We start from the raw sequence: 144,179 nt of genomic DNA on the forward strand, positions 1-144,179 counted from the left end.
GGGTATATTTCAGCATCAAGAAATCTTGCACAAAATATTCTTATGGGAAGCTAAGATCTTAAGAGTGAGATCCTACAATTTAGAACATTTTGGTGAATTTTAATAACACATATATGGGGCAGGAATGTACATTATTTTAAAAGACTTTTGGTCCCTGGATTAATGCAACGAATCTGGCAATGGGGTATATTTAGAAACAGACACTTTCAGGCAAGCTTACAAACTTGAGAGACACAATCTGAACATTTGAGTTGCACATTTCAGCACTTATAACACAATAAAATAATAAAAAACAATGTTGTAAACTTGTTAAATGAAAGCAAGTTTATTGTGCCAAGTGTATGTGACCTAAGCAAATACACACATAAATATAAACACAAAGTTGGAGATGTTATGCCTTAGAACCATCAGGAGGTCCTACATAATCTTATTGTAGATTTTCATTGTAACAAAATGATGACAAATACTTCTTACTATTGTTGACTTGGGTTGGCGGGGAAAAACAATTCCATTAAAAAATGGAAAATTTGATGACTACAACAGCATGCAGAAGTAAGAAGACTCAACTGTAGGAGCCCAGTCTCCTTAATTTATCATTTTGTGACACCTTGGAACTCACTGCTTCTATGTACAGTGATACATGCTCTATTATGTAATTTCATATGACTGGAGGAAGGTAGTATCCAGTGTTCAGAAATTGCTCTCATAATCATCTCCACAAATTGCAGCAGCCTCCCTCAACCTGATGTCCTCTAGATGTACTATACCAGTGGTTCTCAACCTTTTCTTCACCATGGACCCCTTTAAATACCTTTTGCGGCCACAGACCATGGCCACGGATTACCAAGACTTAAGATTTAAATCATAAAATTTCTTCAAGCCTTTGCGAAACCCCTGTGATGACATCGCTGCCCCCCCAGGAGTCGGTGGACCACAGGTTGAGAGCCACTGTAGTATACTATTACAGCGTATTATTATTGTTAGCATATGACATTGTTACAGTAGCCAGGAAACCACAATGCTATTGCAGAGTAGTAGTTTGGCTGGCCAAGGTACCAGCCCTATTATAGGACACGCTTGTGTGCTTCCCAAGGTGCATCACAAGAGGGCGAGCTGGCTTCGCACCAGAGAGAAAGATGAGGGGCTCTTCCTGCAGCATCACCCAAGGCCCCTCTCTCTTCCCATTGCTACCATGCAAATGGGTGCTACAAGCAGAAAGGTTCAGAACCATCAGGAATCTGACTCCTGCACAGAGCACAAGCTCATCTCCCCTCCAAAGTGGTACCTACCTATCTACTTGCATAGAATATGCTTTCAAATTCTTAAGTGGACAAAAGCTGAGGCAAGTGACAGGAGCTCACCCTGCCGCGCAATGCTTGGGCTTGAACTCCCAGAGCTGAGACCATCTCCAAGCATCATTAAGCCACTGGGTCACCATGCTTCCTACTATTAAAGGTGTTGTAGTGCAATATTTCTGGAGCAATTTTTCTCCATCTTAGTAATTTTAAAAACTATGGATGAACTCTCAGAACTCCCCAGCAACATAGTTTAAAGATGCCAAGGCTGGAAGAAACCACTATGAAGGCACCTGGCTTGGTTACATTCTTGAGTTCTGTTCAAATTCTGTGATAAACTAAAACATGGGTAAAGTTAACTTCTTGTTTCAAATACCCATGCTTGCTTTTTTTAAACCTGGCATTTTCTGGATTTCAGGAGTTCATAATTCCCCATTATTCTAGCCCACATAGGCAAAAGCATTCATGGGGAGACCTTGAGAAGACTGTCCCAACAGATTTGGAGAGGAAATCAAAGTTAGCTTTGCAAAGCCCACTATAACACAGCATTAGTTTTATTTCAGCAGGATATATCTCAATCAATATCTTCTTTCCAAATTATAATGGCTAAATTCAGCTTATAAAGTAATTTCTACACTTTCAGTCTCATATAAGTGAATATACAAAAGGGAACAGATATTTACAAATCTGCAATTCTCTCAATAGTATTTATAAACTACGAAAAATTACTTTAGTAATTTTTTTTACGATAAAAGGGAATCACATTCCCAATATTAATGCTAAAATATTTCCATTAATGTTATACATAGGCAACAAGAAAAAGATAATCCCTAGCCCCAAACACATTTACTATCACCATCACAAAAAAATGTAAATTGATTGCATTAATAATAACATTACTTTGGGAAGAAGTTTTCTTGAACAGAAGTGTCGCAGTGCGTGTAGTGAGAAAGAGGATGGGATAAACATGTAGATTAATTCGTGTGTTCATATGGACAGTAATTGCATACCTTTGCCACTAGGTGGCAGTCAACTACACGGATGGTATCAGAATAATTACTAATTTTCTTTAAAACAAATCTCTTTTGTCTAATCCTTGGAGTAACAAGTCTTGTGTAAAAACAGGAATGCGATATGTATCTGATAGTATCACAAAAATTGTTTGCTTCAACCTGGTGTAAAGTATAGCACAATCAAATTGAAGGATGTTGTTAACTCAAACACAGATCTTTGCAAAATCAGGCCTTGTTGGATCGTTATTTCCTAAGCTGACACATTATCTAAACGTGAGATTGGTGCCATAAAACTTTCAATATTTTTTGTGTTAAATTCAAAAGATGACTGTGTTAGCTTCAACTTGTTCCAGCTCTGTCTTAGATCATATCTCCTTTACCTTATGCCGAACAATTTTGTCCATCGGGAGTTGACTCCATGGCCCCAAAGCAGCAGAAAATTATTTTGGGATAAGAATTTTGTATAAGGCACAGGCTAAGGGTGCTTTCAAGTCTGGATATAACATATATTTGAGTATTAATTACTCCCTATCAAGTACCTCCAGACGAAAATTAACTGCACCCTATTACTATGGCTTCTTTCAATAGCTGACGCCACTGAATAGCATGCTTTTTATTTTTTCTGTCTTGCTGCACCACCTGCAAAGGAAAGGAAAAGTCCATTTTTAGTGCCACTTTGAGATTACATCGTTCAAACAGCCATTTTGCATTGTCTATAGATTCCATTCAAACTGCAATTTGCTTAGCTTTAATACTATGCCTGCTTTGTGTCTCTCTAGACCAGTGATGGCTAACCTTTTTGCCATCGCGTGCCAAAAGCTGGGGGAGTGCGGGGTGGTTGCGTGTTTGTGTGCCCACATCCATAATTCTATGCGCCCTGCGCCCCCACGCATGTGGGCGTGACCCCCCCATGCTCCCCCCACTTTTGGCATGTGATGGCCCGGTGGGCCCGGTAGGCCCATTTTTTGCCCTCCCCAGGCTCCAGAGGCTTTCTAGTAGCAAAAACAGCCTTCCCCACCTCCCCAGAGGCCCTCCGGAGGCCAGAAACAGCACATTTGCCAACTTTCGTTGGGCCCAGAAGGCCCAAAAATCAGCTGGCCAGCGTGCACATGCGTGCTAGAGCTGAGCTAGGGGAACGCTCGTGTGCCCACCAATATGGCTCCACGTGCCACCTGTGGCACGCGTGCCATAGGTTCGCCATCACGGCTCTAGACCATTCTCTGGGCTCATCAGCTAAGAATTATAATGGTCCCAAAATGTCCAAACTGAAAATAACAATGAAAAGTGAAGAGATTAAATTTTGAGCTTTGATTCCAAATGAATGTGCTATTGGCAGAGGTAGGAATGAAGAGTTTAAGAGTTTTCCATCTAGCCATTCTGAGCATCTCCTATGGCCTTGGAACAAAGTCCTGCATGTTCAGCAACATATCAGCCTTGCTATTTAGCATTTTATAAGCACTTCCAGACAAATTTTCTTTAGGTTTCTTGATCCTTGTTCACCTAGATAAAATTTGATCGATTAAAGGAGTTGACTGAGGTTGGTTGATCAAGTAAAGGCCTGACTGTGGTTCACCTATTGATGCTCAGACACCAGAGTCACAACACTGAGGAAGGAAATGGACACACTAGAAGTTGCATACTCTATAATCAACCCTTTGACTTGGCTAACTGGGTGCATGCAGAAAACTGATCATAGAAAATTCAGTTGCTAGATCATCCAGGATCTCCACATGTATTTGGCGCTTCCAGTTGGAGATCCTCTATAACAGGGGTGTCAAACTCAATTTCATTGAGGGCTGCATCAGGGTTGTTTGACCTTGGGGGGCTGGGGTGGGCGTGGCCAGGGTGGGCGTGGCCAGCTCGACATCACTTGTGTCAGGGGTGCCTGTAGTGGCCCGAGTTTTCTGCCAATGAAAATGGGCTTCCAAGCTCCATTTTCGACTGTGACAGCTTCCTGCAACCTTAGTCAGCGGAAACGGAGCTAGGAAGGGCATCACGCTGGCAGAGACACCATGGGCTGTGGGCCATCCTTCATTGTTTCCAGTTGGCCCCGCGGGCCAGATCCGGCCTGCAGGCCTTGAGTTTGACACCCCTGCTCTATAAAGTTAAAGAGGTGAAGATGTCCCCTGCAACATTGAATACTGTATAGTTGTAAATGCTTTTATTAGAAGGTATTTTTGTGGAGAGAGAAGTATTGAAAAGGAAAACATCTGAATAGATTGTAGTTGAATGGGGAAAAAGAGGGGCTTTGGTAGAAAATAATGGACAGTTGATGGAATCCTCACTGAAAAATGTTCCACATAATTTTCATTTCTGATAACACACTGTACGAACAAAAATAGATGAATTGGTAAAACAAGCATGTTGATTACATTGTAAAGCATTTGAAAGTCACATGTCATTTGATTGGTTTATGTTATGGCTGCTTGCAATCAGAAGACAAAGAAGAAAGTAATGCAGTTGCAGGAATGGCCAACTTCTTGTCTGAAAACAAATGGAAACTGATTCTGAGGAATAATTAAGAATTTTTTAGGGTACTAAGAACATGATCCAGATCCAATTGCTAGGATGTAACTTGCAAGGCTGACCTTTGCCTTCCATCCAAGGGGAGGGAGATCTGCAAAACCCTGCAGCCATTTCCTAAGGACCACTGGATTTTACAATAGTGCAGAATCATCAATGAATATTCTACAATATCAAAGCCATCTTCAACAGTGTTCAACAAAGACAATGGAACTGAAGGATTGTGTTACGAGTGGAATCTTTTTTCCAAAACCCTTGACCAGCCTTATTCTGATTCTGTAGTGAAGATGACCATACCTGAAATCGCATTTTTATAGAATTTCAGAGAATGGAAAATGAGGATCAGACAAAAGGAAGAACATTTGCTGTTGCCCAACATGTCTAACAACATTGAACAACTTAAACAAGAGACAATGCTTTCCTACAAGTAAATAATGTTTGGCTGACACAAAAGACCCAAAGCCTGGAGTCTTGCTGGATTCCAGAAGTACAGAAATTGAGCTCAGATAGCAAATCACCCAAAATAAAAAGCATTGTATTAAAAAAAGAAATAACATAGTGCATATAATTAGCTACAAGAAGCATAGCTTTATGTAGTGATGATCAACAACTTCATTAGGTGTGTAAGATCCCAACGCAACGGTTAGTCACATACAGCAGCATCCCTGACGGTTTACATACCTCACTGTATCTCACAAACTCTTTTTGTTTTTTTATCTCCAGTATCAACCATCGCTTTTAAATCAGTGTCAACCACTGCTTTCAAATAAAAGAGAAGACAACTAAATGTAGCCACAAGATATTAGCAAATACCACCGTAATAACACAGTCATGGGATAACAATCAGTGTGCAAGGACACAAGGGTCTCTCTCAGGATCAGGGGTCCCCAACCCAGGTCCGTGAACGGGCACCAGTCCGCGGCATGCCAGAAACCGGGCCGTGCAAACAAGCGAAGCCCCATCCACGGAGAAACCTCTCTCCATGGAACTGGTCCCTGGTGCCCAAAAGGTTGGGGGTCGCTGCTCTAGATTAATGGCACTTTAGTCAATTAAGTGTTTGAATCAGCCACATGTGCATGTGAATAAAACAATAGCTTTGAAACAAAAAGCAAATTCATTATTTATCAAATGTATGTATGTGCACCAGGCACTATAGCAGAGAAGGCATTCCTCTTGGGGTCAAAGGAGTAGGGAACATTTTTATCAAAAGATCCATGTCATCTACACTTTTGTAAATATTTGCACTCCACCCCAAACATTCAGTTGACCGTTTAATAAATTAATCAGTCTATTTGTGAAATTGACCTTTCCAAATCTGGATCCTTCCAGATAATTTGGATTATGTCTGCCATCAGTCCTACCTATTGGGCATTGCTAGCTCAAGTTGTAGGTGAAAATATCTGGGAGGATACAGGTTAAGGAGGTCATCTTGATTTGGCCCTAATGTTCAAAGACCGCAATGAAAATGCCTTACTTGAATGGCCTTTGCTGTGCCTCTTTTTCTTCTTGCGTTTTGATGAACTTCTTTGGCCATCTTTTCCAGCTTGGGCTTGTTCTGAAGGTACTGTTGCTGAATATGAAGAATCGGTTACCGGTTCTTCTGAGAAGGATTTATCCTGGGACGTGTCGAACAAGGAGTCTGAGGAACGGTCTTCATTGACTTTAGATGCTTCTGGCAGGGCCAAAGTTTCAAGGGCCATTTCTTGAGAGGGTGTGAGCTGTTTTGTGTTTTCAGATATTTTTTCTCCTGTGTCATCATTTCTATCAATACTGTTTACCTGGTCATTTGAATTTAAATGGTTCCATGAGCCATCAGGTTCAGTTCTCCTAGCTGGGTCCCCTGAGTCAACCTCATCGGCTTTAATATTCAAGCTGGTTGAATGTCCTGAGTTACCACTTGTAAACTCTACAAAAGAAATGGAATGAGACAACACTAAATCATGGTCATTGGCATCGTGAAAGGAACAGGAGTCAGTTTCCTCTTGCAAATTTGTTCCATTCGGGGCTTCTCTATTTTCCTCCAAAACAAAAGAATGTAATGAGGCCTTTTCGGGATCTGTCTGGGCTGGAGAAGAGATGCCATTCCCAACAGCATCAGGCGGCTTCTGTAAATTCAATGAGTCAGTAGCCATCTCAGATTTCTCATTTGTCGTAGCCCCTTCTGAAGGCTTTGCATTTTCTACTTGGTCCTGGAAATTATTTTGCGTCCTTGAATCATCTTCTTGCTTTGGGTCTTTCACATCCTGAACGCTTTGGTCTGAAAATTAAGGATACCAATAAGAATGAAATCCAATACAAATAGTTGTAGTTTAGACTGAGAAAAGGTTGCCACTGAATCATCCCAACTTCCTCATCAAAAACAAAACAAAAGAGCAGGGAGAAAATAGTGATAATGTGGGAATTACTATAATCTCAGTGTGAGGGATTATTTTTATTCTTCTCTTCTGAGCTGTAAGTTTTCCTGTTGTCCCTTTTCTTAGCAGTAAGAAAAATAATGTTGAAATAATGGAAGCTTCCTCCCACCCCATTGCAGTGTGCAGCAGTGAATAGAATTTATAGGAATTGTAGTTGGAGAGGGGAAGGTAACATTTCCCTTTTTAGTCGTCATGGTAACTTCTCTGCCTCTGCAGTAGATGATATTAAAAAGAGCCCCCCACCCCATAAAAAAGGCATGTCAGTCACATATAAGACCTACACATGTAAGCAATTGTGTGTACTTAGAGCCCTAATACAAAAGGTATTAGGGCCCTAATACAAAAGGTGGTGTTTGGGGCCTGCAGTCTAGAAACTAGGAGACAGTGAGTTCTAGTCTGCCCTTAAGCATGAAAGCTGACTTTGGGCTAAGCGCCTGGAGACTGTGAGTTCTAGTTTTGCCTCAGGCATGAAAGCTAGCTGGGTGACTTTGGGCCTGTCACTCTTTCTCAGCCCAACTCACCACATAGGATTGTTGTGGGGAAAAATAGGAGGAGGAAAAAGGAACATTAAGCACCACCTTGACTTAGTTGTAAAAATAATTAAGATGGGATATAAATAAATAAATAGATAGATAGATAGATAGATAGATAGATAGATAGATAGATAGATGGATGTATAAATAAATACATAAATTTAGATGGAGGCTGAGAATGTAGAATATTCTTTCATAAACAGACACCAGCATATTAGTACATATAAAACAATCATTTCAGGAGAAGTATTCAGTTATGTGTTGTTGTTTTTTTAAAAAATGCATTTTTGCCAACACTTTGTGCATATAGATTGCTGTCATTTGAGCTCCCCTGTGTGATCTTGAACCTTAGTACAGTTTAAATTAAAAAAAAAACTTTACTTTTGAAAAGGGCTCAACAGCTGGACTGTAAGCTACCAAACACAAAGTTTAAATCATCACAGGATATAAATATACTGTGTTCGTTTTCTATCTCTGTTTCACAATCCCATTGTGTGTCTCTGGGTGTCTGTGCATGCGTGGTTTTTTTTATCAGCTGTGTGTGGTGGTGGTGGGAGAGGAAAATTTAACAACTTCATGTTGTCATTCCATTAGGAAGGAAGATTTTGAGGAGGCCTATGATATGGCTCTATCCCAGTAGAGAAGTACCTGCCTGACCTCATCTGCGCTTCCAAAGGAGACAACTAGAGAATTCCTTGTCTGATTAGATTGGGAAGCAAAAAACAAAGAATCCTAAAAGATTAAACCACTTCCATCTTGTTACCAAGAAAACGGTGTATATGTGCCTCTCAACTTGTCAGGAATCAAGCTTGATTTGGAGACATTTCTGCTCTTAATAATATGGACCATACTAGACATGACCACATGAGGGCGTTTTCCAACCAAATGTGGTTTTCATTTCTATTTGAAAAGAATCAGGTGCAACCAGTAACAATAATATCTCCAAACAATGTTCTAACATTAAAAAAAATGAAAATGGAAGAACTATGCTAGCTAGAGTTTTACAGTTCTCTGTTCACACTATTCTCTTTTCCCATAAACATTTGAAGGAAAAAATAATTTCTGGCTGCTGAGGTGATATTGCTTCATGCTGTTTCTCTCTGAGAATATTTTTGAAAAGAGCATTGAGACAAATAACAGAAAGAAGACAATGAATTCTATTCATTCTCATTCCAGATTGATTTACTATTTAATAAATTTATATAGCCACCCTTTTCATTGAAAATGTCTCTGGACAGTGCAGAAACCATCAGATCAATACCAAAAAAAAATGTAAAATATAAAAATCCATATTAATAAATATTATAAATATAAAAAATACCATAGAATAGTAAAATGTCATCCTCAACAATGGAGCCATTTGAGCAAGTCTACAATTGCCAGGAAGCACCAGACTTGATGACCCAGGAATGTGTTCGGAATATGGAAATGAGTGGAGCTGCTTTAATTTCGGGGAGAAGAACGTTCCATATAAGGTTGGTGTGACAGTAGAGAACGCATATTTTCTGGGATCCATCAAATGAAGGTTCCTATCCTGCAACATGCCTTCTCTGCCAGATCTAATGGAGCAGGACAATGTAACTGGGAGAGAGGTGGTTCCTCAAATAGCCCACACAATAAAGTCTTAAAGGTTAAAACCATCCCTGTTGTGGTCCGCCAGCAGCCTGCGGAACTGGCAGCGGAGTTGGACAGTGAGGAGGCTGGGAGGAACATGGGCCAGTCCTGGAGTCTGGGGAAGGCCCGGACGAGGGCTCTGCGTCAGAGGCAGAGATGGGACCAGGGCCATCTGGGAGTAATGCGCGGACTCCGGAGCCCCCAGAGTCAGACAGCAGAGAGGCAAAGGAACAGGAGGAGCCTGTTCCTAGTGCATGCATGCGCAGAGCTACCAGAAGGCAAGAGCAGCTAAAGCAAAAGGGACAACTCGGGAGTAAGGCCAGGAGATGATTGGCTCCTCCCATAAGGCTTAAAAGAGAAACAAATGCATTTGGGCCTTTTTGTAAGAAAGCAAAGTTGCTAACTCTGTTTCCAGTCGGCATCTCTTGTTTGTTTCTGAACTTCGTGGGGCTTTGCCAAGTAAGGCCTTTGGCAGGGTGTCAAAGAAGATAAAGGTTGGTGATTACCCCGAAGGACTTGTTTTGCAACTAATTGGGACTCAGCTGGGAATGAACATAATTCTCAGCTGTTACAATAAAATAGGTTTGTTTGGGATTAATTGTTTCTTGTAATGACTCAGTAAGCCTAGGTCACAACAATCCCCTTGAACTGGACCTGGAAGCAAACTGGCCATCAATGGAAACAGTTGGAAACAAGATGGACTATTGTAGGTTAAGCAAGGGGGAAAAACTCATGAGATTTTCTGATTTTCTGTTCTTACCAATCACTTTTCCTCTCTGAGGTGTGGTTTTCATGGGAGTGTCTGTGCCATTTTTGTTCCTGGTTGTTTTTCGTAGCTGGAATCCCTTCCTTATGTCAGCCAGCAAAGCATCAATAACACACACCTCCTCTTGTTTGACAGCTCCTTTCTTAACTAGAGTTGGAATTTGGAGAAAAAAGTGAGTTGGTCAATCAGATTGAGGCTGTGGCTGGACTGGAGGCCCTACATTTCACTGCATTTTATTTTGGGTTGCACATGCAAAACAACTTAACAAACAAATTGTGTTTTGGAACCTGGGAAAAAACCAATCCAAATGTTCATCCTTTGATGAGCACTTATCCTTGCAATTTCTAGCACTGAACCACCAACTAATCACATTTATGCAAATAAATCTCATCCATCCAGGGTGCACTTTGTTTTTGACTAGTGCTTTATTTTCTGGCTGTGTGGAAGAATTACAAAAACAACCCAGATGTTAGCACTATCTCTGTCCATAAAGTGGAAGTCCTGATAACTGGGAGAGAGGGAGCAGAATTACACGTTTAAGTAGCTTTTAATAGCTCTCACTGAAACTTGAGTACAACAGAACAAGCAACTATAGTTCTGATTATTTTGAGAGTAATTACCTGGAAAGCTTAACTTTATTTCCTTACTAATTGTATTATGCTTCAGTGTAGCAAATTATCATATGAAGAGATTATTGTTCCCTTGCATCAAGGCTGTACTCTATTGTATTGATGCCATATAGTATATTCACAGGCGCTAGATAGTATAGACAAGAATAGCATTAAAACAATAAACTGTTTTCAGTTCCTTTGTGTGTATGTCTGTCTCTCTGTGTGTATCTCTTTTCTGTATATGTTTCTGTCTGTGTCCATCCATCCATCCATCCATCTTATACAGACACCTAGTAAAAAGGTAAAGGTTCCCCTCGCACATATGTGCTAGTTGTTCCGGACTCTAGGGGGCGGTGTCCATCTCCGTTTCAAAGCCGAAGAGCCAGCACTGTCTGAAGACGTCTCTGTGGTCATGTGGCCGGCATGACTAAATGCCGAAGGTGCACGGACTGCTTTTACCTTCCCACCAAAGGTGGTCCCTATTTTTCTACTTGCATTTTTTATGTGCTTTCGAACTGCTAGGTTGACAGAAGCTGGACAAGTAACAGGAGCTCACCCCATTACGTGGCATTAGGAATTCGAACCGCTGAACTTTCAATCGACAAGCTCAGCATCTTAGCCACTGAGCCACCGTGTCCCACAGACACATACCTATACATATATATTCTGGTTGTTTTGCTGCCATTATAACTTGCCTGGTATTCAAGCTGATATGCATAGCATTTTTTTCTTCTTTTTTTCCTGCCTCCAAAATAGCTATTATGAAATTGAGAGATTGAACCTCACTTAAAGCTTCAAGATGGCTTTGAATTTAGATCTTCCTAAAACACTCCAGTATTGTAACTACGACAACATACTGGCTGATATGTACCTTTCACTAAACTCACTGGGGCTTACTCTAGGCTAACTGGTATCTGGCCTAAACCATATTGACAGCAGTACTTGAGATGAAATACTTCCTCCCACAGGTACTGCAATTCCATGCAGGTTCATTAGGAAGTAAATTCAGTTGAATTCAATGGGCTTGTTGCCAGATACAGGCTTGTGGAACCTAAGTAAAGAAAAACTTTTACATGACTCACTGGTTTTCCCATCTTCCCCTTTCGGCCTCTTAGCTTCTTCTTCTTCCAACTGTTTCTTCCTTTTCTCAGCTTTGGCTGCTTGTTCCTTTCGGTCCTTGTTTTCCTGTGTATGAGGAACATGGGATGTAAAAGGTACATCTAACTTTTGCCTGATTTTCACCTGTCATGTTACAATGCTCCACATTGGGCCTACTTAATTTTCACTGCAAAGAAATTGCTTATGAAAGTAGTTCTCGACTTATGATTTGGTGAGTAAGCGATGTGGTTATACAGCAAGATGTGATATGACTGTTTTATTTAGTGATGACAATCCCAGCAGTCCCAGCTGCCATCATCAACCGACAATCCTGGATTGTTAAGTGAGTATACACCCATGAGCCTCAGTAAGGTAAAGCACTGTCTCCAATTTCTCCCACGTGTCCATCTCCCCCCATCTCTTGGCCACCCTGCCCCCTGCCTTGTGGGGAAGGAAACAGGCACAAACTGTGCAGCTTTCATGGTCCAGGAAGCCACAGCCATCTCATCCACTCCCAGCCACAGCTGCCCTCCCCATCTTGCACTCCAAGCCTCCTGCCACCCTGTGCTGAGCCACCCCAGCTTTTGACTTTGACTTTTATTAGATTTCTATACCGCCCTTCTCCCGAAGGACTCAGGGCAGTGTACAGTCATATTAAAACACATATAATTTACACAATTTAAAAAACCATTAAAATTGGATAAACAAAAATTTGGCCCGCAAGTTAAAACTAACATACACCCATTTAAAATTCATATTCATGTTAGGCCAGCCCGGCTTGTTGAAATAAAAGGGTCTTCAGAGCGCGGCGAAAGGTGCACAGGTCGGGGATCATACGTACATCTAGGGGCAGCTCATTCCAAAGGGCTGGTGCCCCCACAGAGAAGGCTCTCCCCCTGGGTGTCACCAGTCAACATTGTTTGGCCGACGGCACCCTGAGGAGCCCCTCTCTGTGGGAGCGAGTTGGCCGGTGGGAGGCTGTCAATGGCAGAAGGTGGTCTCGTAAATACCCCAGTCCTAAGCCATGATCTAAGCTGATCTTTGTTATCTTCTTGCTCCTGCTGCTGCTGAGGTGTCCCTAGCCTGGCTACTGGGCCAGTCAGGGCTTGCCTTTGGCTGCAGGAAAAAAAAGAAGTCAAGAGCAGCCCCTGAGCTGAGGTGTGCCAGAAAGACTTTCTGCACTGTACTCCAGAAACTTTTGCAAAAGGGCTTTTTGGTTTTGAGTCAGGGGTTGCTTTTGTTTCCTTTCCCCGCACAGCTGAAACCAAGCCCAACATGGCCCTGATATAGGCCAGGTATATCATGTCAGCAATGGGAGGAAGAAGATGGTGAAGGTCACCTGGTGTAGCAGAGCACAGGGTGGCAGGGGGCCAAATGAATGTAGATGGAAGGAAGATAGGCTGGTGGGGGAGTTGAAGTCCTTGATCATCGGTGTGGGCAAACTGCCAAGCACTGGGCATTTGACCACCTGTCCAAAGAAGTGCTGCAATAACTTTGGGCACAAGTTGTAAGCCCTTCATTCAGCACCATTATAACTGCAAATGGTTGATGAATGAATGGTATAAGAAGAACTACCTCTAGTCCAAAGACGTTATGTCTTCTTTTAGCTTTGCTGCAAGAAATTCCCTTTACTGAGTCACTGGCTTAGGTCAGACTGCTATTTATATGTCCAGGATTGAATTATGTATTAAGGTCTCCCTTCTTGGATGCCCAGGTATAAAGAGTTTCTAATTCATTAAACCACAGTTGCTTCTCATTTCCATAGAAGGAAACTGTGGCTATACTGTGGCTAAGTCTGCCATGCAACAAATCACAATTAGATAACATTAAGACAAATTATATTCTATCTGTCTTTTGGAATCCTGAGATTCAGGGTGTCTAATTAAGGAATCAGAACTAAGAAAAATCAGTGCATAAAACGAAATATAAGTAAGGAGAAAGAAATAGTGCAACATAAAATAATTTATATATTTTTAATAGAGGTGAGACAGTAAAACTCATCAAGAGGGCACAAAAAGGGAACAATGAGATGAGAACCAAATTGTAGCTGAACTACCAAGAAAGACACACCACAGTGCTTAAACCATAGGTCTTCAAACTTGGCAGCTTTAAGACTTGTGGACTTCAACTCCCAAAATTTTCCAGCCAGAGAAATCTTTAAAATCTTGCAGGAAAATGCTTGGAAAAATATAGACTCAGTAAGAAGGAATGTGTATATTTTCATTAGGCAATTAGTTCCCCAAGAATCATTCTGAAACTAAAGTCCTGGTATTATTTTAATGTCAACTTTCCGATGATGCACAGAGATGGAAGTTCAGCTCAGTAAAAATAGAACAGCTTTAGACTCCAGGAATTCCTTCCATTTGTGTTATTTTTATGTCCACCTCTGCACTGTGTGCATGTAGGAAGAAAAGCGGAACATGGGAAGAAAGGGAATGGGGGGGGGGAAAGGGGAGGTGGACCTAAATCTTCTCTTATACTGTGCACAGTAGCGCCAACTCCATTTAATCTTCTGTGGATTTTATGACTTCTTTTCCCTCAAACAAGGAAAATCATGAACGAGTGTTACAAGTGTTACATCTGCAACTTCCTGTGCTATAAAGAACTGTTTTGGAATCAAATCCAAAATGCTGTGCATTTGCAGCCCTCTAGTTTGTTTCTGTGTATGTGTGGTCTAATAGTCTAAAACGATACTATCCATCTAAGGATTTCGCAATACTTTTGCTGTGCATCACAATGAGGTTTCACAACAGTTCTCATCTTATTTTTTAATGTCTCAAATGCAAACCTTTAGTGCTTTGATGTAGAGATCACGGAAGGTTTTCATGGTGTTAAATATCTCCTCCAAAGACAATTTGTTCGGATCTTCACAGAGATAGTTGGCAAGTTCTGTTCTCTTAGTTTCAACGAGTTCAAACTCATCCTCCAGCTTTCTGTTAGCAGTTAAGCTTTCCTGGAAGAGATTAAAATTGAAATTCTAAAAGGATCAGCTAACTTCATAGAGGCCATGGTGGCTCATATGGCTAGGACATTGAAGACCATTGAGAGGTTGATAGCTTGGCACCTCAAAACCCTAGAGTGTGAGCCACGTGACAGAATGAGCTTCTGTCAATTTGTCCCAGTTCCTACCGACCTAGGAGTTCAAAAACATGCACATGCAAGTAGATAAACAGGTATCACTTTGGTGAGAAAAATAGCAAGGACATGAAAGGAGCACCATTGTGCATCCCTTGGGCAATGGTGATGTCTCTGGATAATCCTTTCAACTTGGAAGTGCCTTGCTTCCGACACAAATGTAGTAGTAGCTAACTACATGGAATCAGTGGAAGTATCATCTAAGGAGAGAATGAAGAGTTGTGTTATACCAACCTGAATGGCTGTTCCATATTGGGCCTTCACTTCTTCTGTTGACGATGATAGCTTCCGTTCAAGTTCCAGCAATTTCTTTATATTGGAGCTGGATTCAGAATGAATCACGTCTAGATTGATTCTGAAAAGAAACAAGCCATACATCAGGGGTGAAATCCAGCAGGTTCTGACAGGTTCTGGAGAACCGGTAGCAGAAATTTTGAGCAGTTTGGAGAACCAGCAAATACCACCTCTGGCTGGCCCCAGAGTGGGGTGGGAATGGAAATTTTGCAATATCCTTCCCCCAGGAATGGGGAGGGAGTGGAGATTTTGCAATATCCTTCCCCCAGGAGTGGTGAAGGAATGGAGATTTTGCAGTATCCTTCCCCTGCCACGCCCACCAAGCCACACCAGGCCCACAGAACCAGTAGTAAAAAAATTGGATTTCACCACTGACATACATCTATTGATTCATAGGAACCAAGTGGGAATTCTGTGGATGTGATTGGATTATACAATCCTAAAGAAAACAACTTCAAAGGTTTTAGGCTATTATTATGGAGGCTCAAACAATTACCTTGCTGTGAACAAGTTTTTGATGAGCAATATTATCATGCTTTAAAGTATGATTAATCAAATTATTTACCTATTAAGCATGGCCTGATTTATTTGCTAGGTTACTTTTTTCAACAATAATGTAAGAAAGACATATGTCTACAAAAATAGTTTTTGCCCAATAATAAAATATATAGTGATCCCTACCCAGCTGCCTTTGAAACACATTCAAGATCTTTGGGAAGTTGAAGCAAATCGGTGTGATTTTTTTCCACTTCCTAAACCAAAAAAATAAAAAAGGGGAGAAAATATAAAAATTCCAATTATACACATGTACGATGTATGATAGCTGCAGTTTCTCTGTATGTCAACTCATTATTCAGAGATTATTAGTTAGTACGATAATACTGGCTGCCTATCAGTCTTAGTTAAACAGAGATCTACCAAAGAGATGATCTCTTTGCCTAAGAATCCCCCAACATCCATGGATGACCTGGAGACATATAATTTTCTGCAGTTGGGCGAAACTAAATGGAACTACTCCATTTAATAGAGTCTGCCTTGAATCCTTTGCATTCAGCTTAACTATTAACCATGGATGGATCTGGATCAATGAGTGGGAATTAAAAACAAGTTTCTAAAGGGTTGTTGCAAAAACTTCCAAGCATCTTGTGTGAACAGTAAAATGGGGATCACACTAAAATATACTGCAAGACAACCAATTGGGACTCCCTTCATCCAGATCAAAAGCATTGGGCCAGTTGTATATCAAGGGCAGATTGTTCCAAGAAGAAGAGGCTGACACTACATTTGATGAACTGGACCAAAATACATTTGTTAAACTTTGTGAAAATTCAAGAATCAGTTTAAAAAGCAACCATAAAGATCTACCAGGAAGATAAAAGGGAAAAAGAATCATGTCTAGGCTGGATGGATTCTAAAACAAAGAACTGCCATAATTTAAGCCCTTCTTCTGTATCTAATATTTTGCAAGGACGTCTTACATTCCCTTGGAATAATTTGAGCAGTATAATTAATGCCAGAAAATAAGATTAAAAAGTATAAATAACAATTGGACAAAAAATTGGCATTAATAAGACAGCAAAGCAAATCAATAAAGCTATATGAGCAAGAAACACACTAAAAAAAGTCAAGAAGGAATATTTTATGTAAGCAAAATATTGTGCGTATGTTTTGGCCAACACCTATTAATTAAATACCATCTCCCTCAAATATTTTTGCAATAAAATTATTAGAGAAACAAACAAACAAAACAAAATAAAGGAAGACACCATCTTAAATAGATGGTTTCTGGCTAGTATACATTTCAGCTGCATCAGTTTCTTTCTATTAGTATTTTACTATTATTGTGATATTTATCAATGAAAAACAACAGAAACTACCTCTAATATATGGTGGAGCAGTGTAATGCGAGTCTGGTTTGCTTTAGTTTCTGTTAACTTGAGCAAAGTACCAATTTTAAAGCCATCGGCATCTCCTGTGTGACTTCCCTTTCAGAGAAAAAGAACAACAAAAAGAATGAACAATATTATATTTGCTATTTTCATAATGCTGGTTTGAACAATATTTGCAAAACAGGCAAGAAGAACAACACTGTTTTACTTATTGCTTTTTAAAAAATGTGCATTTTCTCAAGATCACTTACATAGTTCAGGAAATTTCCAACGTTGAGGATCAATTGACAGAAAACGGGCAACCGCTGGCTTGAGAGGAGATCTAAGAGGAAAGAAAACCTGTTAAATAAGTGAACACAGATGGCCTGGTGAAAATATCAATATCAATTTAATAAGTGTTTTCAATTTTTAATTAACAAATAATAAATGTTGGAAGAACATTGAAGAATAATAATGCTGCAGGTCTAGATGGTGCACATGAAGAAATGTTTAAATATAAAAGCTTTTTTCTTATGGAGTGGATGTGTGATTTGTTTACTGTGTGTATATATAAAGACTACATCCATGCCTGATGAGAAAAAGATTGTGGCAACTGTTCTTCTCTGCAAATGTAAATGGAGCAAGAGTAAATGCAAAAACTACATACCTGCCACAATTTAAACCTCTAAATACAAATTATCATTGGCTCCATTTATTGAGAAAGCTATAGTTTATTAGAGATCATGCGTATTACAGTATTGCAAAGCCAGAAACAGTGTGTGGCAAAATGAGTACTAGTTTTGAAGGGGTATGTTTTACATTAATATGGAACTGAAGTGTGTTTGTTGAGGGTCATAACAGAGGTAGTAAGTGACTGAAATAAACATTGTGTGAGAACAAATGTTATAGTAGATTGTGCACCAAGCCAAGGCTTGGACTAGCTGTCATCTGAGACCCCTTCCAACTTGATGATCCTATAGCTGCACCTAAGTGGGGAAAAAAAGAGCAGACAGCAGAATATTTACTAAAGGTGGGAAATGAATGGAGAAATGTTATAATGTGCAAATGCTGAGAGAAAGCTAGTTCATACACTGTGGTCTATTTTCAGGAACGAATGCTTATCAAAATAATGTTTAAAAGGTTGCATATAAAAATACCTCTCTGTTGTAATGTATACTGTAAAAGTTCAATGTCAAAAATTATCTAAATGCAATGAGAATGGATTGTTTAAGAAATGTGTGTGGGGAAACAAGAAGAGATACAGTCAAGAATAAATGAGATGCTGAATAAACATTGACTCATGCAGTATAGAAGTGATTGATCAGTATGAAAGAATAATTGAGGTGGTTTGGTCATAATGATAGAAGGACCGAAGATCAAATCACAACAAGAGCAACAATTTATTAAGTATCTATGCTGCTTGACACTCATTGACTTTGAATAAGTCAACACAACAATAAAGAAATTACAGTAACATCAATCAAAGATGAGAAGTTTGACAGACTAGATGGAATGAAGTGAGGGGATCTTACTATCCCTAGATAAAGGCCTGGGTGAAAAGCCAAGTCTTCACTGCTTTTCTGAACAACAGCAGACTAAGATCCATCTGGATCTTGCAGGAAGGATATGCAAAGCAAGAGTGAACACAATGAGAAGGTGTGGCAACTGGGCCATAATTCAATGAAATTGACAAAAATGTGTGTATGGTGGTGATAGAGTAAAGGATAAAAGGCTATGTAGAGATATAGTGATTGCTGTTGTGGAAATAAGGTTTAGCTGTTTCCTTTTCTGTCTCTTGTTTCATGTCTTATTCCTTCTCTTTCCTTTGCCTGCAGTTATTTACACCAAAGGGGAACGGTATGATGGATGTGAGAATGGAATGTGATAAAAGCACAGACATACCGAGGTTTTGCTCTCCACTTTGCATGCTTTAATTACTTCAAAGGTGAACGCTTGAGCAGGATTTCTGCTGCTAGGCAGATGGGATTAGTACATTGCATACCAAACTGATAATGGCTTCGTTCCATTCTCAAAGACTGACTAACTAATCTGGAGAGTTTGAGAATAGAAATATTCTATACCTGTTGCAGGGGTGGACACGGATCTTCTGAGCAAACACAGATCTATGCATTTACGTAAGCACTGACCAAACTATTTAAATCTTGGTTCTTTGCAAAGGTACTAGACTTTGATTTCTCAGCAAATTGTGATTTTTAGAGTGGAAAGAAACTGGCCATTTTTCAGACAACTCCGAACACCCAAACTGTACTTAGGCCTTAGACAATCACTAACCTTCACAGGCCCTCCTTATTGTTTCTGCTTTGGGCTGCAACATCTCCAGCAGAACAGCAGTCTCTTCGCACATCAGCATACATTCAATCCTCAATTGGTAGCTTGAGTGGGGAAATCATACAAATACCACATTGCACACTGTGCACCCAAACAGAGCTAGAATGAACATTTTCCAAGCCAATCACTATGATGGAGGAAATCTGTTAAATGTATCTTACAAATATAAATGCTTGACTTCCCAATAGACAATACAGGAAAAGTGGGAATATTAAGCCCATTATTAATATATTGATATTGCTTAAACATTAATAGCACAGTGAAGATTGAGTAACAGATCTCAGTTCCCCCCATTTCACCCCCGCCCTCCCCACGTGTCCTTAGATTTTAATCTTTGGTTTTAATTTATTCATGTTTTAATGTAGATATATTTTTATGACTGTTACCTTATGGTAAGATGGGAGGCAAATAAATTTTATAAAGAAATAGTTAATGGTTAGGATTAGGTTGTAAGTACATGCCAGTTGCCAAGCACCCAAATTTTGATCACATAACTGTGGGGATGCTGTGATGGTCATAAGACACAAGTATCGTCGTAACTTTGAACAGTGTTAAACGAATGACTGTAAGTTAAGGATTACCTGTAGGAAGATGTAGCTGGCATAATTTATTTATGTAAAAATATTTTGTATTAATCTTATTCTAAACTGGCAACTGAATACATTCAACCATTATTTTTATTTTATCAAATTACCTTTTAATCCATTCATTTAGATATTAAAGTATACCTCTTTATACTAGTACTTCTGAAAGTGCAGATAACTGCGGTCTGAAAAAAATTCCCCTTCCTCCCATCTATAACTCTTCTGTGACTACTATAACTCTGGAATCATTTAAAAGAAATGATATTTCCTGCTTCAGAAATGTTTGAAATGTGTGTATTTAAATTAAGTAATTAAATGTATGTTTCTTTAACCAACTATTCTCATTAACATTCCTCTTACCTAGGAACTCCAAGGAGTAGAAGATAGAACTGATCTGCATTTGCTAATTTTTCCTTTTCTTCTTTGAAAGCTTTCAAATTTTCTATCTAGCAAGAAAAGAGAAATGTCATATTCCAGTAACATCGCTGTTTCCACATATGCAAAGGCTTGTGGTACTGAGCATTATGATGGGTCAAGATGCTAATAAATCATTAATTTATTGACTACATTTTTATTTGGATGTAATATTAAATTCTGATTAATTTAAATCTGAGGAGACAGCTTCTGAACTTCTTTTCACAGCCACACTGATGAAGAGGCTACAAAATATCCCCCTCTCTTTCTCTCAACACCCACCCACCCACCAATATATATTGATTATTGAATCATGATGTATAGCAAATGCAACACAAAGACAAATTGAAATAATAGCCTTTTTCTGTTGTTGTTTATCTTACTTCATGTTTTTCCGGTAGGAGTTTAAGAAGCTGCTTTAGCACTTCAACATCAAACTTTGTTCTGTCACCTTCCTGAATCATTTTAACCACCTCCTCATTTGTGCTGTGGATAAAAGAGGTTGTGGATTAGATGCAATCACTGTTATGTAATTATGGGGACAGCAAAGGCAGGGTTTTCTTCTCTTCTTCTCATAAGGAGCCCTGGTTAGAATGCAGTATTGCAAACTACAATACTGTAATCCCACAGTAACTGTAATCCCACAGTCTGGAGTTTGATTCTGATGGGATCAAGGTTGACTCAGCCTTCCACCTTTCTGAGGTTGGTAAAATGAGCACCCAGATGTTTGGTGGCAGTATGCTGATATTGTAAATTGCCCAGAGAGTGCTGCAAAGCACTATGGGACATGTATAAGTCTAAGTGCTATTGCTATTGCTATCAAGTTAGAATGTTGTGTCCACCCAATGAAATTGATTAACAAGCATGTTCAAGTCAGATGGAAAAAAGATCTCTTCATTCTATGCCTACAGTTGACATTTGGAATTTATTACAACAAAATTCAGTATTGGTTGCTACCTAAATTAGGCTTAAAAAGGAATGGGTATACTTAAGAAAGATAAATCAATTAGCAATTATTAGTCATGGCAGGTATATTCTGAGTTTGGCTATCAATGAATGCGGATGCTAGGTAGGGTAAATGATGAATGAGGACACAGATCTTTAGATACCCAGATCTAATTTTAGGTTGCATCTATTATGTTATGACAGGTAGCATCTATCCAAAGTGGAACCAATCCCAAGTATGTATGGCAAAAATATTTTAGACTTGAGACAAAGAAACCTCCTGACAGCAGGTCCCAGAGTATAGAAAGAATTTTCTTCTTTGTCTCAATACAAAAAGAAGCTTCATTAAAGCAAGATGGTTACTTGGAGAAGCTTCATGTGTACATGAAGTTAGATTCTAAATGTATGACAAGCTCTGTTGTAATTCTGGTATGTTTCAGTGCAGTTTAAGAGAATAGATATGTAGACCTATAATAATTACATAAAACAAGCACAGGATGGCAGTGTTAATTATTACAAATATTATTTCTAATGATGTTAGCATTATTTTATCAATATAAAAATACCACTTACCACTTAAATTGCTTCAAAAATATGTTCAAATTAAGACTCTTTTTGGAATCTAGAAATGTAATCTGTTTTGGAAAATTGAAACATTTTTGGTCAGTTTTATAAATTCGTTACAAAATATAAATTAAAACCACTTGCCAGTTATTCTCAGCCTTATTTTTATAGAAATTTGTAAAATAAGAATACTTATGGCACTGTAAGTGGACTTTGCCAAATCTATACAATGCTATTATCAATTGCTTAACGCATTGTAAGCCGCCCTGAGTCTCCGGAGAAGGGCGGCATATAAATTAAAGCCAAAAAAAATTGGCTAGTGTGAATAATGCCAATGTTTTCTTTTCATTCCTTTACTGTGGCATTAGTTTAACATTAAGATTAAAGTTCACTGGAGTTGGGTAGCCAATAAATGTAAATATGTAAATAATTAGGACTTCATAGGTGGATAAAAATGTCAAATCCAGCCTAAACATCTGGTTGACTGTGTGGCCAACCATAATAATAATTTTCTGAACTTCAGAGAATCATAGGGCTGGAAAGGATCACTGAGATCTTCTAGTCTGCAAGTATTAATACCACTTTATGATGCCTTGGTAAGGCCACACTTGGAATACTGCATTCAGTTTTGGTCGCCACAATGTAAAAAAGATGTTGAGACTCTAGAAAGAGTGCAGAGAAGAGCAACAAAGATGATTAGGGGACTGGAGGCTAAAACATATGAAGAACGGTTGCAGGAACTGGGTATGTCTACTTTAATGAAGAGAAGGATTAGGGGAGACATGATAGCAGTGTTCCAGTATCTCAGGGGTTGCCATAAAGAAGAGGGAGTCAAACTATTCTCAAAGCACCTGAGGGTAGAACAAGAAGCAATGGGTGGAAACTAATCAAGGAGAGAAGCAACTTAGAACTAAGGAGAAATTTGCTGACAGTTAGAACAATTAATCAGTGGAACAACTTGCCTGCAGAAGTTGTGAATGCTCCAACACTGGAAATTTTTAAGAAGATGTTGGATAACCATTTGTCTGAAGTAGTGTAGGGTTTTCTGCCTGGGCAGGGGGTTGGACTAGAAGACCTCCAAGATCCCTTCCAACTCTGTTATTCTATTCTATTCTAGTCTAACCTCCTGCCTAAGGCAGGAGTCCTTATACCATCCTGGACAAATGGTTGTCCAATCTTTTCTTGAAAACCTCTGGTATCTACAACTACAGGAGGCAAACTGTTCCACTGATTAATCATTCTCATTGCCAGGAAATTCCTCCTTATTTCCAGGTTGAATCTCCTTGGATGAGCTTCCACCGATTGTTCTTGTCCTGCACACAGGTGCTATGGAAAATAAATTGACACTCTCTCCCCTCTGATACTCTCTCCTTCAAATACTGCTGTCATGCCTTCTCTTCATTAGGCTAAACATAATTCCCATAGCTGTTCATCATCTCCAGATCCCTTATAATCTTTGTCTTCTTTGCACGCTCTCTAAGACCTCAGCATTGGTTTTGTAATGTGGTGGTCAGAACCAGACACAATGTTCCCAGTGTGACCTCATTAGTAGTATAGAGTGGTACTATCACTTCCCATGATCTTGATGCTGTCTCACTGTTGATGCAACCTAGAACTTTTTGGCAATTGCAAGACACTGCTGACTCATACTTAAGTGATCATCCATCAGGATACCTAGATCCCTCTCTCAGTTACTAGTGTTAAGCCAGATACCTCCTATTCTGTACTATGCATTTGGATTTCCTGCCTAAATTCAGCCTTCCATCCTTCCAAGGTTGATAAAATGAGGACCCAGATTGTTGGGGGCAATATGCTGATTCTGTAAACCGCTTAGAGGGGGCTGTAAAGCACTGTGAAGCGGTATATAAGTCGAAGTGCTATTGCTATTCCTAAATGCAGGACTGTACTTTTCTCACCACTGAACTGCATGTTGTTGGATAGGGCTCAATGCCAAAGTCTGTCAAGAGCTTTCTGAATTTTGAATCTATCTTTCAAAGTGTTGGCAATTCCCCCTAGATTGGTGTCAGCTGCAAATTTGAAAAATCCCCCCTTCTATCCTCATCTAGTCCATTTCTGAAGATGTTGAAGAGCACTGGGCCCAAAACTTGATATCTTGAGGTATCCCACTGCGTGTTTCCCTCCATGTAGATGTAGCTCCATAGAGGACTTCATGCTGAGTGCAGTTGGTCAGCCAGTTGCAAATTCATCTGGTGGTGGTACTGTCCATTCCACATTGTTTTGTCTTAGACTGAAGTAGACTGTAGTCCAAGTATAGTGTATCCAAAGCATTTCCCTGATCCACTAATTGAGTCACTTTATCAAAGAAGGCAGTAAAGTTTGTTTGGCATGATCTGTTTTTTAACTAACCCATGCCGGCTTCCAGTAATTGCCTTGTTCATTTTTAGATGCTCACAAATCTACTACTTGATTATCTTTTTCCAGGATTTTCCCAAGCTGATTGGTCTATAGTTTCCTGGATCAACCTTTTTACCCCTTTTGAAGATTGGAACCATATTAAATCTTTTCCAGTTCTCTGGCATTTCCCCCATGCTCCAGGAGCACTGAAAATTTTCATTCAGTGGTTCTGAGATCACATCTGCCAGCTCCTTTAGTACCCAGAGATGTAAACCATTTGGTCCTGGAGAGCTGAACTCATCCAAAGCAGATAGGTGTTCCCTTATCAATTCCTTGTCTATTTTGATCCGCAATCCTGTTCTGTCTCCCACAGTGCTGCTTTTGATAGGTTGGGCTATTTTTCCCCTTTTGCGTAAAAACAGATGCAAAGAAGGAATTAAGCAGTTCCACTTTCTCCCTGCTGCCCATCACCTTCACTCTGAATTCTGTTAAGAATCCTGTTTTTGGAATATTAGTAATGATTTATCTGCATTTGCCCTAAATAATGAACTAATTAAAATTGCTGTATCGGAGCAATTTAGAGTGGCCACATCATTTTACAGGCTTGCATGTTCACAAATAAAAATAATAAAATAATAAAAAGAAAAAATGTACACAGTATAAGCTTTAATCAAAAGGAGTGAATTGTTGTCCCATACTTGGATAACATTTGAAATATTCCTGGCAAATCGTTTTTAAAGCATGTGCAACCCTCAAACTAACATGGAAAAAAAACCATGTTCCTTCTAACCTCAAAAACCTCCTTGCTGAGTCAGGCAACAGGATGTTTTTCTGTAGCAAGCTCAACACCTGATATATGGGAACTCTTGGATGGTTCAAACCATCATCCAAATGAGTAGGGTTAGTTCAAGTAGATTATCAACATACCTCTTTTGGTTCTGTCCTCACTGGTGCAACTTCCTTTGATTTGGGCTTGGTTTGTGGAAAGCAAAACAACTGTTCTATTTTAGAGTAATCCGGCTCAATATATTCTTCACTCGTTCTTGTTGCTGATGCCCACATGGAGTGACTCTCTGAAAGACACAAGGCAGGATGGTGAGTTGCATCTCATAGCTTCACAGTCCACATCTATGCCTTTGAAAGGAGAGGACCAATTCAGTACTTGTAATGTGGGACAAATAAATAGTCTGGAATTTCTGAAGGAACAGCAGGATATACATATACGGGAAATACTTGACTTATGACCATAACTGAGCCCAAATCTTCTGTTGCTAAGCAAGGCACTTGTTAAGTAAATTTTGCCCCATTTTACAACCTTTCTTGTCACAGTTGTTAACTTAGTAACACGGTTATTGAGTGAAACTGGTTTCCCCATTGACTTTGCTTGTCAGAAGGTCACAAAAAGTGATCTTCCGACCCTAGGATGCTGCAACTGTCAGAAATATGAGTCAGTCGCCAAGTGTCTTGAATTTTGATCATGAGACCAAGAGGAGGCTGCAACATTTCTAAGTGTGAAACATGGTTATGTTACTTTTTTCCAGTACTGCTGTAACTTCAAACAGTCACTAAACAAACTGTTGTAAGTTGAGGACTACCTACACACACACACACACACACACACACACACAGGAGGAAAATGCATAGCAAAACATGTACAGAAACATATCCTATAATTAAAGTTGTTAATTATTTAGTTGACATAGATTTTCAATAGAAAAGTGGAAGAACAGTTGCTTAAGAAGAACAAGGACGAACGCCTCACTCTTGACCTTTCCCCATCTGCTGCCTTTAACTCCAATATCCTTAGTTTATAGGATGATTACTAGGGTTACAATAATAAAAATTCAATGCAATGATTGCATAGTTCTGGCGGAGCCCTATGTAGATTTCCGTCCCCCCACCACCACTTTGGGAGTGCCAGGAACTGAAATGTAACTTCCCTGAATGTTTGAGCAACACTGAGATTATGTGATCAGTGAGAAAGTCCATTCATTGCTAAAACACTGTGTACTCTTGATAATGTACTGAATGATAATGCCTTTCCAAAACCGGAAACATTCTTCCCTTAAATTTTTTTGTATTTATGTATTTTATTGTTGGCTGTTCACCGCCCTGAGTCCTTCGGGAGTAGGGCGGTATACAAATCAAATAAACCATAAACCAAACTAACCAACCCTGCTTTTTTACTTGCAGATGACACCTATAGGGGCAATTTTTTTTAAAAATGGCAGTGCTTCCACTTAAAGAGAACCATTAATCAAACATTGATAAGTTTATATCACGGACTGTACTGATACATTTTCTCTCTTTTGAAATTAATGTTAAATATGTCAGGTACAATATACATTAAAATATTAAAATTCTGCTTTCTCTCATCTCATTCAAAAAAAAGTGTGCACGAGAGGGAACATGAATGTAAAAGCTTGGCTTGCATTATTGGTACCAATAAGAAAAAGCTCCTTTTCCTGCTTCCATCACTTCAGATGCAGCACCTAGCAGAGGGACAGACTCAACTGTGAAGGAAAAGAATCTGCTGGAACAAACCAAGAACCTTTCTTCAAAAGCTTCACTGGAAGAGTCTGACTACGGATGTAGCAATAGCAATAGCACTTAGATTTACATACTGCTTCACTGTGCTTTACAGCCCTCTCTAAGAGGTTTACAGAGTCAGCATATTGCCCCCAACAATCTGGGTCCCGATTTTACCCACCTCGGAAGGAAGGAAGGCTGAGTCAACCTTGAACCTGGTGAGATTCGATCTGCCAAACTGCTGGCAGTCGGTGATCAGCAGAAGTAGCTTGCACTACTGCACTCTAACTACTGTGCTACCGCAGCTCTTATGTAGCACTTAAAGACTTCAGAAATTCTTACCTCTCACCACATTGGAGGGGAGTTTCTGCCAATTCAGCTTCTTCATCCTTAGTGTTGGCATCTTCCTTCTTTTAGGGGGTGGTGCGGCATAGCTAAGAGTGTTGGCCCATGCAGGGACAATTTCCTCAACATTGAATCCCAGAGGTGGAGGAGGTGGGATGCCTGGCAGTGGGGGAGGGGGTGGTAGCCCTTCCATCCCAGGCAGTGGGGGAGGAGGAGGTGGCATGCCTGGGAGTGGTGGGGGTGGAGGTGGCATTCCTGCAGCACCAGGAAGAGGGGGAGGGGGAGGAATTCCTACCATGCCAGGCAGTGGGGGAGGGGGAGGGATCCCTACCATGCCAGGCAGCGGGGGAGGGGGAGGGATTCCTACCATGCCAGGCAGCGGAGGAGGGGGAGGGATTTCTACCACACCTGGCAGTGGGGGAGGTGGTGGTGGCATGGCTGAATTTTGAAGTAGGGAATGGGCCCCTATCATAATGGGAAGAGGTGGAGGTGGAGGGATCCCTGTCAAACTGGGCAGTGGGGGAGGGAGAAGAATGCCGGTTATCCCAGGCAGAGGAGGAGGGGGTGGAATTGTTGCTACATCATTCAACGTGGGAACTGATGCTGGCATTTGTATCCCAGGTAGAGGAGATGGCTGTTGTGGCAACATGTCTGATGTTCCTGGGAGGGAAGGGGGAGGAGGAGAAGGTGGCACTGGAGCAGCTGAAGACAGATTCCATTCTGGTGAAGCTGAACTGACTGAAAAGCAGGAGGATGCCATCTTAGACACATCGTGTGGCTCTACATTAAGTGGAGTATTGGAAGAGCAAGTTCTTGGAGGAGAGCTCTGGGTGATGTTTGGGCATTGCCCCAAATCTTCATTGGTCTGAGTGCTTTCGTTCACCTTCTTAGCTGCTCTTCTGGAACCTAAATCTCTTTTCTTGCGGTGTTTCTTGACAGACAACAATCTGTCCATTACTTCTTCCACACTATTATCTTGTACTGCAAAACATTAAACAGAATAGAGCAAAACAAACTAAATCCTATTCTATTTTTTCATAGAAATGTCATTATGAACATTTTAAAGATGATATCTTTTGCAAATGAACCATGTTTTCAAACGAATTTAAGCAGATGAAAATGAGGAAAAAATGATTTAAACTATACAAATAAACATATTAGTTTGGTTCAAACGTCATTGTGTGCTAGATATAAGACGGTGGGCGAGACTCTTATAGTCTTCTTTCTCAAACTAAGCAACCGTGGAACCAAGCAGATCTCCTTTAAGAGAGAATGTCAGTTGGAGAGCTATGCATAAAAAAACCACACACTCCATCTCCACCATTTTCCTCAAGTGCTCATGCTTGAACTGTATTGGTGTCTGAATCTTTTATCTTCTGTTTGACGTTTATATCGCTTTCTGCTTTTTCTCGACTTCATACTAGAATATAACATTGATTGGTAACCCTGTAACTATAATTGCCGTGACTGAAGACAAGTATATTACATATTACATATTTCATATTATTATATTTTGATTAAGAGTAAAATTTCTATATTTAAATTTGAATGTTTATTTTGATTTCTTGAAAAAGCTTTTTATTAGGAGAGCTGACAGCAAGAAAAGCTTTCATAGACTTTTCCTTTACGTTATTTGTAAAACCCTGGAAGACGCAGTGTTTTCTCTGCTGCTCATGATGATCCAACACTTGGAAAGCTACTCTGAAGAAGCCAAACCTAAGTAAAAAGGAGCCAAGAAGGCCTAGTTGGAAATGCCGAAGAGTTAAAAGCAGAGATGGACTGGAGCCAATGAAAATAAACTTTAGCTTCTCTGCATTTTTCCAGCCAGACTTCAAAATCCTGGAGCCAACTGGTCATCACAATCTTCAATCTGCATCTATGTATGTTCTTATTCTTTGTATATTCTTATTTCTCATGCTTACTATGCAATTTTACAAGGTCATTTACAAAATTACTTGTACAATAGTGGCCAAAGTTGTGGAAACCTTTTGGGAAAAGTGTATTTTTGAGATTTGATGGCTAATAACATCACTTTATTTTAGGAGTTTCAAGATAATCATATTCCACTGCTGGAATGGCCTGGGAATAGCTCAGACCTTAACCCAATTAAAAATCTATGGAGCCGATAGGAGCTGACTAAAGAAACTTCAGAAGCGACCCAGCAATAAAACCCAGTTAATAGAAGCAATCATTCAATCTTGGTTTCACATTATAACAGTTACAGAACTAAAAGATTTGGTTCACTCCATGGGAAGACGTTGTAAAGCCGTAATTCATGCTAAAGGTTACCCAACTAAGTATTAACTGACGTGATAATTTTTGCATATCTCATTTTTTATGGTAATAATTTTTGTATATCTCATTTTTTCTACATGTTTAACTTTTCTTCTTTATACTGTAACTGCTATTCCAATAGCAAATCTTTCATAAAAGTTATTGCATTACATTCTTGATTAAATTATCTTTCCATTGATATATAATTTTATGGTGCTACTCCAAAAAAATAAATAAAATAAATGGTGTTATTAGCTAGTTTTAGAAAATACAGTTTCCCCCAAAAGGTTTCCACAATTTTGGCCACTACTGTAAATATATGTAAACATGTTCCTTGCTTGTGTTTTGCCATTTGACCACATCAATGTATTTATAAAGAAGAGGCATTTACCTGAAGAGAGGCTTATATTAATGATTGAGTAGAGGGAAAGGTGATTTTGAGTCCATGCAGGGATTTATGAACCAGAGAAATCAAACACAAGCTCTGAATCTTACACTTTATGGTGACAATTAAGATTAATAAGTGAAATAGGCTCGATTGAGGTTTACTCTGTATTCAAGCATTTATTGTAATTATTACGTAGTTGTATACTCTGGGTGCAGTAATAACCCAAAAGCATAGGAGATCTAAAGATCGATCTTTCTTAGCAGCAAATTACCTTTTGCATAAGGATTATTGACAGTGGGGCCATGGTGTGAGTTAAAGGAAGCCTATTAATAAAGGCCTTATGCCTTGCATGAGTGCATTCGCCATGAACTGGAAATCTTTCAAATCTAACTAAAGCAAGATCGTTGTGGTAAGATCATCTTCTCTAAGATAATGACCAGATGATATATCAGCCAAACTTGGGCTGTACCACCTGTGAACACAACTGTGGTCTGACTTGGAAATATCATAAGCTGCAAAGCAAATCCACTTTCCCGAACAACTAATGGAATCTCTATCTTGCATGGATTGAACCTCAATTTATTGGCTTTATGTAAGCCAATCCAGCATCATTCCTAGTGATAACTCCCTTAATAAAGAGTGCTTTGTTCTGGGTGAAGAATCCTCTGGCAGCAGACTCCCTTTAGAAGGAAACAGGAAACAGGAAATTGGGTGGGAAATGTTTACTTATATTCTTTCTGAGCAACACAATCTCTCGTCACAATTTTCTATTGCCACCTGTCCTGGAGTGCCGAAGTACTGTTTCCTTTATTCTGTTGATCTAGGAAGATGATGTAAATGGAGCAGAAATCTGTTACAAACCTGGTGGGTCACAATCCCAGAGCCAGATTTCTTAAAAACCAAACATGAAATCTGTATTTTGGCTTGCTTTGCTTTTTTGGGGAACACGTATTGCATCACGGTTCATAGTGTGTTAAAACTTACTGTCATTAGCAAGCAAGATGGCTCTGCTTACTAAAATTTCTAAGGATTCCCAGAGCAATAGGCTGGAGCGATGAGAAGGTTCGAGATGCAAGAGGCTTTGGAGAATGGACAGCAATTGAACGGAGACTGGTGAGCTACTCACCTGAAACAGAAAATGAAACTTTGAAGCTATTATCTCTTTATATATTACAATACTGATATCATTGTAATGATGCTACTCTAGTATTACAATCTGTGCTACCAAAAATCCAGAGCTGCAAGAGTGCTCTGTGACTTCATGCTGGTCACCGGACCAGCATTTCTTTGGACAGCGCTGGCTCAATGGCCTTGAAATGGAGATGAGCACCAACCCTTAAAGCTGACAACAACTACTGGAGTAAAATCTGTAGAGGTTCCTCTACCTTTCACTATCTATCTCTATCTCCATCTCCATCTCTACCTCCACCTCCAACTATCTCACCTATATCTGTATCTGTCTGTCTATCTATAATACTTTTTAATGACATACTTTATATTATAATTTATTATAAAGAGCCACAGTGGCGCAGTGGTTAGAATTCAGTACTGCAGGCTACTTCTGCTGCCTGTTGGGTGCCTGCAATTTGGCAGTTTGAATCTCACCAGGCTCAAAGTTGACTCAGCCTTCCATCCTTCCAAGGTGGGTAAAATGAGGACCCAGATTGTTGGGGGCAATATGCTGATTCTGTAAACCGCTTAGAGAAGGCTGTAAAGCACTGTGTATATAAGTGCTATTGCTATTGCTATTTATAAACTGTTTTTCTGTTGTGATATATACACACAGTGTATATATACAGAAGTGAGTACATCCCCTCACATTTTGTAAATATTTAAGTATGGCCAGTATGAGAGAGTGAGAATGATGACACCAAATTTAACACACCTGCTCCCCCTTCACACCTGACCTTGTAACACTAACACATCACATGGCACCAGGGAGGGAAAACGGCTACTTGGGCCCCATTTGGACATTATCACTTAGGGGTGTACTCACTTTTGTTGCCAGCAGTTTAGACATTAATGACTGTGTGTTGTGTTATTTTGAGGGGTTATACAAACTGTATACTCACTACTTTACAGTGTAGCCAAGTGTCATTTCTTCAGTGTTGTCACATGAAAAGATATACTTAAATATTTACAAAATGTGAGGGGTGCACTCACTTCTGTGATATACTGTTTGTGTGTGTGTGTGATGTTCCTTTGTTTGTCTATTATTATTTTAAAATAATAATAAATGGATGCAATAGCTAATCAAGTTTCCCAATTGTAGGAAGAATCTCAGGATGTAAATTCAATGAATATGTATTTAAATGCAACGCACATGCTTGTACTAGAACAGATAACAATTATAAATAATATATAAAACCCATTTGGGGGGAAAATGACACTTTGATTCTACAAACTAGTGAAATGATGTGCTGCAGCTGTGCAGCGCATTTAAGCATCACATTTATGCATCACGTTTAAGCAGCAAGTTTGCATGGAGAATCCAATAGATTATATTAAAGCAAGGCCAATCTTAATAGACTTGCCTTACAATTTAGATGATTATTTCCCAAAAGAAAAACACCAAAGTTAGGTGATGAAGGGGTGGGATAAGAGCTGTTTAAAAAATTCAGGATGACTCTAGGATCATTCTCTTTCCTCCTGAGCTCAAGACGCTCCCCATCATGCTAATTGGCCCTGGGTCATTCAGTCGATTTCTATAGCTGAAAGTAGATTTGGAACTGGGTGTCCCCAGAGCAAGTTTTAGAAGATAATTGTATGCCATACTGTGCCTTTAACTGGTTGTGTGGCTGATTTAAGTTTTATTCCCTAACTTTTGATATGTAATATTTATATACGTAGTTTTAAATCAGTATTTAGGAATGCTGAATTCTATGGAATAACAAGGAGATACAGAAACAAAGAGGAATTTATATGTTGCATTAAAAAGCAAATATTGCTCACTTTGTTGAACAGAGACGAGAATACATCTTGATGACTGTTCATGTCAATGCCATCACATATTCTCAGTAACTCTTCATCATCTTCAGTCTTAGCCTCCTCAAATGTCTCACACTGGATAAGCAAGTCCTCATCTTCTATGTCTCTATATAAAGCCCACAACAATAAATATTAGCAATTCGTTAATCAAAATAACTTTTTTAAAATTTTAAAATCACATCAGTTAATAACCCTACAGCAGAAGCTAATGTATTTTTCACATTTCTCCCTCTAAGAAGAACTTTTTTGCAGGTAACACACAGTTTTACAAGTAACACACATAGACACACCAAACAGATGTGGCAATCATCACAATGTAATCTAGATCAGCTAACCCGGACTGTCTAAACTTCAGTGGGAATAGAGATGACCACTGCAAAATAGCTTCAGGTAGTTTCTGGAGAGACTGCTAAGACATGTCAAATTTTGAGCATAATGAATGCTTAGTTTTACAGATCCCAAGTTGATAGAAACAATTTGAAAAAGTATATCTAGATTTTTTTAAGCTAATGAAATATAAAGGAAAGTGATGAAGATAAACGAAAGAGCAATTATTACTCGATCTGAGGGATAGAAATCTTGCTGAACAAAAACAGATGATCAATGAAACCTTATTTTCTAAAAGAAATACTATTGTGGTCAACTATATTTAAGCTCATGTCTGTTTCCTTCTACAGGAAGGAACTAGATACTAGGGATACAACAGTAGATTCAAAGAAGTGTTCTGATAAGGAAATGGCTCTCCCTTAATCATGTGATGTATATAGTACAAAATTGTGAAACAATTATCATATTTCAAATATAATATAGTTACATATTCCAAAGCATAATGAATCACTCACCGCAGTTTGCTTAGAATATCCAAGAACTGAAGACCTGGAAATAGAGAAGAGGAAAAACTCCTCATCAATATATGGTCTAATAAAAACAAACTACTTTAGCATCAGTAACACTAACAAATATGTCATACAGAAAATGACTACAGGTAGTCCTTGATTTATGACCTCAATTGAGCCAAAATTTTCTGTTGTTAAGTGAGACATTTGTTAAATGAATTTTGTTCCATTTTGACTTCTCTCGCCAGAGTAGTTTAGTGAATCACTACAGTTGTTAAATTAGTACCACAGCTGTTGAGGGAATCGGGTTTCCCCATTGACTTTGCTTATTAGAAGGTTTCAAAGGAGGATCATGTGACCCCAAGATATTGCAACCATCATAAATATGAGTCAGCTGTCCAGCATCCAAATTTTGATCATGTGACCATGAGGATGCTGTAATGGTCATAAGTGTGAAAAACGGTCATAAGTCACTTTTTTTCAGTGCTGTTGTAACTTCAAATGGTCACTAAATGAACTTTGTACGTCAAGGACTACCTGTAAATGGACTACCAATTTAGGTAAGGAAATCTTTTTGTGAAACAGATGTAAATTTGAAAATTGCTAAACGATGCACAACATGGAATTGCTAATTTTTAAAAAAAAATAGTTTAGCAAGAAGGATCTGTCTTCTTGGAAACCAACTTTTTGTTTTGTTTTATTTTCTTGAGTTTAGATAAATTCAGGGTAGGTAAATCTGTCAGTCATAGTTCTTAGATGGTTCCACTAGAGTAGGGGTATCAAACTGGTGGGCCGCGGGCCGGATGCATCACGTGCAGCTCCACGAATGGGAAAAAACATCGTGAAACGTCACGTGGAGCAGTGGTGGAATTCAATTTTTTTTACTACCGGTTCTGTGGGTATGACTTGGTGGGCGTGGCAGGGAAAGGATACTGCAAAATCTCCATTCCCACCCTACTCCAGGGGAAGGATACTGCAAAATTCCCAATCCCTCTCCACTCCTGGGGGAAGGATATTGCAAAATCTCCATTCCCACCCCACTAGCCAGAGGTGGTATTTGCCGGTTCTCTGAACTACTCAAAATTTCCGCTACTGGTTCTCCAAAACCTGTCAGAACCTGCTGAATAGCACCCGTGTGTGACAGCAACGTGACGCAGTGAGTTTGACACCTGTACACTAGTGGCTTTCTGATAGGCCAAGAGATTTTTCTGACAAAGCTAATTTCATATGGAACATCTGAACTGAAAACCATTCTTACCAATGAATTCATTCCGGAGCTGCATCCTCCCTCTCAGTTCCTCTGTTCCCAATATAACTGCATTGATGGCACTCAAGAGCGTTATCATGTAGGGCACATTATCTGTGACCGAGAGCTCATTCATAATGACGCTGAACCGATACTGCTGGTTTTTCACAGTCTGTGGCAAAGGAGGCAAATAAAAGATGTGCTGGATTGAATGCTAGATTTCAAAACCAAGTTTGTTCGGCCTACTATTGTCACCTCGGTTTAGCCATGACCTTCAGAGTTTTAAGTAGAAAATTCAGAAATCTGGTTATGCCAGAAATCCAACTGATAAAAAGTTTCACAAGTTGAACTATGGTCCTTCTCTGAAATAAGAAGTTCCTCAATTCAGGGGAAATGGCAAGATGAAAAAAAATGCTAAGGAACTATAGTTTCTTCATCCCTGTGATGACAATGATTTTAGTTATGTGAAAGTGGGCCGCTGAAATGGACTGACATTTCATAGTAGATTAAAACAGAAGATTTTTGACAGAATTCATTATCCACCAATGGAATTCCTTACTATATAATGCAGAGGTATTCATACTTGGCAGCTTTAAGACTTGTGGACTTCAACTCCCAGTATTCTCCAGCCAGCTGGCTGGAGAATACTGGGAGTTGAAGTCCACAAATCTTAAAGTTGTCAAGTTTGAAGACCTCCGCTATGTGTTAATAGGAGCCACTGACTTTGGTATAGTCAACAGAGGTAGCAGAAAGGATAGACATGGGAAAATATACTTGAGTTCCTTATCAGAGGGCAAGGGTTTGTGGGTATATATGTTCTAAACAGAACCTAAACCTGAGGTCAGCAATCTTTTTGAACCACTCGGCATATTTAGCATTTTAAGGAACCTCCCTCCTATCTCATTGTGTGTGTGTGTATGTGTGTTTTTTTTCTTTTAACGTAGATGGGTACAAAACTCTAGTCAATAGATAGGCACAATTTTTCTTTTCTAAGAATGTCTATGAGGTCCAGAGGCAGTTTGCTTTCATTTTAGGGGCAGGAAAGAATGATGTTGGAGAATGACATTTTGCTTTGCAGCATGACAGTTTTTAATTAATTAAATTTTAATAACCTCAAAGGAAATAAAAAGGTAGTCTGGTGGGCGTCAAGGAAGATTCCTGTTGCCTTAAATACCAGATTACCTCATTCTGCTCTGCAAGTTCAGAAGAGACTTAATGCTTATGACTTTCTGGATGAGGACCAATGAGATGGACCGACTGGTTTGACTCTGAAGAGCTACATTGATTGATGCAGATGATGGTATTGGTTATACATCTGATTTTCTACTTGCCTTGTAATGGTCTAAAGCATCCAAAGCCAGTACATGGCCATCAAATGAATAAATGCAGAGAGCAGCCAGGAGTTCAAACACTTGCTTTTTGACCATGATATTTGAAGTGTCCAGTGCTACAAAGACAAAAAAGGACAATTATATTTCAGAGTTATTCTAGGTATTTTATAGATGATATAGCTCGAAAAAGATCTTTTCTATTCAACTCTAAATTCAGGAGACCCAATCTAGATTGAGGCTCTAATTTGTGGAGGAAAGGACCTTAATTCTTTGTTCCCTGTCCCAATACAAATACAACTCATTCTAATGGGCTGCCTTCTCCCTACGTAGGATTGCAGCTCTCCAGTTTACAAGCTAATTCAACACCCTATACTATACCAAAATCTTGTACTCCAATTTCCTACATATCTTTTTTCTTTGCTATCTAAGATAATGTACAAGGTATTTTCTGTGAGACATCTCTTTATATACAACCCTTTGTAATGTACCTAACAATCGAGTTCTATTGTTCTGAAGAAGGCCAGGGGGGAGTTCATTTCTTGTTATGAGTTATTTCCTGCATTTCTGAAATAGGTACTCATGCTATTTTCCCTTGGCGTGTTATTTGAAGAGTAGGAGGAGAGAAAGGCTGCAGACCACTGGAGAGATGATTGCACAATACAAGACAGGACAGGACATTCTTATACACCCTTCAGCCATTTCACATGTTCCCCACTGCTGAGCTGAAGAGCTATTATCCATCATAACTTGAGTCAGCAGAAAACTACACTGACATGACGTCTCCTGCCCTGCTCCCACTTCTGCTGTCTTTGTTTCAAGTCACTGCACTCATCTGACTTCCCTGCAAGGGATGACAAAGCCTACAGATTTTTCAATGTCATGATTGCTAGTTTATTCATTTACCCACACTAACTTCTGTGTTTCCTAGGGATTCCTGAAGAGCTCTAAAATCCAGTAATAATGAGTCCCCAACTATGAAATCATAAAAAATCAAATCATAAATAATCCAAAGGAGGGAGGGAGAGGGAGGGAAGGAGAGAGAGAGACAGAGACAGAGACAGAGAGAGACAGAGAAAGAGAGAGAGAGAGAGACAGAGAGACAGAGAGACAGAGTGAGAGAGACAGACACACACACACACACACACACACAGAGAGAACATGCACTCACCTTGAGAGAGTTTCCTGACGTAACCTTCATTGCTCACGATATATTCAATGCCCTTCTGAGAGTTCATTACTGCCCGTACACAGTTGATGCATGTCAGCTGCAGGAGGGCATCCGAGATCCTAGAAACTCCTCTCCCCGACAGCCTGTCTAGGGCTTCTAACAGAAGATCCAGTCCACAGAGTTCCAAAAACTGGACCATCCAGCTGTCATCACTACTTTCCAGCCGTTTCTTGAGCCCTGAGTAATTCACCACCGAAGGGATCTGCAAGAGACGAATGCAGAGCTCTGGCTCTGCGTTTTCCAGATTGGCTTCTGTTTGATCCGAATCCTGGGACCCCAGCCTTTCTTTCAAGACGCTCCATTTCTTGTGCGCATTCTCTTTCTTGCTAGACATTTTGGCAGGTTGCTCCTAAAAGAGGAAGAGGAAAAACAGACATCAAGATTTCATTGATGTTATTATATTTGTCTGTAAATGACTTCCCCACAAATTACTGTCCAAGTCGTCAGACAGATAACCCTTTTACTGCCTTACTTCAATCTTCCAGAGGGTCTAATTAAGCATATATCATCTCAGATCTTTTCTCCTCTTTTCCACAAATTGTGCTATCAACACAGCATCATAAGAACATAAGCAATCCCCTGATGCATCATCAAACCCTTGATGCATCAGACCCTAGTCCAACAGTATCTTCTCACAGTGGCACAAGGAAACTCACTAATGTCCCAGGAGATGGCCTTTAGAGACTGTTACATTGACATCAGGAGCCATTGAATCTGATGACTTTATCTAAAGAATTTATCTAATCCTTTTTTTTTGAAGCTGCCAAGCAGTAACTAGCACCACATCTCATAGTAATGTGTCCCTGAGTTTAAGTACACATTAGGTAAAAAAGCCCCTATTTTTATCTTTTATCTCTCTTGATTCTTCCAGAATTCAATCAAACCACAATCTTTTCTTATGTACAACTGCCTCCCTTTATCTTCAGCTTCATCCTCATAAGAATCCCATTTGTGCATTCTGAAGCCTCATTAGAAGTTTGTTGACCATTCTCAAACTATACTAATGATTGGACTATAATAGGTATACCCTAAAATTCTCAATGTACCAATTAGCAACTGCTTGCTTCTTTATCTCATAAACATCCAATTCTACAAACTTTCAAGAGCCTTTACACTGAAGTTCTGAACAAGCAGGAATTGGCTTAGAAGAGGCTTAAAGTCTCTTCCAACCCTTACATCACATGATGATATGTTTCTATGATGCTGTAGAACAAGGGTGTCAAACTCAAGGTCCACGGGCCAGATTCGGCCCGTGGGGCCAGCCTGGAAATATTAAAGGACCGGCTAGTGCTGCCTCTGCTGGCAAAAACGGTCCATGGGTGGGCCTCGCATGCCCCCTGCAGCCTGTTTTTGGCTGGCAGAGTGCTACAGTAGGCCGTGGAGGCCAAAAACGGGCTGTGGAGGAGCCATGCATGACCCTCCTGTGCCACATGTTGGCCGATGGGTGCTGCAGGAGGCTTCCATCCCTGGGTGACCCGTGTAAAACTACAATACTGATCTCCCTCAAAGAAATCCAGTTTGACAGCCCTGCTGTAGAGGCAGGATGATGCTTTGATTAAAGCCTAGGGCCAGAGGTGGCATGCAGAGTCCTCTATGTGGGCACACACGCCGTTGGCAGATGTGCTTCTAGTTTCCGGTACGCGCATGTGCGCTGGCCAGCTGATCTTTGCATGCACCCGAGCACCAGAAACCCAAAGACCAGCTGGCCAAGCGGTCTTCGGATTTCCGGCGCTCCAGTGTGTGTGCATTCTGGTTTGGGCACTCGGTGCCGAAAAGGTTCGCCATCACTGGCCTAGGGCCAATTCTCTTAAAATGGGTAGAAGAATACTTTCTTGGATCAAGGTCACCTCCTGAAAGCTACATAGTTTATGGTTCATATAATTTTCTTGGCAACAATATAGTCCTTCTCGGTCAAACCGCATCACTGAGATTTCTTGGTGGCCAATCATCATAATATTAATCAGCTCATTAATTAACTGGGCAGGCATATCTATTCTGAGAAAACTCAAGAGATTAATTAAAAGCCTGCACATGTACAATTGCTGGCCACATACAGAACATGAATATCCTTTGCTACCTATCAAGGTATCATCTCATCTCTTTTAAAAAGTAAACATTTACAGTTCTATATACACATATCTAATGCAAATATTATAAATACATATATATTTATTGTACTCTTATAAAACTATTGTACTTTAATCTACTGTGTTTGTATAAATGAATCTCATGTTTCATTATACTTGTCTATACGAAGTCTACGTCTATAGGCAATCCACTCCTAGGTGGCAAGTGCAGTCAGTTCTTCAATCCACTGAATGAAAAGAGCCCCCCATTTAACTTTTCAATGCCGAAGAATCAGTCTTTTGGCCATAATAAGGGCACGGAAAAATCTAGTTGCCAAATTCCATGTACTTGGTATATAGTTCAAGAGAATATTATCCTGTGAAAATTTTAGCTTTTGGCACACAATCATATTTATATAAACCACTACTTCCGCCCAAAATATAGTAAGTATAGGACATTGTAAAAACATGTCTTTTAAAGAAACATTATCCTTATTATATCTTCATGAATTGTAACTTTACTGTTAAAATAATTCATCATACTATGTTTCTTTCTCCTTGTTGTACTTCTTTCCCTTAATTAAAAAGCAATTAAAATTAACTACAAATTATATCTCATCCCTAATTTCGTTCTAGTAATAAATCACAAAGATTTCAATAACAAAATTATTTCTGATTTGCTGCATAACTCGCTATGAGGCGACAATAAAAACTAGGATGCGTCTCTTCCTCGAAAGTTATATCAAGGTATGTTGTATAATATACTGAGACGATGTACAGATGGCCCTTGACTTATGAATGGTCATTTTAGTTTATTTTATTTATTTTATTTTATTTTTCAATTTATATACCGCCCTTCTCCCTGAGGACTCAGGGCGGTGCACAGCCAGAATTAAAAACATGAAATACAAATATTAAAAACAATTAAAATCTATATAAATTTGGCCCAAAATTTAAAAAACCACAAACCAATTAAACATTTAAAAATTTTAAAAAAATTTCTTCCTAAGCCAGCCCGGCTTGCTGGAAAAAGTGGGTTTTAAGGGCACGGTGGAAGGCACTGAGGTCTTGGATTCTCCTTATCTCTGGGGGCAGCTGATTCCATAGGGTAGGTGCCCCCACAGAGAAGGCTCTCCTTCTCTGTAATGTTAACATTACAATGGATCTCCCCAGAGCTACTTATGACCAGGTTTTGAAATTCTAACTGTGCTCCCCCTCGCAGTCACATGACCACATTTTGGACTTCACAATTGGCTGTTTGCAGCGTCCCACAGTCACATAACCATGCTTTATGGGTGATTTATGGGTGGGGTTTTTTTTGCCAGAAACGTCTGGTAAACTTCTAATTTCTGGCAAAAAAAATGTCCATTGGGTACAATGAATTTGCTTAATGACCATCACATTCGCTTAGCAACCATTGCAAAAAAGCTAGTAATATCAGGAACAGTCACATGATGACCCACTTAACAACTGCCAAGTTCAATCATAGTCTTAAATTGAGGACTAACTGTAATGTAATTCTGGGGCATCCATGGTGTTTACACCCATGTAAACACTTTAATGTGTAGGAGAAAAGGGAAAAAACTGCCTATTATCTTGAAACAGAAAACCAAATTCACTTTTGACTTTAGAGAACCCTGTTAGTATTTTCCCTAAGCTTGTTAACTTTTCTCCAGCCCTTCCTACAGCTTTTCAGCTGAGTCGGATTTCTTTCCTGCCAGGGGAATAATTCACTTCTTCTTTAAAAGTTCTCAGAAAAAAATAGCTGAGTTTTCCATCCTATGCATACTTTCTACACCATAACTTTTGCTCATGCTTTCCCCAACAACATTTGCAGGATCTGGCCTAATTTTTCAAAAGTAACAACACTTCAGCTGAAACTTAGAACAAAGCTCTGTTTATGCTGTGAAGGCCTTTCCTACCAGAAAAATATATCACCAGAAAGGAATGTATGGTAGGTCGAATGAACTGTAGAAGAAAAAACTCCTGACCTATTGAAAGAGCTCACAGACATCTTAAATTAAAAAGTATCTGGGGGTGGAGAAATAAATATTCCAAATGTGGTCTCCTAATCCAGGGAGTGTTTTTCTTTACTTTAAATAGCTGCGGGGATATTTATTCCCAAGACAATTAAAAGAGGCTCCTCTCCAAAATGACATGGTACATTATACATAACAAAAAGAAGTGAAGACTTCTGAAGACAGCCTTGCCTTCTGGATAAGGATGTGGTTGGCTATTACTTTCTTCCCTGTTATTTTTTAAACTTTCCAATTTGGTCCGGAAATTAAATTTTCCTGATTGCCTCCCCATTGAATTGCTAACTAGGTTTGAGTTTGCTTAGCCCTTTGAGATCAACCAATGCTGGCTAGGTACTGTCATCTGCTGGAGCACATAGAAGAATAGCAGTTTGATCATGGAACATACTTCTCATGGAGATGCAAGTGGCGACGCCATTAAATTAAGCAGTAAATTCAAAATAATTTCTTTTTCTCAGTATTTTAAACTACTATATTATGCTGACTGACATGACATTTGTGGAACTGCTATCTCCCCTTGTCTTTGCATGCCCCTCCAGCTCTAACATGTTTAGGGTCCTTTCCATTAAACAATACTACCTTGTTGTTGTTGTATCCAAGAGTCGTGTCTGTGGCAATGCAACAGCATCCCTGCAGAGATCTGGATGGCCCTGACCCAGTTAGTTTTTCCATAACGTATTAAAGACCTTGTTGTTCCCCGAGGTGTTTGGACTGGGAGGTGAAGCAGGTTCTACAGGTTAATATTGTTTTCTTATGTGCTGGGATTGTTGTTGTGCTCGCAGACATTAAGGCTTGGATTGTTTCCTTTGTTGAAAATGTTTTTAACTCTAGATACCTCCCAGAGTCATTGCTATATGATAGGTGGCCATATAACATGTGTAAACAGATAAATAACTTTGAGTTACTCTTTCATTGCTCTTTCAGAGGTTGTTGTGGGGGAAAATGGGAGGAGGAAATATTATTGACACCATCTTCAGCTCCTGAAGAAAAAGCAAGATATAAATCTAGCCATCAAATAAATAAAATGTCCTTTTTTTGCTATTTGCTATTGTTCTAGTTCTTATTATTATATATTTGCACTACCAAATGTTTCCATCATTATTAATTATATACAGGATAGGAAGAGTACAGATACTTTTGAACTTTGGTGTTGGAGAAAACTCCTAAGAATACTGTGGACAGTCCTCCCCACCCCCAAAAACCAAACCAAACCAAGATGGATCATCAAACAAATTAACCCAAAGTTCTCACTCAAGCACAAATGACCAGACTCAAATTATCCTACACTTTGCATACTGGTTACAGTATGCAAAGCTCTCTGGGAAAGTTGGAATAAAAGAAAAGTGATAAACCAGCAACAAAATGGATGGATTCAGTTACAGTGACAGTGGTACACCACTGGAAGACATGAAAGGCCAGGTTAGGGACATTGTCATGGAGAAACTCTAACCATATGGTCACTAACAGAATACTGACTGTCACATAATCAATCAATCAATCAATCAAATCAATCATATTATATTAAACGAAGAACAGACTAGCTACCACAAATGATTTTCAAAATCCAGACAGCAGTAAAGAGATGTCACAACTCTTTGTGGTACAAATCTAGTAGTCTAGATTTTTATAACAGGGTAGGTAATCTCAAATTATGGGAGAGGATCAGCCAGGAGGACATAACCATTTTAGAGGTAGTCACTATATGTTTTTTTTAAAAAAATCTGATTCAAGTTTGCAAGGTTTTATAGGGGTTCCATCAAAATTCACTCTAGACTTTCCTCCCTGCTTTGTTTGGGCAAGAAGACTATGGGTGTTCCTAGGCAGAGCAGGAGTGAATTTTGACAGAGTTTCCACTTTGCCTGGGCAAGTCTGGGTAGGCGGCTGCAGAACTGTGAAAAAATACACATGCACACGGATCAACATTTAATAATTAAGTAGTACGTTTATTTATTGCCTAATCCTGACCCCAATGAAATAATGTTTTATACATTACACACAAACTCATATATTATTTATGGAGTCACAGTACTGCAAAGCTGGACAAATCCTCCCCTGAAGGATTGTGTAAAACTATTAATAAATAATAATACAGACAGACAAGAATCAGTGGGTAGAATTAATATCCTTAATCCTTCTCTGCCCATTGGTTTAGTATTACCAATTGAATTGAATCTGCTGAGTAAGGGATGAAAACGCCCCTTACAGCTGATTTTCCTGTGGCCTGATTGGTGCAAACACATATACCTTGATATCAACCCCTAGTCTGAGAGCACAAATTGCTTGAAGTAAAGCTAAAGGGCAAGCAAGTAATATGCAAGCAAAATTCATTTAAATTGCAACATATGCCCCAAAGTTACTCATTTGTAAAGCAGAATACGATCCTGAAGTCTTCTGTTGTAGAAATATTACATCTTTCCAGCCATCAATATTGCAAAAGAGTATTTTTGCTTTGGTCAGAATTGGTCCAGTTCTCTGGTAATTCAATCTAAAATATTGATTTGTCTTCTTAGTACAGCAGTGACTGTCACATCCCTTGTAAGAAGCAATTTTGTGTAAGTAACCCAGTTAAGGAAGAGTACAGTTGGTGGGTTGGGAAGAGAGTAATGTGAAGATTACCAATGTTTTTCCAACGTGGCTCTGAGCTCCTAGCTTGCAACCAAATTGTTTCTAAGGCATGTTTAGAGATTTCTGATCATAAGATTACCATCTGGGAACCAATTCCCTTAAAGTAAGCCTCACTGAGATCCACAAGATTTACTTCTGAGTAGACAAGCCACATATTCTGTAGTGAATCAAATGTCGGCTTACAGCAACTGAAATTTCTCAGGACGTTTCGTACTTCCCTAACCAATATTTCACACATCATGCTAAACCACTGAATTGTTTCTTTTGGGGTTTCACAGGATGTGAATCCAACTACTGTGGCATGTAAACTATGATTTATAGGAGATCATAATTGGCCTTTAATGGTGCATTATGGATTGTAATCCCAAAAGGAGGCAGGACAGGTGGGACAGAACTAATTCTAGTTTTATGTAATTGTGCTTTTATTCAGTGACTTGTTAAACAAGCTGTGCCTTAGGACAGTTTTTAATTCGGAATGTGTTTGCATTTGTAAAAATATAATTATTACTTATACGTCCTGAGCCTAGAGTATAGTAGATATGCTAATTGAGGATTAGTTCTGAAAAGAGGTCAGCAAAGTTACTTCTCCTTTCTAGCCTTCAATCTCAACTTTCCACTTCTGGAAAGGTTCAATGAACTATTTAAAAACATAACAGCTTTCTAAAAATACATTATAGGGAGTTGGAATTAACATAATTTTATTTTCCTTTATCTTTTTAAAATAAATACTCTTTCTCAGTACCAATCTATTACTTGGGAACTGGCTGTTGTGCTGAGTCTTTGATGACTTATGGATGCCCTAATTCATACTTAGTATTTACAGTGACATAATGCAATTTGCTCAGGCAGATGTCAAAATAAAATGAAGGGAAGATTTGACATCTGAAGGATGTACATCTCAGTAGTTTTCTTATGTACACAACAGCAAGACTTACACAGTACATACATAATGGAAAGATTTGGCATTGCTCGCAATAGAAGAGTGGATGATGCAGAAGATGGAGCTTGTGAAAATGGCAAAACTGACTGATTTGATTAGAGAAAACACGCTGATTAATTGTAATGCTGGTTGGAAACCCTTTCTGGACTTTTTGTGTGAAACAGAAAAAAAAAACTTATGATATATGGCCTTGATTAGAAAAAATAGTAGATGATGGGGGAAAATGGAAGTTACATTGTAACCATAAAATAAGATGACAGTTTAAATTTATAGTTATAATTATTTTAAAGGAAAATGGTATTTATTTTATTTTACTTTCTGCATTTTTGGCCTTATTCCCTTTTGCTTTCTTTATTCTTTTTCTTTCTCTCATCTTAATTATCAGTTCTTGTTAGTTTTCATCTTTCTTGTTTAAAAGGATTAATAAAGTTATCTTTAAACAATATAAAGCAGAGCATACTCGGAGTAGTATGAACTGCACACATGTTAATTAATTAATTAATTTTATTTGTTAACCACTCCAATGGTGTAACTTTTGATGATGTACACAGAAGTAAGAACAAAATAACACCACTACTGCTATACAATAAGCTATACAAGATATGAAACCAATAGCAAAACATGGAGTTGAATATCTGATTAATATGAGAACTGGAAGTGCCGTTTAGGTATCCAGAGGAAGCATGTTCCTCCAGGGGCTCTCCCCAGGGGGAGAGCCTTCTCTGTGGGGGCATCTACCATCTGGAACGAGCTCCCCCCAGAGAAACTGAGGATCTTCTGCCACGCTCTAAAGACCTTTTTATTTCACCAAGCGGGCCTGGCCTAACTTTCTCCCTCTTTTTAAACATTTTTAAAAATTTTAATATTTTTTAGTATTTTTAATATTCAAAGTTTAAATTTGTTTTAAATTGATTGGGTTTTAAATTTGTCTGGGCCAAACTATTTAATTTGATTTTATCTCTGCTTTTTAAATTTTGTATGTATGTATTTTATTGTTGGCTGTTCACCGCCCTGAGTCCTTCGGGAGTAGGGCGGTATATAAATTAAATAAAAGTAAAGTAAAAGTAAAGGGGCTGACATAAAGAAAGCTTCTGACCCAATATCCAGAAACCTCAAAGAGGAACAATTCTTAACCATCCTTCTTGAGATGATTGGATGAGTGAAGTTGACTTTGACTCATCAAGGAACAACACTAAAATTACTAGGATGGAAGGAAGTCTCATGAGCATCCCTGTTTTCCACCCTGCTATTACTGCTCATCCTAATTTCTTTTTTGAACTTTACTCTCAACAAATGTAAGTTTTTATTATGTATTTTCTCATATAAATAAGGATGCCATATACCAGGGGTGTCAAACTTGTGGCATCATGGCGGCCTCACGTGACACATTGGGACTTTTTCCCCCTTTGCTAAACTGGGCAGGGGCGGAGCCAGCACATGACGCATCTGGCCCCCGGGCTGTGAGTTTGACACCCCTGCTATAAACACTTCTGTTTTTATATACAAAGAGTGCTGAGGAGTGGAGGGCAGAAATCCTGGTATTCTGGAGGAAATCTGGGAATTCTGAATCATTCTGGAAATCTTTAAACTAAAATTTTATGCACATTTACCTAGTAAAGTTTCAAGACCAAATTCCTATTGAGCTATGAAATTCACTTGGTGTAGGTAAATTTTGATTGCTGCACTCTCTGATACAAACCAACCTTCACCAACTTGGGCATCCTTTACAAATTCACTCTCCAACTTTCGAGATTCCAAGCCAGCATGGGAATTATTGCAAATTCTGGGCCACGGATCTGGGTGGCAGTTAAACTGGAGAAAGCTAGCCTAGCCTACTCACATGATTTTGTAAGAGAAAACGGTGCAAAAAAAATAAAATAAAATACGTTGTATTGAATTCTTTGCTGAAAAGGCTGAATAAAACTGAAAAATACCCAGCAACCCTTTTTTTCGGGTTTTGTTTTGTTATGGAACAATTTTGGTAACAGCCCAGTTGTTAAGCTATTCTAGAGACTGAAAGAAGGGGAAAAAAATAGACCGCAGGGTTCCAAAATTGGAACAGTGAATAAGCTTTTTGTGAGCATAGTGTCCAAGAAAAAGAAACACTAAACTGTTCAGGGCCAACAGACTTTGAGATGAATGACTATTTCAGGCAGAATGGCTCTATCTTTCAAACTTCTGAGGGGGGTCAAAAAATTCCCAAGAAATTTTGAGGATTGCCCTTTTTCCTTATTTCACTAGATCCTTTGTAGTTCCTCAATAAATTTTCCTTGGCAGAAAGAAGGAATTTCGGGTGGGGAGCGGAGGGGGAGACACCTTATTTCCTCTGAAGGCTGCAAAATACTTTATTGAGCAAACACATTTACACATTGTTTCCCTTTTGACACACCCAGAACTACCACAGTGCAATAAAATTATATTTTCAAGCATTCCAATTTCCTGACTGATATAGGGTTTGAAAATAACTTTACAGGTCCAATTTCCTTAGAAAAACACACCTGACCATAAACAGCTTATTCTACATATGTGCATGCATGCATACTTATATTCTTTGACACTTTTGATTTCAGCTGTCTTTAAACAGTAAAATTGACTACAGGTTAAATAGCCCCTGGATCTCAGTCTGCTTCTTTATGAGACCACTCTAGACTGAAGAGTGAGACTTCTTGATTCCTGCAGAAAATCAGAAGGTAGTGCCAGACAGCAGCCTTTGCTATTAAAGATTGCTTACATTCCTGTTTGGAGATATCTACAATTATAACAGATAGTAAATAAGTCAGGGTTTGTTGCTGTTCTAAGATTAAGAATCAATAGCGAAGGGGAAAAAAGTTCTGATACATCATGTGACACCGACGTGACGACGTGAGTTTGACACCCCTGATCTAGGAGGAAGAATTGTTGGGATTATTCCTCTGGGTGATGAGAAGGTTCTTTTAGTTTTGAATATTTTGATTCCTGGTTATGCACGGTTCTTTATAAGTTATAATACATGATACACTTGAGACATAACTTGAGACATAAAAGAAAACTTTAGAAATAATGGAAAATTTAAGGTGCAAGATTTGGTTCCATTTTGTCTGTACCATCATTTCCTCACACTTCTTCCACTTCTTCTAAAAATGTTTGATCCTTATCCACGAAAAAATTTCCATCCCTAGGATACCGAAATTAAGTACAGTAACCTTTAAAAATTTTTAAAATCTTTTTGATTGATAAGATTCTTTGATATTTATATCACCAGCTGGACAGCATGCTAATCCTATGTAGGGAAACTCGATTCATTCAGCTACCTAACTTTGCAGCAATCCACTTTGAAAGCTTGTAAGATATCTTAATAAAAAGAGAAAAACAATATGAAGCTAACAGGAAAAGCTTAGGATCTATTCTTGATTTTAATGTGAGAATATTGTTCCTGGTCAAAGTGTGAACATGCTACAACATTGCCCAGAATCCTCTTTCAACAGAGATTCCTCAGAAGACTATTCATGTCAAAAATATTCTCTGAAGACAGAAAAAGATAAGGAAACTTAAGGTATTAGCAAACTTGCTTGTTCAACAGGTGTGACTGCTCATACGTAAACTAGTCAGAGGAACATTCTTTGGGGTGGGGGATGTATGAACCTAGGAGACATCAAAGCAGGGTAACACAGCTGAAAGAACGCCAAGATTTTTTTTTTTTAAATAACATGGCAGGATTATGTTTAACTATTTGGGTTGTGTGCCACTTAATATGTGTAATATGGGGAGGGTGAAATGGCTTGTGATTCAGAAGAAACAAGACTATCTGTTGAGAACACGCAGAAGCGATTGTTAGCAACTGTTAAAGGACAATTAAACTGGGGACTCCATTTTCTTCTGACTCATCAAAAATAAAATGTTTCCAAGATGAAATCTGGTTAATTACGAAGAAGTGTGCTTACAAAAGTAGTATCTGGGTAATCAAATTCAGTCTGTCATTGATCCGAATGTAAGCAATCAACAATTGATGAGTATTGAATGCTAAACAGTTTCAGATCATGTATTGCTAAAAAACAACAACCCCCAAACCAAACAAATAACAAGTATAGGTGCTTCCCTATAACTGTTTTACAAATACCTTTGTGCAAGTATTGTACATTTTTCTTAAAATAGCTTCAACTCCCTCAAATCTCTTTACAGTACAGTGCTCCCTTTTTATATGGTACATTTTTTTCCTTTGAGTCAAAAAAAGTTTCTTTTAAACAAGTCTGAAAATAAATGGCATTTTCTTGCTCATTTAATATGTACACATGGGATTAATATATAAAAGGAAGTCAGTTTCCTCTCTGACTTGAAATAAAGTTATTACGCTAAGAACTTCCTTCCCATCTATATCTAATGATCTCAATAGAAAATATTCTTTGGGAAAAAATTCCAGTGAAGGTCAAGTCTGCTCCATGGTGGCACAGTGGTTAGAATGCAGTATTTGCAGGCTAACTTTGCCCATTGCCACAAGTTCGATCCTGACTGGCTCAAGGTTGAAATGAGGACCCAGATTGTTGGGAACAATATGCTACCACTGTAAACAACTGCTCAAAGACTGCTGTAAAATACTGTGGAGTGGTATATAAATTTAAGCGATATTGCTATTGCTACACATTGCAAAGGCATAATAACATCCGTTTATTTCACCTTGCTCATTTTTATTGATTTATTAAATTTTTATATTACCCATCTCCCCTATAAAGTGACTCTCTGAGTCATATAAGATTCTTAAAAATTCTACTAGTACAGACCATGGCAGACCATGGCAGTACATAACCAATCATGGCTAATTATAGAGGGCTAATTATAGAGGGTTAGTATTTGGATAGGGATGCGGTGGCTCAGTGGCTAAGATGCTGAGCTTGTCGATCGAAAGGTTGGCAGTTCAGTAGTTCGAATCCCTAGTGCCGTGTAATGGGGTGAGGTCCCGTTACTTATCCCAGCTTCTGCCAACCTAGCAGTTCGAAAGCACATAAAAAATGCAAGTAGAAAAATAGGGACCACCTTTGGTGGGAAGGTAACAGCGTTCCATGCGCCTTTGGTGTTTACCCATGCTGGCTACATGACCACGGAGATGTCTTCAGACAGTGCTGGTTCTTCGGCTTTGAAACAGAGATGAGCACCGCCCCCTAGAGTCAGGAACGACTAGTACATATGTGCGAGGGGAACCTTTACCTTTACTGTTAGTATTTGGATGGGGAACTGACTAGGAATTTCAGACCTTTGTGTTTCTCAATCTCCACAACTTTAAGATGTGTTGACTTCATACATGCTGGCTGGGAAATTCTGGGACTTGAAGTTCACACATCTTAACGTTGCAGAGATGGACAAATGCTGGGCTACACTAAGAAGTAAATCAGCAACATGGAAGATGGAAAGAGCAAATCACTTCCACTATGCTACCAATTAAACAGCAAGGAACCAGTCACCAGGAATTCCTAATTTCTACACTGTATCACCACTGCCACCACCAATGCCTGCGTACTACTTTTTCTAGTGCTACAACATGGTTATACAAGACCTGAAAGATACACCATTAGTATCTAATACACTAACAGCCTATTTATTTTCCAGTGTTTTCCTTATGCTGTCAAAATAACATATACAGTGTTTGTTTTTTTTGTTTGTTTGTTTTGTTTTTATTGAATTTGTATACCACCCTACTCCCGAAGGACTCAGGGCGGTGAACAGCCATAAAATAAAACAATATAAATACAAAATTTAAAATAGAATAAAACGAATTAAATAATTTGGCTGAACAAATTTAAAACCCCAATACTTTAAAACCAAATTTAAAATTTCCATTTAAAAAGGGGAAGACTTAGGTCAGGCCAGCCTGATGAAACAAGAAAGTCTTGAGCGCGCGACGGAAGGTACGCAGATCCGGGATCCTCCATATCTCCGGGGGGAGCTCGTTCCAGATAGCAGGTGCCCCCACAGAGAAGGCTCTCTCCCTGGGGGCCGCCAGTCGACATTGTTTGGCCGACGGCACCCGGAGGAGTCCCTCTCTATGGGAGTGTACTGGTCGGTGGGAGGCTATTGGTGGTAGCAGGCGATCCCGTAAATAGCCAGGTCCTAAGCCATGGAGCGCTCTAAAAGTGATAACCAAAACCTTGAAGCGCACTCGGAAGACCACCGGGAGCCAGTGCAGCTCGCGCAGGAGAGGTGTTACATGGGAGTGCCACGTCGCTCCCATCACCACCCGCGTGGCCGCACTCTGCGCCAGTTGGAACCTCTGAGTGCTCCTCAAGGGGAGCCCCATGTAGAGAGCGTTACAATAGTCCAGACAGGAGGTGACGAGGGCGTTTGTGGCAGAGGGAAGATTTCAGTCAGATTTTTTGAGTCCATCTTTCAGTTACAACTAACAAACTGCCAAGAAGGAATCAAATCATTAAAATACGAAATCAAATCTTGATTATAGAGCAGAATAAATTATTAAAATAATAAATGGAAATGTGAGGCACAATTGTGTAAGGCACAGTACTGTTAAAATTAATTCTCCCTCCTCACAGTAGGTCTATGGTTATTTAAATCCATCTCGCCTCAACTTTTAAAAGGAGGTTTGTACAAATTTGCATGGTAACTGGCCACAAAAACAAGATTAACAGGGAAATGGCTAAATAAATGGGTTGTGCATAATAGGCCATTAGTAGATAATAAGCACCTTGTACACAATTGAAAGAAAAATAGCAGTATATTGATTAACAGTTCTTTGGCTTGCAGAAATGTCAGTACAATGTTGAATTGCTGGATATTCTTGGAAGAAAAATAAAATAAGTTGGATGCCTTTTTTCTTGTTTATGTTTCAACAGCTAGACTAAAGAGAATAAAAAGATACAATGCTTAGTGATATCGTATAACATAATAGCAAAGTGAAATAAAATGAATGTGGATAAATTTAGTGATATCGCCAAGTTTCATTAGTGGTGTCACTAAACTTCTGAAAGTTTTCTCACTGTCTGAAACTTCTCACACTGTCAAATGTAAACAATTTGACACTAGATAAATCTGTTGCCAAAATAAAGAACAACTAGAAACTCTGTCTCCTTTCCAAAAGAGTTTCACTTTATCCCTTTTATACAGAACAGGTGGAAGACGCACCAAACTTATTGTTATAAATAGAGCTTGCATTTGATACATAGCAGTCTCTGGAATTCTTTCATAGTGATTTCATAGTTTTACTATAAAAAAATTACTTATCTGACAAATGAATGAAGGCAAATATACATGTCCCAGGATAATGTTGCAGGATCCAATCTGAGTCAGTCACTGGGACCAGAGGTTTATTCTTCCAAACTTTTGGACTCATGCTGGAGCCAGGAGTAGGTTCTAAAAATTTTTACTACCGGTTCTGTGGGCATGGCTTATTTTGTGTGTGTGGGGAGGGGTAATGTGACTGGGTGGGCGTGGGCATTTTTTTTTTAACTTTTAAAAGCATTTTTTCTACAACCTTAAGAGGTTGCAGGAAAAAATGCCTTTAAAAGCCTCTGACAATCAGGCAACTCAGCTGGGATCGTCAGAGGCTTTTAAAGGCATTTTTTTCTGCAACCTCTTAAGGTTGTAGAAAAAATGCTTTTAAAAGCCTCTGATGATCCCAGCTGAGCCCCGCTCAGAGACTTTTTTTTTTAACTTTTTAATCATCAGAGGCTTTTTTTTTAACTTTTAAAAACATTTTTTCGACCGAAGAGGTTGTAGAAAAATGCTTTTAAAAATTAAAAAAAAAAAGCTTCTGATGAGGTGGGCAGGGTAAGCGAGCGACGACCAGGCCGGGGACCAGTTCGGGGGCATGGCCAGCCAATGTTATTACCAGTTCTCCGAACTACTACAAATTTTTACTACTCCCAGTGCGAACCGGGAGCAACCCACCACTGGCTGGAGCCCATCCTTGGGGAATTTCTCTCACTTATCTGAGCCTTACTTATCTTATACTTATCTGAGCCTTTGCGTCCTAGAAAATATAGTCTTTAGTGCTAGTCATGAGAGGTCCGATGTTATCTTTTACAGGAGCCCGTTTAAGAATATTGATATTTTTGAAATCGAACTATTTGGTGGCATTTTTGCCATTTATTTTAATCTTGCGATTTTGTCACTAGAATTCAATTATTGTTCTAGTGCAGCAGTCCCCAACCTTTCTGGCTTCGCGGACTGGCGGTGGGAGGGGGGAGGGAATGGTTTTGCACACACTACTTGTGCAAATGCATCTCCATGTGCACATGCTCAACCACCACTTATATGGCCCAGTTCCTAATTGGCTGCAGCCTTCCCTCCCCCGCCCCCAAGGATTGGAGATTTCTATTCTAATGTTACCCAATCATACACCATTACCAGCTTTCAGTCTCTCACTTCTCCAAAAATTGTTCCGAAATGTTGGAGCAGTTCTAATATCAAAGAAGAAAGAAAAAAAAAAAAACTATAATGTTTTAGGATTAAGAAATTCTAGATGAATGTATTGCAACAGGTGGTCCTCGACTTACATCAGTTCAGTTAGTGTCCATTTGAAGTTAGCACAGCACTGGAAAAAGTAACTTATGACCATTTTTCACACTTATGACCGTTGCAGCATCCCCATAGTCACATGATCAAAATTCAGATGCTTGGCAACTGACTCATGTCAGTTGTAATATCTTGAGGTCATGTGATCACCTTTTGCAACCTTCTGACAAGCAAAGTCAACGGGGAAGCCAAATTCACTTAATAACCATGTTACTAACTTAAATGCAGCGATTCACTTAACAACTGTGCCAACAAAGGATGTAAAATAGGGGAAAACTCACTTAACAAATGTCTTGTTTAGCAACATAAATTTTGGCCTCAATTGTGGCCGTGAGTTGAAGAGCTGCACTGCTTTCAGGAAAATCCTGACTGTAAAACACTCTCAATTAGGTTTGTAAAGGAACCTGATTCTATGAGCATAAAGATGAAACTTTTTAGCTCCAGTAGCAAAGCATTAAGCTAAAAAGGAATTAGGTACTTGCAGCTACACTGTATGAATTTGCCACAGGAAGAGAAGATCAATCAGCTGCTAAAAAAATAGCTTGATTTTCAGTTGAAAAAATAACCAATTATTAACTTATTATTAATTTATATTTTGTTCTGCTTTGTGCCTCAGATAGGAGTAGAACTCCCAGTCTCCTGGTTTTAAGTATGAAGCCTTAACCTTTACCTTAACTGGCTCCCTACATTACCTTAATATTTTGTTAAAAACACTTAAAGAAGCAATAAAAAGAAAAGCAATACTACAAGGGAAAAAAAGCTTCATTAATGGAACACTAACTGATTAGATACAATATCAAGAAACAGAAAAGAAGATTAAATGACCAAAGCCTGAAATGGGAAATGACACTGTAGGAAGTTAGCCCCCACCTCTCTCCTAGAAGAATGAAATATTTTAGGAAATATTAAAAAGGCAGAATATTATACCTCCCTGGATGAGAAATCGAGAAACATGTTTTTAGGTAGGAAGCAGACTCACTCTTAATAGCCCACAGCAGATGTCAGCACTTAAGAGATAAAGAGATAGCTAGATCTATTCATAAGGAAATGCCCTCACCCAAGATCCAACAAAGATAGGATTGCCCTCTATCCATCTAGCAACAGAACTCACCACATGGCACCTGGGGAGATTGCATCACCCAGCAAGGCTCAACCAAGCCTGGGACTCAAAAGACTACAAAGTTACCCCTGCATGGCCCCATGGGAGTCTGACAACCAATACAAGCTCAAATTCAAAGCCCAACAGAGGGTATAAATCTCTCTCTTTCACACCCATGTGCTTTTTTGCCCAGGACCTCAAAACCATGTGGGCCAGTCCACCATTAAACCATTTTTCCAAGCAATCTCCATGTTTCCAGTGTCTTTCTCCCCACTTGGAACTGAAGTTGACCCGGATGGACAATTGGACAATTCTTCCAACAATAATATCTCCCAACAGGGGATCAGCTCCTTTAAATTTGTCAATGAGCAACTTTGATCAAATCTAAACACAGTGAATAATTTAGAATGGTTAAAACAAAAAGGGCCAGCAATGAACTGACATAGCACCTCTCATAGCTGGGGAAAGGCGTATGAAATGGGCATTTTAATGCAAGCGTTTATGTTCATGGTTTTTGGCTTAGCGATGCCTCATTAAGATGAAGTAGACAATTTCAATGTAAGTAAGGCTCCTGCATGATTTGATGGGTTAAGTGTCATCAGGTCATTGTCAACTCATAGGGATACTTTTTTCCATAACAACCTGTCTCTAACCACACTTTTCAGATCTTCACCAATGACGCCTACATGATTGGGAAACTCTGTGCACGATTGTCACTGAACTCAGGAGCAGGAAACATAAGGGTGTTAATATTTGTTGAGTAGCGACTGTAACAGTAATTAAATGCTCACTATATCTTCACTGTGCTAGAGAGGGTATGGGCATCACACTAAGTCTGATATAACACTACACGTAACTCTTATTTAAAGACAAAGGGATTCACTCAGGGAAATCGGGGTATTCTCTATTTTAAGGCACCCTACACTCTTAGCTTGCATAAGAACCACAAATGAATCACACAGGCTTTTAATATTAATATATGGAATGGCATAGCACTGATTGGCATGTAGTTTAACTCTATGTCCACCACCTAAGCTTTTCTTCTGATTTCCTGGGACTCTCCTATACTGTATGATTCAACATGTTCTCCTCTCTATGAGTTATGACTCACAGATGGCATGTTTATTCTTCATAGGAGTGGCAGATGGGTGGATGCTATGGTAATGGGCTTTTTTCATTCCCAAAATGAAAATGTGATAAAGCTGCCTTTCCATTCGTTTGCTCCATATCTAAGAGCCACATTAGAAAATATTGTCCTCCAAAAGGAGAAAGGAAGCCTCCTACTGAAAGGCTCATTACAACAGATGGCAAGGAACAGTCTGATTAATTAATACTTTATAACTATTTGTCCAAGACATCATTTTGTGAATGGACTAATGTCTCCCCAGCAGCTATTTTGTGAATGCACCCATTTCCCTCAAATTTTCATCTTTTTAAATGTTTCCATTAGGCCCTGTGAAAATGGCAAAGCTGACCAATTAAGTCATGGGAAAAAATAAAGATAAAAAAAAAGATGTAAGCGTTTATATGGACTTCATGCTGAAATAAGAAAAGACTGAACTGATGATTTATGGGTTTGGGATTAAAAATGGTAAACGAGGGATGAGAAAGAGTCAGACTGGAAGTGCTGATAAAAAAGAGTGAAAGTAAAAATTCTACATTTTCTTTTCTTTGTTTCACTTGTTTTTCCCTTTTTTGTATCTTTTTCTTTCTTTTCCTTTTTATTCATTTATTAAATTGTAAGATTCTAATAAAAATAGCAACAGTGGTAGTTGCAAGTTGAAATAGGAAGATATAGTTGAGGGCCAAAGGAAGCGGAGGCAGAGCTAATTTATTTATTTTTATTTATTTATTAAATTTATATCCCGCCCTTCTCCCCGAAGGGACTCAGGGCGGTGAACAGCCGAGAATTAAAATAACATGCAATATAAAAGTTAAAATAATTAAGAATAAATTAAATTAAACGGCCACCCCAATTAAAAACCCCTAGCAATACAATTAAAAACCCTTAAAACCTATTCAGGCCAGGCCGGCTTGCTGAAATAAAAATGTCTTTAGGGCCTTACGGAAAGTGCGGAGATCCAGAATCAGCCGTATTCTGGGAAGTAGCTCATCCCAGAGGGCAGGTGCTCCCACAGAGAAGGCCCTCCCCCTGGGGGCCGCCAGCCGACATTCTTGACCGATGGCACCCTGAGGAGGCCCTCTCTGTGAGAGCGTATTGGCCGGTGGGAGGTTAAGGGGAGCCCCATGTAGAGAGCGTTAGCATAGTCCAGGCGAGAAGTGACGAGAGCATGAGTGACTGTGCATAAGGAATCCCGACTCAGAAAGGGGCGCAACTGGCGTATCAGGCGAACCTGATAAAAAGCCCCCCTGGCCACGGCCGTCATATGCTCTTCTAAAGACAGCCGTGAGTCCAGGAGGACACCCAAGTTGCGAGCCCCCTCTGTGGGGGTCAATGACTCGCCCCCAATAGCCAGTGATGGCGCCAGCTGGCTATATCGGGAATAAACTCCATAATAGAATTATTTGTAATTGGGAAATCAACTCTACTAGAAATTCAGGATACTATATCGCCAGCTGGCTATATCGGGAATAAACTCCATAATAGAATTATTTGTAATTGGGAAATCAACTCTACTAGAAATTCAGGATACTTGCATTGTCTATGGGAAAGAGGATATGTAGTATAGCTGAATAACGTTTCTTTTTCTTTTTTTAAAATTAATTTAACCCAAATTTTGGGAGAAAAAAAAAGGCTTACATTCATTCTCCAGCTGAAATCTGTTCAATAGTTCCCACCATCCTTATTTTGTTTCTTAGCTAGAAGGATATGTACAGTCTGTACTCAGCACTCCTGTCCTTTTTAATATCAGTGTTCATCCGGATCCAGGAAACATTGCTGAGGCCTTCTGTTTTACTGCAAGACTTAAAGGACACATAAACAGCTCTGCTGAATCCAATCAACTGTCCACTGAATCAAACATTCTATTACTGCAATTGCCAGCAAAATGTTTCTTCAAAGACCACAAATGTTCTACCTCCCGCTATCACTCTACAAAAGTGGATGCATATTTAATTTAGAGATTTATAACCTACTTTTTAGTAGAATCATTCCAAAGTTGGCTTATAAAGCTAATAAACACTAATATTCCCTTGCGCACAAGCATACACGCAGAGCATTAATTTTCTAGTTATTAATAGGCATAAAAATATCCCTTTTAAAAATTGTGCAATCACAGAGCAATTATCAGTTGGAAGGTATTCCATCTGGAACTTGTTAAACCACTTTTGCCCCATTTTTTTTTGAAAATCACCAAGTCATAGGTGATGGGGAGTATTCACATGATGTATATATTGATCTACAAACAGCCAACCAATCTTAGCCTTGCATGTTGTGCAAACCTTCTGGATCAGAAACCCAGAAAACTGGATTAATGATTATGGTAAAACTATACACAGATAAGAGTTTTCTACAAATAAAGCAAATGGGAGGGCTCCCAGTCAGAAACCACTACAGAGTGATGAATTTGAAGACTCTTCCTCTCTAAAGCAGGGGTCTCCAACTTGGCAACTTTAAGCCTGGTGGACTTTAACTCCCAGAATTCCCAAGCCAGCTGGCTGGGGAATTCTGGGAGTTGAAGTCCACCAGGCTTAAAGTTGCCAAGGTTGGAGACCCCTGCTCTAAAGGATATCTGTGAAAGAGAGCAGGCAACAGGGTATCTCAGAGACCAAAGGTCAGATTAGGTGAAGAGTCACAAATCCCTTCATTATCTCTCTTGAAAAGAAGACAATTCTTCATGTCGTCACCAAACCTCAGAAGTATAGAAGAAATACCCTTCTGTTGAATGTCAAAGTTACTTGCAATTCCTTTGTAGAAAGTCAGCGCCTACCCCTCTTAGAAGAATGAAATATTTTGAGGAATATTAAAAAAGGAAGAATATTATATTTCCCAAAGGGAGAAATGGAGAAACATGTTTTTTAGAGGCAAAAAGCAACCCCCACTTTCCTTAATAGCCCACAGCAGATGTCTGCACTTAAGAGATAAAGAGCTTATTGAAAGAAGACAAGTATCTAGATAGCTCTATTCATAAGCAAATACCCTCACCGAAGAGCCAAAACAGGATGAAAGCCATTAAGCCACAATAGGAATTACCCAACACTCTTTCAGAATACAATGCCCTTCATTGCATCACCCTCAGGGCAGTCCAAACTTCAACCAAACTTAGCTAGGACAAAGCTAGGATTTGTACTTTGCCTATAGAGCCAGCTATGACCCCTATATAACCGCTACATGGCCTGATGGGAATCTGACAACAGCCAACAGAATACATGTTCTGCACAAGAACAGGAAGCTCAAATGCAAAGCCCAAGAGAAGGTATAAACACCCCTCACTCTCAACTCCATGTAGTCAGCTGCACTGAATCATATATGCTTGGTGGTTCTGCTTCATCAGTAAATGGACCCTCTTTCCAATCAGCCTCCAGCCTCCATTTTGTCTCCAATGCCTTTCTCCCGTCTTGGAACTGAACCAGATGGATATTTCTTCCCACACCTTCAACAAGCTTCTCTTTCTTTCCATACATTACTCATCACTAGTTCTTGAGTTCAGACTCTAATCTCGTGTAATTTTATCTGGCTATCATAATAAACCACAATTCCTTGATACTTTGATAAGACCACACATTCAATTATGGCAGTGGTAGACAACTTTTTGGAGTCATACTCAATATTCTGAGGTTCAGCAAAAGCTACACTGGGTGCAATAATGCAAGTGGGATGGGGATTTTCTGTTTCCTTTGTTGGTTCAAAAAATCATGTTGTCTATTTCAGATCTTCCATAACTATTTCTGACTCTCCCACAACAAAATGGTGCAATATATTATCACTGAGATCAGAGGCTCAAGAATTTAAAAACAAAACAGGATTTAGAGACTCCAGGTAACTATCTCTGGGTTGGGGGAGGAGCTAAAATGTTAATGAACTTTAAATAAAATATCTTTACTGTAAGTAGTACAAGCCATAATGCAATTCTATATATTTATCCAAAAATGTGCCTCATTAACACATTCTGTGATTTGAAAATTTACTTTCTTCAGCTTTTTAAATCTTGTGTGTTTTTTTAAATGCTTGGGAAAAAATCATTGGGATTTAAAATAGTAGCATGACTTTCATTTCATCCTTTTCATTACTCTGAGAGGAGCCATTTACTTGCCAAATGGAGGAAGAATTTGCTAATTTATTATCCTGTCGGCCAACTGTGCTGTAGCACAGAGTTCAACAGGATGTTGGTGTTAACTTTATATGTTCAGATCAGTCAGGCTGTTTCTGCTGAAAATAAGCAAGTGCTTGTTATACGGAAAAGCATTCACTAGGAGATTTCTGGTGTGCCTCTTGTACTTAAATACAATGACACTTCAGTAATAGTATCTTCTGAATTTCATTCTCCATTTCAAAATGACGTGGCAAAAAAAAATACTGGAGTTGTGTTCAGCTTGATCAAGGGTGTCAAACTCATGTCGTCACAGTGTCGCCTCGTGACATAGTGGGACTTCCCCCCGCCCTTCGCTAAACCAGGCAGGGGCGGAGCCAGCACGTGACTCATCCACCCGGCGGGCCGCGAGTTTGACACCCAAGTTTGATTATAATTTTCCTTACAGATTGTTGAATATTGTTTCTGCTTCTTCATAGATTCAGATTTAATTCCTCCTTTTAACTGAGAATAAACAGTCTCAATGCACTTGGGATTTCTCCTGAAATATGCTTACTGTGGACCAAATGATCTACTCTGCTTTTCAGAGCTGGTCCTAGATATTTTGCTGATGGGGCAGAACAGTAAATGGCATCTCAAAGTGTGTAGTTACAAGATATTTTGGCACCTTAGGCAGAAGAACCTATTGGTTCATTTGTTCCTCCCTGGCATTAAAAATATGATAATGATGATGGTGATAATAACAATTACAGACAGCTGTCCCATTTTGTTTAACACCCTGAAATATTTGTAAAACCAATAAAGGCGCGATATAAATAATAAATAATATTATATATAAATAATACATGAAGGGGTTAAAATGTCATGCTAAAAATCCTTTCTCCAAAGTACGTCTGTAGAAAGTAGGTAAAACCAAACATCAAGATGGCATCCATCTTGTGTGATTGAAGCCCCACTCCTATTTAGGTAGGCTAAGATTCATATAAAAAAGGGGTATGGTTGTACCCACCATTTTGATTATTTTGAACTGCCCAGTAGACACTCCTGCCTGCCTCCACAGTGCTGAATGGCTACATATGCAGTGGAGAATTCTGGGGCAAACAAAATTCAGCTTTATGAGAAAGACTTCTGTATGCATACATCTCACTGACTACCAAATGCCAGTGAGATGTATTATTATATACATTTGTGGGGATCTAAATACTCATCTAAAGTATATTTATGCCGAGTCTGAGAAGTACAAGGTACAGAAAAGTCACAAAACATCTTATTTGCAACAGCTTCTCCAACCCGGGGCCCTTCGGATATGCAGGACTACAGTTGCCATCATCTTCAATTTTTACTTTTGGTTGCATGATTTCAGATGATGCAAACATAGTCTAGCACATGGGTCTCCAACCTTGGCATCTTTAAGCCTTGGCGGACTTCAACTCCCAGAATTCCCTAGCCAACAAAGTGAAATTCAATTTTTTTTACTAGCGGTTCTGTGGGTGTGGCTTGGTGGGCATGGCTTGGTGGACGTGGCAGGGGAAGGATTGGTGGACATGGCAGGGGAAGGATACTGCAAAATCTCCATTCCCACCCCACCCCAGGGGAAGGATATTACAAAATCCCCATTCCCTCCCCACTCCTGGGGGAAGGATATTGCAAAATCTCCATTCCCATCCCACTCTGGGGCCAGACAGAGGTGGTATTTGCCGATTCTCCGAACTACTCAAAATTTCCGCTACCGGTTCTCCAGAACCTGTAAGAACCTGTTGAATAGCACCCCTGAGTTGAAGTCAACCAGGCTTAAAGTTGCCAAGGTTGGAGACCCCTGGTCTAGCAGACATTCTAGAAAGCACCATTCTAGAAAGCTAAATTGTAAGATGTTCAAATGTTATGCTGATTTTTACCAGCAAATTACTTGAGCAAAGGGTTTGAATAAATTAATTGGTCTCTGTGCCCAAACTTTTAATGGGCAACTAAAGCTTCATCCTGGCTGACTGCTGTGTTTGTTGATCTGGGAAATGAGTTGGCAAAAAACCTATTTCTCTTTATCCCTCTGGGGAGGAAAGGAAGACCAGAGAGCTATTTTTGTAGCCCAGCTTACACAATATTCTATTATATGGATTTCACATCAGTAACAGCAATTTATGTTCAGATGATTTGGAAGGTATAAATCCTAAATCCTCCAATAAAATGAGCCTCTGAGCTTAGTCTCAGAATGAAAAAAAAAAACAACATTGCATAATATGTTGTCTATGAACAATAACAAGGGATATACTGGAAAGAATGCTGATACTGCAAATTCCAAAGCACAACAAGCCATTGGAACCCAATGATTTCCCCAATAATTTGTGGAATTTTTCCTAATAATTTGTGAAATTGGTCAAGCAGATATTATTGTTGATACAAATCAGTTCGGACTCTTGCATTCAATGGGATTAGGGTTTACATTCCATACATGTAGACAGAAATAATAGTAATTCATTGCTAATTATTAGGTGCACAGAAGCTGCTTTCTATCAAATCAGCTTATGAGTTGAGCTCTGATTCAGTATTATCTATATTAACTTTCCACAATCTATTAGTCTCCATGTGTCACTCCAGAGTTTCTCTATGAGGGAGATGGGAGGTCTCTAAATGTGTTATAAATAAATAAATACGTAAGCACTGAATTACAGTACATGGCTATTAGCTGGAAATTCTGGGATTTGTAGTCCATCATACTTGGCAGGCACCAGGTTGGCATCATCTTTCCAGGGTTTAGGATAGGAGTCTTTGGCAGTTTGCAAATGCAAGGATTCATACCAAGGCCTTCTGAATGTTATGTCTTTTGCTGGATGATAGCCTTCCTGGTCCTGCTGTATCTATACACAATGCAGGAGATGTCTATGAAGATTTTCAGTCATCCAGGTCATGGTTGTCCCAAAGGTGCTTTTTCAAGAGGCAATTGGACTTTCTGGTTTTTCTTTGAAGACATTTCACTTCTCATTCAAGAAGTTTCTTCAACGCTGACTGGATGGTGGGGAATGGAAGGATTTATACTCCTTGCAGGCAGCTAGTCATTTGCATTCTTTTAACAAGTTGTTAAGGTCACTTGGAGGTTTATCAGTGCCACCAGGGTTACCTGAGTGGCGCAAATGGGTGTGGAGCCTTCTTGGAACTGTTGAAAGGACTGTGTTGTAGACTGGAGATAGATAATGTAGACTTGAGATAGATGGATGAGAAGCAAAACATCTTCAAAGAAAAACCAGAAAGTCCAGTTGCCTCTTGAAAAAGCACCTTTGGGACAATGGAAGAGAGTTTTTCGGCTTTCTTCCTCTCAGTGATACAGCAAATCTCTTGTAAGGAGAAAGTCCTGGGATCAATACTTGGCATCACTGATTGTTAAATGTTTTAAAGGATCAGGTAACAGGCTATTAGTAGAACCTTTCTTTGCCTGAGACCTTGGACACCTTCACTGCCAGTCAGAGGAACTGATGTGGGTGGAATCAATGGATGATGTTCTCCCCTGGGATAAGGGACTGTAAATAGTCTTCAAGGAGACAGTTTGAAATCTGAAGCCTAACAAGGTTCTTTAGGGGAATGGAAGGTATCCAAAGGTAAGGGAAACATAAACAATATTATGCCCTGGGGGTGAACATTTGTTTGGTTCCCCTTTGAATGAGACTTCATCTAATTTCACATGTTTAAGTCAGTACATAAATTGAAGCTTAACTATCCTTCAAAATGTGCTTTTTGTCATGCAATTTTTTTAAAAAGCACATATTAAAAAAAGAGGATAGAGAAGATTATTGAAAAATAATGAACAAATATACCAGGGGTGGGTTCTACTTATCTTTACTACCGGTTCGCAATGGGGCCGGGCCCGTTTCTATGCATGCACAGAAACCCCTGATGTCGTCGAGGTCAGTGGGTGGAGCCTCCCGCCAGTTTTTCTACTGGTTCTTGTGAACCAGTCCGAACTGGGAGCAACCCACCACTGAAATATACCATATAAATCGAACCAATAAAATAAATAAATAAATAAATAAATAAATAAATAAATAAATAAATATACAAAGGGAAATTATAAAAAAACTTAAATGGCAAATAAACAAGGGGAACAAATAAACAAATATCACGAGGAAAATTGACCTTTGAATATTATCGTTTACATTTTTTTTTTTCAAGCTAGTATGGGAATGGGACCCACCAAGGTTATAAGTGAAAAAGTAGGTGACAGATTCACTTTCTTCTCTCTTGTTTTATTTTTGTCAGAATAAACTGCAGAACAAAGCACTTAGGAAGTACTCTGTCTTGATACTTGGAAATGCCACAAATTTCCAGCAGGTTTCTAATCCAAAGACAGATTCTTAGCATTCCCCAGTAAAAAAAAAAAGTTTAAAAGTACAGAAAGGAAACAAAGAAGGACCATGAATGAGGCACAGAACCAACCCCTGTTGTGAGCAACAAATGAACTGCACTTTGGAGTGATTGATGATGGAAGAAACATTAGCATTAGGAGGCGTTGTTGTGGGAGGTCAGGGTAAAGCCAGTTGAAAGCACATTGAGCCAAAACATTAGTAACTTGCACAATCTAGGCCAGTGTTTTTCACACTTGGCAACTAAGATATATGAACTTCAACTCCCAGAATTCCTCTAACCACCATGCTGGGAATTCTGGAAGCTCTGGATGAAGTCCTGGATGGAAACTTTGAGATGAAGTCCACGTGTCTTAAAGTTGCCAAGTTTGAAAAAGACTGATCTAGACTGATCTCAGAAGCTCTAAACAGGGTGGGCTTTAATTAAGGCTTAGATTGGGGCCACTTGGGAATTGAAGGGCGGTTTGAGACCTGAAAACTGATTAATTAGATTGGAAGTTAGACTGGTTAGACTGGAAAATGAGTACTTGGAGACTATTTGAGGATTGCAGGGCTGTTAGGCTGGAAAACTGTAAACAATCCAGAAAGAAGGCATTGCTAAATCACTTCTGTAATGTTAACAATCAAAGTGCACAGCCTGTCACAAAGAGTCAAACTTGACTTGAAGAAGCCCTTGTGTTCAGCTCTTGGGATAAGATTGGGAACTTGGCTCTCTTCTCCTGATATTAATATATTTAGCCTATCATGCAGAATGCAAATGAACCCTTCCATTGGGTTGTCGTAATACAAAGGTGTCAAAAATCTGGCCCGTGATAGGCCCAGAGTTGTCCCGTGGGGCCATCCCAAGATGGTGAAGAACTGGCCCATGCCGCCCTGGCTCATTCCGGCCCCAACTACCCAGCTGACCGTGATGACCAGGCCACGCCCCCCCTGGCCTCCCCAAGGATAAGCAAATCCTGATACCGCCCGCGATGGGATCGAGTTTGACACCGCTGTCATAGTAGATGAAGCAAGAAAGGGAAGGCAGAGAGGAAAGAAGACAAACATATTCTTTCCTGGGCTGCATCCCAGTGAGATAAACATGTAATAAGAGCTAAGAATAGGACTCCCAACCAACATTCAGCACAGGAAAAAGAGATGCAACATTTATTAAAACGTCAAACTGAAAACAAGTAGGGTATTTCCCACTATCAAGACAAACCAGAAACAGCTGGGCTAACTTAAAAATGGTTGTTATCTCAGCAGGCGCAGAAGGAAGAGGATGCATGTTAAAATAAAAGGTGGTTGTTTTCAGAAGCACATCTTTAATTTTTACTGTAAAAGGGCTTCATCACTTAATAAATTACTAGGTGGTGAGTTTTCCCCATCCTGTTTACATTTTACGTTAAAAGACAAATTCCTTGTGTGTCCAATCACACTTGGCCAATAAAGAATTCTGTTTTGTTCTGTTCTGTTCTGTTCTGTTCTGTTCTGTTCTGTTCTATTCTAATGATGAGATGAAATACCAAGTAGCTACTTGTATGCTAACATGAAAAAACAACTTTTTTCTTCAGCCAGTAAGCAATAGAATTGTGCAATGCTTTGGCTTCAAAGGGAAAAATCTAGTTTGGAGTACAATATGTACACAGCATTTGTCAGAAACATCTTAAAGGAATTCTGTATTTTTCTGTGCTTGTGTGATTTTTTTTTCTGCAGCTGCTGTGCAGTCCCAGGAAAAAGATGTGTCCAGGTGAACATGAAATTCACTGCTTATATGCCGAGACAGAATGTCCTCCATATGCAATAAATTAGAAAATTCCTAGTAGAAGCCAATACCTGACCAACAGGATAGGTGTAGGGATTATACAGGTTCTGGTAAAATGAGCACTTGGAAGATATAATTTTGAGATAATTGATTGAAAACATTTCCCCTCCAAAAACAAACGGATGCTAATTAATTGCTGAAAATTAAATAAAAATCCAGTTCACTGGTTTCATAAAGCATATGGCAAAAAACATTATGGAACATTTTCCATACCTGGCTAGAAGTTAACCTGGTCAGTCTGCCTTTCCGGCACGTTTAGGGTTCACCCACTCTCCCCCTTCCTGTCTTTGCTTTGAGATGGGCTACTCACCATTTGGGGGACAGGCTCTCTGGCAATGGAGCCTTCATCTTGGATGCAGCTTGCCATTCATGGAGCAACGGTAAGAGCCCTTGATCATATTTTGCATTCTAAACCCAAGAACAGAGGGCTTTCTAAGGTACCTGCATTTTTAAAGTTGGATAAATTCATATTTATACTATCTATGGTAATGATTTTTTTTGTCTTTAATTTAATACAGGTAGCCCTTGAGTTAGAACTGTAATGGAGCCTGCCCATTATTTTTGTAAGTTCATAAACCCGATTTTCCATTTTTTGTGTACGGACCCATTGTTCTCTATGGTATAATTTTGCTGAGAACTCTAAGTAAGGGTTGGTTTTTGGCAAAACTGTTGTGAAATGTAATTACGTAAATGCAGGATGCTGCAAACAGCCGCAAATACAAGTGCCCAAAGTGAGGTCATGTGACCGCACGGGGTGGTGGGGTGCAACCGTTGGATTTACAGTTCTAGATCTTTTTCAGGTAGTTTGTCACTTCGAATGACCGTTAAGCGCTTGGTCTTAAGTCGAGGACTACCTTAACGTATTTAGGGCAGAATGCATGCATTTCTGGATTTCTACCGTTTTTTTGAACTTTTTGAACTTAGCGCTTCAGATGTTTGAGATTTTGGTATTTAAGATTTTTTTTATTGCATTGCAGAAATGAATTGCTATTATTGTTCTCTGAATCAACCCATAAACTTGCTTACGTTTTATTTACCCGGGGAAGAAAAAGGACAAAGCTGACAAATTGTGCTCTTTAACCGTATCTGTGCTTCCAGTCAGCAGCAATCACTCCAACAGTTGCAATGACTAAATAGTGGGTGAACAAAGGCACACACATACCCTGTTTTATTCCAATTTCTATAGCAGGCTCTGTAAATCAGACACCCATCCACCCTCACTGGCATTTGGAAACAATTACTGAAAAACTCTGTTATACAAGAATAGTTTTTTTTTTCTTTCCTAGGGAGAGTTTACAATTTTTGGGTCAATAAATCTCCCCAATCTCTTGTGGTCATCTGCAAAAGTGCTCTTTGTTAACATTCCAATAGTGTAACATCCAGGCCAAACTAGAGCAACAAGAAATGGATAACTCCAAATTCACAGTGGTTCTGCTAGGGAACAGGTGAACTTAATTAATTAAAAGAAACTGAGAATGTATAGGTAAAGGTAAAGGTTCCCCTCACACATATGTCTAGTTGTTCCTGACTCTAGGGGGCAGTGCTCATCTCCGTTTCAAAGCCGAAGAGCCAGCACTGTCCGAAGAAGTCTCCATGGTCATGGCCGGCATGACAAAACGCCAAAGGTGCACGGACCGCTGTTACCTTCCCACCAAAGGTGGTCCCTATTTTTCTACTTGCATTTTTTTTTTTTTTATTGAAAAGGTTTTCAAATACAAATTTTTCCCCCTTTTTCCCCCCCCTCCCCCCCCTCCCTAACCCCCCCTCCCCACCCTTCCCCCCCTGTGACTTCTTCGTAACAAAAAAAAAACCCTAATTCATAACAGATTACTTACTCCCTCCTCAAAATACTGACCTTTACTTACTAAGAGTATTATAAATCCCCCTTTATCCATACATTTCAGAAAAGAAGAAGAGAAAAAAAAAACAAAAAAAAACAAACACATTATACTATAACTATTATAAAATAACTCTAATTTAGCATAATAGTGTTTTATATCTATGCATTATTGCAACAATTCAAAACCACCTTCCACTTTAAAACTATACAATAAGTCCTACTTTAATAACATTTCAAAGCGAGCTCCCCATAAAATCTAATTTAACATTTATTCCACTCTATCCATTTCCTCCACTCCCCTAAATGTATCACTTAAAAATCCCTTTTCTTAAACTAATCAATCTGTAGCTAGCTTATTCACCCACTGTCTTACAAATTTACCATACACAACAATTCTTGATATCTTTAATTCACTGCCCACACTACTTAAAAATATATATATATATATATTCCATTATATCTAAATAAAAAAAGAAAAGACAATAACTTTAAATTTATAGTCCATATAATATCTTCTTGAAGTCTTTCCACTGGATTGTTAAAACCAACATCCATAATAGGGTGACATAGCTTGCGGATGCAACAGTTTATTCAAGATCTCCAATCATATCTGCCCCCATCAGTAGTAAACATCTTCTTATATATATAAAAGTAAAAACAACCACCCGAGTGACATTATAATTGTATTCCATATAATAATAATTGTGGGTTTCATCAGGATTATTAATTTCCATCATCGTATTGGGTAACAACCCGATCTTCTGCATGTCCCAATGTGATTCTCTTGCCTTATAATTCAAGATAATTATAATATATTTATCAACACAAAAAGAAGTTTCAAAGTAGATAATTCAAAACCATCAATTTGAGGCTCTTTCCATGTCCCAAAATTACGGCAATGCAGAGATCTGCCACTATCCTCAGGATGATATTGACCAATATGTCGCCTCCTCTATGTTTTCACATAATCATTCATATTTTAAAATCACTGGCTTCACTGTTGCTTGGGTTAGAAATTTCTATTTTTGTACAACCTATTTCTTTTTTTGTTTTCTTTTTGTGGGTTTGACCTCCATCCTAATTTTTTGTGTCTCGCATTTCTTTTTTATCCCTTGTATATCCTCTAATTGGTTTCCATGCTTGTCCTTGCCTTGATAAGTCATCACATTAAAATCAGATGGCACTTCTCTCAAATTTGTAGATAATCCAGCTGGGGTATCCGATAAATCCAAAGGCAATTTATCTAGTACGGTCTCTGTCTTTAGTTCCAGCTCCTTCTGCTTATCCTGTATTATATCTGAAGACGTTAAATTCATTTTCAACCTATTTTGATAAAATTCTTCCGCCCTTTCAACAGTATTTAACTGGTATCTTTCTCCTTGATATCTCAATATAATACCAACTGGGACGTCCCACCGGAATTGAATATTTCTCCTTTTTAACTCAGACACCAGAAAGCCAAATTTCTTCCTTTCCATTAGTATCTTAGGTGGGAGTTCCTTGTAAATCCAAATCTTTCTTCCATACAATTGCAAATTAGAATTGAAGGAATTTTGCACAATTTTATTCCTAATTTCTTTATCTGAAAAATAGATTACCACATCTCTAGGCAATTGCCTTTGCTTGGCAGTCCAGGAGTTTATTCGATAAGCTCTATCAATCCTACAAAACACTTCCTCAGGTTGAATCTTTAAAATCCCAGCTAGAAATTCAGAAGATATTTTCCTTAAGTCATCTCTGTTATTTTCCTGCAAACCTCTAAGTCTTATTGCATATTCTGTGAAATTATATTGTATCTTTAGAACCTCTTTTTGATTCCTCTGTTCCAGATATTCTACATTACCAGACTTTTGGTCAGCATCCATTTTAAATTTTTCTTCTGAACTATAATCCTGAATATTTAACAAATCATTTTCAATTTTTTGAATTCTATTGTCCAATTTATCTTGAATTTCATCCATTTTTGACTCTAGTAAATTAGTATTTGTATCCAACCGAATCATGAATTCTGACAATTTTAAAATTTTTTGCTGCAAAAAGTCAAACTTGGATTTCACCAATTCCTTAGTTTCCTGCTTAAATTTTTCAAGTTGCTGATTCACAATCTCATCCCTTCTTTCAATCTCCTCTAAGAGAAATTCTATTATATTAAAATCAGGTTTCTGGGACTGAAGAGTTAAAACTTGTTGCTTTAAATTCTTAGTGGGGGAATCCCCCCCACCTATTTGTTTGTCTGACTTCACAAGCCTCAGTGCCATGTTTCCGCCTAAGCAGGCTTTGTTAGAAGAAGAAAAAAAAAAAAAAACAAGACAAAAGACTTCCAGCCAGCAACACTCAAGCCTCCAGGGAAAAAAGAGAAAAACAAAAACAGGAGCGGAGTTTTGTCTACAAATGTAGCCAGTGGTATTTATTCCGCTACATTGTAATAATAAAAAACGGAAGAACTTTCCCTCTCAAACTCTTCTCCAGCCGCGGCAGACGCCATTTTAAAAAGAAACTTTTTTCCTCTTTCTCTTCCTCTATTCTCTTAAGTAATTTTTAAAAGATAAGTAAAATACTTGCGCTTCAGTATTACAGGTCCAGCTCACATTTTCTTTGAGTAATCTGTCAAATTCGCAGGCTTGCTTTTGACGCCTGGCTCTGCATTAGCAGAGGTCTCCCAAAGCCCGGAGCAGCGGCTGGGGATATGGGGCATCTCATCCGCTCCATCCCAAAAGTAAAAGAAAAACTTTTGGGACTCTGCAGAGAGTTCTACCCACCCCTGCCGGCTCTATCTCCGTTTCCTCATGGGAACGGAGTTTTTTCGAGCCGCCGTTCCGTTGTGAAGGCGGCTCTGACAGGCAGTGGAAGCTGACGATCCCAAAGGAACGTCTGGCGGCGGCCAGCAGCAAACAGGAAGTCTCTACTTGCATTTTTTATGTGCTTTCGAACTGCTAGGTTGGCAGAAGCTGGGACAAGTAACGGGAGCTCATCCCGTTACACGGTACTAGGGATTCGAACCGCTGAACTTCCGACCTTTCGATCGACAAGCTCAGCATCTTAGCCACTGAACCACTTAAAGAATGTATACGAGAGCTGTTTGTCAAGGTATGGGACTGCCATGGAAGACAGAGGGGCCTCTTTTATTGTAGAGATTCATCATCAAATACAATTGCAAGAGTCCTGAACAAAGCAGAAGATCAGTCTATGTAAGTTTTCAAGTTTAAACATCTTATCCTTATTGCCTAAATAGGCAATAATTGATTAGATTTACAGGCTGCCTAGCTTCATTGTCCCTCTGGTTGGTGTATAATATAAAAACAATGTATAAATTTCAGACTAAAAGAATATAAAACAAATGTCCAGAGAAAAACAGCACGGGTTCTGGTAAATCAGTCATCGTACATGGGGGTCTATCACAAGACCTGGGACAACTGCCAAGTTTTAAGGGTTCATTTAACAAATGCCAAAGTTAAGGCCATTTGAATCTCTGGAAGATACTATTCCAGGGGGCAGCCATGAAGGCAAAGAAGGCTCATCTGGTGACTGCTTCATCAATGGGACTTGAAGCATGCCAACTCTGTCCCACTGGAATATGTAGCTCCAGTATGTTGTGGAGCAGGGGTCTCCAACTTTGGCAACTTTAAGACTTGTGGATTTTAACTTTCAGAGTTCCTCAGCCAGTTTTGCTGGCTGAAGAACTCTAGGAGTTGAAGTCCACAAGTCTTAAAGTTGCCAAGGTTGGAGACATCTGTTGTGGAGTGTAGCTTCTCTTTGTTTTCATTTAATGAAACCATTCAGAAACCATTCAGCAGTGAACCTCAACCATGGAATTTCATGGGTTGGAATCAGTAGTGTGAAAAGGCACACCCTCCCTTTGAGCTTGTCTCAAGAGACTCATTCCAGAAATTCCAATATTGCACAGAAAACCTCTTCAAATTAACAGATATCAAGGAAACTCTTGATCTTCTGGGACTGGAATTTAGTTCCTCTAGCATGTTGCCTCTTTAGACCTCAGAACCAAAATCTTTCTAGGTTCTGGGAATGTCCTCTTGAGTTGGGTTTCACAGTCTGAAAGAGTAATTGGATTCACTGATCAGCTGGGACCAGGCCAGACACAGGAGGAATATGGCAACGCCTACCCTCTGAAGTAGGCCCATATGGGCCCAGCCCAGAGATGAGACAGTGAGATTCAATCAAGTCCAATCCTTTTTATTTGCTTATACCTAACAAGACAGAATCTTGCCAAATTAAAGCTATAATTTTCTAAGATACTAGATATAACCTGAGATATTGTAAAATGTGGTTACCCTGAATTTCTTCTCCCCCTCCAGCCTCCAGTTCTGGACTACACAGTCTGTTGTTTTTGTTAGTTGCAAAGGCATGTCTGACCCATTGCGACTCCATGGACAATGTTCCTCCAGGCCTTCCTGTCCTCTACCATCCTCTGGAGTCCATTTAAGCCCAGTGACTCCATCCAGCCACCTCATTCTCTGCCGTCCCTTTCTTCTTTTGCCCTCAATCTTTCCCAGCATTAAGTTCTCCTCCTTCTGTCTCATCAGGTGGCCAAAGTATTTGAGTTTCATCTTCAGGATCTGGCCTTCTAAAGAGCAGTCAGGGTTGATCTCCTCTAGGACTGACCGGTTTGATCATCTTGCAGTCCAAGGGACTCACAGGAGCCTTCTCCAGCACCATAGTTCAAAGGCCTCAATTCTTTGATGCTCAGCCTTTCTTATGGTCCAACTTTCACAGCCATACATTGCACCTGGGAAAACCATAGCCTTGACTATATGCACTTTTGTTGGCAGGGTGATGCTTTTTAGTATGTTGTCTAGATTTGCCATAGCTTTCCTTCCCAGGAGCAAGCGTCTTTTAATTTCTTGGCTGCAGTCCCCATCTGTGGTGATATTGAGCCCAGAATACAGTCTTTACAGTCTCTTAATCTGGGTTTCTTTCTGGGAAAGCTCTGATTTGGCCAAATCCTCCCTCTCTGCTGCTTCAGGTACACATTCCATCACTCCATCTCCTAGGGGATTATGGCTTCAGGAATCCTAACTCTAGGTCAGCCAAAAAACTCTAGCTAGTAGCTTTGGATAAGGATCCCCTACTTTTCTTGCCCTCCTATTAGGAACTTCTGGAGGCAGCATGCAGTGTCAATCCTTGAGAACCAGGAGTGTAAAATGGACAGATATGGCATTTTTTATCCTTCTCACTCTCCTCCTGCCAAATTAATGTATTGCCTTTCTTTACACATAGGTTGACTACTCAGACCTCTTTCTCTTCCCTGTCCTTTTTCTCTCATTCCTTTCCTGCTCTGTCTGTTACATACAGGTGTTTTTTCAGTTTTCTTTGCATTCTTCTCTTGTTTGAACTCCTGTGTCCCAAAGGTAAGGCATGCATACCAGGACTTCTCTGTGCTTATCAAAAGTGCATGCTCTCTCTCCCGCTCTTAGGTACAGAAAAAAATTTGTACAGAACATATATAGGATTCACTCTCTTCCTTAAAAACTGTACATGTTACATGCTGTTGCTAGACCTCAGGGACGACTGTTCACTGCTATACTTTTCCTCCTATTTAATTGCTGTTTCCCCAGCAATTGCTGCATTCTCCTTCATTGTCATTTCCTTAGTAAAACCTGAGTTTTCAAAGGCATGTATGATTGCTACTTTTATATTTTACATTTCTAAACTGCCCATATCCTTAAGAGGGGGATTCTTTGTGGTCCATATTTGCACAGTTTTAACAACTGTTTTTTTTTTTTTAAAGTCTTATGAAGTCTTATGAAAAGTCTTGTGAATTGGTCACTGCTGAACAGTCCCTGAGGAACAATTTGGGGCTGATTCGGGGTGAAATCCAGCAGGTTCTGACAGGTTCTGGAGAACCAGTAGCGGAAAGTTTGAGCAGTTCGGAGAACCGGTAGCGGAATTTTTGAGTAGTTCAGAGAACCAGCAAATACCACTTCTGGCTGGCCTCAAAGTGGGGAGGGAATAAGGATTTTGCAGTATCCTTCCCCTGCCATGCCCACGAAGCCACGCCCACGAAGCCACACCACGCCCATGAAGCCACGCCCACAGAACCGGTAGTAAAAAAATTTGGACTTCACCACTGGGCTGATTTCAATCTGAATATGAATCAGCAATGTGACAGAATTGAAAAAAGGCAAACGTAATTTTAGGCTGCATCAACAGAAGTATAGTTTTCAAACCATATGAACAAACAATGCTAATGTATGCTTTAATAGCCAGAGCCCATTTAAGTAATGTGTTCAGTTCAGAGCACCTCAATTTAAGAAAAAGTCAGTCAGACTGGAATGGGTTCATAAAAGAGCAATGAGAACATCAAGAGATTAGAAACTAAGGTCATTTTCCATGTTTGTGATTTATAACATCTTCTGGAGTCATCCAGCCATAATTTTGCCAGCATAATAATGTGAGCCGGCTTTATACTGCTTCAATGATGCCTGGGTGATGCTATATGTCACTACTGTGGAAATGATCCAAGGACAGGTTGAGGAAAACTGGGTACATTTAAGTCTTAAAAAAAGATCAGGTGAAAAGAAATATCTTCATACAGAAGAAAGATGTGGAACAATGGAGTCAAGATATAAGAAGAGAGATTCCAGCTGAATGTTAAAAAGACTTTCTAACAGTAAGAGAAATTAAACTTGAGAAATGTGTGGGCTCTCCTTCTTGTCATGTCTTAATTTAGTTTAGTTTAGTTTAGTTTATTGTCACTGCACATGGTACAACGAAATTAAATGCCGTCTTCAGTGTACATTATAATTATAAAAATAAAAACACAAATATACATCCTTTACATTCTAAGCGGAGTAGATAGTTTCCTCTACACTCCTGCACTGAGCAAAAGTTGTATTTTGTGGCCAAGGTGACCCCTTTCAATTCCAATCTCCTCTGGATGCTGCACTCACCAAGAAAGGCAACAACAAACAAAAATAACCACACAATTATCCAATTTCTTAGACTTCTACCAACTACAATATGCAAGACTTTTCTTTCACAACTGGGTCAGGTTAATAGAGCATCCTGAACATTTGTTTCCAACATCACCATGACTGAAATCACAGCCAGCTGCATTTTGATTCTTTCAATTTGTGTTGCTCTGTCTGGATTTATATTTTTAAGAGAAAAAAATAGCGGTAATAAACAGTACACTAATCATGTTTGGAAAAAGTAAAGGTCATCACAAAAATTATTTGGATTGTATTTCGTGTTTAAATAAAGTGCAACTTGGTACATGCATTAAAAGATCAAATTAGAAGAAAAGTAAACTGAAAGAGGATCTGGGCTTTTATTTAGGACATAAACGTGCAGAATGAAGAAAAGATGACTGTGATCAGCCAAAATGGGGAAAAAAGAGCTCACCTTCTCAGATTACATATGCATTCACTGCAAAGAAATTGCTCAACTGAGAAAGATGGCTCACTATCTAAGGGAGATGGTTCTGTTAATTATAATAAAGTATTATTGTCCATATTGCAGTAATTTTTAAAGTGGACAATATCAGGGGTGGGTTCTACTTTCCTTCCCTTCCCTTATTTGCGCGCAACGGGAGTGTGCAAATCATCATTTATGACATCCAGGCGGGTGGGTGGTGCCTCCCACCGCTTTTATGAGCCGAGGTGGCACAGTGGTTAGAGTGCAGTACTGCAGCTACTTCAACTGACTGCTAGTTCAGCAGATCAGCGGATCAAATCTCACTGGATCAAATCTCACCGGCTCAAGGTTGACTCAGCCTTCCATCCTTCCGAGGTGGGTAAAATGAGGACCCAGATTGTTGGGGCAATATGCTATTTAGTATACTGTCTTTGCTGTAAGCCGCCCAGAGTCCTCAGAGAGTGGGCGGCATAGAAATATGAATAATAATAATAATAATAATAATAATAATAATAATAATAATAATAATAATAATTTTACTACCGGTTCTAAAGAACTGTACAGAACTGGGAGCAATCCACCACTGGAAAATATGCCTGAACAATAGTGTCTGTCTCTGTTTTTTTGGAAACAAAGTCATAAAATTGGGTCTGGTTATGTGGATGCCTTGACCTACAATCATGATGATGATGATTTAGCATTATTTTAATTATTACTATTTTTATTTATTATAAGTTTACTCTCCTGATTGGTACAAAAAGCAGCAGTTTGGGTGGTTGTGGGCATGTCTTGTTATGCTCATGCAAGCTTCCATATGTGTTTCAAGGTGCTGGGTATTACCTCTGAAGGTACAACTTCATGACATAGAACTGGGTTACTTGAGGGACCACTTTCCCTCACGAACATGCTCTACAAGCTCCCGAAGGGTTTACTCCAGGTTCCTTTTTAAAAATCTTGGCATCTTATGAAACCTAGGAAGTGTGTTTTTTCTTTGGTTTCCCCTGTTCTGAGGGGTCTTTGGTGCTTTCTGAGCTTGGTTGTTTCCTTGCAGATGTTTCGTAACCCAAACTAGGTAACATCATCAGTGCTCCGCTGATGTTACCTAATGTGGGTAATGAAATGTCTGCAAGAAAACTTCCAAGCTCAAAGAGCACCAAGGACCGCTCATTTCAACCCCGAGCTACAATTTTTCTCCTTTATTGGTTTCCTTGTTCTCTAGAACATCTGGATTCTTGATGAATGTATCTTTTATTTTATGTACACTGAGAGCATATGCACCAAGACAAATTCCTTGTGTGTCCAATCACACTTGGCCCAAAAAAAATCTATCCAATTCTATAAGAGAAGGGGGAATATTACGGTAGACACTTTCATATAATAAAATAAAGTAACAATAAGAGAAAACATGGAAACATGGAATAGAATGCATTCTCCCTGTTATACAACAGGATCCAATTCACTTAAGGAAACCCTTAAGACTTAGCTATTAGGGACAGTTGGTTGGGAGTTCCCGCCTAAAGATTGTTTTCTTGTGCGTTTGGCCATCATTTAATATTTTGAATTTACATTTTGCATTTTTTTTCTTTTTTCTTTAGTTTATTTTTATGCTGTATACTTCCCAGAGTCAAGTTATTTTTGTTGGGTGATTTTATAAATCTCATAAACAAACAAACCAAAGTTTTCTGGGAAAGTAGAAGTCTGCTTAAAAACATTAAAATCTGAAAAGCAACAAATAAATTAAGTGAAATATTAATTATTAATTAATGCCTAGTCCCTAATGAGCTGTAAACACAATACAATTGACATTTATTTATTTATTTATTTATTGGTTCAATTTATATGCCACCCTTTCCTGGAGACTCAGGGTGGCTTACAATGCATTAAGCAATGGCCTTCATACTTTTGTATATACCTGCTTAGTAGGGCTTTCACACACCCCTCCCCAAAAGCGGTGTTCTTTTTTATACAAAGTCAGTTTATTGCCCCCACAAACTGGGTCCTCATTTTACCTACCTCAAAAGGATGGAAGGCTGAGTCAACCTTGAGCCTGGTGAGATTTGAACTTGCAGTAATTGCAGGCAGCTGGTGTTACTTAACAGTGCTTTAGTCTGCTGCGCCACCAAGGCTCTTTCATGGAAGATAACAGCCCTGAACGGATCTTGATTAATCTCAAAAGAGCTAATTAATGTCTGACTTAATTAGTATTTTATTGGCAGCAAGAGCACCCATTTGGGGTGGGGACATATAAACAAAGTCAAGATGGCAGTACTGATCACCAGTGGTGAGTTTCAAATTTTTTTACTATTGGTTTTGTGGGTGTGGCTTGGTGGGCGTGGCATGACTTGGTGGGTGTGGCAGGAGAAGGATACTGTAAAATCTCCATTCCCACCCCACTCCAGGGAAGGTAACTGCAAAATCCCCATTTCCTCCCAATCAACTGGGACTTGGGAGGCAGAGAATATATTGGGGCGGGGCCAGCCAGAATTTTTACTATCGGTTCTCCGAACTACTCAAAATTTCCGCTACCGGTTCTCCAGAACTGGTCAAAACCTTCTGAAACCCATCTCTGCTGATCACCTGATTTAAACCCCTCCACTTTAAAGGTGTATTGCCATTTTGACTTTTTACAGTAGCCATCTTGACTTTTTGACTTGCCCCGCAAATGCCATTGATAGCTGTACAGAAAGTTGATAGATTAGATAGGAAAGATACAGAACCATCCAAGGAGTCAATGACAAACTCCTTGTTGTCACATATATGAAATTGCCAAGAGTTGAACTTGATACAAGGAGACATTATTTTTTGATATTATACAAAAGGAAGCAAGCTGGTTGGGTTTGCCAGAAAGAAGATGACATGTAGTCTATGTACAGAAAGTTAAAATGCAGTCCTGGACATCTCAAACACTAGGTTTGAAAAACACTTGTAGCTGGTAACCAAAAAGGCTATGTCAGAGTATGACATACTGAGCCAAGGAGGGACAACCATGACCACGGACTGCAAGTAGACCCTGATTATTTTGGCATGTGTTACTAAAGTAACAAAATCAATGATGAGGCTTGTGAGGCTTACACCAATTTCACAATCAGTATACTGTTCAGGCTCTGACAAATGGAAAAAAGGGAAATTTTTGTAATGCCCTTGGGAATCAGCTCCCAGCGACCGGTAAGATCCCACAGAGCTGGTATCCTCTGGGTCCCGTCAGCTAAACAATGCCGGCTGGCGGGCCTACAGGGGAGGGCCTTCTCTGTGGCTGCCCCAGCTCTCTGGAACCAGTTACCTCCTGAGATCTGGACCATCCCCACCCTATTGGCCTTCCGAAAAGCGGTGAAGACCTGGCTTTTCCTGCAGGCCTGGGGCCGTTTATCTCGCTGTTGCGATCTGGCGAGATCCGGCCATGAATGGGTTTTAATTGTTTTTAATGTTTTAATGTTTAATGTTTTTATATATGGTTTTTAAATGCATTGTAAGCTGCCTTGAGTCTTCGGAGAAAGGCGGCATACAAGTTGAACAAATAAATAAAATAAATAAATAAAATCATCACTACATCACCAGATATTATATGCCCTGGAGCTTGAAATAATAAGAAAAAAATAATGTACCATTAAGAAGTTTCCCATCCCTTGATTAAACTGCCATTCAAGGCAATTAAACTGATATAGGGGTTAAGATGATGATTTAGGAGCAGAATTCATCCTCAGTCATGGAAACTCACCCATTCACCCAATTACTTTGGACCAGTGATGAAATTCAAATTTTTTACTACCGGTTCTGTGGGCATGGCTTGGTGGGCATGGTGTGGCTTGGTGGGCGTGGCAGGAGAAGGATACTGCAAAATCTCCATTCCCATCCTACTCCTGGGGGAAGGATATTGCAAAATCTCCTTTCCCATCCGACCCAGCCAGAGGTGGTATTTGCTGGTTCTCCGAACTACTCAAAATTTCTGCTACTGGTTCTCCTGTCAGAACCTGCTGGATTTCACCCCTGCTTTGGACCAGGCACTCTCCGCCCAACCTGGGGGATTGGTCTGGGGATAAAAGGAAGTGAAATCCCCAAATCAGCAGCTTTGAGCTCTTAGAAAAAGGGTAGAATATACATTTAATGAGCAGTAATAAACATATGAATATAGGTTGCAGACAGGATCTAACAACAGGTGTTTATCATGTTTACTAAATGAAACTTCCCCATAAAAAGGCAGTGAACTCTGAAATGGTAGCAAGAAATGGAGGAAGACATTATTGCTCCTACTGTCTAATCCATCTGCCTCTGCCTATTACGATAGTCCTCATTTAATGTCCACAGTTAGGGCTGGAATCTCAGTCTTTGAGTGAAATTAAGTGACATGTCACATGACTGCCCACGAGACTGCTTTAGTAATGACTGCAATCCCGGCATTCCCACCTATTAAACGATCATACAGATGGAGTCTCAGGAAAAGAGCCCAAGGCTCCTCTTGTGGGGCAGGGGAGACTTTGGAGCTGAAAATCTTACCTGGTGAAGTAGGATTTTCATCCCCAGGGAGAGACACTTGCATTATGGCCTGTGTTGGGCATCCTAGGGCCTCCCACACCCACCTGAGCCATCCTGCACTCTTTACCTTACTATGCTGCCTCTCTGCTTGGATTTCAGCTTCCTCTTGTCTTTAGGAGCTGTTTGAAAGAGTTGTCTGCCAATGGAGTTCAGCATTTCTCCAAGCATGGAAGGGAATATCTTTGGCAGGGTGCAGAACATGAGCTTCATTTCTTCACCCCATGAGGGGATGTCAGCTCTCCTCTGTGCATGGAAAATAATGTCTTTGGGGGTGCAGATCTTCAGGATCTGAATTCCATTCCTTCACCCTGCTGAAGGAGTTCAGCTCTGTCCATCAGGCAGCTATTTCAGCCAGCCCCCAGAGATTACAGGGAGCTATCCTGCAGGCAGCAGCAGCTTGCAACTTTTCCGGTTGGCTTCCCCACTGATATTTTGGGAAAGTCGACAGAGAAGATTGCAAATGGTGATCATGACACACTTGGCAACTGGTCATAATTGCAAAGAGGTTGCCAAGCACCCACATTGAGATCTCATCACCATAGGAGGGCACTAACATGACTTTTTATGATAGCTGGAAGTGCTTTATGGGCCACAAAGCACCCTTTCCAAGTGTGTTATAACTTTGAATGGCTGTTAAACAATTGGTCATAAATTGAGGACTATCTGTATGATTGTAATATTTTAATTCTGCTTTTCTATTTAAAAAGTACACAAAGAGCACCGTTTGTGAATCTTGCTGGGTAAGAAATTCTTCAGTCAGTCTTCCCTATCTTCTAGCTGGGAATTATGGGAACCTATACATCTGGAAGACTTCAGGCCTTCACTCAGATTTATTTGTTCCCCATAACCAATACAGGGAAAGCAAGGCATTTATGAAAATCTGTGAGATGGCAGACTGATCAAATACAGAGAGTCTTTCCTTGAAGAAGGAATTGTGAATAGGGTGATTGGAAGAAAATGAAACTGCAAAATGAACAATACAAAAAAAAAATAGCCTTCACAGACAGTTGTGGTTGATAACACAAACATGCTTACACTGTGTAAGCCACAGAAGACAATGAAGGAGCAAACCACTCGCTCGGGAGCAAACTCCATTGTGCTCACTGGGAATAAACTTCCACTGGAATGTGAGATTCCAAAAAACAATACATCATTAACCCTCCCTATTGCAGCTCAAGGCAGAAGAGCTGGAGGAAACATGACAGCATTGAACTTTTCATGGCTAGCAACTTCCTTCTCTTCATTATTATAAAATGTTTTTAAAGTAAGCAATGGTCTCGGGAATTAGTTTCAGTTAAAATATGGGATGAAAATATATCATTTCCAGGGGCTGAACATTTTCAAGAATTGCCATTAAAACAAATAGAAAAAATTCTTTGTCATCAGATGGTTTGGGCTTTAATCCATGAAATTTTGTGCTGTAATAAATTGTTTTTAAGACGTACAACATTCTCGGTACTTTAAATTCCATTAATAACTCTCAGTGACATCTGCAATCTGTGCTAATGTGATGATATGCAGATCGAATGGTTATGTAGCACTTAAGAGTACTTCCCTAATTGGATGGCCATGGCTAGTAGTCTGGAAGTAAACTTTTCGTTCTTGTCAAGTAGGGAAAAGGTACTGATATCACCAGAGACAGAAGAAAAACTCCTCAAAACTTGACAGCTGGCAAACAACACACCCAACCTGCAAATACAAAGGCGGCTTCAAAGCCTAACTTTCCTTCTTTATGTTTGCATAATCTACCCTGGAGGGAAAGAAAGGCAGGATGGTTGCAGTTTTAAGGAGGAGCAAAAATTGGGGAATGAAATTGAACTGGAATTGAAATGAAAGTGTAAACTGGAAGCACATGCATATAAAGCAGGATTTAGTGTGTGGGGAGGAAAGCGCATTATACTTATTCATTGACTCAGTGTACACAAAATTACACCTTTGTGCCCATTTTAATGAACTTGAAGCAACTACCACCAACTGATTTTGCAGACATTGTCACTTAGCAACCATGGAACACCAGCCAGTTCCATTCAGCAGCACATAAAAAGAGCAGAATATGGTACACTGTTGTTGTTTTTTTTTTTAGTTCCCTTGCTCTGCCTGAAAGCCTGTCAAAAACCTTTCCCAACCTTGGTGCCCGTCAGGGAAATTGGACTACGCTCCCATAACCCGTAAGCCGGTGTGGTCAAATAGCTGGGGATTTCAGAAGTGCATCTGGAGTACAAGCACATCTGGAGTACAAACACCAGACTGGGACCCTTGTTATGGCTACCCAGCCATAACAGAAGGCACAGTAGGAAGGCTGCAGCCGGCTGAGGGGAGGCAGGAGGAGGGAATCAAACTTTCCACTATTGCCCAAAGCCCTTGAAGAAGAATGGAGAGAAAGAATAAAGACAGTGAGGCATCTCAAAAATAAATAAATAAATAAAAAATGCTCCCAATCTTAAACTGCTTTGTGACACTTCGTGAGGCTACAAAAGTTTTGATTTGGGGGAAGCAAACTAGAAACATCGCCCAGATGTTTGGGCAGAAGCAGCAGCAGCAGCAGCATAACATTCTTGCTCCCACAGTAGCCCCAAATTTCTCTCTCTCTCTCCTTCCCTCCCTCCCTCCCCCTCCCTCCCCTCCCCCAATTTGATTCCCTCGGCAGCCCCTGAGAACCTTGCGGGTCCCCTCCTTACCCGGCGCTTCTCTTCTTTTTTTTCCCAACCTTCGCTCCTTCTTTTTTTTTTCTCCACGGCCCGCCGCTTCCAGTCCCGGCTCACCAGACAGGCATCCCTTCGTGGCCAAACCTCTCCCTTTGGCTCCGAGGACAGAGGCGGAAAAGAAACCCGATCGGTTTAGCAGAGACGGGCGCGGGCTGCTCAGGACAGAGACGCTCCCGACCGCGCCTGCCTGCCTGCTCTTCCCAACCCCGAAGGAGAAGGCGCACTGGCGCTAGAAAGTGGAAGGAAGCCCAGAAGACAGCCCTGCCTGCGCTCCCACGTGGAAGGCGTGGGGAGGGGGGGGGAACGGGAAGGGCGCCGGGTTGAATCTCACGCGGGGCGGAGCCGGCATTGCCGTCCCGTTTGGCTGTTACGCCGCGTGATCCAGCGTTTTCTGGGGTGGGGGGAGTCGCGATCCTACGCCCTGCTGCCCCGGGAAGGATCTCTTTGCGTTGCGAGAGTCTTCGCACGAAGGGATCTAGCTAAACGTGGACTAGCTGTGCCGGCTAGTAGCATTGGGAAAGTGGGTGGGGGGCAGTGGGGCAATCCAATTTTTTTTACTACCGGTTCTGTGGGTGTGGCTTGGTGGGCGTGGCTGGAGAAGGATACTACAAAATCTCCATTTCCACCCCACTCCAGGGGAAGGATATTGCAAAATCTCCATTCCCACCCCACACTGGGACCAGCCAGAGGCGGTATTTGCCGGTTCTCCGAACTACTCAAAATTTCCACTACCGGTTCTTCAGAACCTGCTGGATTTCACCCCTGGTGGGAGATCCCAGGCTGTAGAGCAGAGGTCTTCAAACTTGGCAGCTTTAAGACTTGTGGACTTCAACTCAGAGAAGTTGGGAGTTCTGGGAGTTGAGGTCCACAAGTCTTAAAGCTGCCAAGTTTGGGGATCCTTGCTGTAGAGGAATAGCTGGAGAGGGGCTCTCGTTGGGGGGTGGGTGGGGGAGACAGCGGAGCATCAGTTCCTCTTCCATAACAGACCCCTTCCTAACCCTGAGGAGCTGCTGCCGATCCGAATACGTGACATTGTTTTGGGGATGGGGAGGGAAATTACACTACATCAAACTTCTTTAAAGTAACTTTCTGGGCTGTGTTGCATGTTGCATGTGCCTTGGAGATCTGCTCAGAGATTCCTGTATATCTCTTGTCCTGATGGAAAAGTAAAACATTTAGATACTTTTTGTTAGATTGTTATGGACCCATCTTGTCCAGAACTCTTCACACCATAAAACAGAGGTCTCCAACCTTGGCAACTTTAAGCCTGGTGGACTTCAACTCCCAGAATTCTGGGAGTTGAAGTCCGCCAGGCTTAAAGTTGCCAAGGTTGGAGACCTCTGCCATAAAGGATTTCCCCCATCACTTGCCACCTGAACATGTTGATCAGAAGGCCAACATATTAATTTGGCAGATTTAAAAATGTACTCGGTCATCCAGGGGAGGGTAAAGGAAAGACTGCAGTTCATTAGTAGAGCTGAGCATTTCATGCAAAAATCTTAGGTCCAACTTCTGGCATCTCAAATTTGGCTTTTAAAAAATGTTATTAAATTATATATTTATTTATTGGTTCGATTTATATGCCGCCCTTTTCCGGAGACTCAGGATGGCTTACAATGCATTAAGCAATAGCCTTCATACTGCTAAGTAGGGCTTAGTACCTGCTTAGTAGGGCTTTCGCCCCCCCCCCCCATGGTGTTCTTTTTTATACAGAGTCAGCTTATTGCCCCCACAAACTGGGGCCTCATTTTACCTACCTCGAAAGGATGGAAGGCTGAGTCAACCTTGACCCTGGTGAGATTTGAACTTGCAGTAATTGCAGGCAGCTGGTGTTACTTAACAGCACTTAACAGTGCTTTAGTCTGCTGCGCCACCAAGGCTCTAACCAGCTTTACCTGTCTTTTTTGGGGGGTGGGAGAGGATCACTTTCTGTTTGAGCCTTTAGGGGCCTTAGATTATAAAGTGACAACACTGGGCTGCCTGTGGCTGAAATTTATTGAACACTCTTCCCTTTTAATATTTCCTCCACTGGTAGACCAGCCAACCAGGGTTTTAAGCAGTGCTGTGGATATTGTAAATATCTATAATTCTTATCGCATTTTGCTACTTAAATTTCTTCCAACCTTTAAAAATCAAAAGGTCTGGAAATGTCAATTTTGCCTAAAGAGGTCGGGGCTACAAATTGGGTACTGAGGTTGGGAATATATCTGTAGATTGCCTTCCTCTAATTTAAGCAATAGCAACGGTAGATTTATAAATAGTCTCTATGGAGACAGAGCCAGTTCAAGAGCCAGTATATGTAGTCATACATCAGGCTGGAGTTCTAGTTCTGCCTTAGGCTGGGTGAGCTTGGGCCAATCACACTTACTCAGCACTGAGAAGAAGGGAATTGCAAGTCACTGTTGACATGTTGCCAAGAAAATTTGGAGACCTGTCCAGGTGGTGTATTCCTTCCTTCCTTCCTTCCTTCCTTCCTTCCTTCCTTCCTTCCTTCCTTCCTTCCTTCCTCCCTCCCTCCCTCCCTCCCTCCCTCCCTCCTTTCTTTCTTTCTTTCTTTCTCTCCCCTCCCTCTTTCTTTCTTTCTTTCTTTCTTTCTTTCTTTCTTTCTTTCTTTCTTTCTTTTTTCTTTCCCTCTCTCTCTCTCTCCCCTCCCCCTTCCTTCCTTCCTTCCTTCCTTCCTTCCTTCCTTCCTTCCTCCCTCCCTCCCTCCCTCCCTCCCTCCCTCCCTCAAATTTAGATGGCTACCCAACTCACACGCAGGTGACTCTGGGCAGCTTACAACATTAAAAAATCCACAATTTAAAAACCATACAAGTCCAACCCCACCCCCCACCCCACAGCAGCAGCAACACAATCAAATCAACCACTTGGTCAGTTCCATCTCCATCTCCATTTGGGGTCCCCAGGCCCGCTGACAAAACTACAGATTCAGGGCTTTTCAGAAGAGCAACAAGTCAAATGATGTGGCAAATGATGTGACTCAAAGGCACACACACGAAAAGGATACAGGAGTTTCCTATTTTTCTGTGCCTCTGTGCCTCTTGCTCACAAAGCAAGGGCCCAATGAGTCAATCGATATATAGGTCACAGGGTTAAACTGACCATTTTATCATTCTAGCCTTGTTTGCTTTTACAACATCTTTATTTTTAGGGCTGCTGCTGGGAGTGACTCACAATAGATTCCCACTTAAATCTATTCAAAGTAAAGTATTTCTGTAGTGTTTTTTTGGGGGACAATGCAAGGAATCAAAATTCACTGTGAATATTTTGGAACAATGTAGAATTCCCTTCTCTTTGTATTCAAGTCATTTTTTTTTTAAAAAAAGAAAAAGCCCTTATTTTAAACATAAAATAAATTGTAATAAGTAATAACGAAAAAAAACTGGATCAAGATAGATATTCCCAGATTGTGCAGTAATGTGACACCTTAAGGGTTAAATGAATCTTTGCAACCTCCCTCTGAATCACAAAATAACTGATAGTGATTAATTAGCCAAAAATTAAATGACTAAATAATAAACAACACTGTGACCCATGTATAATTTTGACAGATGCTCAAATCCATGGTTTTAGCCCTCTCTAAAAATACCCAGCTTTGCTATTCAATCCCTCACAGACAAAAGTGGGTTGTTGGCAGTGAGTTTTGATACTAGTGCAGATATTTCAGTTTTTTAAAAAAGTATTTGTAACTCTTAAGTTGCTAGGTCAACTTGGAAAACCACAAGCTACAATTGTGAATTGTATCTTTAAAGGCCAACAGATTTCTCACCCCAGAGATATCTCTTTGGTTAAGCTAAATTCAGCCCCAAAGCTGAGTTAACATGTGCATAGGGGGTGGTATACTTTTAATATGATGGGCTGCACCATATTTTAGCAGAATGGCCATATGTCAGTCTAAAAGAATAAATGCTTCATTCCTCTACTCAGAACCAGCACAGTACTGCATGCAGTTTGCAGATGATCAGTACAGGGAGAGATGATACACATTGAGAAATAATATCTGTAGGGGTTGAAGCTAGTGAGGAGAGGACCAGCAGTTCCCAGGCTAAAGAAGGTCATAATAAAAACGTTTAACAACCTTTAACTTTCAAGGTCTCAAACAATCTGTAAAGAGGAAGGAAGAGTTGAGTTGAAACTGCAAAGAACATATGTCCCTGCTACCTTTGTACAGTGGTAGGATTCAATTTTTTTGCTACCGGTTCTATGGGCGTGGCTTGGTGGGTGTGGCAGGGGAAAGGATACTGTAAAATCTCCATTCCCATCCCAATCCAGGGGAAGGTTACTACAAAATCCCCATTTTCTCCCGATCAGCTGGGATTCGGGAGGCACAGAATAGATGGGGGCGGGGCCAGTCAGAGGTGGTATTTATCGGTTCTCCGAACTACTCAAAATTTCTGCTACCAGTTCTCCAGAACTGATCAGAACCTGCTGAATACCACCTCTGCCTTTGTACAATGATGCACTGTTTATATTGTATTTGCATTTATTTGTGATTGTAAATGTTTGCAATTTTGGCCTGCAATAAACATTCTAATCTATCCAAGCTGTGTTTGTGAGTTTTCTGCCAAGGCAAGCCAAAAAGTGAAGCTAAGCCTTGAAACTTAATCACAAACTGTGATTGACAGCCATATCTTGATTGGAAGAATCTGACATCTATAATTTAAATAGTGTTGCAAAACACCCCTCTGAAGTCTGGGGATAATTGTGATCAGGTTATCATGTGCATGCTTGGTCTGCTACATAGGCAGAGAACAAGGGTTCGAGCGTTCAAAAAAGGTCCAAGAGCATGAAAAAAACCCACACCTGAATGATGGTGTGTGTGTGTGTGTGTGTGTGTAGGGGGTAATGACATGGTTGTACATTCCATCTTCACTTCTGGGTTCCCACCTCATCTCCCCCCACCTCTTTTACAGTATATGTAAAAGTAATGCTATCCAAATGTTAATCATTCGTTTTTTAAAAATAAATGTTCCCTTGCAATTAAAGAGAGAAGAGACAGAATTAAAATGTCTCCCCAAAGGTGTTGATGGAATTAGATTCATTTAATTTATGCACTGAATATATTTATTTAGCAAACCTACATAGCCACCCATCTCACAAAACATGACTCTGGGTGGCATATAAGCAACAATTAAAGCAATTGAAAGATTGCTCTGAATGACCAGGGAAGTAACCTAGGAATGTACGTATCTGGCACCTTCAAAATAACAAATGAATTTCTGCAATTTTCTCCATGAATAAAACTAAACAGCTAAATAAGTTAACTACAGTAACTTGTTATTCATTTGTCTAGACCTCTGGGCTTAGCCATCTCTTAAAGTTTGCCCTGGGCTTTGCTTTCCACTTTGTACAAACCTACTTTGCCAGGCTTGCAGAAGTAAAATCGGAGTACTGTCCACAGAGGGAAGGGGTTTGGCAAAACTTTAGCTTTGCTTGTCCCAAAGCTAAAACTTTGCTGTTGCTCGTTTCAAGAGGCAACTGGACTTCCTGGTTTTTCTTTGAAGACGTTTCGCTTTTTCCTCCAAGAAGCTTTTTTGACTCTGAATTTCTTTGAAGACGTTTCGCTTCTTGGATGAGAAGCAGGAATGTCTTCAAAGAAAAACCAGAAAGTCCAGTTGCCTTTTGTAAAAAGCACCTTTGGGACAACCATGACCTGGATGACTGAGAAACTCCATAGACATTTAGCGATTCAGCTTTGCTTGTGCAAATCTTAGCTTTACAAAAATCCATGATCCTCCCATTGCTTGCAAATACCAGTGTTGCAAACCACATTTTGAAGGATTAAGTTTCCCATCTCTGCATAAAATGATGCTGATTCTGGACTAGGTCATCCTGTACTTAACATTCAAATATACGTACATTAAAATAAAATAAAGCAAAAAGCCCTTCAGCTACCTGATGGTTTTCCAGACCATGTAATTGATCCCCAGTGTGCAACTTTTGTAAGCCAAGCAAATTCCACATAGCTGCTGAATTCACACAATATGTGTATCCAATGAATAGTTGGACAACATATTAAGCTTGATTCGTTTTCTCTTGTGGAAAGACACCAAGATCTTTGGCTTGGTTTATGGTTCACTATCTCTATTATGGGAACTTAGAAAGTGGGTTAACTCCATTACTAATATGTTATACAAACCCAGGGAATTGTGCTTTATTCATTAAATCATGATTGTAACGAACTGCAGCATAGTGTATTGTGTGAGTTTTGTCTTTGTTCATAAAAGCACAAAAGTGCCAGTAAGAAAAAAGGAACAGTCTGATATCTAATCTTGAACATTAATCAGAAGAATGGATTGATTCCCACCATTGTTATTCTTTCTCACTTTATTTATTCTGCGAGATGTGTAAAAGAACCAATGGGTATTATTTGAATACAGTCATTGTTAGAAAAGGAATGAAATGAAAACTAAAACTGGCAATAGCATACTGGTTCTTTGCAGTTCTATTGTTCTGACCTCAGAATATACCATATTTTTTGGACTATAAGATACACTTTTTTGTCTCCCAAAAGGGGGCAAAAATGTCTGTGCATCTTATAGACCGAATATTGCCACGCCCCGCTCACCCACCAGTCATTTCTTGGCCTTCGCCCTGTTTTGAGGCCTTTTTTGGGCCTTTTTCAGGCCCATTTTCAAGGCTTTTTTTGGCCTGTTTTTGAGGCTTTTGGGGCCTGTTTTTGAGGCTTTTTTGGCCCGTTTTTGAAGCTTTTTTTGGCCCATTTTCAGGGCTTTTTTCGGCCCATTTTTAAGGCTTTTTTTGGCCTGTTTTCAGGGCTTTTTTCGGCCCATTTTTTCCAAAAAAATCATTGAACATTCAAAAACTGATGAAAAGGCACTCTGTTTCTCATAGTGAATTTTTTTTTTTTAATTTGACTTATATGCCACCCTTCTCTGAAGACTCAGGGCGGCTTACAATGCGCTAAGCAATAGCCTTCATCCTTTTGTATATTTATACAAAGTCAGCTTATTGCCCCCACAACTGGGTCCTCAATTTACCTACCTTAGAAAGGATGGAAGGCTGAGTCAACCTTGAGCATTGGCGAGATTCGAACCTGCAGTAATTGCAGGCAGCTGGTCTTAATAACCAGCTTAATAACAGGGTGCCTTAGACCACTGTACTACCAAGGCTCTTTATGGAATTAGCTACCATAAGACAGTGATGACACCAACCTGGATAGCTTTAAAGGAGAATGAAACAATTTATGGAAGAAATATAAAGATAGATACCAATAAATTTAGTTATGATGGCTCTGAATTACATCCAGGCTAAGAATCTGCATGTCTCTCAATATCAGTCTCATGGGGAACAAGAACAGGAGGTGCTAATGAGCTGATGTTCGACTGTAGACAAATATTCCAAAATTGTTCCAAGTATTTGTAAGGTACTATGACTTGCATGATATTTTATAAAGTGTCTTTTTATGTGCCATGCTATGTGGCATGAAAAATGCCCTATTGAGGGTGTCATGCCTATCAGATATGCTATGCAGCAACTCAAGATACTTGAGATTCTTGATAAAATTGCCTTGATCATGGAATTCCCTCCCATCCTACAAAGAGTAAGGAAGATGATTTTGATGAAACTATGCAGGAGCTGTTCCCTAGGTAAAAGTGCGTTTTTAAAACCCAGGACAGCCAGATAACATTTGGAAGTAACTCAGGCAGTTACCTTCTTAATTCATTACAATTGGCTTCATGAAGTGATCCATTTGGTGGGGCTGACACTTGCCCCTCGGCTCTTGGCTTACGGTTGCCCTGTTAATGCATATTGTGTTGTCTACTATATATTTATGGCTGATAGACAAAATCTATCTATGTCTATCACTATCAGTCAACATCATCTTGATGATACATAATGTGTCTGGCTATCGGCTAAGAAGGCTTTCCATTTCTGGACCATAATGATAAAGGAGATTCTGAGGAAATTGACATGTGAATGAGTTCAAGATGGCCAGCTGAGTCACAGCATTAGTTGTTAATAGTCATCATTTGCATACATCATTGTTTCCTCTATGTATGCAATTCTTTTCAATTACGCCAGAGAAGTAGGCGGGACACTGAATGAAAATGCTGAAGTGATACTCTAGAAAAAATATGTGCTGTCCAACTGATATGTCACGCATAGATCTGTGGTTAATCCAGACTTTGAAAATTAAATATTGAATCATACAGTCAGTAATATAGAGTAAAATGCAGAACCTTATTTTGAGGAAGATTGAACTGTCTGAATTTGATAAATAGAAGGAGGTGTACAATCAAAAGACAACCTAGTCTAGCTTCTTCTTTCACAGCTACAGGTGCTACAACGGGACTGGGAAGTTTAACTGTACTCTTCCTTTATCTAGGCTGCAGAAAACTGAAGGATCACTTCATTCATTCATTCATTCATTCATTCATTCAATACAGTTGCTCAGCCCAAATACATGACAGGGGCAGAAAAATGAATAAAAAGAAGGTAAAAACATTATAACAACATCATAATAAATAACTAATCCAGCAGCTGAGATTTTATTTTATTTTTGAAAAGGAAGGCAGGAAAGGAGGGAGAGAAAATTGGCTTTGCTGCCATCTAGTAGTTATCTGGATGTTGAATTTTAGATATGGTAGCTCTGTTAAAAAAAACCCCAGAGAAGTAATTCTCCAGACTAATTGCCATCAGCAGTCTTTTGAGAGCTGGAATAGTTGTAGTCCGGGGTTAATAAGCTTTCCGGATGGGGAGACACAGTTGGACTTCTTGATAGCATATCATGCATACACTTAAAAAGTGGCTGCCATGTGAGACTTGTACAATCAATACAGTGGCCATAAATAATATGATAAGCTTCAATTCACCCATTTATCCAAAGAGAAATATCAGGCTGCTCCTAGTCATCCCCTCTAGCCCTTCATTTGGTTTTATAATCCCACATCTTCATATTTTTCCTGAGCAACTGAGCAACGAAGCACTAGTCTGGAGCCACCCACTGCTTTTTCGTTTGGCAAATATGTATATAGTGATCATGTATGACTCAGGGGCATTCTGTTAATATTATGCTAGAGGCTTGTGCCTCTAGCATAATTTCTGATTTTTTAAAATTATCAGCTACTCTTATTAAAGTAACCTTTGAAAAATCCGTGTGAGGCAGGGAGTGGCAGGAATTAAAATAAGTTCTTCAGGCACATTGGTGTCCGTAGCCTACAGCCTAAAATTCCAAGCTGCAAATCAAGGCTTCCTGATAGCCAGAAAACACATCAGGATTTGACTGCAGTGTTAAACTGCCTTCCCTGCCTTGGATGACTGAAAGGGTGCGGTGATTTCAGCAGCATTCTTCTTATCTGTTTTTCTTGAGAAAGTGTGATAATTCAGAAACTCAGAGGGGCAGGGCTAAGTTTGCTTCATATCAACCTTTTCTTAATAGCTTAGCTATTAAGTGCTGGTTTTGCTGTGTTTACATACAGTGCATAATAAAATCCCTCAGGTGCTGATTAAGTTAAGTTACAACTTTAAACACTAAAGTTCAACATTTTGTTCTCCAAGTGATAAATCTGTGTTTGGTAAAATATGGCTGTGTAGAAAAACCCTGTGACAAAGAGGAAAGTTCTAATCCAATTTTCCACCTGCCATGATATTTTCAATGTACAAAATCAAATTTTCTTAGGACAATTCAGACATGTTAAGTCCTTAGTGGAAGACTGAAATGGTACAGTCCAATCACATTTCTTTCTCCTGAGATCTCAGTTTAAGCTCAAAGTGGGAGGAATGTTTGTGTGATAAGATTGGCACCACATTTTAATCTTTGTGTAGAGTCTATTCTAATTTGTGATTCTGAACATTTGTCTAATTAAAGTGGGAAAAAATGTGTGGCTAGAGGACTTGATTTCCTTCCCACATGACTTTCTTGTGGTGCCCCTTTTATCAAAAGAGTTTTTAGACCTGGCAAGTTTTGAAAGAATGAAAAAGTGAGTACATACAAACTTACATACATATACTCTGTTTCCCCGAAAACAAGACATCTCCTGATAATAAGCCCAATCAGGCTTTTGAGCACATGTGGTAAAATAAGCCACCTCCCCGAAAATAAGCCCTCCCCAAAAATATTTAAACAGCTGAAAATCAGGTAAGAAGGCAAGAGGAGCCCCATCTTGCTCCATGCGCCCCAAAATAATAAGACCACCCTGAAAATAAGGCCAAGCGCTTATTTCAGGGTTCAAAAAAATATAAGACAGGGTTTTAATTTCAGGGAAACACGGTATTACCATGCGATATTAGCACAACACAGAAAAGGAATCAGAAATATAAATTAAAAGAAATTAAAACATAACATACACAAATGCCAACATCATTCAACAAACCTTTCCATATCTATCTATTACAAACCATTCTTTATTCTGCAATGTCCATGCATAGCTTTATTCACTGCCTTTTATTTTTTAAACTTCTCAACTCTCTTTTTTTCAGGATCTTATTAATTCCATCTGACCATGACTTTGTCTGACTTCTCCTTTCTCTCAACCCATTCATTCTCCTTTGATCTAATATTCTTTGAGTGAGATGATAGGATGCTAATCCAGCAATTTCTTCAACTGGTCAGTTGTACTTTTTTTTGTTTGTTTACAGCCAACCATGACATCTTCCAATCTGGAACCAGCATATTTATATGCCTTTTGTCTGTTCTTCAGCTGACAAGCAAAAGCAGCTCTTTGTAAAAACAAAGGCCACATGCCTTCTAAGCATTGTTTTGTATGCAAAAGAGGGCTACTGTTTATATCTATAGTACTTTAGTACTTTAGATAACAAATACTTCCCTACTGCAACTGCTCCCTGACTCCAAGTTTCATCATAATGGGTGTCTGTCTGATGTACTCACACAAAACATTGACTCCATTTAGTAAAATCTGGCAAAGGACAACATGAGGGACATGCCTGGGAGCTCAAAGTTCACGGCCAGTCATTTCTACTGCAATTCAGTGAAAAAGAAAGATATTGTAACAACCTTATGAAAACAGTCAGAGAGGAAATGCAGATTTACAATAGAAATTCATAGGAGATGTAAGGTATCTACCCTCTTTCCCCCAAAATAAGACATCCCCTGATAATAAGCCCAATCGGGCTTTTGAGCACATGGCAAAAAGGCCAAGTGCTTATTTCAGGGTTCAAAAAAATATAAGTCAGGGTCTTATTTTCGGGGAAACATAGTAGTCCGATGTCCAATTTTGTATATTTTGTTTATATTGTTTATTTTGTTTTAGCTAAACAACTGTGTGAACTTGCCTTTATAGTTTTGTAATTCATAGTTTGTAGTAGAAATGTACAACCAAAGCTCCAGAGTAGCAAGTAGAGCTAGAAACTTTGGAAGAAGCTCCCAGTCACTCCAAAAGTTGTTATTATTTGCTCATTGTACACCATTACACTATACATTTGGGATAAGTATTGCCAAGCATAAAAAAGGGGAAGAAATAGTAAGCTAATGTAATTTCTTATATTTCTTAACAAAATAAATATATGTATATGCTGATAGAAATCCGCTGAACTTTTCATACTTGTTATCTTCGCAAATTAATGCCCATTCTTTCTTGTCTCCTCTACTCTCTAACTTTTTACACTTCATCAACTCTCTAACTTTCTATACTTCATCCTGCAGTAATTCTTTGACTCTCCTCCCTCCCTCCCTCCCTCCCTCCCTCCCTCCCTCACATCCATTTTTCCAGGATCCATTCTTGACATAAACATGGAGGAAAAAATCCCTCAAGATGAAGGCAGAGAGAGATTGCATTTCCCTTTTCAGAATGCATGAGATGGCAAAAATCTCCTTTTGCTTAATTTTTAGCATTTACATGATATATTTTTAGTAGGACTTTTTACACAAAGGCTTCCCTTTCTGGCACCTTCTGACCAGACCATACAACACACAACCTGCATTAAACATTAAGGGCTTAGTACAATTTTTTTCTTTACAAATTCCTGTCACCACATACATTATAAAAGACTACTATACATGCAACCCACCTTGCCATGCAAAGATCCATTAAAGCATAAATGCTAATTCCACAGATTCCTCTGTAGAATTGCCCATCCCCCAAATCCATCTTTAGAATTTGTGAAATTCTTTTACATTCCTAATTTATGCTGTACTCTGTGTTATTTTGGGTTTATGCTACTGCATATTTTTTTTACATCAATTGCATATTTTTCTGTTTTCCCATAAAAAAATCTTTCTAAGCTTAAAACTTTTTTCTTTTTTTGAAGAATCACTGTTTTTATTACATTAAATGCTGTCTCGACAATGGAAACCATTTATATGAGGAGGCTTGCTCCTGTTTTGCCCCAGTTCGGGTGAACTGGTAATGGTGGTGGCAGGAGGCTCCGCCCACCCACCCAGACATCAAAAACACTCTGCGCTGCGCGCTACTGATAGTGAACCGGTGGCACTGGGATTTGAATCCCACTACTGGAGGAGGCCCAGTAATACTCTGTCATTGATATTTGAAAGGCTATTAAGAGAAGGGTTTGGATTTAGGATTCATAGTGCCTGAGGGTAGGACAACAGCCATTGGATGGATAGATAGAGCTATGGAATATCCCGCCCCCCACCGCTCTCGCTCTGTTGTGGATGCTCTAATAGTGGAGGTTTTCATAGAAAGGTAGAATAGTAATTTGTCTCAGAATAGTATGAGAATTCCTACCTTGAGCAGAGTATTGGAGCAGAGGATTTCCAAAGACCCTTCCTATCCTATGAATCTATGATTCTGTGACATCATGGTTGAAGGTGGATCTAAGCTCTTGGAGAGGCTTAAAGGCCTTGGAATGCCAGAACTGCTTTCAATTGGTACTCAGAAAAAGATCTAATATTTCACTCAGCTCTTGGCTCAGTGAATTGTGCTCTTGAAATCTTGTTGGATAGCTCATGTTTTATATTACATTGTTACAATATTATGGGGCTTTTCTTCAAGCTTGGACCCTTTTGAAGTGCAGAGTTGCGTAATTGTACAATAGCACTTGTGAAATGTTAGTCCTAAGAATAAGCCATTTGTACGTATTCCTTGGCATGAAAGTCTGAAGACTCCAAAGAACAGATGCTTCCTGGCTTGAAGAGGCAAAGCTTTGCCAAGGTTTCATTTTTTTATAAGGAAATTAAAAATAACAAAAATCAGAGTATCTCTTATTGGTTTGCTCTACAAGTAAGAAGGATTTTTTTTCTTCCTGGCATTTTCCTGCAAATACTACTTCCACTACATTTTGGGTCAACTGAGTCTGGATCCATTGGTTGTGACAGGAATTGATTTATTTTTTAAAAAATTTGATTTATATGCCGCCCTTCTCCGGAGACTCAGGGCAGTTTACAATGTGTTAAGCAATAGCCTTCATACTTTTGTATATTTATATAAAGTCAGCTTATTGCCCCCACAATCTGGGTCCTCATTTTACCTACCTTAGAAAGGATGGAAGGCTGAGTCAACCTTGAGCCTGGTGAGATTTGAACTTGCAGTAATTGCAGGCAGCAGATGTAAGTGGATGTTAATAACAGTGCTTTAGTCTGCTGAGCCACCAGAGCTCCTTGTTGTGGCTTGTTGCCTGACCAGGGGTGAAATGGTCCCGGTTTGGACTGGATCTCCCGATCTGGTAGCAATGGCAGCGGGTGGTTCGGAGAACCGGTAGCAAAAATCCCTGCCCCCCCATGCCCAGCTGAGCCACGTGATCATCAGAGGCTTTTTTTTTTTACTTTTAAAAACATTTTTTCTACAACCTTTTCGGGCAAAGAGATTGTAGAAAAAATGCTTTTAAAAGGCTCTGATGATACCAGCTGAGTTGCCTGATCATCAGAGGCTTTTAAAAGCATTTTTTAAAATAACCTCTTTGCCGGAAGAGGTTGTAGAAGAAATGCTTTTAAAAGATAAGAAAAAGCCTCTGATGATCCCAGCTGAGCAGCACGATTGTCAGAGGTTTTTTTTTTTTACTTTTAAAAGCAATGCTTTTAAAAGTAAAAAAAAAGATTGCACACCACAGCTGATCACCCTCCCCTCGCACGCTGTTCTACTTACCGCATCCCTCCTTTTGGCATGCACTGCGCACGCGCACCTTGCATTTGGTGCGTGATGTGCACTGTGCATGCACAGCCAGTGAACCGGTAGTAAACCAGTTAAGATTTCACCACTGTGCCTGACCCTTATTTTGTGAACTGAGAAAATAACTGACCCAAAGTCACCCATGCAGCTTTCATGTCTAAAATAGGACTGGCATCCTGGTTTCCAGATTGGTGCCATAACTACTATCTCCCATGATCAATTTTTTTCAAATTAAGAAACAAAGCAATCAGATGAAACCTTATGTTTATTAGCAGAAGATAATAATAAGAATAGCTTTGGTAAATAGCCAAATTAATTAAACCCTGTAATCTTTTGGGATCCAGAAAGCACTTGCCCTCTGGCTTTGCAGTTCCCCTGAGATCCAAAAAGTCTTAAAAGAGCTGATTTTTCTCCAAACCCTGCAACTAGAATAGCTGCAGTCCTTTGTAGAATGTGTTTGTATATGTTTTCTGTTAGTTTTGGACAGTTTTTCCATCTTGTTCTTAATTTTCACTTGTACTTTGTCTAAGGTAAATCAGGTTGACAATAAGACCAATAAGATCTCACATATTAGTATAGAATTGGGGTTTTTTCCTGTCTATATAGTGTTATTAATTATCCATCACCATTGATGTACTTTTTCTATCTCCTATATAAGCTACTGCATTCTAATCACTGCGCCATAGTGGCGCAGTGGTTAGAATGCAGTATTGCAGGCTAATTCTGCCAACTGCCAGCAGTTCGATTCTGACCTGCTCAAGGTTGCTTCAGCCTTCCATCATTCCAAGATCAGTAAAATGAGGAGCCAGATTGTTGGGAGCAATATGCTGACTATGTAAACTGTTTAGAAAGGGCTGTAAAGCACTGTGAAATTGTATATAAGTCTAAGTGCTATTGCTATTGCTTTTGACAATCAATTTGGCTGAAAGCCCAGTGATCAACCTTAGAGGGTTATTGAATAAAGACACTTTCTTTCAAAACTCCATTCATGTTTGTAAATGAGATAGAAAGGCCAATTATGCTAGAATAAAATCTGAGTTTACCGAATGCCAAATCTTTTGAAGGGTGAAAAAGCAAAAGCAGGAAATAATCCAAAGTCTCCTTAAATAAATTACCTAGTTTGGGGCATTACAAAAGAAAGAGGCATATATAGTGGCAACCACTCTCATCAGCCAAGATAAATATTTCCAACTCAGAGTAGACCTAGAGATTTCTCTTCCAGAAAATATGAGAACATGGTCCTTCTCTGTTCTCCCCAGCATTCACCTGTATTCTAAGTCTAAAAGTTTACCAGATTGCAAGGGTTTAACATGTTTGTGAAGATTGTGAAGACTACATTTGTGCCTGATGACTGCAGTTAATGTTGTTGTGAGAAAATTTGAGGAGGGAGTACTATAGAACAGTTTTTCTGAACCCTGTGAACTTTAAGATGTGTGGACTTCAACTCCCAGAATTCTTCAGCCAGATCTGCCACCTGGAGAGTTCTGGAAGTTGAAGTCCACATATCTTAAAGTTCCCAAGGTTGAGAATCACTACAGAAGTTGACTTGAGCTCCTGGATGAAAGGTAGGACAAAAATGTAATAAAGAAAACTAACAGGTCTAAGCAAAGCACAGGGGCATAAATGTGTAAACCTAATCCAAAAGATGAGATATTTTATAATTCCTACCACTTCCTAGTATATTCATTCAGTATTCATTTTCTGTATGTTTTTATACAGGTGCTACAATCTTTTCTGTGTGACCTGCAGTGGTCCCAAACGTTGAATTAGCAGGCTGTATTTTCTTTTGCCAGGTTTTTATGAAATGGCATTAATATGAGGGCTTTCTCCTATTATTAATGGAACTGGGAGCCAGGGGTTGTGTCGGAGCCAGGATTTTTTTTAAAAAGACTGTTTTAGACTGAAGTAGATAGAAATTGCAGCCTTGTTTGCTTAAAAGACAATGATTAGAATGTGTTTGGCCTTTAGTTTTACAAAGAGCTGTTTTTGTTTGTCAGCTGAGAATAGACAAAGCAGCAAAAGATAAGTGGTTTTGGAAGATTTATGTTTGATTGCAAACAAAAAAAGCTACAGTTGAGCAGCTGAAGAAATTGTTGGAAGGGAAGGGAAGGGAAGGGAAGGGAAGGGAAGAGAAGGGAAGGGAAGGGGTATAGTTATTTTGAAAAGTGCCTAGAATCTAGTCGAACATATTTAGACATAAAATTGTCACTTCCGTTTTCTCTCAATTTCTCATTTCCGGGACTGTAAATTGTTTCCAACCCATTTTTGCATCTGTTTGCAATTTCAGCACAAAAGACTGAGGACAGCTCTCCTAAGAGATACCTTTTAATGCCTTTAGCTAGAGTGCCTATGTTTTTGTGAGGGTTTTTCTCCAATTTAATGCATTGATCTAGGTACTTCCCCCGAACATAAATATCTTTTGAGTGTGTTTTGAGTTAGAACTACATTATAGCTTCTGGAAGATTTTGGGAGATGAGTGCTTTGTGGTTAGCCAAATGCAGCCCTATTTTAAGACAAGTAGAAGAGGAGAGTGGGGGACAAATAGGGAAAAGGGAAGTAACTGAAATGGATACTTTGCCAAATAAAAATTGTTTTGGAAGGAAACTATTCTTTCACAATTGGCATTTAGCAAGACTCATGCAATAATTTTGTCTATCTGCAGCAGCTGTTGGCATGGATACGAGAATCTGGTGACTCATAAACTCACACAAGTCCAATGAATCAAAGGCAATTTCCATGCATGCATAGAGGGAAGGGTTTTTTTTAATGTTTAAAGTATTACTGCTATTAAACTAGAATGAATAATTCTAGTTCTACCATGGAGGTAGAATTGCATTGTAAACAAAACAAAGTACAAGCAACACAACTATAACTTAGAAGTTTAATTTCTTTTACCAAATGCATCTTCTCTAACAAATCATAAATGAATGTTGCAAACATTTGACAAACTTATTCTCACCCCAGAAATCACTGTTTGACATGCAGGCTGTTTCTTGTAAGCTGCATGTACTCATGCTTATGCTATAACAATGTTTTCCATCAGATCAGAACTGGCATTGGTCGTTAAAAATCTCATTAAGAAAAAAAATTGTCAGCTGATGAATGGTTCAAATACTTATGGCAATATCTATTCTATGTGGAACTGCACATGGCAGTTGCAATGCTAAATAGGCCTGCTTAAATGCAATTTTCACTGAGGACATAGTTCACAGATCCACTCGCTAAATATATTATTGCTAGAGACTCTGGGGAAGGATTACAATTTTTTTTAAAAAAATTATAGCATAACAGCTTCTACCAACAACTTTTAAATTAATCATCCGAAAAGCCATAATGGCCTTATTTAGTAAATCCAGATGTAGAACTAGGTACCCAAAAGTCTAAAGCATTATGCATTCTTACTTAAAACCTAAGCATCATCATATTTATTTTGTGCAAATATGCACTGAATTGAGCTGTTAGGTTGCTTAATTGATTGACAGCTCTTGTTTTACATGATTTAAAAAAAAAGATGTACAGAAAATGTATACCATGTAAGTCCATGTGAATTGCATATTACTATCCCATTCTTCCTGTAAATTCCTGTGACTCAAAACATCTTAATAGTCTCTGCCACCCTCCTTCCCCCAGAAATAAAAGCTATGCTGATTTTGTTGCAATTTAGATGTGCCCTGGACATGATTTTTTTATTGACTTTGCCATTTGACAGACCATGATAGTGTAGAAAAATAATTATGATCAGTGTTAAATTATCTGTTTTATTACAGAAATAATTTTATACATTTAAATTATTGACAACATTTGTTCAGTAAAATAGATGGAGGTTCACTGCATGGAGAGTCATGGTGGCGCATTAGTTAGAATGCAGTATTACAGGCTAACTCATTGCTCAATGCCAGCAGTTCGATTCTGATTGGCTCAAGGTTGACTCAGCCTTCCATCCTTCCGAGGTTGGTAAAATGAAGACCCAGATTGTTGGGCGCAATATGCTGACTCTGTAAACTGCTTAGAGAGGGCTGTAAAGCTCTATGAAGTGGTATATAAATGCTATTGCTATAAATGTGAATATTTTAAATAAACAATAGAAATTGTCAACTGAACATTCTCTCAAAGTATGAGCTATTTTGTTTTTCCTGCTTTCTGAGCCAGATGTGGTTCAGAGGAGCATCTTATGTCAAAGAGAAGCACATACAGGTAGTCCTCGACTTACAACTATTCATTTAGTGACAGTTCAAAGCTACAATGGCACTGAAAACAGTGACTTATGACCATTTTTCACACTTACGACCACTGCAGCATCGCCATAGTCATGTGATCAAAATGTGGCCACTTGGCAACTGGCATGTATTTATGATGATTGCGGTGTCTTTTGTGAACTTCTGACAAGCAAAGTCAATCTGGGAATCCAGATCCACTTAACAATGGTGTTACTAATTTAACAACTTGCTGCAATTTACTTAACTGTGGCAAGAAAGTTTGTAAAATGGGGCAAAACTCACTTAAAATTATCTTGCTTAGCAACAGAAATTTTGGGCTCAATTGTTGTCATAAATCAAGCGATACTACCTCTTTCTTACTATGTAATTGACATGGTAGTTGAGGGGGGGAGAATGAAAATAAGTTTATTAGTTTCAGTGTTGTTAGTGGTGATGGCGACAGGCGAATAGGTGTAAGGTTTTTGTTCCCTGCATGCTTATACTTCAAGCAATCACTTGGGACTTCATCCTATCCTCAGGTATGATTTCAAATCACTTGTGATTTAGGAGTTTCTGAATAGATTAATCCCTCTTTACAGCAGACAGATGGCAGCTGAGCACTCTCCCCCATTCTAGCGGTGTAAATTAGAAACTAATTTGCACAGCACAAGCCAGTAGTTTTACAGCTGGAGCCGACAGTTCCACTCTATGATCAGAATCTGGCCTCTTGACATGAAACAGCTGCCTATCGCTATTTTCTTTTTCTGCAAACAAAATTTGAACATAATTGAATCATTCCACAGGATAAAAAATGTTAATGGAGAGCAGGCTTCTTTTTTTCAGGTTGGCAAATTTCCATGGACATTATACAGGAACACCAGTGTTCCAGACACAACCTGTTTCCACCCCCATAAAATTAGCATTAAGGAAATCAGTTCTAAAGCTCAATATGGGCTTGCTTATTATGAATTGTTGAGTCAAATGTGACAGGAAAGGCAGGGAAGGAAGAAAGAAAAAAGAGGGAAGGAAGCAGCAGGGAAGAGTGATATTATCCAGCTACCATTAATTCTAGACTGCTTAGAAATGATGGAAATTACAATGCAAAAAGTATCTGGAAGGTCACAATTTGTCCATCCTTCCTGTAGAGTGGTTCTCAACCTTTTCTTATCCATGGACACCCCCCCTCACTTTAAATATCTTTTGTGGCCAGAGACCATGGCCATCAACCCCCAAGTCTTAACTCAAGATTTAAATCATAACATTTCTTCAAGCCTTCACAGACCCCTTGTGATGACATTGTGTCCCCTCCCACCCCGGGGTTCTTGGATCACAGGTTGAGAACCACTGCTGTAGGGCATGCCATACAGTTGGCCTGGGCAGGTCTTTGAAATAGTCCAGCAACCTCTCTTTGAACCAATGGCATGGAGAGCCATCTGCTTTCCAACCAACAGCCATGATAAGAGTAGTTCCCCCACAGCTTTAGCCTTGAATTAGTCAAGAGCAACATTGGCCTGTTTCACCTTTTCAAAGCACCACAGTGAAGTGGAACAAGCATGAACTGCACACTCTGAAGTACACTGTATATTTAGTCCTCCAGTTATGAATTATGGGCTTATAATTGAGTTCACAATTTAAGTGGTAAGTCATGATGATTGTAAAGAGAGTCGCTGCATGACCTTGCCCAATTTTATCATCTTTCTTGCAGCAGTCATTAAGCAAAGCCATTGTTTACCATGGGGCATTTTTTTTGCCAGAAAGTTCATTTACAACAAGGTTGCAAATTGCTTAAATGCAGGCCGGCTGCTGAGTGTCCAAAATATGGTCATGGGACGATGGGGGGGGGGGAGGCAAAGATGATGGAACTTTGACTTTTGGGTTGTAAGTAACTTTTTTGAGATCCTTTGTAATTTCGAATGGTTGCTAAGCAATTATTGTAAATTGAGAACTTCCTGTAATGCAATTCTATAGTTGCACCTATAGGTGTACTCAAAGCAAAAGAAAAAAGAAGACAAAAGGGTAAACAACATTTGCTTATTGTTTATATATAAAGGTAAAAGTTTCCCTCGCACAAATGTGCTAGTCGTTCCTGACTCTAGGGGGTGGTGCTCATCTCTGTTTCTAAGCTGAAGAGCCAGTGCTGTCTGAAGACATCTCCATCAGGGATGAAATGCTACCGGTTCGCACCGGTTTGGGCGCACCGGTAGCAGGGGTGGCAGGTGGTTCGGAGAACCGGTAGTGGCAGAATGCGAGGCTCCACCCACCCGCCCGTATGTCACTACTTCCTGGTTTTAACCAGGAAGTAACCTGCTTTTTACCCTCTGCGCATGTGCAGAAGGTCCAAAATCAGATGTGACGCGCGTGCGCACTTCTGAACCGGTAGGGAAGGTAAGTAGATTTCACCCCTGGTCTCCATGGTCATGTGGCCAGCATGACTAAACGCCAAAGGCACATGGAACACTGTTACCTTCCCACCAAAGGTGGTCCCTATTTTTCTACTTGCTTTTTTTACGTGCTTTTGAACTGCTAGGTTGGCTGAAGCTGGGACAAGTGATGGGAGCTCACCCCGTTATGCGGCACTAGGGATTCGAACTGCTGAACTGCCAACCTTTTGATCGACAAGTTCAGATTCTTAGCCACTGAGTCACCACGTCCCCTTGTGTATATATACTAATGTATATTTATTAATGTATATTTTTCCAGATGCCAAGTATTGGTGGGGAGCTTCAAGCCCCAGGCCATTTATCTGATGGCTCTGGACAGAGGAATGAATAGAAATGACTGGAATTAAGTGTTTAATGTTATTTTAAAATTATTGCCCTATTATTAATAATTCCTAAACAATGGGAGGTAAAATGGAACAACAATGGAATGAAGCATTTAATAATAGTCTTTCAACTACCACTTTTAAAAGGTTACTAGCCACATGGGTTCTGAATAGAAGGAAGATTTGCCAGAAGTTATGGGAAGATAATCTGGGGAGGGAGGACTTGAGGATTTAATTAAAATTCCTTCTGCCCAAATGCAAGATCTAAAAGGGTTAGACTAGAGAGAGACTTGCATGTCTCTCCCTATATTTCCATCTCACATAAATATTACAGCAGCTCTGAGAAATTTAGAGCCTCAAAAGGAAAAGGAGAAAAGGAGAAGCAGTAGAAATAAAAGGTACTTTCCTGAGACTTAAAAAAAAGACTTTAGGAGATTTTTAAAAAAATGTTAGGGGAGAGGGAAATGCCAACCATAACTGCCTTATGTAACTCAAGGCCAAATTACATGTGTTTTTAGCAACACAGCTGTTTTTAAAATCTAGTATCAAATGTGAAAGCTGCAGTAACTGAAACCAGAGCATATAAACTGTACATTAATATAGAGCATTATGAAATTAATCATTTCCATTAACAAGACAGCTGTAGTTTTACCTGTAACAGTGGCATTGCAATAATCCTTCCTTGTGATCCTAAAGAAGCCTATTCAGAGAAATGCTGAATTCCATTACTGCCCAGATCCACCAGCCAGCCTTCATAATTCTAGTGGATCTTTAAATCACCAAGAGAATGACCAGGGAAAGGCAACAAGAGTTTGGGAGGAGACTTCAGCAGGAGAGGTAATGGCTACAGATCTTCCCTACCCTCCCTTCCTCCCTCCATTTTCACCCTGAGAGACAGCTTCTGGAAAGCCATAATCAGAACAAATGAACAGGAAACGAACTAGGACATTTTATGTGGGAGTTTGCCCACATAATATGCAGCCGAGGACAGGGGCCAAGAAAGCTGAACATGAAGCAGAAGAAGCAGGAGGCTACAGTGGGGCTCAGATTTTCACAGGAAATTACAATTGAGGCCAGTAGATGGTGCCATTCAATACTTAAGATGTTTCTACATTGAGTGTGACAAATAAAGGAAGAAAAAGAAACCCAAAGGTAACAAAACTAATGTACTGTGGCAAGTGAAATTTAGTGGGATAATTCAGTTGGCATGTAGCACTGGAAAGCTACAACTTACTCTAAAGGAGTAGAACATATGAAATAGTATCTCATGCAAATCTCAAGTCTTTCTGATCTTAAGCCTTTCTGACATAATTCCTATAGGTCCTGGAAACTACCTTGTGTTCACCTCTTCAATTTCCTGCACACATCCAGGGTGGGCTTCAAAAATTTTAGCAAGGGGTTCTCTGCCTGGTTGCTGGGTGGACGTGGCCATGGTGGATGTGGCCTAGTTGGCCTCCTGCACCACGGCGGGGGTGGGTGGTCATTTTTGCCCTCCTTGGGCTCCGGAGGCTTTCCTCGAGCCTCTGGGAGGGCGAAAACAGCCTCCCCAGGCTCTGGAGGCTCTCTGGAGGCCGGAACGGCCCTTTTCCGGCTCTCCCGAACTTCTGGTAGGCCCATTTTTCACCCTCCCCGAGCCTCCACGCACGCCCTGCACTTACCTGCATCCAAAACAGGCTGAGTGGGGACTCCTGGGAGGGGCGGAGTGGGGTGGGCGGGGGCAGCCAGGAGTGGGATTTGGGGGGTTTCTGAACTGCACAGAATCTTAGCTAGAGTTTCTCCCGAACCCCTGCAAACCCCCAGCAGCCCACCCCCGCTCCCATCCCTTTTTCTCTTGAGCATTTTATAGTCTTGCATATACATTTAGATCTCTCTCCTTCTTGTAGGTTTTGTTTGCACTTCATCTTGGAGTGAACTATCAAATGGAATGTCCCAAGGTTCTGTCCTGGACCCTATATAGTTTAACATTTTTGTCAGTGACTTGGATTAGGAGTCGAAGGGACAGTTACAGACTTCATAGATGACACAATGTCTGGAAGGCAGCTACATGAAAGGGAGAAGGCTCAAGAAGGGCAAGATTCAAAAAGGCTTGAGTAGCCTTTTTGTAGGATGGCATTTAATAACGTAAGGTGTTGCATCTAGTTAGGAAAAATAACAGGATCAGGGAAAGCTGGCCTGGTATCATGGGAAAAGGAACTGGGTCAGTGGTGGGTTGCACCCGGTTCGCACTGGTTCACAAGAACCATAGTAAAAATTTGTAGTAGTTCCAAGAACCGGTAATAACATTGGCTGGCCATGCCCCCGAACCGGTCCCCGGCCCGGTCGCCACTCGCTTACCCTGCCCACCTCATCAGAGGCTTTTTAAAAAAAAACTTTTAAAAGCATTTTTTCTACAACCTCTTCGGTTGAAAAAATGCTTTTAAAAGTAAAAAAAAAAAAAGCCTCTGATGATCCCGCGGCTCAGCTGGGATTGTCAGAGGCTTTTCAAAGCATTTTTTCTACCACCTCTTCAGCCGAAGAGGTGGTAAAAAAAATGCTTTGAAAAGTCTCTGATGATCCCAACTGAGTTGCCTCATCGGCAGATGCTTTTCAAAGCATTTTTTTCTGCAACCTTTTAAGGTGTAGAAAAAATACTTTTAAAAGTAAAAAAAAAAAAAGTTGACCACGCCCACCCAGTCACATTACCCCCCCCCCCCATCAAGCTATGCCCACAAAATAAGCCATGCCCACAGAACCGGTAGTAAAAATAATTAGAACCCACCCCTGAACCCCTGTTTAGCACAGCTTAATCATGAGCTGACAGCATGATGCTCCTGCCAGAAACGAACCTGCTATCTTGGTGAGCAGTAACATAAGTGTAACACTGATACTGCAGGAAATAATTGTGTCATTCTACTCTGTCCTGGTCTGATACTACTTGGACTACTGTATCCATACTGAGCATCTTAGTGTAATAAGGACAGTGCCAAGCCATGTCAAATTCAGAGAAAAGCCATTAACATGGTTAAGGGCAGGGATGAAATGCTCCTGGTTCGGACCGGATCAAGCGATCCAGTAGCGATTGTAGCAGGTGGTTCAGAGAACCGGTAGCGATGGCGGCACAAGGCTCCACCCACCCACCCGGGTGTCGTTACTTCCTGCTTTTAAAAGGTAAAAAAAAAGAGGCTCTGACGATCGTGCGCCACAGCTGTGATCGTCAGGGCCTTTTTTAACCTTTTAAAAGCATTTTTTTTACAACCTATTCGCCCTAATAGGTTGTAAAAAAATGCTTTAAAAAAGTAAAAAAAAAAAAAGTTGGCCATGCCCACCCAGTCACATTACCCCCTCCCCGCCCACCAAGCCAATAGCAACAAATTTTACATTTCGCCACTGGTTAAGGGTCTGAAAACCAAGATCTATGAGGAATGGTTAAAGCATCTGGATCAGTGGTGAAATGTAAAATTTGTTACTACTGGTACTGTGGGTGTGGCTTGGTGGTGGTGGGGGTAATGTGACTGGGTGGGTGTGGCCAACTTTTTTTTTTTACTTTTAAAACCATTCTTTCTACAACCTCGAAGAGGTTGTAAAAAAAATGCTTTTAAAAGCCTCTGATGATTCCAGCTGAGCCGCGCGATCACTAGAGGCTTTTTTTTTTACTTTTAAAAGCATTTGTTCTGCCGAAGAGGTTGTAGAAAAAATGCTTTAAAAAAAAAAAAACCTCTGATGATTGTGCGGCTCAGTTGGGCATGGGCAGGGGGGCAGGGATTTTTGCTATCGGTTCTCTAAACCACCCACTGCCATCGCTACCGGATCAGGCGATCCGGTCCAAACCGGGAGCATTTCACCCCTGATCTGGATATGTTGAACCAACAGAAAAGAGGACTGGAGAGAGATATGACAATTGTCTTTAGACATCTAAAGGTTTGTTATATGGAGAGGAAGTGGACTTATTCTTTGTCTATATCCCAGAGAGCAGGTGGAGAACCAATGGGTTGCAGTTCCTAGGAAGTTGGTTAAGGCTAGATATTAGGATGAACTTCCTGGCTTTACAAGCTGGTGAGCATTTCTTCACCAGAGGTATTCCAACAGAGGCTGAATTCCAACAGAGGCTGAATTGTCATAGTAAATCCTGTACTGTCCTTCTGAAAAACAGAAATGGAGGACTGAAGAAGGAGCCAATTACTGTGGTGAAGAATGAAGTGCTAATGAGCAGGCCGGGCTCTTCTAACTTTTCCAATCAAAGAGAGGATTTGAGATCACCCACAAGTGTTCCAGACAGCTGCTCTTCATAGCAGTCTTAAGTGGATTTACAGCTCTGGGAGATGAGGAAATAGCCATCTTTCTCAAATTATGTGAAATAACATTATGTTTGGATATCTTCTTTTCTAATCACCTTCAGAAATTGCTTGTTAACTGCTTTTAAGCTATTAGAAACCTTTTATCTACAGGTTTGACAGCACTGGGTGAGTTTCTCTTCAAAAGAAAATTTTAACTACAAATTTAAGAATTTAATTTTTTTAAAAGAATAAATAGCAAATGGGTGACTAGAACTTTGATTTTAGAAAGTTACAAATGGACAGGATACAGAAAAATTGAAATAAGATTTTAGAATTAATTATAAAGAATCCGTCCTTTAGGAAAATCTTTGGTTTTGGATTTGTTTGAAAAATATAATACAGTAAGATAACATTTTAAAAAGTTGATACTAACGGGAACTAAAAGATTAAAGGAGAAAAAAATATAACTCAACTTACAATTAGAGTGAAACAAAATATTCTAATATTGGACATATTGAAGAATATGTTTCAATCATGGACTCAGAAATTAATATTAATAGTCTCAATAGAGACATCTCCCTCTGTGGAAAGATTATGTATTTTTAAGTTACTATGGAAGAACAAGTTTTACCTTACAAGATTCAGACTAAGTGGTTTATAAAGGACAATCTACAAGAATAGTATGGAAAAAGATGATACACTGGAGTTACAAAAGAAACCAACTGATGTTTTAATAATTAAAAGGGATATACAAATCATAAACCAAGGGAGTGACCTGGATAATTTTCCTATATTGGATTTATAAAAGAATCTTGGTAAAATTTTGAAGAATCTCGTAAGAAGGGACAAAGAAAAAATGCAAACAATGCAAGGAAGCAATGTAAGTTGATTTATTTGATCAAGGTTAACATAGATATGACATAGATATATTTATTATTTATTTATTTATTATTTATTAGTCCAATTTATATGCCGCCCTTCTCCGTAGACTCGGGGCGGCTTACAATGCATTATAGCAATAGCCTGCATACTTTTTTGTATATACCTGCTTATTAGGGCTTTCGGCCCCTACTAAGTGTTGTTCTATACAAAGTTGGCTTATTGCCCCCACAATCCGGGTCCTCAATTTACCTACCTCGAAAGGATGGAAGGCTGAGTCAACCTTGAGCCTGGTGAGATTTGAACTTGCACTAATTGTAGGCAGCTAGCAGCTAAGTGCTAGCACTTAACAGCCCTTTAGTCCGCTGCACCACCGAGGCTCTTAATATATGCTAACCTTTAATGGTCTTTTGCTGACATTAGAACTGAAATGACAATGCTTTAAGGATGTGTGTGTGTGTGTGTGTGTGTGTGTATACATACATACATACATACACACACACACACACATATATATATATATGTGTGTGTGTGTGTGTGTGTGTGTGTGTGTGTGTGTGTGTGTGTGTAGGTCTTTGGTTATTTGGGTTTTCTCCCACGTAAAATTGGAAGTGTCTTGGCGACGTTTCATTCGTCATCTTCAGGCTGGTGTTTTCGGCTTCGTGCTTCTAGGAGCAATGTGTGATCGCAGCTGTTTCTTCCTTTTAACTGCCAGTGGGGGTGTGAACTGATTAACCCACTGGCAGTTAAAAGGAAGAAACAGTTGTGATCACACATTGCTCCTAGAAGCACGAAGCCGAAAGATGACGAATGAGACTTCGTCAAAACATTGCCAAGACACTTCCAATTTTACATGGGAGAAAACTCGAATAACCAAAGACCTACATACAAACACCCACGAAAACCTCAGAAAACAAATATCTATCTATCTATCTATCTATCTATCTATCTATCTATCTATCTATCTATATATCAGAGGTTGGTTTCAGCAGGTTCTGACCAGTTCTGGAGAACTGGTAGCGGAAATTTTGAGTAGTTCAGAGAACCAGTAAATACCACCTCTGACTGGCCCCATCCCCATCTATTCTCTGCCCCCTGAGTCCCAGCTGATCAGGAGGAAATGGGGATTTTGCAGTAACCTTCCCCTGGAGTAGGGTGGGAATGGGGATTTTGCAGTAACCTTCCCCTGGAGTGGGGTGGGAATGGATATTTTACAGTATGCTTCCCCTGCCATGCCCACCAAGCCACGCACATAGAACCAGTAGTAAAAAAGTTTGAACCCTGAAATAAGTGCTTGGCCTTATTTTCGGGGAGGTATTATTTTGGGGTGTGTGGAGCAAGTTGGGGCTCCTCTTGCGATCTTACCTGATTTCCAGCTCTGCGTTTAAATATTTTTGGGAAGAGATCATTTGTTGCATTTTAAGAAGAGGTGATAAATTACTAAAATTGTTTATATTTGTGATGAACGTTGGAAATCACTCTATTTCTTTCTGTTTTCTTAATATGTTCTGCCCTTCCTTTTTTTCTTTTTTCTTTTTTCTTCTTTCTTTTAGTTTGTATTAGTTCTTACTATCGTATGTATAATCTTTAATAAAAATAATGTTAAAAAAGTAGATCCTGTATTAAGTAGGAGTTGAGACTAAATGTCTGTGAAGATTCTCAGTCGTCCAGGTCATGGTTGTCCCAAAGGTGCTTTTTCAAGAGGCAAATGGACTTTCTGTTTTTTCCTTGAAGACATTTTGCTTCTCATCCAAGATGAGAAAAAGCACCTTTGGGACGAGTTGAGTCTAAATGATCTCTGAAGTACATTTCAAATGTGATTCCATGAACTATATTTCCTTCTGCCTCCATCTCCAGGTCTTTCCTCCAGTTAACATTAGGCTTCTCTCTCTTAAAATAAATCTAGTGCTTTTATTTCATCAGTCTTCAGGGATCTCATTTAAAGTGTTGGGTTGGGATAGAGTCAAGAAAGATGCAGCAACTATCCAAACTCTGCTCTTGGGTATATTTAAACTTCAAAACCCACTCCAAGCCTCTTTTATAAAGGGCATTTGTTGTGGTTCTCTCTTTATATTGTATTATAATGGTTTTTATTATAGTTAGGTTTTTATGTCTGTAATTATTATACTGTACTATGCTAATTCTGGTTTTAATCCTGTTTTATGATTGTTCTGTATTTTATTTTTCTTTAGAGTCATTGGCCATGAGCACTTTTGTGTGGGAAAAGGATACAGTTATTTTCACTGTTGTTGTCACTATCACCAAAGTTGTAATTTATGAACTGAATAGCCAATAGAGATATAACTGTGCAGTTACCCTGCCTTTTGTTGTCCTGCAGTTTCTATATTTTCCATCAGTTGATGGTGACTTCTACAAAGAGGGATTTGCAGTGAAGTGGCTGTCAATTCTCTTATCTTCATCTTGATCTGGGTGCCATCAAACGAAGCTCAGTAGCCAAACAGATTCATTGCCTCTACATCATTTCCCTGTTGTTAGAATACATAAGCAACAGAGTCTTTTGCACTTATATCCTACTATTATTTTGTAGGCTTCTCAGAGGCTCCTGGTGGACTACATTGGGAATAGAAGTTTGGACTAGATCTAAGATTTGGATCGTAGATTTTGTTTCTTTTTTTTTTCTGAGAAAGCTCAATTTTTAATAGGAAGGTCCATTAGAGGTCTTGTATTCCAACCTCCAATTCCAGTGAAGGAATTCTCATATCATTTCAATCAAATTGTTGTCCAATCTTTACTTGAAAACCTCCGTTGATTTCAAGAGGTAGGCTGTTCCATTGCTTAATAGCATTCATGGTGAGGAAACTATTTTTTCTTTCAAGTTTGAATCTTCTTCAAAAACCCATTTGGTTTTTGTGATCTTCAGATGCTTATCTTCCCTGTGGCATCCCTTCATGTAGTGGAATACTGCTATCATGTCTCCCCTCAGTTTTTTCTCCTTTTAGGTTAACTACTCTTTTTAGGATTTAGCCCTACTCAAATTCTGAATGAAGCAACCATTCCTTTCTCTAATCTACTACGCAGTATGATACTCCAATATAGATAGTCTTTGATTTATGACTCTAATGGAACCCGGAATTATGGTTGTAAGTTGTGGTGGTTGTTCGGCATGTGACCATGTCTAAATTTGCAACCTTTTTGTGGCAATCATTAAGTGAACACCATGGTTATTAAATGAGAGCACCGGGGTGGTTTTTTTGGCCAGAAACTTGAAGTCATCATCATCTTCTTTTAATGACCCCATAATCCCTTGCGGGGTGGAGCCTGGGCAACTGAATGGAGCTGAGTGTTTACTGGCCAGATGCCCTTCCTGTCACCAATGCGGAACTTTGGTCAGCAGATATATTCTCATTGTGCCCAGAGGGAGAAATACAGTATCTGCCTCTACCTAGGATCGAACTCACAGTCTCCTGATTGTGAGGTGAGAGCTCCACCTCTAGGCCATCGCACCACTCATTCCAGAAACTGGAAGTAAACATTGAAAACTGGCAAAAACTGCTGAAAATGGTGGTCATGTAACTGTGGGACACCACAATTGGCCATAAATGTGAGCCAGTTGTTAAATGTCCAAAATGCAAACGTGTGAGTGTGCATGTGTAGTGCCAGGGATAAATGTGAGAGAAAATACAACTGGGTCTGCTGGCTCTCAGCTACTAGGCCCAGCAGAGAAATGGTAGATTTAGATGGATAAATGAAAGCTTCGCCCAAACAATCATCAGGCAAAAAGGTGAGAAAGAAGCCTAGGGGCGGTTTAAGTGTCAGCCAATTCACCCCACCCCCCAAATCAGAATTCCTGTCCCACAGGAAAGTACAAGTTTGGCCAGAATCTATTAAGTCTAAATTTTCATAGCAAAATTCAAGAAACCTTATTACAAAGTATGGAAGCTAGTTTTCTGGTCCTGGGTTTCTCCCAGATGTGGAGTTATTCAAAACTTCCCTCACTGTCCCCTAATTCAGCTCCAAATGCAGATTTGCAATCAGGATACCTTTCTTCCCAAGGAGCTTTTCCTTGGTGTCTTGTACACCTGTGCCTTAAAACCCTTTACCTTCTTATTTTAATGACACCAGGTGAGATGATAAGGTCACAGATTCCAAACTTCAAAAGGACCACTACCTTGAATGCTGGACCATGGTCCCTTGCATTAGTGTGTCAGGGTTCCGACGGATGCCCTAATTAAATCATGAGACTCAAGCCAAGCTTCAAAAGAAATCCAGTCATTTATTAGGAGCTTCATGTTGGCACATTCCAAGTGAAGCCAAATCTGACCTACGTAATTTATGACCCAATCTTAACCCTGTTTCTCCCCCTCCCCCAGACTGTGTCATCAGTCACATTTGCCAACGGAGCAATTTCGTGGGTTGTGGAGATCACTCCCCTCCGGCCGCTGTGGGTAACCTTGGGATACAGCCTTGAGAGAGATATGTCTGGAATGTGCTTTTGTTTTTGGCTGCCATGCTGCTTCACCATTTCCCCATCCCCCTTGTCTATGGCAACTCGAGAGCAGGCCAGGGATGCTTTGAGAGTTTACATTGTGGTCCCTTCCAAGGACTCGTCTGGCTTCTCTTCCTCTTCTGGAGAAGAGACTTGCATGAAAGCTACAATGAGATTAGACTCTGATCAATATTGAGATGCCAGGTTGACCTCTGAATTTCATAAACTCTATCTGAAAAAAAAGTAGAAAATAATATAGAAGATGTCGAGGTTTTATTTTGGGAAGATAAGAAATCTGGGTGCCTTCTCCTGCATACATTCTATGTAGATCAGGGGTTATACGGGCCTGGAATCTTCATCCAGGATGTAGCTAATTGGGCAATTATTAACTGAACAGAGAGAAAGATTGCTGCAATCATTGGCTATTTCAGAAGCTGGAGAAATATTACTTTGCCTAACTGTTTGTGTATTTCAAAGTAGTCACAGAACCGATGTTTTAAGCTATTATTACATACCCTTCAAGTATGTGGGAGGAGAATCAGAATTTTTTTCCCCTTGACATGGAAATGGCTGGTGTGATTATAGAGATAAATTAGGTATACTGTGTCACTAATGAAGGAATTAAATGGCGTTATGAATATGGATTATGCCTCTCCCCAAGGTCAGAGATATGTTTTAATATGATATAGCTGTCACTCATTGCTATTCAAGTTGGTCTACCTCAGCTTCGGCATCAAAGGCTATTAAGAAAGAAGAAACAGATATGACACAGGGGTTTGGAAAGCAAAAGTTATCAGTTATATAATTTTCCTTAAGAAGAATCAAAGCAGCAGGTAGGGCCAGTGCTTCATTTCATCCAGCTGCATGACTACTAATCTTATAAATATTGTTCGAATTTGCCATGAATTTAAAATAAATGCTTCTTAAGTGAAGAATTAGGAGATAGCCAGTCTCTGGATCAAGCAGTTGTCATCATTAACAAACACACACACACACACACAGAGTGTATAGCTGTGGAGTGAACTGTTGTTTGGATTTCTTCTGAGATAAATGCCTATCCCAGCACTTCTACAATAATCAGAATGAAAAGATCTATGGAAAAATTCTTCAGTTCTTTTTTTTTAATTTAAAAACTTTAAAGAATAAAATTTAATAATTATTTTTCATAATTTTTCATAATTTAAGATTAACATGACCTTCGATAATGTTAATATTGCTAATAAAGTAAATTAATAGCAGTATTTAATATAAATATTAAGTTAAATTATTAAAACTTTACCACATAGAAAAGGATGGGAAATGAGAAAAGATATAGTAGATGGAAAATAAAATGTTAGTAAATGAAGAGAGAATTTACAATTATCGTAAAATTTAAAATGCATTATTTCATTGATTAAATAATTATTTGAAAATATAAAACTCATTATATCATCTTGAAAAATAAGTGCAAATCACTACAAATCTGTAAGAATTGGTCATGACTACTATCTAAAAAGAATGCATACAATTTTGTTCTTACCTTTTGTGCATACTACCCATTGTACAGGCATTGCAATAGCATTATTTGACACCAGAGGGCAATATAGTCTTATCATTCAACAAATCAGTTTCAATACCTAAACATGCTTACAGGTTAGAGTTCCAGAGAAATAAAACGTTCAATATCATTCAGGTTAAAAAAAGGAATATTGATCAAGTGGAGTTAGCTCACTTTGAAAGGCTAGAAGATTTGTTCGCTAATAAGATTTGATATAAATTATCTTCTGCTTTGAACAAAGTTCAGAAGTAAGTTATCAGATCTCTTCAAATTAAATAAGAACTGCAAAAAAAAAAAAATACTGTTTTTTTCTGCATGGCACCAGCAATAACTGCAAGGAAAAGTCTGTAGGAAAATCAGGATCTGTTCTATATGAGATGAATATGATGCTCTAAAATGAGTCTGAATATTCACCATTGTAACCAGTGGGCCAGAGGTTAAAGTGTAATCCAGATCAAGAATCACAGTGCGCTCTCTCTCTCTCTCCCCCACCCCCTCTCCCACCCCCTCTCCCTCTCCTTCTCTCCCTCCCTCCTCCCCTCTCTTCCCCCAATGGAATTAGTAAAATCCTCAGTCTTAGCAAATCCTAAGGTGAATATGTACTATTTTCTCTTCTTATCCCTGTTTTTCTTTTGGCTCCTCAGCCCATTCATCTCTTACTCTCTTCCCAAACTCTCTAAATGTTTCATCATATTTTCTGCTATTAGTTATTGCTCTATACAGGTAAACAATGATATAATGTTTTCTTGGTCTTTATAGCTTATTGAAGAAAATGAAACAAAACCAAAAACCTTGTGTTTGTAAAAATACCTTGTTGACCAGGGGTGAAATGTAAAATTTGTTACTACCGGTTCTGTGGGCGTGGCTTGGTGGGGGTGGGGGTAATGTGACTGGGTGGGCGTGGCCAGCTTTTTTTAAAAAAAAACTTTTCAAAGCATTTTTTCTGCAAATGCAAAAAAATGCTTTGAAAAGGCTCTGCCGGTCAGGCAACACAGCTGGGATCGTCATAGCCTTTTCAAAGTATTTTTTTAACCACCTCTTCCGCTGAAGAGGTTGCAGAAAAAAATGCTTTAAAAGTCTCTGTGATGATCCCAGCTGAGTTGCCTGATCGTCAGAGAGACTTATAAAGCATTTTTTCCTCCAACCTCTTCAGCGGAAGAGGTGGTTAAAAAAATGCTTTGAAAAGGCTCTGACGATCCCAGCTGTGTTGCCTGATCATCAGAGCCTTTTCAAAGCATTTTTTTAACCACCTCTTCCCAGGAAGAGGTTGCAGGAAAAAACGCTTTATAAGTCTCTCTGACAATCAGGCAACTCAGCTGGGATCATCACAGAGACTTTTAAAGCATTTTTAACCACCTCTTCCCCGGAAGAGGTTGCAGAAAAAAATGCTTTAAAAGTCTCTCTGATGACCCCAGCTGAGCCGCGCGATCATCAGAGGCTTTTTTTTTACTTTTAAAAGCATTTTTCCGGCGGAAGAAGTTGTAAAAAAAATGCTTTTAAAAGTAAAAAAAAAAAGCCTCTGATGATCGTGTGGCTCAGCTGGGCATGGTGGTGGGGGTGGGGGGCGCAGGGATTTTTGCTACCGGTTTTCCGAACCACCCGCCGCCATCGCTACCGCATCAGGCGATCCGGTCCAAACCAGGAGCATTTCACCCCTGTTGTTGACCCAACACCAACAATGATCTTCTAACAACAGGAGACTGGAATGCCAAAGTTTGAAGTAAAATAGTATCCAGAATAATACGAAAGTTTGTCCTCAATGTTTGATATAAGCAGAAATCAGACTAATATAGTTCTGTCAATACTTTATTTTATAGAAGTGCAGTGGCTCATATGGTTCATGCAGTGACTCATATGGATACTGGGTTGACAATTTGCAAAGCCACGTTTGAAGCCTGAGTGCTTCTATGTGATGGGGTGAACTCCTGGCATTTGCTCCAGCTCCTGCCGACCTAGCAGTTTGAAAACATGCAAACGTGAATAGATAAATAAGTACCAATTTGGTCAGCTCATTAATGGGTACATGAAAGGAGCCACCAACTGGGCATTTCCTGGGCAGCCAGTGATATCACTGACTAATCCTTTCACTATGGAAGTGCTTTGGTGCTTCCAACATGGAAGTTTACCATAATGCTTTATTTTTACAACCTAGCAGACAATTATACACATGGATAATACTTGCTAGATAACACTGAAATCAAATTGATATATTCTGCCAGCAGATTTTTAAAAAAATCTTTGTTTAACTTACATGGACACTATATAAGTAATGGTGAAGTAGAAGAAATAGCAATTGCATTAAAATTGCTGGGAGAAAAACAAACAACTTCAGGTATCCTAATAATACCACTTTGATGGTCAGAAGAAAAAAAATTAAGGAATCTCTTGTTCAAAATAAAAGAAGAAAATGCAAAAGGTTGTTTTCAGCGCCTTGCTGAAAATGATATAAGATTATGCCAATGGGCAATGCCAGGTCAATGCAATAGACAGAGAAGACATTGAAGTAGTTATAGATTTTACCTTCCTAAAATCAAATAATTCCCTGAGATGGTGCCTGAAGCCATGAAGTAAAGTGATGTTTGCTGCTTGGCAGAAATACTCTGACAGATCTAGACAAAATATTAAAGTGCAAAGACAACAAAGGCTTGTATTGACATGACATGGTTTGTAACACATGGCTGTGAAAGCTAAGCCATCAGAAAGACTGAACAATGAAAAATGGATTGCTTTGAACTGTGGTGCTGGAGGAAATTGTTCAGAATATCTCAGATCACTAGAAGTAAACATTATTCAATGTTAGATGAAATTAATCCAGGCTGTTCACGAGAAATACTAACAGTGAAGCTAATGCTTAAATAAACTGCCAATGGTCTTTGGAAGGGACCAATCAAACATTAGGTAGCGAGATTCTATAGTTTATAACATTAGTGGTGAAAATCAATTATTTTACTACTGGTTCTGAGGGCGTGGCTTGGTGGGCGTGGTGTGGCTTGGTGGGCATGGCTTGGTAGGTGTGGCAGGAGAAGGATACTGCAAAATCTCCATTCCCACCCCACTCAGGGGAAGGATACTGCAAAATCCCCATTTCCTCCCCACTCCTGGGGGAAGGATATTGCAAAATCTCCATTCCCACCCCTCTCTGGGGCCAGCCAGAGGTGGTATTTGCCGGTTCTCCGAACTACTCAAAATCTTCTCCAGAACCTGTCAGAGCCTACTGAATTTCACCCCTGGGATACTGTAAGCTTACAAAAATTCAAGCAGTAACTGCCAAACTCTTGATGAAATGATGTCTATTGGGCCATGAAGAATGAGAAGCAAATGAAGTAACCACTAACATTACTAGCAAAGTGGTTTTCATACATGCCTTTGAGGTTGAAATGTGTTTGGATATTAGTAGCTCGGGTTGATAGTTAGACTGCTGGTTTGAGCTCCGAGCTTGGCAATTTGGTTTCAAATGTTTCGTCACCATTTGAGGAGACATTGATGTCTCCTTGAATGGTGACGAAACGTTTGAAACCAAATTGCCAAGCTCGGAGCTCAAACCAACAGCCTAAATGCCTCTGAAGTGCTTAAAAAGGTCAGCAATTATTCCCCAGATCCTTCACTTCCAGACCAGACATTGCACTGACAAACAAGCTGAGTGGATTTCCCCCCCCCACCCCTTTCCTATCTGGCTCGTAAGAATGCAGAAAGAGGCATCACATGTCTACATGGGTATGAATCAACCTTGCTGGAGTGAACGCAGGGATTTATATCTAAAACCTCATCTTTCTTCATAAATTACTTTTCCTATAAGAGCTGATGTCTGTATTTTTTAAAAATATTCATTGACTATATTTATGTCTCTGGCAACAGTGCGCTGTGAAAAATACTGTACATTATCTCCTGAAATGTCCCTATTTAGATGAGATAAGAACTAAATGGGTTTCTCCTTTGTGTTGTAATAAGCAATATTTTCACTTTTTTTTCCTTCAGTGCCTACATCTACACACACATGCACAGACTTACACATGCAACCACTGAATTAAAAAAGAAAGGAATAAAGAAAACATTAAGATGCCACAGTTTTATTTTCTTGCCAGCCCTGATAGAAGTTCACATTTTACTGATGTTCTATAGGCTGAAAGCAATTAAACATTTTCTATTGTTGTTAACAGTGTGGTGTTGAAGTATCAACAAATGCTTTGGTTTTATTCTTGGAATTTGCATTTTTGGTCATCTGTTTTGAAATTGAGAAGTAATAGGATTCAGCCATGGTTAGAATTTTTAGATAGGGTGACCTGTTAGCTCTTTGTGTAAATAAAAATATCAAGGGATTAAAAGGCTGCTCCACCCAAAAATCAAATGAGCAACAATTGAATAAAGGAGTGGCTCAGAATTCCCAGTTTTAGATTCAAGACTTTTACAGTCATACATTAACTAATGCATATCCCAAAAGTGCTTTTTTCAAGAGGAAACTGGACTTTCTGGTTTTTCTTTGAAGCTCCTTGGATGAGATGTGAAACATGTTCAAAAATACCCCCCACCCCCAGAAAGTCCAGTTGCCTCTTGAAAACAGCATCTTTGGGACAACCGTGACCCAGATGACTGAGAATTTCAATAGACATTTAACTAATGCATACTTCCTCAGAAGTGATTTCAGTCACTGGTTAAAATTCTCTTAAGACTGCCTCTGCATACATATTTTGATGGAAGCTAATTCACTGAAGTTAATGGGATTCATTTCTGAATACATGCAGCTCAGGATATGACTTAACATGATATTTGAAATTAACACAAACGCCACCTAGCATTCAAATGGTAAAGATGGATTCAAGTCCATCTCAATTCCAATTGATTTTACTCTAGTAGTTGTGGAAGTGATTTTGCCTTCCTCAAGTTTTCTCAATTCCTCAGTCTAGCAAATAGCCCTACAGATTCCAGGTATGCTTCCCTCTTAACAGAGACAAATCCTCCATTATATTCCTATAAACTTTCCCTTGAATTGGAAATGGTTACTCTATAGATTTTTAGCTGTTCTTTAGTGCAAATATCAATGCCATCGTCTCATTTCCCAGCTGTCCATCTATAAGCATGTGTCTCTGTTCATTGATCTTTCTTTCCAGTGATGTTTGAAAACTGTTTGCATTTTTATCATTTAGTTGCAACGGAAAGGTCTCTATGATTTGATTACCTGTCTGGTAAGCTGTGTGGAATATAAAGACATTAAATTTTTATCTGAACAACTTAATCTTATCAGTAAAATTCAGGTAGCGCAAGATGGGAAGGGGAATCACTAACCAATGCTTCTCAGTCATGTTGGTGGAATGGGGAATCTGAGGGAAAACACAGTCTCTTCCCCAGGATATGCTATGAGGCTGATAATGGTGCTATAAAAGATTTGACAGTTTAATCATATGCATTTCTACTTATATAAACTCTACTGTTGGGTAGAGCTTACTTTCAATGCATAGAATTGCAGCTTAAAAGTTTAAGGCCAAATATTATAGATATTTATGTGGAAAGTTAAATTACTTTCAAGTAAGTGTCTTGTTTGTACTGCAGACTTGACCATAATTGGGATTTTCTACCGAGTGAGCATAAATCAAAAGTCAAGCAATATACCATTTCTTACCATAATTCTTACCCTTTCAGTCATGATTCAGGCCTGGAGCTGGGACAGAAATGGCATTGGTCACACTTTTGGATGACCTCTGGTGAAGGCAGGATTTTGTATCTGGACCTCTCTCTGTAGCTTTTGATGCCATCAACCAAAGTATCCTTCTAGATCGGCTCTGAGGATGGGGGAGGAGGCATGGTGTTGTGTTGGTTTGTCCCCTTTCTCTGGTATTGATTCTACTCCAAGAGGAGAAGTCTCTAGAAGCTGGTGTAGAATGCAGTGGCATAGGTAGTTATGTGTGCTTCCAGAAGAGCACATGTTACATCTCTATTCTGTGAGATTCATTGGTGACAGTTTACTCCTGGGTTCATTTCAAGATGCTGGCTTGAACCTTTAAAGCCCTTCATATCCTAGGGCTGGATTATACGAGGAACTGCCTCTCCCCAATTATATTTGCCTATCCCATCAGATCTGGTAGAGAAGGCATGCTGCAGCTCATGTCTTCTAGGATGGAATGGTATCCCATTCCAGCATAGTTGTCACAGCCAACTCACTTTGGCCATCTCTCCAAGGCCATCTTGCCATGGCCAATTCACCATTGCAGGAGGAAAAATCACTGTGGCCAACTCGCCACAGGACAACTCACCATGGGACAATTCCGTGTGAGATAATGCAAGGCGATAAATATTATACGCCACTGTTTCTTAGACATAATTTCCATTTTTGTGGAAATGGACAAAAATAAAAATAATGCTGAAGAAACAGTGGCAGATAACATTTACTGCATTGCGTTATCCTTCATGGAGTTGTCTCATGGTGAGTTGCTTGCAACAAGTTGTCCTAGACCTCTTCTAGGGATCTACATTTGGCAGGTCCTAGGAAACAGGCCTTCTCTGCCACAATGTCTGCCTTATGGAACATTCTCCTTGCCCCCCCCCCCCCAAATGAGGTTATCTCCATCCCTATTAATGTTCTGGAAGTCCCTCAAGACCTGGTTATGGCGTTAAGCCAGGGGGAGGGGCTTCCCAAAGAACTGGTGACATTCTAAGATGGCGCCATCATTATGCCTCTCTCCTATGCCATGTGGTTTTTATATTTTAATAGTGATTGTTTGATATTTTTTGATAATGACTGCTTTATATAGCTATTGTTTTTAATTAATTGCTGTATGCTGGCCAGAGTTATTTTCGTGAGACGATCAGCCATATAGATTTGACAAACAAATAAACAGATACATACTCAAGGCTGCGAGGACAAAATTTATACAACAAAGGGGAAAAAGACATGATATTAACAATCCCTGATTGAGAACTTAAACTTGAAGAACATGCAACACTTTTGAAATTAACAGTATCTATACATATAAGAACTTTAACTAGATTTAAGCAAGAATCACTTCTAAATATATTAAATATTACTCAGCAAGGCAAATATAAATACTTATAATTCCTAAAGTCTATGTCAGTACATACTGTAAATTGTTTAGAGTACAAAAAGGAGGAAGTCAGAAATCAAATGCTTATCTATATAATATTTAGCAGTGTTTTACTTTTCCTTTGTTAAATATTTATAAACAATAATAAAGTGGACACTTTGGTACTAAACTCAAATATTTACAGTTCTTTTTATATCATAAAAACAACTTAGTGTGCTTTGCTTGTCATGGTTTATCTTTTGTTCATATTATATTGAGCGTGAATTGGATAATTCAGTAATTCTCTGTCCACTTATTGATATAATCTTTTCTGAAAATATATTCTTGTTGTAACCAAACAAAATTAAAAATTAAAAAGGGAAGAAAAAAGTAGTAGATCTTTTCCTTCCTCTGGCATAATCCAATATTAATGTAGGGAATTGAGCAGGCTGAGCCCGAGGGAGGAGTTGAATGAGTCATCAAGCTTGAATCACCAGGCTTCCACAAGAGACCAAAGTCCAGCCCATCTTGAATTCCACTGACTCTTATCTACCACCTATTTGTTAGTAGTTCAGATTCTTGTAGAGAGCATAAACTTGCAATAAACTTTTATATTCATTTGAACTGCCTGGACTTCCTGATTTTCCTTTGCTTGACAATTAAGTTTAATTTGGAGCAAGTGGTCACTTTAAAGTTTACATTTTTCAGAATATTACCGTACTTTTCGGAATATATGAAAGATGCACCTTTTTCCCCCCAAAAAGAGGGTGAAAATCTGGGTGTGTCTTATACTCCGAAAGTAGCCCTCCCAGCTTCTCAAATGGAGGTTTCAAAGGTTGAAAAAAGCATCAGAAATGAAGCTTCAGAAAAGAAGCCCCCAAACAGAGCTTCAGAAAAGAAGCCCCCAAACAGAGCTTCAGAGGCTTTTTTTTCTGAAGCTGTTTCGGAGGCTTTCAGAGGCAGGGAAAAAAAAAAAAAAAAAAAAAGCAAGGCACAGAGCTCACAACCAAGGAATCTGTTCCTAAAATTCACCTCTGGGAACAGCTGATTTGGGGTATTCCAGGAGGTCGATCCACCTGCCAATCAGCTTTTTTCTTATTTTCCTCCCCAAAAACTAAGGTGTGTCTTATACTCCGGTGCGTCGTATACTCTGAAAAATATGGTATTTGCAATACAAGTTATAATAACCATAGAAAATGATAACAGTATCAAAACACTTCATCTCAGGATGTCAGAGAGAATATAATCAGAAATATAAGCCATAAATGATAAACTGACCTGTAATATTAAAGTAAGGAGGGGCATAATGAAAGTAAATGAATTCAATGGAATTTGGAAACAGTTCCTAATATATGTGTTTTCGGGAGGAAGGGGGATACCACCACCAGAAGAAGCTTTAAGATTTTGGAAGCAGGAATGATCCCGAGGGGTGGGGGAGCACTTGTTGATTGTTTATATTGTGTATATTGTTATATATTATATATTATGATTTATGTATGTTAATAAAAAATATTAAAAAAAAGAAATATAAGCTAACAACAAAAACAGCTACGGTAATACCAATATTTTTTGGTGAAATGATTTTACAGGCTTACAATTATTTCTTCTTGGTCTCATGATGAAATGTTAACAGGAGACCTGAGAACTATGAGGAGAATGCAGTAATAACATTAACCAACTAACTTCCCCTTTCAAACTTCTTAAATATATTTAGTTTGGTGGCAATAGAAAAGTAAAATGAGAAACAAAATTAATTAATGGATAGTTTATCAAACTGCCTTAATTTTTTTTTTAAATTTCTATTTCTGAGCAGGTGAAATATTTGGGAATTATTATTAAATAGGTGGCGAGTTGTATGAATGCTTATCAATATTAATGACTAATTAAACCTTAACGTAAGCCTTGCTTTATTGGCTACAGGGACTTGAAAATAAAACTGTGTTCACTGAATGCTATGGAGGGTTGGCGTTAGTAAGATGGTGGCTACTATGACAAAATTCTGTCTACCTATCCTACAGGATTTCATCTTATGAGAGTCAACAGAATGAAAGAGACCAAATCCAGCAATGGATTCTACAATTTTACAGACTTAGAAAATTTGAAATATTTGTTATTGCTATTTTTTCCTTCCAGAATTAAAATTGCATAGAATAATTCAGGGGAAATAATTTTACTTTAATACCAAGAAATGAAATGGATTCTTTAGACAGAATTTGTGATTGAATGATTAGCCAACTCTAAAATGGGCTCTTAACAGCCCCCAAAACTTTATCTGTGATCCTCAGGAGCGCATGTGATTATGAGATTGGACACAAATAAATTCAACATAATTTCCTATGATTTATAGTGGGAGATCATAGAAATTCTTTTAAGAATATATCTGCTTTACCCAAGGAAAACCTAGTGAAAAATCCTATTCTGTTTGATTATATCTTTATACCGTACCTATACAGTATATCTGTACCGCCACTGCAATTTTTAGTTTTAAGAAACGGAAAACTAAACTTGCATCTTTTGAAGGGGGGGGGCAGGGGGTATTTGGAATCAAGCCCCTTTCCAATTATATTGTGAATGATGTAAAACAATCAGTCTGTATATCCTCCATCTTTCTACTTCAACCTTTTCTTTAGCAGTATTCAGACAGAAACAATGAACATGTTGCTATCTCTTGATTTATCAATAGTAAAAAAAAAAATCTGCAAGTATGTAATTGGGAAGGACAACATGCAATGATGGATAAAGAACTGGAAAAAGAATAGGAAGGGTAATAGAAAGAAATCGACTGAAGGAATACCCCTCTTCCCTCACACACCTTTCCAAATAAGCAAAATAAATGGGGATTTGATAGAGATAACAGAATAAATATTCGGATTACAGATTAACAGAGTTGGAAGGGACCTTGTAGGTCATCTAGTCCAACCCCCACCCAAGCAGGAGACCCTACACCATTTCTGACTGATGGCAGTCCAATCTCTTCTTGAACGCTTCCAGTGATGAAGCTCCCACAATTTCTGAAGGCAAGCTGTTCCATTGGTTGATTGTTCTCATTGTCAGAAAATTTCTCCTTATTTCTAGGTTGAATCTCTCCTTGATCCGTTTCCATCCATTATTCCTTGTCTGGCCTTTGGGTGCCTTGGAAAATAGCTTGACCCCTTCCTCTCTGTGGCAGCCCTTCAAATACTGGAACATTACTATCATGTCTCCCCTGGTCCTTCTCTTCCCTTCGCTCTGTTGGAATGCATTCATGATATGGACAAAGTGAGTCTAAAGATATCTTTTGTCCTTTTCCCAGATCCCATAGAATCTGAATGAAGATCCAGGATATATTAAAAAAGTATTTTTCCATGTAGAGCAAAATAAACAAGAGAATTATTTTCCTATCGACAAAAGGTAGTGCAGCCATCAATATGAACAATTTCAAAAACTTTGGGACAGTTTCATAAAAGATCACTATCAGTAGCTACCGCTTACACTATAATGATTTTACATTTCTTTCAGTGTCCAAGGCAATATATTCAGTCATTGTTGCATTTATATCCTGCCATTTTTGCTATCCTGCTTGTGGCTTCTTGAAGGAATTTGGCTGGTGGCAGTTGGAGCAGATGAAATTCAAATACTTTGGCCACCTAATGAGAAGGAAGGACTCACTGGAGAAGAGCCTAATGCTGGCAAAGACTGTGGGTAAAAGAAGAAAGGGACAACAGAGAATGAGATGGCTGGATGGAGTCTCTGAAGCAGTTGGTGTGAGCTTAAATGGACTCCAGAGGATGGTAGATGACAGGAAGGCCTGGAGGAATGTTGTCCATGGGGTCATGATAGGTCAGACACGACTTTGCAACTACCGTGTTTCTCTGAAAATAAGACCCTGTCTTATATATTTTTGAACCCTGAAATAAGCACTTGGTGTTATTGCCATGTGCTCAAAAGCCCAATTGGCCTTTTTATCAGGGGATGTCTTATTTTGGGGGAAACAGGGTAACAACAACAAGAAATCGGAACAGAATGCTGCTGGATAAGCATTCTTAGGATCTGAGTTTTAGTCTTTTTTTTTTTTTTAATAAAAAAGATATTATATATTGCCCAGAATATAAAAGGGGTTTTGGAAATCCTGAGTAGACAAGCACTGTTGGTCAACTTCAGTAAGTCATTTTCTTCCTGAAGTACATTAATGCCCGGGCTGCATCATGAATATTAAAAGTGCCACATACTTTATTGCTCTTCTTTCTCTAGTGACAAGGTCTTTGGAACTTGTTTTCCTGTTGGTACATCATAATTAATGTTGCTTCTCCCACTTCTGCAATTATTTCCAGCCATTTCTTGGTGAGGGTGGCGGGGGGGGGGCGGGAATGGTGCTGCAATTGTCTCCATGTTGTCTTTAATGGAAAAGACCAACTATTTGTTTCATTTCAAGGACACACCTTTTTGCTGTCAAACAGTAATGGGATGAAGCGAGGGAGGCTCTAAACCTTTGGCCCTTTCCTCATTAGCAAAGCAGAAATAAAACTCCTTCATTATGTAAGGGTTTCTTCTCTGTCCAATCGCAATGGCATCTCTCAGACAAAGACAAAGTATTTTTAAGTGCTTTGCATAATTATAATGGCATTAATGAATTCATGGAAATACATTGCAGCACGTAGGTTTCAATTCCTTCAGCAGGCTTTGGAGGAGGCCTTATCTGAAAAATCAATAGGGTAGGGTAAGGCAAGAGGATGATGAGGATATCAGTGGGTCTGTGAAGATCTTCCCTGCTCCACTGGCTACATTTTGTTAAGAATATTTCAATAATGGTAGAAAATGCGACATGGCATGTTGCACACCAAAGCCTCATATCCATCAACATTTTCATTTACAAAAATGTTTCCAGCTTCCCACATGGGCATTATAAATTATTATTTATTTATGAAAATATTTACAGACCCCCTCATATCCTGGACATAAACTGTTTTAACTCCTGCCCTCAGAACGACACTATAGAGCACTGCACACCAGAACAACTAGACACAAGAACAGTTTTTCCCCGAACGCCATCACCCTGCTTAACAAATAATTCCCTCAACACTGTCAAACTATTCACTAAGTCTGCATTACTATTGCTATTAATCTTCTCATCGTTCCTATCACCCATCTCCTCCCACTTATGACTGTATGACTGTAACCTTGTGGCTGGTATCCTTAAGATTTATATTGACTGTTTCCTAATATGATTTGATTGCTTATTTGTTCTCTATGACTATCATTAAGTGTTGTACCTTATGATTCTTGACAAATGCATCTTTTCTTTATGCACACTGAGAACATATGCACCAAGACAAATTCCTTGTGTGTCTAATCACACTTGGCCAATAAAGAATTCTATTTTGTTCTGTTCTGTTCTGTTCTGTTCTGTTCTGTTCTATTTGTTTGATGGATTCATATACTGCCTTTTATAAAGGTTGGATTAAAAGAAACTAGCTGGCCCAAAGTCACTCATTCAGAGATCTGGCTACTGTTTACTGCTTTGTTTGGAAGGTTTCCCAGTTACCCAGAAAATTAAGCTGAAGTGTTGGCGTTCTTGGGAGCTAGAAGAGTTTGTTGAACATATTCTAATGAAAAATAAGTATTTTGTGAATGGACACACCTACCCTGACAGCCTGGATCAGTCACTGAATGATAGCATACATGATATACTATTTCCATCCATTCTCAAAGGTTGCTATTGCTGAAGAAAGAAGTCCCAGAGAATCTTTTACAGGACCTATAAAAGAATCTCTTATAAAATATTTGATAAGAATCTTTTATAGGTTCACAGAGTAGAATTGTTTAGATACTGAATTATGGAATGAGCAAGTAGCAACTATTCCTTTCACTTTTTCTAAATATTAGGGACTTCTCCAATCACAGATAGTCTTCAACATATGAGCATAAGGAAGTCTGCCCCAGTATGGTTATATGTCATATGTAATAGAACTGTTATGGTCACATGTCATGTTGGATGTAAAACAGGTCATAAAACCCCTTTTTTGGGTTGGTTGGTCATACATAAGTTAAGGACTGCCTATATTTGTCTTTGCAATATGTATATTCATTCATTCATTCATTCATTCATTCATTCATTCATTCATTCATTCGCTTGTGCTTGTTCATTCACTCATTCATTCAAATTCTATAGTCACCCGTCTAAACAAATTATTCTGGGCAGCAAACAATCATAAAATAGTTAAAAACAAATAATTAAAAAATATTTTTTCTTTTCTGCGTCTGCCTGCCTGCCTGCCTGCCTGCCTGCCTGCCTGCCTGCCTGCCTGCCTATCTATCTATCTATCTATCTATCTATCTATCTATCTATCTATCTATCTATCTGCAAAGAAAAAAAATATTATTTTAATACATTATGTAAGCTTTAGTTTCATTGTTTGAGTTTTCAATGAGCAACCTGGCTTTACTATCTAGTATTAAAAGGATTCTTCTTGAAGTGCAGATTATTATCATAATACTTTTCTCTAAATGCTTAAAAAAAGTCAGGTAAGTGCAGTTGACTTCATATGGAAGAGCAGACAGTTTCACCCTATCCTGTTGTTTGTCAGCTCATAATCTCCCCCCACCCAATGTCTCTGATGGGATCTGCAACCCATTGATCAGAGAAGCGATCCACTTCCTTTTTGTAATATCTGCAACTCATTTGCTTACCACTCAAAAGCCAATTTTCAGCAATGTCCAGATGCAAGGAAAAAAAAAAAAGGAAAGCAGAGCTGGTTGGCTCCTTCCACCTTGTTCTGTTACTGACAAGGCAACAAAAGCAAGACATTTGGTTTACTTGCTACATGAAGTCTTAATGTGGTTTTTATTTTATGCAAATCCAACATTTGGGGTTTATAAATGACATTCTGAAAGTGCTTCTTTGTTAGCCCATTCCAAGCATACAAGCAATTGCATTGCCTCAGCTTTGTAGTCTTCCACCATTAGCAGATGAGAGTTTAGGTTGGGAAAAGATAGTTTGATGTGTTGTGGTTTATTCAGCCATAGGTAGCAATGCCTGCTACACCTTTATTTTGTCCTAATAAAGTGGATAGGATGCTTGCTGCTGTGACTTCAGCTACCTGTATTGTCCATGAGATGGCTTGAGAAAGGTCTTTGAGCGAGAGGATCTGTTCTGGGAGAGGCAGTAATTTGCTCTATCGTTAAGTAGCCACCTGTGCGCACAATGGAACTGGACAATTTTCATCCAGATCCCAACTTTTCTTTTCAGGGAAAATTGTTGAGAAAAGTAGATAGCATGAAAACTCCAGAAAATGGAAGAAGAGGATTATTTGGGCCCTTTCCAATCAGATTTTAGACCTGGTTATAGTACAAACATTGTTCGATCATACTTGTCAATCATGTTAACTAGACTGCATGGAGAGTAAAGAGGATAACCTTGACAGAAAGAGGGAAAATCTGTTACCATGGCAATGAGGAGATAAATATTGTAGAAGCCTAGACAAAGGGAGGGGGGTTATGAAAAGTCTCAGGCACCTCCCTAATTCATGAGATATATAAAAGAGGAAAGAAGAGAAACATATTCTGATTTGCAATGTTCTCTTAGTACAGCCTTAATAAAAATAGTGTTAGGCCTACAAGGCAGCTGTTTCTTGCTCTTGATAGACTGAGATAGAGGTAAAACATCCGTCTTGGTCTTTCTTGATCTCTGTCACTTTTGAGTCTCCTAGACTGGCTCTGGAGATTAGGAGTGGGAGGCACAATGTTACAGATTCCTTTCTCCAGCAAGGATCTGCTTTTATTGATAGATCTGGATCTAGATCCCTGGGATGCCTCATGTTTCTGCTGTCTCCCTGATCTTATATAACCTCTACATGATGCCACTGGTGAGGTCATCCTTCAACATAGAGTAAAGAATCATGCTGATGATAACAAAATGCACATTTCTGTACCAAGTTGTGCTTTTCTGTTTTTTGTCTGATGCCATCAATTTTTTTTTTACCAGTGTCTGTCTGAAGGAATTGTACATCTGAATGGGAAAAATAAGGGTTTTTCTTCTGAACAGAGGAGGTCTGTTGAATATGGTACTGTGTTTTCCCGAAAATAAGGCCCTGTCTTATATTTTTTGAACCCTGAAATAAGCACTTGGCCTTATTTTTAGGGAGGTCTTATTATTTTGGGGCCCATGGAGCAAGACGGGTCTCCTCTTGCTGTCTTACCTGATTTCCAGCTCTGTCACCCTAACCCTAATGGGAGGAAATGGCAGGAACAGGCTGTGCATGCATTTAAATATTTTCGGGGAGGTCTTATTTTCGGGGGAGGTCTTATTTTTGGGGAAACATGGTAGTTCCCATCTTTTGGAACAGTTTGCTACCAAGGCAATGGTAGCTCCACAATACTGGCCTTTCATAAGGTTGTAAAAATTTGGATGTTCTGGAAAACCTTTGGGAATTGACAATTGTGTTATTCATAACAGGTGTGAAAATTAGTATCATACAAAATTGTTTCTGGAATCATACTTATTGTATTATTGCATGGGCATTGGTGCTGTTGTTCTTGTACATTACCTGAATTCTGAGATCAAAGCAGTTTATCAATTGTGGAGTCTTTGGTGCTCTCTGAGCTTGGTTGTTTGCTTGCGGACATTTAATTGCCCAACTAGGCAACATCATCAATATGTGGATGAGTGTGGGGTTTGCTCCTTTTTTAAATACATTAGCTTGCCCAGCCCTGATATAAACAAATATCAATCAAATTTATTTATGGCCAGAAGATCCCAACGAAAGTTAATTCTTTGAGAACACAAGGTGTCAGTTAGTCAGGCATGCAGTAATATATTGCATCACTTATTGATTAGTTTAGTAATCTTGGAAACTGACTGCTATCATATGCAATATTTTGTAGGCTGGGGACCCACATAACATTTCTTGTTCAAGTGGCAAGAGCCACAATGGATGGGATAGTGATGAAGTGGGAAGCTGATAGGTAGGATCCATAAGCAATCCCTTAAAATCTACCTGGGCTCTTGAGCAACAAAATAGATCTAAACATTTCAAGAAAAAGAGCCAGAAGAAGGCGACAGTAGGAAGCCTAATTTTTTGCTCTTTCTCTCCTTTCCCCAGGCTAGCCAATGATCAGTCTTGGGTGGGCCTTATCTAAGGCTCACTTTAGAGCAGTAGTGTCCAACCTTAGTCACTTTAAGACTTGTGGATTTCAACTTCCAGAATTCTCCAGACAGCATGACTGGCTGGGAAATTCTGGGAGTTGAAGTCCACAGGTCTTAAAGTTGCCAAGGTTGGATACCCCTGTGGGTTGGATACCCCTGTGCTTTAGACCAAAGTAAGGAATTGGAGAAGAAAGTTTGAAGTCTGATCAAGAGAGACTTCTGTAGTAATAATTGGTTGGTGAGTAATTTCCTGAAGAGGGAGAAGAAGAGGGAGCATCTAGTGTGACTAAAAAGGCCAATTCGAGAGTGGCAATCCCTTCCACACTGAGGGCAGATACATTCTGTCCTCTGCCTAGCCCCCAGATTTCGCTGGTTCCGGGACTGCCTCTTTGCCTCAGCCTGCAGAACAAGTGTCTCTTTGAATTGGAGAAGGCCATGCTGTGTCTTTAGGAGCAGGAAGGAGTAGGTAAATCAAGAAGATACCATTCCCACAGTTTGTCTCAGCCTTGTTTCAATTTGATGTTCCCTTGGCTGGGGACATGGGAAGTCCACCTCATCTGATGGGTAGCAGATCAGGAAAAGATGGTTTCCCCCAATGAGTAGGTGATGGCTCCATAAAGCTGGTTATTTACTCAGAGATTTAAATGAACTAAGCTTTTGCTGATTTCCATATGAAAGTTGTGAATCCAGTATATAGGAATACAGACAAATTAGAAGGATGTAAAATGCATGAGTGACTTATGATTTTACAAAAGCTGCAAGATAACAGACAGTAACCTGTCTGAAAATAAAAGGTCAAAGGGAAAAATGTACCTTAATGGCACATTAATGGACTAGGCAACGGCGCTGTGCTAATAACTTGTATACATAAAAATTTATATTTTCCAACCAAGCAATCATTTCTTTTACCCTATAGGGTGTTTTAAAAATGCTCTTGTGTATATAATATTAATTTCACCATAAAAAGAAGACAGTAATTCAGATGCTGGCCCCTGTGAGCAATTAAGTTTAAAAGTACTAAATAAAGTATTTGTGGTTATAGCCTTTTTGGAACTTAAAGAATGGTGAAAAAAAACAATGCATTTTGGATGATATAAAAGTATTTCTTTTTTCCAAACATGCAGTGTTCAAATCCAGAAATATCAGGGACTTCATCTGTGCATTGACTCCATTCTCTTCACTTCGTTGGAAGAATTCCATCAACTTACACAAAGGACTGTGAATTGTGTCTTCCTCTGAAATGCAGTGATACCTTGGTACTCAGCTGCTTTGAAACTCATTGAATTTGGTATTCAATGCATTTTGACATGAACATGTTGTCCGATACTCATCGTTTGTTTGGTATTCAATGCATAAGCTAGAACTTGTTGGTGTCAGTTGCCTTGTGACTTACTACATTATTCCTTATGGGAAAAATTTGTTTGGTACTCATCATTTTTGGTATTCATCGCACCTCCTGGATCAGTAGTGGGTTTCAAATCCAGGTGCTACCAGTTCACTATCGGTAGCGTGTGGACGCACGTGTAGAGCATTTTTGATGCTGTTTGGGTGGATGGGCAGAGCCTCTCACCACTGCCGCTACCGGTTTGCCTGAAGTGGGGTGAACCAGGAGCAACCCACTACTGTCCTGGATCCAATTAGCGATGAGTACCAAGTTACCACTGTAAATGGAGAAACAATTTAGCTGTTTTATGGGGGCAGGGGCAGTGGTGGGATTCAAAATTTTTTACTACCGGTTCTGTGGGCATGGCTTGATGGGCGTGGCATGGCATGGTTTGGTGGGTGTGGCAGGGGAAGGATAGTGTAAAATCTCCATTCCCTTCCCACTCCAGGGGAATATTACTGCAAAATTCCCATTTCCTCCCGATCAGCTGGGACTCAGGAGGCAGAGAATAGATGGGGGCGGGGCCAGTCAGAGGTGGTATTTACTGGTTCTCTGAACTACTTAAAATTTTCGCTACTGGTTCTTCAGAACTGGTCAGAACCTGCTGAATACCACCTCTGGGCAGGGGAGAGGAGATGATGCAGAAGAGGGCTCATCCCAGGAATGGTTCAGTATGGTTCACTAATCAAAAGTCCTGATCATTTCATTTGAGGAAGTATAACTGAACAGTTCGCATTGAATCAAGTTGTTTCTGTGTTGAATATATTGTTCTATATTTTTTTTCTATTTTATTTTATTTATTTATTTATTTATTTCATCAAGCATGTATTAGATAACAGATATAAGTATAGACATAATTATGAATACAAGAGATGGATACAAATAAAAGGGAACATTAGGACAGGGACAGTAGGCACGCTGGTGCACTTATGCACGCCTCCTAAATACCTCTTAGGAATGGGATGAGGTTGACAGTAGACAGTCTAAGGTTAAAGTTTTGGGGGTTTAGGGAGGAAACCACAGAGTCAGGTTGTGCAGAGTCAGGCATTGACCACTCTGTTGCTGAAGTCATATTTTCTGCAATTGAGTTTGGAGCAGTTTATCTTAAGTTTGTATCTATTGTTTGCTTGTGTGTTGTTGTGATTGAAGCTGAAGCATTCATTGACAGATAGGACATTGTAGCAGATAATTTTATGTACTATGCTTAGGTCAGACTGAAGGTGGCGTAGTTCTAAGTTGTCTAAGCCCAAAATTTGAAGTCTGGTGGCATAAGGTATTCTATTGCGGATAGAGGAATTGAGGACTCTTCTCGTGAAATATCTCTGGACTCGCTCAATTGTATTAATGTCCGATATGCAGTGTGGATTCCAGGCAAAAGAGCAGTATTCAAGAATTGGTCTAGCAAATGTTTTGTATGCTCTAGTTAGTAGTACAATATTACTACTAATAATATTCTACTACAAAGAGAATATATTATTCTATATTGTTTCTGTGGTGTTGAGTTTCTATATCTGCTATTGATGGGACTATTGATTATAAACAGGAAAAAAGAGGGGAAAAAACCCTACACTGATACTGGACAGATAAAAGGAAAGGGCTCAAATGAATAACCAGCACTGGGACTTTTAAAATATCAAAAAGACTCTGATGTTTGCCAAAAATGCTCGAAGTAAAAAGGGAAGATCAAGGGTACCTATTGTGAAGATTATAGAGAAATTGTATCTCTCTCTCTCAGAAAATCAGAATTGGGTCCACAATTAAGTACAGAAGGTACAAATTTGACTTGGTACGTCTAGGTGAAATAAAGACACAATTCAAAAAGAATGTGAAATAAGGAGATATAGCAGGGAGTAAGATTGGATTTGAAATAGAGTTATGCCAAGATGGCAAACATATAATTTCAAGAATTTATAAATTGCTGTTAAATGTGATGCAGAATCTGAACAAATTAAAGAACATAATCTTATATGGATGCTAAATTTTGGGCACAGTATTGGCATGGATAGTTGGGAAATCATGGTCTAAAAATATTAAAATTTATTCTGTGCAATAATTTAAGAAAAAAACTATAAAAATGATATATAGATGGAATTTGATATTTGTAAAACCATCAGAAATGAATAAGACCATCTCAAGTAAATGTTGAGAATGTGAAAAAGAGGATGGAAACTATTATCCTATGTAGTGAATTTATGAACAATTGTGGTTGGTAATCTACAGAACATTGGTAAAAATAACAGGAGTCTCTTTTCAAATGAAATCAGAATTGCACTTATTAGGATTTATAGAAGAAGAACTGAGTAAAAAGCACAGTGTATTATTGTTGTATATGATAACTGTGGCAAGAAAATTATATGTGCAGAAATGGAAAAATAAGAAGCACCAAATATGGAAGATTGCATATTTAAAGTTATGGACTTGGAAGTGATGGCAAAACTGAATATCTGATGTGGGAGAAATCTACAGAGGACTGGATGTATCCATTTATGGATTATATTACAAAAGTAAAGAAAATCACTTCATGATAAGGAATCTTATAGATTCAATAAGAAGAGGTAGCAGAATATTTAAATATAAATGGTATGAAAGAATAAGGAATGGTTAATGGATCCATGAGGGAAATGAAAGGCAGAATTGAAGTCAGATGTTTAGTTTTGTATTTGCAGGTTTATCTTTATGTATATATTTCTGTGTTGTGTTTTTAATGATCAATTTATGTGTAGAGTTTTAATAGTATGTGTATGTGTTTGTATCTGTGAATGTGAGTGTATGCATATATGTATATAAATTAAATGTGGAATATATATGTACACACACACACACAAATTGGATCCCAAGACCATTGGATAGATGATAGAAAAACAAAAGGAAGCATTTCTACATATACCTCAGTGTTTAAAACAGCTCTGGTTCATTTCATTAAATTTCTTTGCATTGTCTTGTTGGTGCACTTCACACCACCTTTCAGCTTCCTTTTTGTTTCTTCAGGCATGTGCAAATGCGTCACCTGATATTTCCAAGGGCTGGAGAAAGCTAAGAGGAAGCAGAGCACAATGTAGCTGCTTAGCCTAATTCTTAGAAGCATAGGGATTGTATTTATGGTGGGAAAATGCTTATAAGAATCAAGGTGCAGCATTATTTGTTCCTCATCTGCTTCTTTATGAAATGGTTTTAAGGAGGTGCTTCATTTGAGCCTTGGCTGAAGTGAAATGTCCCTCAAAACGTGTATAGCTCCCTTAGATGATACAATCTGTTGCCAGGAGATACTGACATTGGTACCAATTAGTAACGACAGCTGCTTTCAATTAAACAAAACCATTGTGGATATGACAATGAATGCAACAAGTTATGATGGCTTTTTGGATTCACTAGGAACAAATCAACCATGTCTCTCAATGCCATTCACTATAGGAGAGTTGGTTAATGACAATTTATGGGATTCCCACAATGAAGCATTTGGCTACCTGAAGCTGGAGTCTGGACCCACCAGCATCTATTATTATTATTATTTTTATTGGTTTGATTATATGCCGCCCTTCTCCAGAGACTCAGGGCGGCTTACAATGCGTTAAGCAATAGCCTTCATACTTTTGTATATACCTGCTTGGTAGGGCTTTTGGCGCCCCCAAGCAGTGTTCTTTTTTATACAAAATCAGCTTATTGCCCCCACAATCCGGGTCCTCATTTTACCTACCTCGGAAGGATGGAAGGCTGAGTCAACCTTGAGCCTGGTGAGATTTGAACTCACAGTAATTGCAAGCAGCTGGCAGCTAAGTGCTACTTAACAGCGCTTTAGTCCGCTACTCCACCAAGGCTCCTTCTTATCTAATTCTTATCCCAAACCTCTTCAACTATACTTGTTGCCAACATTCTCTCGAGCAGGAAGCTCTAAAAGACATTCCCCCATTGTAACCATTCTGACCAAAGGTATGAATAGAAAACACACCTTCACTTTCCTGCCTTCAGAACCAAAGATTAAGACCAGCTCCATTTTTCTATAGGCATTAACCAGTAACCATGCCAATCTGCAGCCAGATATATACGGATGCAAGAATAACTTTAAACAACAGTAGCCATTGAATTCAACGGTAACCCATTCCTCCTTCCAGTTCTGAGATACTTGGTTGGAGACTGTCTTGTCTCCTGACAACTAAGCAGGCTCTTTGTAATACCCAGAATATGTTACAACTTCCAACTGCGACGTATTTGCAGAGTTCAATAATTTTAGTTTCCTTGTGAAGGTTTCATGAAAGAATTTCATCTCTCTTCCTCTAGGTTCAATTCTCTACGCTGCCTTCTTGTTTGCCCTTATCCAAATCCAGAGGGATTGTCATCAACTGTTCTAGTCACACTCCACTACTGCAGCTGTCATGAACTGGCAACACTGCTCATTGTTTTTGTAGTCTCACTGCTTTTGTAGTCTCAATCCAAATGATACCTGATTATAGATTAATAGAATTGGAAGGGACCTTGTAGGTCATCTAGTCCAACCCCCTGCCCAAGCAGAAGACCCTATACCATATCTGACAAATGGCAGTCCAAACTCTTCTTGAAAGTCTCCAGTGATGAAACTCCCACAACGTCCGAAGGGAAGCTGTTCCACTGGTTAATTGTTCTCACTGTCAGAAAATTTCTCCTTATTTCCATCTCTCTATTTCCTTAAATCTCTCCTTGTTCAGTTTCCATCCATTATTCCTTGTCTGGCCTACAGGTGCTTTAGAAAATAGCTTGACCCCTTCCTCTCTGTGGCAGCCCCTCAAAGATTGGAAGACTGCTATCATGTCTCCCCAGTCCTTCTCTTCACTAGACTAGCCATGCCCAGTTCCTGTAACTGTTCTTCATACGTTTTAGTCTCCAGTCCCCTAATCATCCTGGTTGCTCTTCTCTGCACTTTTTCTAGAGTCTCAACATCTTTTTTATAATGTGATGACCAAAACTGAATGCAGTACTCTAGGCTTTATAGACTAAGGCTTTATAGAGTGGTATTAGTACCTCACTTGATCTTGATTGTATCCCTCTGCTAATCAACCTTGGGCTGATTTTCTTCATAGATGGAATTTGCTCACCGATTCACTTCCCATACACCCAAACTGAAGGCAGGCACACCAGCATCACACATATAGCAGTAGCACATTATCTCTGGCTTAGAGGTAATCTTTCTTAACACCCCTTACTGGAAAGCTTTATTTCTTATCTCACTTTCAACTTCTTAATCTGTCCAATTTAAGATAAAGCCCCCACTTGTTTTAAAAATTCAACTCTTTTCTTTCTGACTCTTGAGCAACTTTCTGTCTCACCTTAAAATCTTTTTATTTTCTCGGGTTGCTTTTGTAAATTAATTGCCACCTTTTCTTTTTCCTAGTCATTACTTCCAGGATTGAAAATCCTGGTGTTTTACTTTATCTGCTGTTCATTTTGTGAAAATGATTTCCCTGGGTTCCCATTTTATTAAACCATAGATTTCAGAAAAATCTAACCATAGATTTCAGAAAAATCTAACTGAATACGATATGTACTGTATACCTCATGAAAACCCTATACAGTTTAGTACTTGGGAGTAAAAACTGTATAGCTTAAGTTTCCACACATTGTATGAAACTGAGCAGGAGATTGAAACATTTCATTATGTTTTCAAATTGTGTGTTTTGCCAAGATCTCTCCCCATCTAGCTTTATGTATCCATTCTTGTATGCTTAGCTATCATTTCTTTACTATAGTGATGTCAAAATTGTATACTGCACGCTAGTGCACAAGGGCAGAGCTTGCCTTGTGATGTTGCAACACACAATATGTCACTTGCCTCCCCTTACTCCCTCCTGTTGTTGCCCATAACAATTTGTCATTGTCGTTCTCTGATGATATTGTCCATCAGAGAAAGCTAGAAAGCCACACAGTAAGTGCCAAAGATTTGCAGGAAAGTTCCTCTCTATGCCAATTTTAGTTTTTCATAAATTGCAGTGATTATCTTATAATTGCCTAATATATTTTTATCCCATATTTCAAAGTGATTTTCAGAAATAAGTTATTAGACAATCTCTGCTTTTATGCTCATAATCTCAAAGGTATGTCAAAGAAGGAAAAGAATTAGAAAGAAAGAAAAAAAATGCTAGCATTTGCTAGTATTTTACAATAATTGTAACTGAAAATGTAAGATTTTTTAATAAGCTTTTACAACTTAGTTAAATAGACATTAAGTAGCTGGGACACAGTGGGTCCCTGAGATATCTAGGGGGCAGAACATTCTACATCCTTCTTCACAGGTATGAACAAAGCCTGACGTGGTGGCACAGGGGTTAGAATGCAGGCTAACTCTGCATTTCACTGTCACGAGTTTGATCCTGACCGACTCAAAGTTGACTCAGCTGAAAGGGTACCTGTAATCTGCAATATTTCTGGAAATCCAGAATGGATGAAAAGTGAAACGTCTTCTAAGAAAAACAAGGAAGTTCAGTTGCCTCTTGAAAAAGCACCTTTGGAAGATCTGTGACCTGGATGACTGAGAATCTCCATAGACATCAGAAAGGCTGCTTTTTAAAGTAATGCTTTACTAATGTGCACATATATATTGGCAAAATAGTATGTGAGGATGGAGGTGATGGGGATGCAAAGGAACTGAAAGATTAGAAAACAATAACATGTTACTTACAGCTGAAGTCTTAAATCAGTAGTAGAAAAACCTCTAGATGTAGTACAGCAGACTGCAGTGCCAAAATGTAAAGTCGAAACACTTAGGCAAGAAAAACCAAAAGTACACATATAGATTGGGTGAAAGCAGGCTTAATAGCATTGACTGTGAAAGGGATCTTGGAATCTTAGTGGACAACCAGCTAAATATGAGCCAGCAGTGTGCAGCAACAGCCAAAAGAGCCAATGCAATCCTAAATTGCATTAACAGAGGGATACAATCAAGATCAAGGGAGGTACTAATAGCACTCTATCAAGCCTTAGTAAGACCACACCTAGAGTACTGCATCCAGTTTTGGTCACCACACTATAAAAAAGATGTTGAGACTCTAGAAAAAGTGCAGAGAAGAGCAGCCAAGATGATTAGGGGACTGAAGACTAAAACATATGAAGAACAGTTACAGGAACTGGGCATGGCTTGTCTAGTAAAGAGAAGGGCCAGGGAAGACATGATAGTAGTCTTCCAATCTTTGAGGGGCTGCCACAGAGAGGAGGGGGTCAAGCTATTTTCCAAAGCACCTGTAGGCCAGACAAGGAATAATGGATGGAAACTGAACAAGGAGAGATTTAATCTGGAAATAAGGAGAAATTTTTTGACAGTGAGAACAATCAACGAATGGAACAGCTTGCCTTCGGAAGTTGTGGAAGCTTCATCACTTGAGACTTTTAAGAAGAGTTTGGACTGCCATTTGTCAGATATGGTGTAGGGTCTCCTGTTTGGGCAGGGGGTTGGACTAGATGACCTACAAGGTAGTAGTGGGTTCCACTTACCTTCGCTACCGGTTCTGAACTGTGAGTGCGCATGTGTGCTCTTGCTTCACTTGCACGCGGTGCTTCTGCGCATGCACAGCGCATCCATGATGATGTCCGGGCTGGTGGGCGGAGCCTCTCTGAACCAGAGAGAACCAGTAGAAACCCACCACAGCTACAAGGTCCCTTCCAACTCTGTTAATCTGTAATCTGTAAAACACTGAAGGAATGAAGCATGTGTATATCTGACATTTCCATTTGCCTGTTTGTCAGTATTCTGCAGAGATGTCTGCAGCATGAAACAAAACCAAAATACAATACTGCAATGAGATCCCAACTTTTTGTCCCTGGAAAACAGAGGATTTAAATACCTTGATTTAAGATTGAATGACATAAACGAAAATTCTGGGAAAAAAAAAAAGTTGGTATCTCATATTCTTCCATGCTGCATGTGCCAAATCAGTTGCATCTAAAGGCAATTTTTCCTCTCGCTGAATGCAAAACAGGATTCACGCTGCCAGTCAGCAGAAAGCTTCAAAGGCCCTTTAGGCAACTTCAACAGTGATTAATCACACAGAAGCTCCTCCTCTTTTTGTACCATTAATGCCACTGTTACATGGGAGGCAGGATAATTTATTGCTTTTCTTGATCCAGTTAGTTGAGTTGTATGATTAATTTTGGCTCTGGGATTAAGTCAGCAAACGAAATCTGACTTTACACAAGCAAGTGATATATATTATTTTGCCTCTTGAATGCCAGAGAAGGAGCCAATAATACTATCTGTTCAGGCCGGTTATTGTTTTTAAATTGTATCTTCCAAGTTAGCCAGGAGGTGGCGCTATACACTAGGGGTTTATTACTGCTAGATGCAGGTTGCACCTGTTCCTCAGATCAGAAAGTGACCGCCTCCCTCATACAGGAGACAAAAAAGAAACTTGCTACTCTGAGAAAATATACTGCTCAAAAAAATAAAGGGAACACAAGCAGAAGACATCTGAGATCTGAATGAATGAAATAGCCTTATTAAATACTTTGTTCTTTACATACAGTAGTTTATACACTGCTCAAACAACTAAAGGGAACACAAAACTACTGTATGTAACGAACAAAGTATTTAATAAGGCTATTTCATTATTCAGATCTCGGATGTCTTCTGCTTGTGTTCCCTTTATTTTTTTGAGCAGTGTATATTTTGCTCCATGGCAAAGGGATCAGAGAAGAAACCATGTTTCTGCCAATTGATTGAATGGGTCACATGTGGTTAAAAGAAAGTTTTGTTTTTTTCCTGTGCCATGTCCAGAATAATAAAGCATCATTACAAGAGATTGTGTGATATAGTCGATATAGTATTACAGTTTGGAGATGTGGATTCAGATCCTCACTCATCCATGCAAATCCTCTGAAGTATAAGGAGAGGATATATATAGCAGGTTTTGTTATTTGTAGCCTATCTCAATAAAGAATAGCGTTCCTGTGGAGTTCAATTTCCAGTCTGATTTACCTAGTGATACTCACACCATCTCACTCACATGCAGGAAAATAATCCATCAATCACTGCCTCCCAAAGCTGTCCCATGATGGTACTTTGCTAGAGGAACACTATGAGCCTCTCTGATAGTGAATTTCACATGACTCCCATGGTAGCCTACATCCTTCTTCCTACACCACAAGCAAGGCTTTACTTCTGTTGAAGTGCTTCTCTTCATCCAGAGGTTGCGGATCATATATTCTTCTTAAGTTCTTGTGATGTAGGAAGAAGGATGTAGGCTACCCTGGGAGTCCTGGAGTCTTCAATTTTAAGTTTCCAATGGGAATATCAATATTTTGGAAGACTGCAACCATTCTTCCATGAGCTTAATATTTGTATCACAGGAGAAGAAGATGACTCTTCTGTGCAACTAAGAACATCCATGTGAAATCTTCTGCTAAATCACTAATGTTAAAACACCTTAATCTTATTTCAGCCTAGCTGTGAGATGGAGGCTCTGTTGCAATGAACCAAATAGGTACTGAGAAATCTTCACATCACAGCTACAATAATAAATATCCCTTGTAAATACATAGATATTTAGAAGAAGGCATATGCCCTCTATTACCCAATATGCCATTTTATAGATGACAATATTCAGGGGTTTCTGGGGAGAGACGTTAGTTTAAGTCTTCAAAAACCAATGTGTAAAGTATGAGATTCAGAGTAAGAAGCTTATTGTGTTGTTACTTCTCCTCTCAGGCTTCTTGTGAGGGCAAAATGGAAGGACTATATAACTGACGTGAATGAATTAGGGGAAATGTTGGATGTAAAAGTCACATATCAGTCTCAAGTGCTGAGGGGCATCTGAGGGACAGAATTGGTGAGGCTAAGATAGTGGCACAACGATGTAGTCAAAGCCTTGCCCTTTGCACCTGTAGAGATATAGAGAGAAAGGTCTTTGGTCATGCGGTTGCACTTACCATCTTAGTCTTTACCAATTGTTGAAGATGTCCCTGCCAACATCCAATGCTTTCTGTTTCTAGTCTAATTCAAGCCATTCTATTAAGTTTTTTTTTTTTAACTAAAGCAATCTGTAGTGATTGAAATATAGGCCTCAGACCAGTGGTGGAATTCAAATTTTTTTACTACCGGTTCTGTGGGCAGGGCTTGGTGGATGTGGCAGGGGAAGGATACTGCAAAATCTCCATTCTCACCCCACTCCAGGAGAAGGATACTGCAAAATCTCCATTCCCACCCCACTCTGGGGCCAGGCCAGAGGTGGCATTTGCTGGTTCTCCAGAACCTGTCACAATGTGCTGAATAGCACCCCTGCCTCAGACAGGCTACACTGCTTTTTTGGAAGCCACCTTATCAACAAGCATAGAGTGCCACAATTATTTCATCAGCAGATTTTGGATGTCATGAAAGGGCAGGATATGGCAGGTTAATTTACTAGGGCTATATTTTTACTGCCAAGGAGGAGAGTTGCAGTTAATTTTTTCACTTGTGTGCCAAAATAGTATGACAAGCCTTGGGTAGCCTGCACAGCATGGCTGGGGGCATTATTTGATGCTGTGCCTTGGGGCATCAAAATATCCTGCTTTTCCCTATATGTTCCAGGCCACACATTTGAAAGCCACATTTGCATAGTACACAAATAAGGCACATAGAGTGATGTCAGTGAGCATCCTTCTACACGGTATACAAAGTGACTGAGAAAAATTTACAATGGTGATTTTTCAACTGACGGGGAAATTAATGGGCTCTATTATAAGCATTTAATCAGTGCCAGCTTCTAAATTTGCTACAGAGATAAAAGATGGATTGGTCCAAATATATCAGATCTATAAAATAAGAATTTAGCTAACTTCATAAAAACAGGAATGAGGTATTAGTTTTCTATAAAGGGAGCTGAAAAGTGGGAGATGTTGGGAAGATTGTAATTAGCAGAGCAAAATAAAACATATGTGTATGGGGTGGGAGAGGAAGTGAAGAGAAAACATATTGAAATCCTATTAGCTTTTTCATAATGGATTGTGAGGTAATTTGCTTGCATGAGATATAGAGTTTTGAATGAAATGTATACATGTGTGCATATGGTATTATACACACCCTTATGGTTGTAGAAATCTGTGTAAGTGTTTAAATTGTTCTCTTTGTTTTCCTGCAAAAATGATGAATACGGTTATAGCCTTTATGTCAAAAGGAAGGACGGTGGGAGACATTTAGCTGATCTGCTCTTTAGATTAGATGCTAAGCCATATGCAGGAGACTGGAAGAACCTGAATAGAAATTAAACCGGACTTGCTTGTTGGTTGCTCTACTTTATGAGATTAAGATAAGTTATTTGTGTTCTGTGTAAGGACATACTGCAATGCTGAAATGTTTGCGCAGCATCCTACACATTGATCAAGGATGGCCAGATATATCTCCATTTCACCTGAAGCTATATTGCATGGATAGCATTGTCTGCTACTCTCTAATGATGCCAATAGTGTCTTTTCCAGGAGCCTAAATCACACCTGCAGTCCTCAACTCTATTCTATGCACTACATTGTATCATCTAGTCCAGGTGTCCACAACCCTCAGGCCATGTCCCACTACTGGACCGTGGCCTGTTTCAAACTGGACCACACCAGCGATGGGCAAGCATGTGTGTGTGTGAATCTCCATTCGCGTGAGCGGAGGGCACTTGAGTGATGGGTTCTTGTGCTCATGTACGGAGCCCCACTTGTACAAGTGAAGGGCACTTGTGTGTGAAGCTCCATTCACGCTAATGGAGCTTTGCACGTGAGCACTCTGTTTCAGGGGTGAAATCCAGCAGGTTCTGACAGGTTCTGGAGAACCGGTAGTGGAAATTTTGATCAGTTCAGAGAATAGGTAGCGGAAATTTTGAGTAGTTTGGAGAACTGGCAAATACCACCTCTGGCTGGCCCCAGAGTGGGGTGGGAATGGAGATTTTGCAGTATCCTTCTCCTGCCACGACCATCAAGCCACACCATGCCCACCAAGCCACGCCCA

The 144,179-nt window shown here is 39.4% G+C and overlaps 1 protein-coding gene across 2 annotated transcripts; it reads right to left on the bottom strand.

Moving 5' to 3' along the window:
- Window positions 1–298: 298 nt before the first annotated feature.
- On the bottom strand, window positions 299–83,065 carry INF2 (inverted formin 2). Of its 2 annotated transcripts, XM_034418569.3 has the most exons (23): window positions 82,588–83,065; window positions 37,481–37,889; window positions 36,313–36,428; window positions 34,994–35,153; window positions 33,742–33,775; window positions 32,864–33,005; window positions 30,896–31,037; window positions 27,247–28,230; window positions 25,303–25,448; window positions 22,030–22,091; window positions 20,895–20,997; window positions 20,458–20,543; window positions 19,457–19,557; window positions 17,437–17,507; window positions 17,174–17,281; window positions 15,978–16,048; window positions 15,237–15,357; window positions 14,656–14,820; window positions 11,852–11,954; window positions 10,153–10,305; window positions 6,306–7,088; window positions 5,513–5,587; window positions 299–2,947 (listed from the first exon to the last, which is right to left on the bottom strand). In XM_034418569.3, the coding sequence occupies exons 2-22, from the start codon at window positions 37,872–37,874 to the stop codon at window positions 5,514–5,516; spliced, it is 4,119 nt and encodes a 1,372-aa protein (XP_034274460.2). In that variant the 5' UTR covers window positions 37,875–37,889; window positions 82,588–83,065; the 3' UTR covers window positions 299–2,947; window position 5,513. The 2 variants fall into 2 exon arrangements, with proteins under 2 accessions (XP_034274460.2, XP_034274461.2); XM_034418570.3 differs by lacking the exon at window positions 5,513–5,587.
- Window positions 83,066–144,179: the final 61,114 nt, after the last annotated feature.

The sequence above is a fragment of the Pantherophis guttatus genome, chromosome 1 (genome assembly GCF_059756535.1).
Source record: "Pantherophis guttatus breed Tessera chromosome 1, ASM5975653v1, whole genome shotgun sequence".
NCBI classification, from domain to species: domain Eukaryota; kingdom Metazoa; phylum Chordata; class Lepidosauria; order Squamata; family Colubridae; genus Pantherophis; species Pantherophis guttatus.

Bases quoted from the DNA above. Each gene is read 5' to 3' on its own strand.
- INF2 (XM_034418569.3), bottom strand. From the start codon at position 37,874: ATGTCTAGCAAGAAAGAGAATGCGCACAAGAAATGGAGCGTCTTGAAA. The intron at 28,231-30,895 runs GTAAGTTTTAAC...AATGTTTTGCAG, and splicing joins CATCTTGCTTGCTAATGACA to TACAAGATAATAGTGTGGAA. The intron at 22,092-25,302 runs GTATGTTGATAA...TTTCCAAAACAG, and splicing joins TGAGGACAGAACCAAAAGAG to ATTACATTTCTAGATTCCAA.